Source organism: Arvicanthis niloticus, chromosome 6 (genome assembly GCF_011762505.2).
Source record: "Arvicanthis niloticus isolate mArvNil1 chromosome 6, mArvNil1.pat.X, whole genome shotgun sequence".
NCBI classification, from domain to species: domain Eukaryota; kingdom Metazoa; phylum Chordata; class Mammalia; order Rodentia; family Muridae; genus Arvicanthis; species Arvicanthis niloticus.
This window is the reverse complement of record NC_047663.1, coordinates 12,610,139-12,754,317: the sequence shown is the minus strand read 5'-3', so window position 1 is coordinate 12,754,317 and position 144,179 is coordinate 12,610,139. Positions and strand designations below refer to the sequence as shown.

At 43.6% G+C, this 144,179-nt stretch overlaps 1 protein-coding gene and 4 long non-coding RNA genes across 6 annotated transcripts; 3 read left to right on the top strand and 2 right to left on the bottom strand.

The window, feature by feature from the left end:
- Positions 1-59,757: 59,757 nt before the first annotated feature.
- Positions 59,758-93,646, bottom strand: LOC117711698 (uncharacterized). The gene is made up of 5 exons (XM_034507511.2): positions 93,442-93,646; positions 82,563-82,759; positions 66,466-66,602; positions 62,798-62,971; positions 59,758-60,002 (listed from the first exon to the last, which is right to left on the bottom strand). The coding sequence occupies exons 1-5, from the start codon at positions 93,507-93,509 to the stop codon at positions 59,772-59,774; spliced, it is 807 nt and encodes a 268-aa protein (XP_034363402.1). The 5' UTR covers positions 93,510-93,646; the 3' UTR covers positions 59,758-59,771.
- Positions 63,294-87,958, top strand: LOC143442627 (uncharacterized). Of its 2 annotated transcripts, XR_013110962.1 has the most exons (7): positions 63,294-63,585; positions 76,090-76,140; positions 78,199-78,338; positions 78,485-78,573; positions 82,617-82,694; positions 86,322-86,423; positions 87,052-87,958. It is a non-coding gene; the product is annotated as an uncharacterized LOC143442627 (long non-coding RNA). The 2 variants fall into 2 exon arrangements; XR_013110963.1 differs by lacking the exon at positions 82,617-82,694.
- Positions 93,647-96,570: 2,924 nt separating the features above from the next.
- Positions 96,571-125,045, top strand: LOC143442626 (uncharacterized). Its single transcript, XR_013110961.1, has 3 exons — positions 96,571-96,785; positions 123,203-123,344; positions 124,917-125,045. It is a non-coding gene; the product is annotated as an uncharacterized LOC143442626 (long non-coding RNA).
- Positions 123,712-130,699, bottom strand: LOC143442625 (uncharacterized). The gene is made up of 3 exons (XR_013110960.1): positions 130,287-130,699; positions 124,911-125,921; positions 123,712-124,179 (listed from the first exon to the last, which is right to left on the bottom strand). It is a non-coding gene; the product is annotated as an uncharacterized LOC143442625 (long non-coding RNA).
- Positions 130,700-133,080: 2,381 nt separating this feature from the next.
- On the top strand, positions 133,081-139,083 carry LOC143442506 (uncharacterized). The gene is made up of 3 exons (XR_013110743.1): positions 133,081-133,330; positions 136,922-136,995; positions 138,386-139,083. It is a non-coding gene; the product is annotated as an uncharacterized LOC143442506 (long non-coding RNA).
- Positions 139,084-144,179: the final 5,096 nt, after the last annotated feature.

Genomic DNA, 144,179 nt, shown 5'->3' with positions numbered 1-144,179 from the left:
CTCCTTGGTGCTCTAGAGGGATGAGACAGGGATCAGCATTGGAGTCTGTGGTGTCTTTTGCTGGATAAGCCATTCTAAAGCCATTTAGTCAGCTCTGCTGAGAAAGGTGGCTTAGTCTCTTTTGTGTTGCTAAACCAAAATAATAGGGCTGATTACATCATTAAAAAAAAAAGAGGTGGACACATCTCATCAGCTACTGGTAGGATACTAGAAGGAAACAGAAGAGATCACAGTGGACTCAGAGAGTAAGCGGAGGATGCCAGCTGTGACTAATCCAGTACTGTGAGTCCCAATCCAGGCTTGGAAGAACTAACCCAGTGAAGTGGAAACTTCTGGTTTGTTTGGAAAGTCAGTTAGGTCAAATGATGTTTTGCTGGGGCACACAGGTGAAAGGATGTTTGGATATAGCAGTCACATGAAATGACGCTTGATGAAGAAGTATAAATATGACTCCACAGACAGCGGGAGACTGAGCACCGAGCATGGGTTAGCTCTGCCTCGCTACTCTTTCCTAATGAATCCTAATGAACTCTTTCCCATGCACTGGTTCGCCTTACGTAGTGTTGTTGAGTTCAACTTGTGATAACACCACCATTTAGAGAAACTGGTCAAAGAGCTGCTTGTGAGGTTCCTGTGGCAGCTTGTGGCCTCTTCCTTGAGGTTTCTTCAGGACTGAACTACAGCTGCCGGTTTGTGTGTGGTGTCTGCCTGCCTAGAGGGCCGTCCTGCAGCTGCTGAATCATATTTGGTGTTTGCTATGACACTGAACTGCTGGCAGGGACAATCGAGCTCACCCCCAAAGAACTATTGCTGAACAGGTCCACTTCCCCCATATCTTAATAACTTTTTCTTCCGCTACCTCTGCTGGGTGGCGGGAACCCTTATTAGAAGTAGGTTGCCAAAAATGTATTTCTACAACCCAGCCTCCCAAGGAGAACATTAACTCCCATGAGATAGGATCTCCATGACCCCAGCAGCTTCTCCAGGGCCCCTTCTCCTCAGTGGAACTCTGGGAAGCTGTCTTAGCATGGAGTAGGTTTGGGGAGCACACTCGCACCCCAGCCGAAGGCAACAGCTCTGACGACAGCAGCAGCGAGCGGTCACAGTAGGCAGAAGTAGCTCATTTTCAGACATGCGTATCTTTTATTCTACAATTGACATTTAATCCTTGTAGACTATTGGAGTGACACCGTATTTCATCACAGCAGTCGGGTCTCCCTTCCTTCCCCCTCTGTCCCTTATGCCACACTCTCGTTCCCAGAATTAACTATTTCAATGTGCTGTGTATTCAGCGTCCCCTCTGCCTTTCTAACAACCAAGAAAAATTAGATGAAAGCTGTGCGGAAGGGATCATCTTACCCCTTACATTTTCACTGAAAAACTAAAAGGAAAGAAGTTGGTTAGGACTGGGGAGAGCGGAGTTGGTATTTGATAATGTACAGTTAGGACTTGGAAAGCTCACCAAATATTTCAAAGGAAAATTTTATTAGCGATAACTGCTGAGGACTGAGAGTGACAAGAGGCAGCAGAGAGAACAGGTAGCAAGAAGAGACTATGGAGATTTCCTCACACCCAGCCCAAGGCTGAAATTTAGACAGTGGACTCACCACAGGACACTAAGCCCTGGTTGGTACAGACTTCCCCAAGAGCAAACCATGCTATTCTGTAGATGAGATGGGAAGAGAGAACCTGAAGCCCTGACCTGAACTACGTACAAACACACATACAGCCAGAACGCCCATACTCAAAAATATCTTTAATAATAAAAACAAATAAAAAATCCTTATAAAAGAAATGAAAAAAAAAAAAAAACCCTGAAGACCTATTTAAGTAAAATAGTGCTTTATATACAAAGCAGATCTGTATTGATTGCTTGCCATGGAAGTGTGTTTATTTACTTATTTTTAAGCAGTTATTTGTGTGTGTGTGTGTGTGTGTGTGTGTGTGTGTAAGTATGTGCCTAAATGGATGTCTGCATACCACCACATGCATGCAGGAGCCCACAGAGTTTGGCAGAGCCATTGGATCCCCTGGGACTGGAGTTACAGACGGTTGTGAGGCACCATGTGGGTGCTGGGAGTTGAACCTGAGTCTTTTGCAAGACCAGTAAGTGTTCTTAACCACTAAGCCATCTCTCTAGCTCCACGTATGGCTATTTTACTGGATAGAAATATGTTTATATGAAACAGTTACATCATGGCCCGTTCAAACATATCTTTATGTCCATTTCTGTGTAAAGTTTGGTACTTTACTGTCTCATCATTCAGTAAACATCTGTGACACACATGCATGACCTTAGCTTCCTAGGGCTGTCATAACAGTATTCCATAAAGCTGCTATAACAACAGAGATTATTTGTCTTATACTCCTGGACACCAGAAATTGAAACCAGAACCATACTTCCTCTAACAGCTTGAGGGAAGAATCTGTCCTCGCCTTGTCTAGCTTTCAGACACTCCAGACATCCTTTGGCTTGTGGCAAAATCACTCCAAACCCCAGATTCTATCTTCATGTGCTCATATCTTCCGAGTGCTTCTCCCCACTTTCTTATAAGCATCTTTGTCGTTAGGTTTAGGGCTTGACAGATGATCCTGAATTATGTCATTTTGAGATCTGTAGCATGATGATTTTTTGCTTTTTACAAAAGTCTTTTGTTCCTAAATAAAGTTGTAAGTACTAGTTTTGAGTGGGCATCTGTATTGTATACTATGGTCAAGGGTGAGTAGCATTTAACTACTGGTTATATAAATAAATGCGTAACAGCATTAACTGATTTCTTCGGGTGGTAGAATTTATGAACTATCAAAATTGTATTTTCTATGATTTTGGGTTATCAGTATTTCTGTGAGTTTTATGCAAAGAGCTCTGAGCTACTTTTGAAGTAAAGAGAAATCAAAATAAAATCCAGCATTTGACCATAAAAATGAAAAACCACATATGACAAATGACTCTGTGGTTCTCACAACTGAAGAAATTGTATCTACGTTGACAAAGAGATGGTAGAAGGAAGTTAAGAAGCTCAGGGAGAAGGGCAAAGTCACACAGAAACTGCATTCATTTGTGCACTCTAATAAATACGAAGCAGTCCAGCAAGAAAGCTGGACCCAGGAAGCTGGTAGCCAAAAGTCCACACTCAGCTTTGTGGGAATGTTTGAATCCTAGCACCGATGCTCTGGGCACTTGACATCTACAGCAGAAGATCCGTGTTCATTCCTTCCCGTATCACTTTTGCTTAACGTGTAAACCTCTCTTTTTCTACGATCCATTGATAAATTCTTACAAGATTGGTCATACCATTAAAAATAGGACGATTCATGACATAAAGAGATCTGAGGATGAGAGGCGTTTTTAGAGACATGATTTTCTAAAAGGGAAAAGAGGAATATACAACCACTTTCCAAGTTAGGGAATAATTACTTAAAAAAACCTTTCTCTTAAAGTTATAGCTGTTTGATTTTTATCTTTTGACAATGGATCTTTTTTTTACTATTGTTGCTATTATTCTAAAGCTTGAGCCTGTTTAAAACACAACTGAATAGCAACTGTTGGGCTCCAGCTTTTAAATGCTGTTAGGAAGAAGATAATTAAAAACCTGTATATTTAAAAATAATCATCTAATAAATCAGGAGAGATGCGTTATGATCTTTTACAAACACTGGTTTTAATTGACGTTTATGTATAATGGTGTTGACATGTTAGAACGTTAATGCAATAAACTTAAGATATCCAAAGTGTAAGAGCAAGCCATGACTTTTGAAGTTAACAAATCTTTTTCTCTTAAGGACTGGAGAGTAAACATGTGGGACTTTGTAAGCCAGATGGTTTCTGTTGCGGTGACCTGTTTCTGCATTGTAGTACTAAAGTGGCTACAGATAGGATGTAAACTAATCGAAATGGCTGTCTTCCAATAAAACTTTATTGATAAAAATAGAAAAAAGTCTGGAGTTAGTCTGCAGATGCTGGGTGTTGACCCCTGGGAAAGAACATCAGGGAGCAGAAAAAAAAAAAAACCCCACCAATGACAGTGGCTTTCTGGAACCAAGAAAGCTGATTTTTATCTGCTTTGTGGTTTCCTTGTAAGGAGGTAGTGCTAACAGATTTTCAGGTATATGTGATTTTCTTGGGAGATTAATTTGAGCTCAGTGATGACTGACACAAGAGGAGGAAATAAAATGAGCTCCTTTGTGAAAATAGAAGGCTGGGTTCTCAGAAGCAGAGCCGCTTCGACGAATCTAGAGACAATGCTCCTGGCCATTGTGTTCCGGGAATGTTCAGTAGCTACGTGTAAGCCAATCTTTAAAGACAAAGCCTTTGGAAATGCGAGTTACTTGTTGGATGACTCCACTCCACGCTGCAGGAGGTGGCTAACAATCAGTGATGATACACATGGGGTTTGCGTGATTCTATACTGTTAGCAATTCAGCTTTGTTCATTTAATTTTATATAGTATTCAATTGCATGGTGAGATGCCAAGAATGAAGGCCATTTTAGAAGGACGGTGAAGGTGTATGATGTTACTGGAGTAACAATAACTAAGTTAAAGCAACAACGACAAAGCAGAGAGTGCTAAGCCCTTGACTGGAAAATGAGTTGCAGTGGGTAAGACTACCTGTGGATAGTTTGGGATAGTTGAGGGACTCACTGATCTTCCTACCTTTTACTTTGAAATTAAATGATTTAATGCTTGCTTAATCAAATCATGTAACAGACAGGTACTCCTTTAGCCATTTAGCATCCTGTGGGCCACTTGGGTTCCCCGTCAAGCTGACACTGAATCCACTAGGAGCACAAGAGGCTTGTTGGGAGCAGATCCGAGGCTCTCTCTTCATCTACCATGGAGCAAAGATTGTCTTAGAAGAGTTCCGTGCTGAGTAGAAACTCTGAGCCATGCTTTGTCAAGCCACTGGGAGGGGTGAAGTAAGACGTGGTTTTTCCGTTTGTTTGTTTATTTTTGATCAAGAAACTAGAAAGACGCCGTGAGAAGAGAAGAAAATCTAAATCTGACCATATTGGCCTATGGCTGAAAGTCCTCTACCTTGTCTACTATGTAGGGAGAACTCTTCTGGAAGCCTTGTGTCATGGCATGGTTACCACTCTCAACGTTATTGTCTTCATCTTCAGCCCCTTCTTGCTCTGGACCTTGCGTCTCGTATGTGATTGTTTCTACATCCCACTGTGCAGCACCTAGTCCACCCAGGCAGTCCTGATCACCTTAACACATAATCTCCAAATCTGTTCCTCCTGTGTGTACTAAGTATCCCCCCCCTATAAACATTTGGAAGTAAGGGTCGCAGTGAGGTCAGCATAGACAAGCCAACATATTCTGTGAAAGTGGATCAGCTGAAGCATTTTAGGAGAGTGCTTCAAGCTAGTTGGCTGCTGTCATTCAGGTATTTGAGTAGTTGTCACAAAGGTGTTTCTTGGGATGGTGGAACACAATGTTGGCCTCTGTGCTCTTGGCCTTCTCTTATGACAGCAAGATGACACAGCCTAGTGCTCCATCTTCTTAACTGACAACATCTCAGAGAGAAAGGAAGGATGGGGAAGAGACAGGTTTCTCCTGTGAGCCTCTTTTGTAGGTGGCACAATGTTCCTTAGTAGCCTTTGGGACACTAGAGAGCTAGCTCAGTTGGTAAAGTGCTCGCCTTCCCAGTTATGAAGGCTTAACCTTGATCTCCAAAGCCATGTAAGAGAATCTGGATATGGTGTGGTGCTTGCTTGTATTTGCAGCACTGGGGAGCCAGTCATACACATGCAGCTAGATCTCTGGGGCTCCTTGGGCAGCTAGTCTATCTAGCCTGCAAAGCAATCTCCAGTCCAATGAGCAGCCCTGTCAAAAAGGCTTGAGGACTGACACCTGAGATTAACCTTTGGCCTCCACACATACCTGTGCACAAGTGCATGCAGAGCTGCCTACCCTCCTCTACACACACACGCACACACACACACACACACACACACACACACACACACACACACAGAGAGAGAGAGAGAGAGAGAGAGAGAGAGAGAGAGAGAGAGAGAGAGAACACCTTTATATCTATATTCTTCTCATTGACCACTCACATGTGGATAATATTTTTGCCAGGTATGGCTTAGGTGTGCTTTGTGTCCTCCAACACTGATGTGAAGATTTGTCATGGTGGCAGTGTTAGAAAGGGGAGGTTTTCTCAGTTTGTGTCGTGTATGCATAATGTTTCTGTACGTTGTCTAATGTACAGAGAAAAGAAATGTGCTAGACATGAAGGGTTACTTCTAAAGATTTGGAACATGAAAAACAGGAAAACTTATCTTTTCTTTTCATAAATTTAGAGTGGCAACTTAAAAAGGGAAACAAGCAAAATACAACTGGGAAATTAAATCTGATGGCCAAATGGGAATAAAACCAAATTTCTTGAGAGGAGAAGAGAAATTGGGCATGGAAAATAACTCTCCTCCTCCTGCTCCTCCTCCTGCTGCTGCTCCTCCTCCTCCTCCTCCTCCTCCTCCTCCTCCTCCTCCTCCTCCTCCTCCTCCTCCTCCTCCTCCTCCTCCTCCTCTTCTTCTTCTTCTTCTTCTTCTTCTTCTTCTTCTTCTTCTTCATCTTCTTCTTTTTCTTCTTTTTCTTCTTCTTCCTCCTCTTCCCTTCTCCCCCTCCTCTTTGTCCTCCTTTTCCTCTTCTTGCTCTTCTTCCTCTTCATTTTTGGTTTTTCCCAACCCCCTGCTGTCTGAGAAATAACAAAGAATGTTTCTCAAATCCTACGTTTCACTTTCCATGGTTGAGAGATGCTGTGTGGCTGTTAACACTATTCATAATGTAAGGCTTTGTTTACTTAATCATCCTCAGTGTGAACAGATGGAAATTGGTTTCAGAGATAGATTTCAAGTCAGCTCTATCAGGACAGAATGTTTGTAACATTAAGCTTTTGATATGACTGGAAAAACCAACCACTGAGCCTGCCTTAAGTGGAAAGAATTGTAAAACAGACTTAAGAACCAGACAGAAACAGATTAAAAAATACGTTGAACTGTGAAGTTGAGGGAATAATACATGTGAACTTTTTCATGAGGTGTTTTCGGGGTAGCTGGTGAAGCTTGAATGGAGATTTGTCTATTAATTAGGTAATAGTAATTTAATCAAGGTTAAACTGGTTTACAGACTCACATGCTGGCATTGTGGATATGCCTCTGTTTTCCGGAAACAGACTTCAGTATTCAAGAATTCCAGCAGCAAAGTTATCAGATAATAAGTTTACCTCAAAAGATTTATGAGTGGAAAAAAAAAACCCAACCATTTTTTTGTACTGTTCTTGCAAAGTTTTTGTAGGTTTGTATTTATTTCAACATTTAAAATTTTTATACATGCATTTTCCAGCCCAGCAACACTGCTTCTAGATATGCATTAGAGAAAAAAAATTGCTGTAACATGGAACTAGAGAAAAGTATACAAAGATGCCTGTCGCAGCTGAGCTTACAACAGCAGAAATGAATGCAGGCAGAACAGTGGTCAACAGGGAGGCGTAGATACTTAGAAGTCAGAATTCTAGTCTATACAATGGAGTCCAATGTAGTTGTTAGAAAAGAATGGAGAATGTATGTTATCACGAGGCAGTATTAAACAGAAAATTTCAGAGAAGTGTATTTCTCTCTGTCTCTGTCTCTCTCTGTCTCTCTCTGTCTCTGTCTCTCTGTCTCTCTGTCTCTCTCTCTCTCTGTCTCTCTCTCTCTCTCTGTGTGTGTGTGTGTACAACCTGAAGAATATTCCAGAAGTTTACAAGGGAAACTGGTCATGTGAATGAAGGAAGGTAAGGGTTAAGAGGAAGGAGCAGTTTCCTGTTAGTGCGGAATCCTTTCTGCTTCTTTTTTCTCTGTTTAATCATGTCCATGTATTTTTCTTCTAGTGATTAAAAGTTCTTAATCAGTGTCTCCAAAATTTAAAAAAAAAAAAAAAAAAAAAAAAACAAAAACCAAACAAACCATTTCCTGTTACTCACGGAGCTTTGTATTATAGGCTGTGACTCAGATCTGGTTGTCTGATAGCTCGTGTGGAGTCCTTCAGATCATACCAGCACCATGTATCCTCAAAACAAAGGCTCTCTTTGCAGGGATGACCCCTCCTAGAAGGTTCCAAGGATGGTTGAGAACACGTGATGATCTGCTGAGCGTATTGGTTTCCTGCATGTGGTTGGCTCTTCTAAGAAGAAAGAGGATGTGGGGACAAGCAAACTCAGATCTTTTAGTCAAATTCCTGAATCAGACAAGTCCCTTTGGTCAGAGAGATGTGACATGTGCATGTAATGGACACTCTTCCTAAGGTATAGGAATCGAGTCGCCTTGGCCCAAACGAGGCACTGGGTTAGCTAGGCATCAGGACCCAGGATATAAAGATAGGCCACAAAGGAACAAAAGATCAAGGGAATTTGCAATCCAGAACCAGAGAGAAGAAATGGTATGGTGGGTGAGTAGGGATATGGTGTACAAATCAAACGAGCACACGTGGCATTCAGTATGGGTAAGGGAAATGGAAGAGCTTGAAGCTGTAAGGGGCAAGTGAGTGCAGCTTTCAGAAGTGTTACTAAGAAGTTCAGTCTTAATTGGGCAGTTGACAAGGAGCTAGAGGATTCTGAATACCAGAAGGAACAACTGGGCTTTTCTTTCCTTTTCTTTTGAGGCAGGGTCTAATGTAGCCCAATCTGGTCTCGAACTCCTTGGGTAGCTCAGGATGACTTTCGACTTCTGATTCTCTTACTCTTCCCCCCATTCTCCCCCTCCCCCCTACCTCTTGAGTGCTGGGGTTACAGGCTTGCTCCACTTGCCTGGTTTTATGTGAGGCTGGGGATTGAACCCAGGACTTTGTGTGTGATAGATAAGCATTCTACCAGTGGATGAATGAATTCCCCAGCCCACAAGCAGGCTTTGAGCAAGTGTCATGCAGGATGGGCTAGAATAGTAAACATGGAGATCTGAATAAGGCAGCATTTAGGAAAACTGTTAGAGATGGAAGCTCTATTGGGAAAATTGGACATCGCTTATCAAAGCATATGGAGAAGCCATGTGTTGTAGTCTGTGATTATAGCCCCAGTTACGTAGGTGATGGATTTCTTGAACTCAAGAGTTCAAGACCAACCTGGGCAATATAATGCTGTACCCATTTGAAAAGTAATACACAAAACAATAATATCAAAAGAAAAACAAAAAGCACAGGCACAGTGCTTTGAATGAGAACCCCACCCCCACCCCTATAGGCTTATATATTTACATTCTTAGTTCCCAGTTGGTGAACTGAGAAGAACTAGGTCTTGTGGCCCCTGTGGGGTGGGAAGAGAGAATCGAAGTTCACTGGCAGGAGCCACGGGATATGCCTGGCAAAGCCAGTTGGTCTCCAGCACTATTTGGCAGCCTATGGGCAGGCACAGAATAAAAAGAATGATTGTTATAATTCAAGGTCAGGAATTTGTGGCACAAGATCAAGAGGCTTAAAGGTGTGGGGACTTTGTCTTTATTTCAGAGTGTGATTTGCACAATGGCTCTGGAGGCCTGAGACTGGCACGGAGAATTTCAATGTCATCTGTGATATTTTATAGTCAGCTGATTCTTGTCTTCACAACCCATTAGGGTCTCCTGACCCCAGGCCTGGGGATGCACAGTTCCCTCTGACTTGTCAGTGTGAGAGTGGGAACAGTCTCTAAGTATAAGCCCAGGTTTCTGGGTCTTCACTCCCGTTAGTGACCCCACTGGTAGGGCCACAAAATGAGTGTAGGCAATTTCCTCTGTTGCTTTTGTTTGAAAGCATCAATCATATGACACCATGTTCCTGTCCTTTCTAATGTTCTTTTAATGTATGTCTTTATATGAATCATTTATGGTAGATAGCTTCTAAGAAAGTTCTCAGAGACCTCTGTCTCCTGGTTTCTATGGTTTTCTGAAAAAAAAAAAAAAAAAAAACCAACACGAACAACAAAACAAAAAACCTATGAGCTGAGCCTAGGGATTTACATCCAGGAAAAAAAAAAGGAAAAAGAAAAATGGGAAAGGCAAAGTGATATCACTTCCGAGAGTGCTTTATAAAAACGTGACTTCTATCTCATTTCCTCTCTTGTTTCCTTGCTCTTCCCACTTTCCTTGTGGCAAGGAAATGAAGGTCACTTCCAACCAGTGGTCAGCAGAAAGGTGGAGCTGTCAGCCTAGCAAATGACAAGAACTGGAAACTGCCTACATGATGTCTTGGAAATGGATTCTTCTCCAGTCACGTCTAACGGTAACACTGGCTCAGTGGATCTCCTTCACTGAAGCATATGCATGCCTCTGAGGCTGATCTGAAGACTAAATTCCTGATCAATAAACACCATGAGGCAATTAACAATGCTTTAAGCTAGTAAGTCATGGAATTATGTTACACAGCAGAAGCTGACACATACACACGCATCATGGATGTTAAAAAGCTGCTACTCCTAAGTCACCTACTACTTTGTGTTTTCTGAATAGGAAACACTGCTGCCGATATGACCCATTATAAAGTGGATAACACAGTTGGTTGTAGGACATATCCTGCTTTTAGAGATGCTAAATGTAGGGAAACGTTGCATCTTTGCACACATGGTAGCTGTCACCATTATAAACATGCATAGAATATTACTCTTCATGGATGACTGGTGGAGAACATAGTCTCAAGTTGTATGTTTTAAAAGATTTACTTTGTTTACGTGTGTGTGTGTGTGTGTGTGTGTGTACACGCGCACTCGCGTGTGCATGTGCTGATACCCATGGAATTCATATGAGGGCTCTGGATTCCCTGGAGCTGGAGTTGGTGGGGGTTGGGAGCCATCTGAAATGTGTGCTGGGAAGAACAGCAAGCGCTCTTAACTGTTGAGCTACTGCTCCATTGTAACAGCTCATTAAATGGCTTCTACCTTCTCTCCATTGCAAGTACTCAGAAGTAAGCATCTTCGTGTGACTCCTAGGACCAGGACTGCTGGTGGGCAGTGTTCTCATTTATGTTTGATACTCATTTGCCAAACCTCCCCTAAGAAGAGAGGTCCCCTTTGTACTAGTGAAGTCTACCTTTCTTACCTTTTGATCTTTTTCTAAAAGGACGTCAAACCTTAGGGAGTTATTTCTTCAAAGACGTGGCATATCTTTGTGTCATTTTCTATAATTTGATAAAAAGATAAAGTTTTAGTTGGCCCGAAGCACACACGGGCTTTTGATTTCTAGTTTTATTAGAAATCTGGTGACAGATCTTTTCTTTGGGGCTGAATAAATCTTTCTTCAGATAAGGAAATAGTTTCTAATCTTACACTAGTGAAGTAGGAGTTTTTTTTTTTTTTAAATATTCATTACTCTTACTTATAAGATTTACTCATAAATCATTCTTGGGAGATAGCTCAGTCAGTAAGGCACTAGGTTTGCAAGTAGGAGGACCCTAGTTCAGTCCCTAGAACCAACAGAGAAAGTCTGGCATGGTGGCGTACACTTGTCATTCCAATGTTGAGATGGGATAGCTTGCCAGCACAGTCTGCTTAGTGAGTTTCAGGTCCCAGTGATAGGTCAAGTCTCCAAAAAAGAGAGCTGTATAGCGTCCCGAGAAAGCCGCTTGGGATTGATTTCTGACCTCTACACAGATGTGCACACAGGCACACACACACATAGCTGCATACATGGGTGTACACACACACACACACACACACACACAGAGAGAGAGAGAGAGAGAGAGAGAGAGAGAGAGAGAGAGAGAGAGAGAGAACAAAAAAGAAGGAAAGAAAGACAAAATCAAGGTATGTAAGATGTGTGAAAAGCTTTGACCTCTTTGACTTATTCCCGGGGTAGCTGTGTGTGTGTTACTTTAGTGTCCACTCTATAGATTTTCTTTTGACTTTGCATATAGATCATGCATATGAAGAAGGTCGAAGCTGGCAGTGGTGGTGGCCCACGCCTTTAATCCCAGCACTCAGGAGGCAGAGGCAGGTAGATCTCTGAGTTCAAGGCCAGCCTGGTCTACAGAGTGAGTTCCAGGACAGCCAGGGCTCCACGGAGAAACACTGTCTTGAAAAACAAAATGTTGTTTTGAAGAGGAAAAGGAAGAGGAAGAGGAGGAGAAGAAGGAGAAGGAGAAGAAGGAGGAGGAGGAGATCACAGAGCTGGCTGGGTCTACTTTAACATGGGTGTGATTGTGTGTGTGTGTGATTATATATATTTCTCTCTACATCAATATACTCTGTAGCCACAGGCTTTGCATCTGCAGATTCAAACAACTGCAGGTAGAATACATAATTTGAATAAGAAGCACCCATATTGAATGTGATAGGCTCTTCTCTTGTCATCACATCCTAGACAATACAGCATAGGAAATATTTACACAGCATTTACATCAGTTTAGTTATAGTAAGTTATCTAAAGAGAATTATAAAGAAGGGTGCACCCAAACTCGCTGCTGGTGTATCATTTAATTATTATTATTTAAAATTTTGTATGTATCTGTGTGGGAGTGTGTTCATGGATATGAGCTCACAGGTGCAGGTCTCATGATGCCCATGTGGAAGCCAGAGGACATCTTAGATGTTAATCCCCACATTCCACTTGCTCTCTGATGCATGCTGCAGGACAGACAGCCTTTGAGCTCCCCAGAATTCTCCCATTTCTGACCCCCTCTCTGGAGGACTAACAGATCCACAGATGTATGACCACATCTGGCTGTATATGGTGCACATCTGGCTGTATAGGGTGTTGGGAAATTCAAACGCAGGTCCTCATGCTTGACCAGTGAGTTCTTTACCCACAAAGCCACCTCCACCCCTCCGCACCATTTTGAATGAAGGATTTTAAGTATCTTTGAGGGTTCCTGAAGGCAATTCCCTTCCAGTGTCAAGGGATGTTCTTCAAATGGCCTTTTCTAGCCATTAAAATAGGCTTCTTGAGTGAATTTCTCAAAAAAGGCGCATCATACTTTATTGAGCTGTCCCTGATTGATGGATACTTAGCTTTATTACTGAGGTAACAATGCAATGAACAGTGTCTTCCTCTTTAGTCTCTCTTGGGCTTTTTCTGAGACAGATAATAGCAACCAAATTGCTGGGACTAATAGCAGGCAGACACATTGAGGTTTTCCTTCATCTAGATCAATATTTATCAACACTTCCCCTTTCTGTTATTCTCTCTACAAGGAAAAATAAAAGAAACTTAGATTATTGCATTAAGTGGTAAAATCAATTAAAATTAAATTAAATTTCTCCCTGATGAGAGAAATGAAACATGAACCATGTATTGTTTTGTTTGGGGTTGTAAAATAGTTTTGCTTTCAAGAACTATTTTTTTTTTTTGTTCCCAGGCAAAGTTGCTTTATTGAGAATGCAGGGTTTAAAAAGACTCAGTTGAAAGCCTCTTTTTTTTTTTTTTTTTTTTTTTTTTTTTTTTTTTTGTGGGGTGACCATATGGGACAGATACATTCTTCTTTCATGAGACCATGAGATGCCGCATTGACTCTGGTGACCTCCCAGCATGTGACACCTGTAGCTGGTCTGAATGGAGTTGAGTATAGATCAGCTAACATGCTAGGGCATTGCCACGCCCACCAAGAAGCACAGGAGACAGTACTAATCTATTCTTTCGTGTATACTAATTAACGTTGTCAAGAGTCACCAGAGGGCCTGGAAAGAGTTCTGTGACTAAAAGTGCTTGAAGATCTGACTTCAGATGCTGGCACCCATACATAAAGGTAGGTCTGGTCTCGTCTCACACAGGCCTGCAACCCCAGTGCTTTTAGGGGTGACAGGAGGATCACCAAGCCTTGCTGGTTTCCAGCCTAGTAGGAAAATTCAAGCTCCAGAGTCATGGAGAGATCCTGCCTCAAAGGAATAAGGCAGAGTGGTACAGGAGAACACCAGAGGCCCCCTCCCCCCAACTTCTGCACGCACACTGCACACACACAAATGTGTAAAGTACATGCACATACATCACAGTCTCTCTCCCACACACTATAAATGGATCTCTAGAATATTAGCAGTGATGATTCACAGAAAGGGGAGACATGAGAAAGAGAAAACAATGGGCTGGAGGCTGACCCTCACCGCAACCTGCTCAGGATTGTGATTTGCAGTAGCTATGACCAGTTAAGAAGACAGAAGCTCATTCCCTGAAAGATGCTTTGTGATAGGCAGGTTGAGGCTGAGAAGAATCCCCACCCCATCTCCCAACACATAAAGATTGCAAAATGAAAGCTGTGAGTGTCAGGGATAATTATCTGTAGATCTTTTTGATGAATTCAGCAATCGCATTAGATATGAAAGGCAATTAACATCAAACAATGAGGAGACAAAAGTCACTCAGCAGGGAGGGTGGGAATAGGGACAGAGGCATAGCCCCTGCCTTCATGCTTTTAGTGACAGTAAAGAGGGTCCTGCCACTTATGCTCTAAAACATCTGGGGCCTGATCTCCTGTCTGCCCAGCCCTAGCTGTGTTACAGTGGGCAAGTCACTTGGCAACCTGGTCCTTGATTGAGAGCAGGTTGGTCCTGAGGCAAACGTATTTCACAGGTCACTTGGGCAGAGAGATGCGGTGTCAAAAGCAGTTCTGAGTGCAGCTGGAAGCTAATAAAATGCTAACGTCGGAAGCAAAAGATGGCCTGGAGCTCTTGCAGCTTTATGTGCGTGTGAACATATTTATTCTCACAGTTATGGCTTTTCTTCACTGTGCAGTAGAAAGAATTATGACCGATTGCATTGAACTTTTGACTTTACAGATGTTATTTATGGCTTTAGGATGTGATTTGTAAAAAGTCAAGTTCATTGTAGATTGATTTAAATAAAAATAGCACATAAGGGTTGTATATTGGTATGGTTAGAAAAGAGTGCAGATGATGCTTCTGGAAGGAATAAAGTTTGGGAAACACTGATTTATTCCATTTTTTTTCTTTGTATTTTTTCCATAGATCCATGACTTAGCACAGGCCTATTAAGAGGATTTAAAATCACCCTCACGTCTTCAGCTGGGAAGGATGGATGGGGAAGGAGTCTCCAAGATGATTTCAGCACTTTTGTCTGACATCTGAAGCATCAAAGCTAACCCCTCTCAAAAAATACCACTAACCAGGGACAGAGATACAGCTCAGTGGGTAGAAGCATTTGCTGCCAAGCTGGATGGTCTGAGTTAGAACCTTGGAACCCATATGGTATAAGGGGAGAAGTGACTTCTGAGAGTTGTCTTCTGACCTTTGCACACATAGAAAACACACACATACACGCACACTCACACATGTACATGCATGCACATCTACACACACACACACACACACACACACACACACACACACACACTCATACACTCATGCACAAGCACACATACAAATCAATTAGTTAAAAGTGCCAGTAGCTAACATTTTTTAGGGCTTATAGAATTGTCACCATTCCAAACACTTTGTGTACTTTTGAATCATCTAAGATGACAACTACACTGGCAACTGTTATCATCATCATTGTCCTAATATAATAGATGAAAAAAATTCAGGCCCAGATACAGCACTGCCTGTGGCTTCAGAATGAGTCTAAAGATCCAGTTTCTCTCTGTGTGTTGACTGTGTATATATGCGTGTATGTGTGTTAGTTTCTGTGGAGAGCAGGGGTCAACCTTGCAGGTCATTTCTCAGGTGCCACTCACTGCATTTGTTTTTGAGACAGCATCTCTTACTGCCTGGGAAGCTCACTGATTAGGTGGGGCTGGGTGGCCAGTGAGCCCCAGAGAGCTGCTTTTCTGTTTCCTTGTGCACACAGCCACATCTGCATTTTTATATAGATGCTGGGTGTTGAACTTGGATCCTCGTGACTGCATAGCCAGCACTTCATTTATTGAGCCGTGTCCCCAGTCCTTAGACCTAATTCTGTATAATACACCGAAGTCAGTCTGCCTAACCCCAGTGTCTGCTCTCTTCCCCTGACAGTTGAATAATTGTGAGCACTTCCTGAAGGAGGAGTATTTCTCACTGGGCTACCAAGGGAGTCTCCTACTTTATTCAGAACCCTGACTCTGGTTCCATAGAGCAGAGTTTCTCACACTGCTTTGAGCTTCCTGAATCACATGGATGACCTTGTGTGAACTTGAAACTTATTTTTTCTAAGATTTATTTATTTTATGTGTATGAGTACCCTGTTGCTGTCTTCAGACACACCAGAAGAGGGCATCAGATCCCATTGCAGATGGTTGTGAGCCACCATGTGGCTGCTGGGACTCAAACTCAGGACCTCTGGAAGAGCAGTCAGTGCTCTTAATGGCTGAGCCATCTCTCAAGCCCCCCTCCGCCCCCCGAACATGAAACTTTTTAATTAAGCGAATATGGTTTGGTATCCTGTGATGGTTACCTTAACTGTCATCTTGATCCAACATAGAATGACCTGGAAGGAGCATCTCAGTGAGAGGTTCTCTACACTGGGATGCTTGGTGAGCATGTCTGTGAGGTATTCTCATAGTTAAGTTAATTGATGTGAGAAGATCCAGGCCAGTATGGGTGGCACCATTCCCTAGGCAGGGGCTCATTAAATGGACGAGTGGGGAAAATTGAGCTAAGCACAAGCAAGCGAGCATGCATACATTCATTTCTCTCTGTTCTTGTCTGTGGCTGTGATGTGACCAGCTGTTTCAAGTTCCCACCGCCGTGGGTTCCCTATAGTGACAGAATGCAACCTGGAATTGTGAGCTAAATGCAGCCATTTTCCTTTCAAATTTTTTTTTTTTTGTCAGGGTATTTTATGACAGCCACAGAAACCAAACTAGGACAGGCCCCCAAATTCAGCGTTTGTAACAAGGGCCCGGGCACCGCTCTTTCTGCTGAGCCTTGGTTTTAAGAAAGAAAGGTCAAGAGATTTTCATGAATGCAGGATGCACCTCTCTTGCCCTGTCTCCAAGGCATCCATTGAGTGCCTGTGTGCATGAAGCTAGATTCCAACTTGTAGCACAGAAACAAGACACTTGGCATTTGAAGGAGACTCAGTGTGGACCTAAGCATGGATCTCTCCCTTTTTTTTTTCATTTGTTGGCTAAGGGCAAAATGAATAACAGCGTCCAGTTCCTGGGGTGCACAACCATGGCCTTACTTTTCAGGGAAACAAACCCCCAAACACTTGGAGAGAAGCTTTGGCCCTTGGACTGTGCCTGTGGCTATAAATCGCCTTTGAACTTTGTGGAACATCTTGGGCTTTTCCTTTAGAAGTCTTTTGAAATCGTTGACGTCCCTGCTGCCTGTAAAGAGACAAACTGCTCTTTCATCTGAGCTGACTTGGCATTAAGACACCGCCTGTCTGTCCCTTTGGCTGTCCAGGACTCTCTCAGACTTGTTTCTAACCTCTTCCTTGCTCTCCTGTCCCACTCTGCCATTGGAACCCTGTTGCTCTGCATTCAATGGTAGGCATTGTCACACGAGGGAATCACACTCAGCCCAGGAGCTTAAGTGTACAAGAAAAACAACTTCTGACATTTTGAAATTCAGTTTAACTCCTGTTTAATGAAGGTGGAAAAGCTTAACCTCAGATGATATGAAGTTTCTTCCGGTGCTTGGATTCTTTTTAAGGTTTAGGAACATAATCCTGTTGTATGAGCATGGGATAAGACATCTGCCCCTCCCATTTGATCTTCCCTTGTTGGCCTAAACATGACACCACAGACTTCCTTGTTCCTCTTGGTATAACTCCTTCATGGCCTCACTCTTTCTTATTAAAGGTGTTTTCCAGGAAATATTTTTATCAAGGTTGTTAACTCTTTCCTGGCCTCTGACATCATCAGCTTTGAAAACATAAGAGCCAGAAAAATAATGAAGTCTCTGCTTTCTTCTTTACCTGTGCTCTGCTCCTATATGATAAACCAAGAAACATGGCTTTGATGGCTATCAAAGTGGACATGGGGACTGGAGCGATAATGTCATCGGTACAGTGCTTGTCACACACTCAGGAAGATCTGCCTTTTGATCCTCAGAACCCATGTTAAAATCCAGATGTAGTGGCAGGTGCCCTCTCAATGCTGTAAGGAGAGATAGGGGAGCTAGAAATTTAGAAATTTAGAAATCCTCGGGGGGTTTCTGTGCTGGCTTGAAGCTGTGACCTCCAGGTTTAATGAGAGACCCTGTTTCAAGATATAAGGTGGGGAGAGATTGAGGAAGACACATGATATTGACTTCTGGCCTTTACAGTTATCCATATGAATGTACACACACACATACGCACACACACACACACACACACACACACACACACACACACGCATGCATGCACATGTGTGTGTATGGATGCCACACCACACTGGAAGAAGGACCCAGAAGGTCAATATATGAAATCTATCACTTTTATATGTGAGCCAGTGTGAGAAAACTATTACGCAACTTGTGTGGACTCAAGCATTTCAACCTCCTTCTACTCTGTGTGAGTTTAGGCAAATGCTTTCCCACCGAGCTCTACCACCAGCCCCTGGCTCTATTCCTGTTTAAACAGTACTGTCACTCTCTTAGGAGAAATTCCTCATAGTTGTCCTCTTTGCAGGTTGGCTCAGTCTATTGCAAAGAAGTCCAGAGAGCGCCCATGCTGGGAGAGGAGGAGGAATAAAGGAACGCATCTGAGAACGTGGCTGGATCAGTTTTGAAAATGGCTTTTCTTCATCTGCTCACCCATGTGAGTTTATAATGAGAAGAGGGAAAACTAGAAGAGGGTTAATTAATTCAGTTAGCAAGATGGGACAACTCATTTTAGTGTGTGTTACTGTGTCATGGTCAAAGATGTAAGCGTGGGAGCCAGGAGGTAGGTTTGATTATTGACCCTAGCACTTCCGGTATAGTTGACCTTGGGCAAGCTATTCAACCTTGACAAATTTTTAAATGGTAGTAACAGAAGCAGCTGGCAGGACTGTTGTCATGTCTGAATGAGATCTGAGTGCAATGAGGACACTTCCCTTGGCCAACCCAGAATAAATATAAATAGTATCTTCTAATAACAAAGTTGATACTTTGAAAACTTCATCATTGGAAGTATGTCCACCGACGCTTTGTTTGGTCCTCATTTGTGATAAAGGAAAAGGCCCAAGAGAACCGAAGACCTTCATTTAACGGACCTTTGGGCCTGAAGGCAGCCCAAGCCCTGGGCACGATTCTTCGCCACAAGAAGTATGGCTTCACTATACCTTTGAGTGTGTCAATTTAGCAAACTCAACACTCTGATTTTAATATGCCAGACTCAAAGACTAGCTTTCTGCAAGATGTCTTCACACACTTGTGGGAACTATGGGTTAGGTTGTACCTGTCCATATCACTCCCAGAATCATGTCACTAATGAGACACAAGTTGTAGAGCTGGTGAAGGCGAGGACATTTCACCCTGAGCATGAGGCTTATTTGCATTAATTGAGGCTGAATATTCAGAGGTTACAAAGCCCTAGACAGGTTTTCACAGGCTCGTGACAGGATGACAGTATTTAAAGTGGTATCAGCGAACACTTACTGTGGGAGACCTCATAAATATGGAGAACCCTCACTGTGCAGTCTCCAGCATGGTTTCTGGGCTTCTGTTCTTATTTTTTCATCTTTTTAAAATCAGCAATTTAAGGTTAAATATTTACCAACTCCCAAATTCCAACTGAAATCAGGTGTTACATTTCCTGGCTAACCCTCTTAGGTCTTTGGATGTCTTCCAAGAGACCCTCTTCTGGTCTTCAGACTCTCCTTCACCCTTGATGTGTTCCTTCACCTTTTCCTCCACCAACACAAGAAAATAAACTCCATAGAAGCTAAACAATGTCATCTTATATGACAAAATTCATATACTATGGGGTATAACTTTCTGATTTCCCTGGCGTCTTCCCTTAGAACTCCAGAGTTAAGAATTTCAGTCCTGCCTCTACTTACCTTATCAGAAGATTAACATCCCTTTTCCTGTACTATGCAAGGATAGCATAGGAAATACAAGAAATAGACAATTTTGTTTCTTGGAATAACATGCAAATGAATAGAAATTAATAATGATCACATAACCAATAATAGCAAACTGTATTTTGAACTGAAACATAGGCCAAGAAAAACATGGGGGATAAACGGAGTTAAAGTGTTCTAAGGTCTTCACTGTTCCTAGAAAGTAGATAAATAACTCACTTAGATTGTGCTTTGATAACTTACAAGTATATAATATAATATATAAGACTTAAAGATTGATGTGTGTAGTTTCGTATTAATAGAGAAAAAACAGGACAATAAAAACCTATTCCTACCCTTAAACTCGAGGAGACAAAGAGTTAACAATGAATATGTTAGAAGAAAAGTGACACATTGAGTGGTTAGAAGATTTGTGACTCTTACGGGCTGAATTGTGCCCTCTGGTTCACTTGTTCAGACTGTAGCTCTCAATATCTGAGAGTCTGGATCCAATGGGAGTTAGGCAAGCAGGCAGTAAGTATGGCAGCGGGTGGTCACTAGGGTGAGCTTTTAGCCTAAAAATTAATTAAATTAATTAATTAATTAAATTAGGCTAATTTTTAGCCTAAAAATTATCTTTTAAGGAGAAGGTACAAGAGCACACACTCAGAAGAGAGACCCTATGGAGACAAAGGAGGATGGTAGCCATTGCTAAGCTGGGACAAGTTGCCTTAGAAGAAACAACCTTTTGCTCTCAGACAGGTGGTCTCTACCACTGCCAGAGAACAAATACCCATGGTTTGAGCCAGATATCTGGTGGGTGGAAGCTCCAATAAACACAATAACTGCCTAGATTTGTCAGTATTTACATCAAATGTACGCCGATTGTATGTTCCATTTAAAAGACACAAACTGGAAGCGGTTAGGTACCTCAAGACATTTATGCCACGACTGTACCAGTGGGGCATCACTCAGCAAGCAGTTCAGTGTTGTAGCATCCAGATGCTATAGTTGGGTGTCATGGTTGGTGGCTTACCTCCTTCAACAGCCTTCAGAGCACCTCCTGGCACTGTGATCGCTAACCACCATGGAAGAGGCCTGAAGTTCAGTTCCTACTTGCTTCCTTCGAGTTCTATATTCAGAGTGTGTAGTGTCTTATTGTTTAGTCCCACTGGTGATTTAAGAGCAATGACAGCAGTTTATGTTGTTAAGGAAGCCTCTGGGAGAGATCTTACCAAAAACTTGTGGGAAGGCATCCTGCACCTGGCGCTGGGATTTTTCTTTGAAAGATGTGACTTCTGGGAGCAGCCTTAAGCACCAATGGAAAGTAATTCAAACCAAGCTAACCCCTTTAAAATCACATTTTAGCTAGTTAACGAAACAGTAGACTTCTTTTAAAAGATAATTTTATTTTTGAGAATATAATTATAATTTTTTCCTTTCCTTTTGTCCCTCCAAACCCTCTCATATGCCCCATCCTTGATCTTTCTAATTTATGGCCTCTTACTCTTTAGTTGTTGAGAAACATACACATATCCTTCTCTGATCATATGATCTCTCTCTCTCTCACTCACTCACTCTCTCCTTTTCTCTCTCTCTCTCTCTCTCTCTCTCTCTCTCTCTCTCTCTCTCTCTCACACACACACACACACACACCTTTCTCAGATTATATGATGTCTCTTTCTCTCTCTCACACACATATGTATATACACACACATATACGTATATATATATATGTATATACGTATATGTATATGTGTGTGTTTTCAAGACTAATGATTTGATGTTGGACAATCAAACTGTTCCTCCCACCCTATTCCTTAATCACCTGTAGTTCTTTGCCTAAGATGAGGCCTCATGGCTTTCCCTCATCCACACTGATATATCATTAGTATCTTCCTTATTCACGTTATGTTTGGGCAGCTGTGTTAGTGAGACTTCAAGGGCATAGCTTCCTAAATTCCTAGGAGACACATGCAATCTTATGACAAACATCTTGTCTTCTGGCTGATAGGATCTTTCCATTACTTCTTTTGCCATGATCCATGAGTCTTAAGTATAGGAGTTGCTTTGTAGTTATATCAGTTGGGACTGGGTTCCACAATTCATTTTGATTGGCTGTGATTTTCTGTAGTGGTCTCCATCTGTTGCAAAGAGAAGTTTCCTTGAAGAGGGGTGAGGCCTGCATTTACCTGTGGGTATAAGGACAAATATTTAGAATGCAGTTAGGGATCATACTGGTTTAGTAAGGTGGCATTTGTAGGTTGTCTTCTAGGAACCATGACCCCACTAGCTCTTGGTAGTTAGCAAGATTTGCAGTTCCAGGCATGCTTTTCTTCTTGTTGATTGGGCCTTAAGTCCAATCAGAGAGCTGTTGGTTACTGCCAAGATGAGTGTTCAGTCACTGTCTTAGTTAGGGTTTACTGCTGTGAGCAGATACTATGACTAAGGCAACTCTTATAAGGACAACATTTAATAGGGGCTGACTTACAGGTTCAGAGACTCAGTCCATTATCATCAAGATGGGAGCATGACATCATCCAGGCAGGGATGGTACAGGGGAACTGAGAGTTCTATATCTTGTTCCAAAGGCAATCAAGAGAAAACTGGCTTCCAGGTAGCTAGGATGAGGGTATTAAAGCCCACTCCCACAGTGACATTCCTATTCCAACAAGGTCACACCTCCTAAGAGTGCCAGTTTCCCTTTGCCAAGCATATACAAACCATGATATTTCATTTCCTGGCCCCCATAGGCTTGTTCAAACACATGAGTCTATGGGAGCCATACTGAGCCACAGCATTGGTGAAAAAGTATATTTAGTCAACTTCCAAAGTCCCCATAGTCTATAGCAGTCTCAACAATGTTAAAAGTGCAAAGTTCAAAGTCTCTTCTGAGATTCATCCAGTCACTTAACTGTAATCCCCAAAGCAAGTCAGGAAACCAGTTGGGCAAACAACAATCCTTCTCATGTCTCTCTTACCTTGCATTCATGAATAAAGATCATTTATGGGCTTCTTCTCATCCAGCTCTAGACTCAGTGAAATATAATACATTTTAAAATGAGTAGATATGAGATGGACCTTCAATCGTACTAGGGTTCAATCATTCGGACTCTTGTAAGCATCTCTCCTAAATTTGTTTAACATTAATGGTAACAGTGAGGTTTGGAAACAATTTATCTTTCCATAAATTATACCAGAATATCGTACTACCAGAACATCAATCCCACAGTGTACTTCTTCTTGAATAAAGTGTTGGCTTGGAAAAGGACTGTGGTCCAGTAGGGGTTCGGCAATCAGCTAGCTCTGTAAGCGGCTACTTCTGAGAAGCTGATTCTTAAGACAGAGGCCTAGTGAATAATGGTTGACTACAGATAATGAAGAAGCTGAAATGTCTAAATTCTACCCCGACGACTCACCTGGCATCGGCTTAGACACGTAACTGAGCTGCTGGCTTATGGAGAGATTTGCCTGTCTCTTTGCTCATACCCTGCTTTTGTTCAGCTGTCAGATTGTTTTGCTGCTTGTGGACAGCTGATCGAGAGTAGGAGCTGTGGATACTACAGCTGTCTCAGAAAGTGCTGCAGGAGGGGGAAGTTGTGAGTTCATCTATGCTTTGTTTATGTGTGGTTGCAAAGAGATTGGAGAAGGAAATAGAGTGTAGGAGAAAGGGAAGAAAGGAGGGAGAAGAAAAGGAAGTGGGAAATGGAGAGAGAAGAGATCCATAAATAATATGTCAGTTTGAATCTTCCTGGATTTATTACTTTTGTTTATCGAGTTAGGATAAGAGTAGGTGAAGCTTAGCATGCGCATGTGAACACACACACACACACACACACACACACACACACACACACACACAAAACCTTTGATAACTGTGAAGAGAATGGTTATCATGTCACCATAGGGTTAACGTTTATAGCTCCAGTCAATACAGAGGCTGACATTTTCCAAGTTCCTGGAGGAGATATTTTGATTGTGTTCCTGGGATCTTGCCCTAGTTTCTCTCATCTTCCCAGGGCTGTGATCTCTGTAGAAGGAACTCAAATGAGGCACACAGGAGGTGGGTTAGAAGACAGGCAGGGCTTATTACAGAATCATATGAGGCCCTGTCAATGTGGAAACAGCTCCTCAAAGGGAGTAAGAGTTTATTCTGAAGCTGAACATGAGTGACCATAGTCCAAGGGCACAAGTGCAGTTTATTCCGAACAATGTGTTCTGCATGGCAACAGTTTTAGGAAGCATTTATAGTAAGAAACAAAAGAAGGTCATAAATCAAGGTCCTCTTAAACACAGTGGTCAGTACAAACTATAGTCAGAGGAGACACTAGAAAGTTAAGTGTTGCAGAAAAACTGAGGAAGTACTCCAGGTCAAAGGCTTAAGCAAAGAAGAGATACAGTGATAGGGAAGGGAGAGTAGGAAGGGGCAGGCCAACCCAAACTAACAATGTGCAAAAAAGCCTTACAGAAACTCGCTAGTTCAAAATGTAACTAGAAAACCCAATATAGGGCTGGCAGAATAGTGGTCAAGAATGCTTGTTACTCTTGCAAAGGTTCTGGATTACTTTCTCGCATCCACATCAAGTAGCTTTCAACCTCCTAAAACTTCAGTACTAGAGGATCCACTGCTCTATACTGGCCTCCAGAAAATCTCATGGTACACATGTAGACAAGCAGGCAAACACATACACACAAAATAAAAATAAACAAGTCTTTAAAAAAAATGTAGTATATGTTTTAAAGGGAATTTGAACAGATACTCTCCATGGGTGAACAATGATACTCTCTGAAGGTATGGGTTACCAAATGAAAATCTGTGTCAAGCACAAAATGCCACCCAAAGATTTATTGGTCATGGAGTCCCCAGAAGCACCCAAAACAACACAGGCTATTGATATTGCCCTATTGATATTGTACATAGAGAACTAAACCTCAGGTGGCCAGAGAACTCTCTTTGTTGGCTAGCTTACATAGTTCTGCAAGGTGCTATGATGGTTGCCTGGGGGAGAAAAGACTTTAGTGGTCTCACCTAGCACTGCACCGTGCATGCTACAGTACCAACCTGCCTGGAAAGATGTGCCCAATGGTACAATAGTGGTAGGGAAGTTATGGGAGTAGCCAATCACTTTCTGCTTGGGTATGAAGCCTGTTGTACAGGAGGGATTTCACACTTGGTATTGCAAACCTGGCTCAAAGCCCACGATTAGGGAAACTGTGGGAGAACTGACTGTTGATGTTATGTTAAATGATCATGATGTCCAACTGTCTTATAAACACTCATGTTTATAGACATTGAATTGTGCTGATCTCAACTTGGATTAGAGAAGCTTCTCTTTCCAGTGGGTCTGGGTTAACGCAGAGTATCATTACTGGTCAAAGTGCCAAGGAAATGTGAGTGCTTAACTGTGATGGATCATCTATAGTAATCTCTTTCATCCAATGTCAATCTCCTCACATCCAATGTCAATCTCCTCACATCCAACATCAATCTCCTCCGTCCAACATCAACCTCCTCCCACCCAACATCAGCATCCTCCATCCAATGTCAGTCTCCTCCATCCAACATCAATCTCCTCCCACCCAACATCAACATCCTCCAACCAATGTCAATCTCCTCCATCCAACATCAATCTCCTCCCATCCAACATCAACATTCTCCATCCAATGTAAATTTCCTCCATCCAACATCAATCTCCTTCATCCAACATGAGGGACCACTGAAGATGAGTGGTGGGAACATGAGAGTTGGGCAATGAGGAGAAGAGCTGTGGAATGTTGACTTCTGGCCATGACAGAACTGTTGCACACATCAATTCATGGCAGTTATAGTTATTTACACAAGACCTACACAAGATGAAGCCAGTCAAGATTCCAGAATGAATGGGAAAGGGGCCTTAGGCTCCATGCTTGACAGGGAACTACTGGCAGTTGAAGGTTGCTGAGGAAGGGAGAGTCACTCTCCATTGGGGACATGACTGCCGGAAGGTTGCTAATGTCTCAGTGGTTTGGGCCGCATCCATGCACATATAGAAAGTACTGACTGGACTCAGGAAGTTATCAAGAGCAACAACAAAGCCCAATAGAAGACAGGAGGTTTGAAGAGTGATGGGGTGGATGACAGTGGGAAGAGGTGGAGGAAGGTACTGATGCTGGATGTGACCAGATATGTTGTATACATGCATGAACTCCTCAAAGAGTAAATACATGTATTTAAAAATGAAAAAATTACACAGGGTGGTGATTCCCCCAAAGGCTTTGCAGAAGATAGGGAATAAAAGCTATCAGGGCAAGGTGAGAATGTCACTCAGCTCAGCTCAATTTTATTGTAATTGTGTGATGGATCAGGACTTCTAGAGTCTGGCCAGGATCACTGCATTTTAGCCAAGGTTTTAAGCCCAGCATGATTTTGGAAACAGTATTACGGTGACAAGTAACTTGGCCCAATGAATGCAGTAAAGCTTAAGACATGTTTACATTGAAGTTCTTAGCAAAGTACACGTGGCTTCTTCCTTAGGAAGATTTCTTGTTGGCTTAGAAACAACACTCAAGGTAAGGGTCTAGGGAGAATGACTGGGGTAAACATACATCTATGGGAGGCAGAATTGGCCTGGCCCTGAGATAACACAGAAGTCACCTGGGCAGTTGTAAAGTACAAGCAACCTTGCTCATGAGTATGGGTTTTATGGCCTAAAAGGAATGCTCAAGGTTTTAAGAGGAAGGGATATTATTTAAGGGGAAAAGATATTGTTTGGGATGAGTAAATTCTGAGAGATATGGGCAAAGCCTGTCTCACCAGACAGCAAAGGATCATCAGGTTGGAAAGTTCCATTATTCCTGGCATTCCAGAAAAAGCAGCTGTAGACCTCATTCCACTGAAGAAGTAAACTGTGTGTTTAGCTTTCCAGGCATCTCCAGTGCTCATTTGTGTGCACAGGGCTATTTTTGCCCTCTACAACATGGTACCCATCACACACACACACACACACACACACACACACACACACACACACACACACACAGAGTGGAAATGTCCAGTAGGTAGGTAACAACAAAGCAGAGACATCTCTACTGTAGGTCTCAGATACTATCTGGTGGCGTTTTTAGATGTTGGGCTGGATGTTCATTAATATATTCCAGGTTCCTCTATTAGTTTAGTAGAGGAGTCTACTAGTTTAAATCATGTGACAGATCAGATTATAAAGAAATAAAAAAAATAAGCAAATAAGGAAAAACAAACAAACCCATAAAACTGTAGAGATTGCCTAGTCAGGAAAATACTTTTACAAACATGAAGACTCAAGTCTTATCCTCAGAGCTTGAATCACGAAGCTGAGTACTGGCGGCATGTGCTTGTAATTCCAGCCCTGGAGATGTGGAGACATCTGGATCCCCAGGGCTTGCTGCCTAGCCATGTTAGCTGAATCAGTGGGTGCCAGGCCAATAAGTGATTTTTTTTCTTAAGTGACTGAGAAAGACATCCAAGGTCGCCCCCTGGTCCGTATGTATATGTGCATGCACACACGTGTACACACACATACACACATGTACACACACATACACGTATACACACACACACACACACACACACACACACACACACACACACACACACAGAGAGAGCCTATGAAAGGAGCCATACTTTCCCAGGGGATGCTCTTCTCTTAATGAGCCTTAACAAAGTCCTGCATCCTGCTCTTTCAACCTTTCTCCTCTTGTCTAATCGACAGCTACACTTTCACATATTTTAAATCACAGGGAGGAGCAATTGTAACTGTCTCTCCCTAGTTTTGCACATTACTTCAAGTTCTAAGAAGAGAGCCCCCCTCCCCCCCCGTCATTTATTACTTACTACTATTTTCACTTGCTAAATTAGTGTGTTACCGGGGACATGAGAGGTGGGACTTGAAGCTGATTATGAGGAGGTGGCAGGGAATGGGGTACTGTCCATCCTCGTTGACCTCTAATTCTGACTGACCTGCTAATTTTACTGAGCCATAATGACTGGACTACCTCGAGTAATCCTCTAAGCAATTATCTGTGGCCAGGGGCTGAGATCACACCACATACAGTAGCTACAAGATGTCCATGACTCTAGATAAAGGACAATGGGAAAATCACAAGATACTGGACCTCTAGTCCAAAACCCATCCACTCACACTTCAGAATCAAGTCTGAAGTACAAGTAGGGTAAGTGTTTGTTTACTTTCCCCAAGGTCTAACTCTTTCCTGGGAACTCCGTCCAGACTCTGATGATAGGCCGATGTCAAGGATTTGGCAAAATGACATTTCAAGGAATCTGAAAAGTTCAGAACTTTGAGCTAGAATAGCCCAAGTTGGAAATGTTGCTGGTTTCTTGAGTCAGAGCTGAGTTCTTTGTCTCTTGATAGAGGAGTGGGATGAGCAACCACCACAGAGGAAGGGCTTCCTGTGGCAGGGTAGGGTCTCTATAAGTTGTCAAATGGCATTCTGGAACTGGCACTGTATATTCTTGGAACTGGCCAATTTGATGCTGCTAATTTCTAACTAGCCACCTAATGACTGGACGACCTTGGGCAATGTAGTACCATGTAAACCGAGCATCTAGTTAGGATGAAATCTGGTTAGTTAATTTGAACTTATGTGACAAACTGTGGTGTGTGGATGGGTTGGGTAAAAGCCTATGACAGAGCACAGGTTCAGAAAAGCCTGGTGGTTGAGAAACACCCTGTCTGCTAACCAAGCTCACAAGAGGTGGCGGCAGGAGCATGTGAAATACAAGCGATATAGAGAGCTTGAAGTTAACCTGAGCTACATAACGGCCTCAGACTAAAATGTAGAACAGAACTGGGTTATGAGGTTGTAGGACAAGCCTCAGACTGATAAAGAAGACCAAGACTGTCCACATAGAGCAAATAGCTACGCTATAACACTCTCTATGATTGTTGTAACTCTCAGAGAATGTGGGCAGGCTTTACTACTACCAGAGGTTACAAGGGGCTCAGTGATTATCTTGCAGAACCCAGAATGGTTCCCTCTGATGCCCCTGCCATGCTATGGACAAAACCTGAGGCTTTGGGCATGCTAGGTAAGCACTCTATCATGAGGTGCTCAGTCCCAGCGTAGTCTCCTGGCTAGCAGCCCAGAATTTATTGCTGTAGGCCAATGACTATCCCTTGTTCATCAAATGCAATTCTGGGCTTTGACTTTAAACCCAAACTCAAACCAAACCAACAAAAAAACCAAAACCAACCAAACAAAAACCCCCAACCAACCAACCAACCAACCAACCAACCAATCAACCAACCAAACAAACAAAAACTAACCAGGAATCTATTTCTGCTACTATGGTTGGGGTAGCCATATCAAAACGAAAGAATTAAATAGAAATTTAGTTTACAATATGAGGCAGAGTAAGGTGGAGAAGTCTAGAAAAATGGTGGGTGAAGGTCCAAATTATCATATGAAAGAAACTAGAGAGGAAGGTTGGATACTTCCCTCAGGCTCACTAAATCTGGCTACCGCACAGACGGAGCACTACATAGTGTCTGAAGGTGACCTTGCACAATATAACACTAAAATGTACAGTCTGGGGTGAAGAGTTAAGATGCTAAGGAGACATGCGGTACAAGCCATGCTGTATGTAGAACTACATGTCACAGAACACATGTAAGAAAGATCACACAAAGAAATGATCCCTAAAGTCTGCGTTACATGACCCATCCCTCCAACCCACCCCCAAACTCTTTGTAGATCCTTTGTACAGAATTGCCTTTTAACTAAGCTTTTCCTTTGCTCTAGCCTGCTTCCTTCTCTCAATAAACTGTCATTGCTTCTGATACTATCTGTGTGTCTGTTCAATTTCTTGTTCTGGGCCACAAAAACCTAGAATCATTCCTGGAAGGTTCTCATTGAACTTCAGTACCTCCAGATAATCATTTGTGAGAGATTTTTTTTTTTTATCTGTACGTATGTGTGTTGTGCATGTTCATATGTATGTGGGTACATGAGTGTGCCTATGTGTGGAAGCCAGAGGGCAACCTCATGTGTTATTGCTCAGGTACCATCCTTCATTGTGTGTATGTGTGAGCTCGGGTTTCTGTATTAGTAATTTCTCTGCTGCTGTGATAAAATATTCTAGTAAAAGGAACTTCTGAAACGACTTATTTTAGTTTCTACTTCTAGGCATGGAAGGGAAGTTAAGCTGGGAGGAACTTGGGGCAACTGGTCAAGTTGCATTTACCATCCTTGTACTCAGCTTTCCTCTTTATTTGGTTCAGGCTCTCTGTTTAGGGAATGGTGCCACCCACAGTGGGTGTCTTCCCACCACAATTAACATGATAATAATAATGCCCTATAAGCATGCCCAGAGACCAGTTTCTCAGGTTATTCTAGAGCTCATCAATCTCAACAATTGGGATTAATCACCACAATTAGGCCTGGAACAACTAAATTAGGTCAATTAAGCTAACAAGTGAGTTCCAGGAACCTGCCTGTCTCTGCTCCTTCAGCACTAGAATTAAAAGTGTAAATGCTTGGCTCTTTTAATGTGAGTTCTAGGAATTACATTCATGTCACTGTGAGAGATATCTTCACAGGCTCTGATGTGACAATATTAAGAAGTAGGAACAAGTGTGACTTCCAGGAAGAAATTAGGCGGTGACATTGCTTCTTCCCTCATGAATACATTGACCTATTCATAGATAGTGAGTCAATGAGCTATCTTACTTCTTAATTTACTTCATTCCATGTGTGATGGACACTGATGTGGGTGAGTCTACCTATGAAATGCTGAATGTCTTCCTCTATCACTCTCTACCTTATCTCTCAGGAACTTGAAGCTCACCTGTTTGGGCTAGCCTTGCTGGCCAGTGGGCTACTGGGATCAACCTCTCTCTGTTCCCAAGTGCTGAGGTTATATTTACAGGCATGAGTGGTCATTCCCAGCTTCTAAGAATCTGAACTAGTGCTAAGTGTTAGGTGCTAAGGGTCTGAACTAGGCCCCAATGTTTGCACTGTTTAGCGCTGCCTCTTGTTTGAGACCTTTTCGCCATGAAATTCCATGCATTGCCTGGGGTCTTTAACAAGCGTCCCCACCAGTAAGAAAGGCTTCACCATGCAGCCTCTTGACGTGAGGCTTCCCAGTCTCTAGTGGATGAAAAATTTCAGAAGTCATTTCATTTTATTAGATTATGAATTATAGAATTGAAAATATTATTTTTTATCTCCCTCCACCTGTTGAAAATGAAATGGAAGGAAAGTGAATTTGGGAGAGCAGGGAGGTGGGGGTGCTGGGAGGACTGGAGGGAGGGAAAAGGTCATCAGGATGTAGTGCATGAGAAAATAATTTATTTTCAATAAAAAAGAAGAAAATGCAATTCATGATGTAACTCCAAACCTGGCAGGTAAATCATGTCCAAATTGTTGCTGAATATCATGGACTCTTTTGCTAGAAAAGAAAAAAGAATCCCTCACAATCTCCACATTGTTAGTTTTAGTCTGAAGACTGATCTCTTGTTTCTAGGTGCCGGAAGCTCATGTGGTAATTACATGCTGCCATTTGAACAACTCGTATTATTGAAACTTAAAAATACTTTATGTGCTCTGAAACAATATCATCTAAAGATCTATCATGTGCTAGTGTTGCTGAGTCTGGTAAGAAAGGAGTTCCCTAAAGCCCCCACAATTTTGGAATGAAACAAGATAGAACAAAGGGAAGACCAGATAGTGTTTGTGACGAACGGTAATGACCTTTTAGAAGAACAGGTAGTGAAGAAAACCACGGGCAACAGAGATAAGTAAAAAAAAATAAATAAATAAATCAAACTACTTTACAGTGGGTAGGAATGACTTGGGCTTATTGTGTTTATTTAATTAGTCAAAGTAATGGGGAAAGTGTGAAAACGGACAGCTACATATCTGCAAGAACAATTTTGCCTGCAGCTTTGTGTGTTCAGAGAGTTTGTACGCCAGACATCCCGTACGTTCCCGTGGTATAATGGGTCATAAAGTACGTGAGACAAAGAACTGAGTTTCTTGTAGAGAATATGGCTTGGAACTCACTCCACTGGAAGGAGAAGACCAGGAATGATTAGTGGTTGTATGTGGGGGTGGGGTGGGGAGCTATGGCTGGACACTGATGCTGAGGGCTGCTGTGGAGCATCTCTAGCCCCTGGTAGGCTCAAGCATTTAGCTTGGCTTAGGTATAGAGAAGCCACTGACAGCTGTTCTGAGGGTGATTGTCTAGTTGGTTTTCTGTTGCTGTATTGGATACCTGCATCCACCCACACTTGCTCTGCCTCTGGTGAGGGCTTTCCTGAGATATCCTTCACATAGTGAAACATCACAGAGGCTAGCTCCAGTCTCTTCCTCTTCACACAAAGCCACCGAAGGCACCAGGAGACTCCGGCCCTCATGTTCTCTTCATTTCTGTCCCACAGGTATGGAACTCATTTTATGCAAGGAACAGGGTTTGGTTTCTTGCTTTGAATATCTTACAACTGTAGGAACATGTACAGTGTTTGGAGTGTTTGTTCTCCATGTTCTTGCTGAGTGACAGACTTTTCCTGGGGATATTCAACACCCCCCCATACACGAGAGAGAGAGAGAGAGAGAGAGAGAGAGAGAGAGAGAGAGAGAGAGAGAGAGAGAGAACACTACATACTCCAGGGAACCCATAATAGCACCAAAATTCAACTTGGTGAGTAAATGAGTTTTTATTGGGCTTACTAATAGGAGTGTGGGTAAAGGTTCACTTACATTGGGGGCAGAGATGACCTGAAAGCAGCCACATCCCTACGAAGTCCACCGTAACAGGTGACCACTCGTGACAGCTGCTACCCTGAAGCTCTCTGCACAGCCTGCTGGTGTCATTACAGTCTCAGACAGAACCCCCTTTTCTCTGTAGTTTGGATGGTCAGATCTCCTTCCTCTACCATTGCTTCCTTCTTCATATATTTCAAGAGAAGGCTCAGAGAGTAAAGTGCTTTCCTTAAGCTTCAGGACCTGAGTTCCATCCGCAGCACCCAGGATGTAGTGCACTTGTAATCCCGGTCCTGGGGAGGCGGAGATAGGAGGATGCCTGTGACTTTCTGGGCTGCAAGTCTAGTCTAATTGGTGAGTGTCAAGTCCCAGTGAGAGACTCTGTTCAAAAAACAAGGGGGACAAGTTCTTAGGAACAATATATACTGCTCGACTTCTGGCTTTCACATGTAGGTGCACACACAGGTATCTGCACCATTAATCTCACACGCACATGCACACACACACACACACACACACACACACATGCACACACACACACGCACACAAGCACACACACGCACACACACATACACACACACACACACACATGCACACACACACACACGCACACAAGCACACACACGCACACACACATACACACACACACATGCACACACACGCACACACGCACACAAGCACACACACGCACACACACATACACACACACACATGCACACACACACATGTTTCCAGTACATAAACTTTTAGGGAAGCATTCAAACTGTAAGAATAAATGATGCTGTTCCTGGGATTGTCGGGGCTCAATAGAATCGAGGATCAAATAGTGGAAGAGAAAGTTACCAGCACCTTTATAGAGAAGACAGTATGTGAGATGAAACTAGATCCTGAGATCCAAAAGAGGTGTGCCCAGGAAAGTCCTGCCAAAGTGAGGTGTCCCTCAGGCCCAACCACCTTCACGGAGCTGGCATGACAGCCTGACTCCTGAACCGTCAGAACTCCGGGAAAGCTGCTTGGACCATCTGATGCAGTGAAATGACAAGGCTTTTCTATTTAAATACGGGTTTGTTGTGGCAGACCCGCACAGCTGTTGTCGAAATCAAAGATCAGTTTGTTAAGATTATTTTTACAACCTGTGTCAGGGTAACTGCTTCTGGAAAACATCTGTTCTATAATTAGAAAATGAAGATCTTGTCACTCCGATGGAACATAATTACTTTTAGGCATCAGAGGGAGGATTTTAGTATCATCATGAGAATTCAGTGGGGTTACTCACATATATATATATATATATATATATATATATATATATATATATATAATTTCTTCTAAGGTAACTGGGATAGTACAGGGGAAAAGCCCATCTTATTTGCATTTTATAGGATGTAATAGAATGCATCAAATCTGCATGGACTTGCTAATACAAATAACTCCACTGAGTTCAGCCTAGCTGATTCAAAGCAATTCCATTCTGAAAAAGAGTGAGGGGAATTCTAAAGGGTCGAAGCCCTTTTCCAAGTTCAGAGTCAGCGCTGGGGAGCCTCAGTTTTCCCAGCTTTATGTGGCCTGGTAGCTCTTTGTACTTGGTGACAACACAGCTTGTCTCCATCTTCCCTTTGCGATGCCAGTATCTAAAATTTCCTGTCCTTATAGAGATACCAGTCATTATACTAAGACCTCTGCAATTCATTATAATCCTGTGTTGAGTTTTTTATCTGCAGAGGCCCCACTTCTAAACAGTTACCCTCACAGGCATGCATCCATCCAGTACAACTGCCTCACTGTTTCCTGAGGCTCAAGAACTCCAGGTGAAGTTGAGCATTTACTACTGAATGTATTCTTCATCCAGGGACTCCCCACCAGTGATTGATAACACCATCATTCCAGCTGTTCAAGCCTTACCTGGAGGCCCTGTTAACTCTTTCATTGCTCCCCACATCTGAGCCAGTGTCAAGTTCTGCAAACTGGACCTTCATGCCTACCTAAGCATCCAGCCCAAAGTCCATCACCAAGGTCAAACCATTTGCCTTCCAGACGTTTGTATCAGTTTCACATTTGGTCCTCATCTTAACCTGGGAAACAGAGTGATCTCAGAGCTGTCTTTGTCACCCTACTCCCCTGCTCAGATTACTGCCTGGCACAGTGACTGCAACCCTCAGGAAAGACTCATGGCAGAAGTGGCCACCAGAGAGAGGGACAAGTTTCTTGATCTTATATGTGCCAGTGTCCTGTGATGTCCCCTCTATCTGCTACCAAGGTCACCATACCTCATTGTCACATATCTCCACAGTGTCCTGTGTCTGTGAGTGCATGACCAGCCCCCATGTCAGAGGGTGAAAGCTCCTGGCATAGCCCTCAGACTCCTATTCTTACTGAAATGCTTGGCACAATCCCCACCGAGGACAATGATGCTGAGATAAGAGTATAACTCAGTCTCTTCCACTTCGGACAAAAGCATTCACCCCTTGCTTGCTTGCCTGAATTATCTGGCAATAGAATACGGTGGTTTGTGCCCAACTTTTATTTCATCCTGGAAATACATCTTCACATTGCTAATTCTACTTCCTATAATAACCCCCATTTGGGGTCAACCTGCCTCTAGCTCGGAACATACAGTCCTGGACTCTGAATCACATGACCTGAGCTCTCAGTTATGATTGCATCATTGCCCCTCTGATTTCTGGGTAAAGAAGACTCTCAGGTCTCAACACGGAAGTAGAGGCATGAGTAATGCAGGTGCATCTTATTTTGCAGTTAATTATAGCTATTGCTTATATCATATAATTATTTATAGTTAATTCATTTAGTCAAGCATTAAGTAGGGGCTGCAGGGATAGCCCAGAAGTAAAGGACATATACTGGTTTGCAGAGAACCCAAATTTGGTTCCCAGCCCCTGGGTCAGAGAGCTCACAACTACCTAAAACTCTAGCTACAGGGGATTCAACGCCTTCTGCTGGCCTTTGCAGGCGTCTGCACTTATATGTAAATATTGATACATAGACAGACAGGCCTATATGTAATTAAAAATAAAATCTCCTCAAACAGTAATTAAAATGTATGTTCTGTAACTCACACTCTCATAAGGACAGCAATAATAGATAAAAATATCCACAGGAGAGGGGAATCCTATACAATCCAATAGGACTATAAAATATTATAGGGGGATAGGTCCTATAAAGAAAGATAAATCAGGGTGAGGGGGTGAAATGATGGACATTGCTCCCAATGTGGTGTCCAGGGAGCTTTCCTGAACAGGCACCATTTGAGAAGATACCTGAAAGAAGTGAGGGAGAGAGCATTGCTTCTATTTTAAGAAGTGTGGGGACAGCTGGAGCAAGGGCCTGAGAGAAGAGAGTTCAGATTGTGCTTAGGCAATGAGGAAGGAGGCCAGGCCCCCTTTAGCATACAGAGAAGAAGAGGAATAGATGATGGACAGCCAACCAAGGGGGCTCACAAGGCCATAGAAAGGCTGTTTGCTTTGTTGTTGTTACTGTATGTAAGTGCATGTGCCTATGGGTATATGCATGTAACACAGACATGTGTGTGTGTGCATGCATTAGATAGCAGAAGAGGACATTGAGTGTCTCCATCTATTATTTTCTGTCTTCTTGTCTTGAGAAAGGGTCTCTTACCTAACTGGAAGCTTTCCATTTTGGCTAGAGTATCTGACCATCAAACACTCAGGATCTGCCTGTCTCTACCCGCCCATGCTGGGGTTCCAGGCACACAAAGCCATGCACTCAAAGCATCTAACATAGATGTTGGACAGTCTAACTCAGTTCCTTATGCTTGTAAAGTGCATGCTTTTAACCATCTCCCCAGGCTTCATCAAGAGCTTTGGAATTTGTTCTTAAGAAGCCAAGAAGGCCTTGGATAGTTCAGAGAAAATGTCTGTCTAGTGCATGACAAAGAAGACACCAGGAGGGTAAAGGAAGCTATAGGGAGACCAGGAAGAACTCTGTTGAAATAGGTAGAATCCTAAAAACAGGCTCAGAAATGAAGGAAGGAAGGAAGGAAGAAAGAAAGAAAGGAAGAAAGAAAGAAAGAAGGAAAGAAAGAAAGAAAGCCATTTTGTTTTACCAACTAGTGTTTCTAAAGGAAGTTTCCAATAAATCCTTTCATAAAGTGAAAACTTTTTTCCTAAACACGCAATATACTAGACACTTGCCAAGAAAGGTTTTCTGCTTTCTGTATTCACTCATTAAATTTCTACAACAGCCAAAGAAGGGACACATCTGTGGTCAGGTGGCCACATGGCCTTTGGCCACCTTTGACTTTGAACCATTTCTGGTTATTTGAGCTGAATAAAACTTACTGGATTTTGTTTATGGAATGTTCTCTCTGTTTTGACCAAACCTTTGCTCAACATTGTATGTACAGGGTACCAAAAGCCACAAGACTTCTTTTAGTTCAACAAAAGCAGTTGTTTTGAGTTTGCTTGTCCGTAAATGGTTGTTGAGTAAATACCTCTGCAATGGAACAGATTTAGTCTGAGGCTTGCTTTTCTTATGATCTGGAGGTTGTTAGAGAAATAGATACATTTTTGGTCAGCTTCCATTATTACAGAAATAGGTTGTGTATAACCCTTTGTCTGGTTTACAGTGGAAATGGATTATAATTCACAGACCCCTCCACTCATGTATGCACACCTTCCCAAGTCATCCTTACAACAGGTAAGTGCAAACTCATTTATCTGGACAGTTTAGAAGGAAAGGCTTGAACCATAGAAACTATCTGGTGTTAGTAGAAGGTTTCACTAGTCAGCTGATGGCCACATTGAAGGCCAAGTGGGTGAAGGCTGGACCACTCACTCTGAGAAGACAACTCTGGCAGGGAATATTGAGACAAACACCTCAATATTTAGAACTATTAAATCCAATGCAGAGAAACACTTTGGATAGAAAAAGCATGTGCCACTGCAATTAGCTCTGCTCGTTAATATTTGTGACATTTCTGTTCCTGAAACCAGTGTTAGACAAGATTTAGGGGCCAGAAAAAAATAGAAGGGCAGTGATCTGCCAGTTAAGGGCAGAGCCATCTGGCCTGAGGAAATGACAATTAAAGATCAAGTTTAACTTCACCCCTGAATTCTCATTCGGCATTTCTTTTGATTTGAGACTAAAGTCAGTAGATCAGAGATCAAAAAGCAAATCGCAAATGGCACCCAGGAGATTTTATTCCTGGGTAAGCAGCTTAATGAACCAAATGTTTAACCATACATTTTAACCTCTGAACAGGGCAGTGGCAAGAATGAGACATTGAAAGAGTTAAAAATTTTTAAACCTTCCACAGATGGAGTCAAGAGTGCAGATCAGCTTGTTCTGCACTCTGGGTCCTAGGAAACTAGCTATTCACAAGACAAAATAAATAAGAAAAGAGTTCAGAGCTGGGAGTTCAGGACAGCATGACCAAGCGCTATGGGTACCAGGAACTAAAAACTGACCATAAGATAGATTGAATAGGGTTTGAGCTGGGAGTTCAAGTTAGCGTACCTGTGCACCTTGGATACAAGGAACAGAGCTGACCACAAGATAGATGGCTGATTACATACAGGCTCTTAGAAAATAGCCTATACAAAATGTTCCCCATGGCTGTTCCTTAGACACTGTCACAAACTGAATAATGGGCTGGGACTTTCCACAGGTGCTCTCCAATAGCCCTCCTTTACTCCCCCTGGGTTGTGCCCCCCCCCCCCAGTTGTGGTTTTGGGCTTTAAATTCTCTCTGTCTCCAAAGCCCCGGGGTCAGACCCCACTGCCCTTGCGTGGGCTACAGGTCTTGACCTCAGTATACTGATTAAAATATGCCTCTTGCTGATTACATCAAGTTTGGTGTCTTACAGTTAATGGGTGGCCACGAATTCCCGAGGCTTGGGTGAGGTCCTCCATTCATGGGGGCCTTACAACATGATTAAATGAAGGAAGGTCTTACAGGTCTTACAACAAACTACCAGATATGAGGTACCCATGGTGGTTTGAATGAGATGGCTTCCATAGGTTCACGGACTTGAATATTTTGTATCCAGAGAGTGGCACTATTTGAAAGGATTAGGAGGTGTGGCCTTATTGGAGGAAGTGTGTCATTCTGGATGAGCTCTGAGGTTTCAAAAAGCCCATTCCAAGCCCAGAATACCTCTCTTCCTGCATATGGATCTGGATGTAGACCTCTCAGCTACTTCTCCAGCACCATGTCTACCTGTGTTTCACCATGCTCCCCGCCATGATGGCAATGGACTAAACTTCTGAACCTGTAAGCCAGCCCCAATTAAATGCTTTCTTCTGAAAGAGTAGCCTTGATTACAGGGCTGTGATAAGGTTGGAATCTGGTGAAGGTGATTAAGAGTGCAGCCAGTCAACAAGCGTCTCCTCAAGATGCTCTCGTCACTGTAACAAAATACCTGACAAGATCAGTGTAAGGAAGGTTTTCTTTTGGCTCAAAGTTGGAGGGGATACAGCCCGTCATTGTGCAGAAGGCAGAGCAGAAGCATGAGGTGGCAGGTCAGGTGGCATCTGAAGTCAAGAAGCAGAGAGATGAAAACTGGTGCTCAGCTTGCTTGGCCTGGGACTCTAGCCACCCACTTTCAGAGCAGTTCTTTTCTGCTCTGTTGAACCTTTCTGGAAATACTCTTATAGACGTCCAGAATGTGTTCCTGTGATGAGTCTCAATCCTACCATGCTGATAATGAAATTCAGCCATTACAGGCATGAGACCCACTCATGAGGTCTCTACTCTCACAAACTAATTACTTCTTCCCAAAGACCCCCACCTCCTAATCTCATCGCACCGGGAATTAGGGTTCCAGCCTATTTCAGAAAAATACAAATATATGATTAATTGCACCAATTTATCCTGCAGCTTATGGATGTATGCTGTTTGGAGTTTCAGGAGGCAAAGAAAGATTTCCCATGTGGAAGAAAAGATGGAGGGGAGTGTAGTATGATTCTGATGAGTCAGAAAGAGCGGCACACTGTTCAGAAGCTGCAGCTGTTCACTTTCTGGGTGTTAGACCTTTTCTAGGTGTTAGACCTTCCGCCTTAAGAAGAAGCCCAGAGAGGAAAGACCTCACATTGGGTGCGGCATAGAGGCAAAGCAGCTGGGTGTTTCCGGCTGAGACAGTGACAAACTTGTGCACTCCTTTCTATACCTGTCTGTGTGGCTGGCTGACATCTCCATGTACGGCTGGATGAGTCTGCTGCCATCGTCTCTGGAAATGCCAAGTTTTTCCCTCTGCAGTTATTCCCCAGACAAACAGCCATTCCCAGAGCCTAGACTGCCCTTTTTTCCATTTAAAGTTTTTTATTAGCATATATAAATTATACATAGCAATGGGTTTCATTTTATTGCCATACATGAGTATAATATATTTTGATCACATTTACTGCCCCCATTACTTCTGTCCCCTGCTATGTCGGCTGATGCCCCTTCACGTCCCAATTCTAGAGCACCTTTAAAAGATGAATTCCAAACCTAGAGAGGCCGTGCAAGTTACTCTTGTACTTTGTATAAGAAACAACAATGTTTTAAACCCACGGTGACTCTAAAAGCTTTGCTTTTAGAGGCAAAGGTGAGACTGGAACACAGAGTTCTCCTGCCTTCTCCCTCCATCTTCTGGCTTTCTAGCCTGGTCTCCCATGCTGAAAGGTTCTCCTGTTTTCACAGCAAGATGCATTGGCCTGTAACATACACTTTCCACTCAGGTGTTTCTAGGATCTTCCATGCAGATGTGAGGAGAGATGGCTAGTTCTTGGTGGTGGTAAGCTAGTTAAGGTATGGGGGCAAAGAGCTGTTCTCAAAGAAATGAGGCTGCACTCAGAGGGTCAAAGGTCACAGGCTCAAACATCTCTCCCTCTCAGTCCTCCTGTGGAAGGTCCTTAGGATTAAGTCCAAGTTTGAGGTGTCAGTATGGACTCTAAATGGATAGCTATTACAACTGAACATCAATAACTCATCTACAAACTCTATTGTGAGTTTCAGAACCATGACTGTGGAGGCTGTGATTGTGGGAAGAGACTGGTCCAAGTTGTAAGGGAGGTGGGGGGGGGGGCTGTTAGTGGGATGCCTGAACCTGTTTTAAACAGCTAAACTGTGACAACCACAATGTATCATCAGACTGTTTTCCTGTAGAGAACAGTGACTGGAGTTCAAAAATTCGGAACCCCCACTCCCTTATGTTTATCAACAGCCTCCCTACCTCAGTCTTGCCTGACTTCTCCTCAGGTCTCAGCCCAAGGTGTACCCTTCTTTCCAGTCAGATTGCCTGGCTGTGTGGATGATGGATTCCCTTTGTGTTCCGCTGCACGTTGTCACACTCCTCATGGCTAGCCTCTATTTGCTTGTGTTCCAACATAGACAAGAAGGTCCTGAGGTCTGGGGTCTTGTTTCTCTGAATACTTGGGTGTCTCTACCACTTAATATTGTACCTTAGGAAGAACGGGACTTTAAATGGTAATGGTAAGTAAAAAAAACAAACCAAATTTTCTTTACTCCTCTTGGGTGAGAAGATGAGACCTCCATGTATATGTGAGCTCCAGAGACTCACAGTGTCTTGAACACAGTTAATTTCCCACTATGGTCTGAAGATGCAGCTCAGTTAGTAGAGTGCTTTCCAAGCATGCAATGAAGCCCTGGGTTCAATACCTAACACCACACAATCTAGGTATGGTGACAGATGTTCCTAATCCCAGCACTGAGGAGATGGAGGCAGAAGAATCAGAAGACCAAGGTCATCCTCAGTTATTTAGCAAGAATTCAAGTCCACCCTGGGCTACATGAGTCCTTATGTGAAAAAATTATTAAAATTTAATGTTGCTTCTGAGATATAAAAGCTGCTTGTTTTAGCACCTAACAGGACCCCTATGTCTTACCATTTATTTTCAACCAGCACTGGTTCCTGTCTACCCCTATCTTGGTTCAAACTTGTCAGGGCATGGCTCTTACTTGGCCTGTAACTCTTTTTTCCATAAGATCCATCTATATATTTACGGAGGGTTTGTGTGACAAACTACCATATTATGTAAAAAAAAAAATGTGTAGGAGAACAGAGGTCCTTGTGCTCACTGGGGAAGATAGGAATGTCACACACGGTTGTATCTTCAAAGGAAGAGATGTATAATTCAGTTTCCACCCAGGAGGTTAGGAATGAATGAATGAATGAATGAATGAATGAATGCGATTAGTAGCCTGGTGACCTTTGTGGTATCTGTATGGCCAGGCCATACCTGGCTCCCCCAGATCATTATGTTTTTCTAAGTCATTCTTCCAAACCCTTATCATAAGCATTGTTTCTCAGCCTTTATGGGAGCTGTTACATATACTTTACAAATGGAAGTAGAGGTGGGAAATAACCTGATGACCTTTGCCCTATCTGCATGACCAAGACTATGCCAAATCCTCCCACAGACTCTTAAGATGTCAGCCATAGTCAATCTAGAACTCATCTTTATGGGAGAGGTCACGTGTACATGACAAAGAGATTCAACATAGTCGTACCTTAAGCTTTATTGTGCACGCGGGACCTGGTTATTATCGCCAGGAAACGTTTTTCTAAATTGTGCTATACTTAAATGCCTAAAATAAACTACCTGGTGTCAGATTCTCAAAGTCTGAACCAATACGGCTGAGTTATGTTGAACTTGACGCCTTCTTGCTTCACATGGATGGGTACTCTGCTGGTCCTGGTGGTTGCTGAGACTCCCCCACACCCACCCACCCACACACACAATCTACCTCCTGGTTTCCAGGGGTTGAAATTCTTTGTTCCGGTCAGTCTTCCACAGTCTGGTGATACCTACACACTTCACTTACTCCACTGAGAACAGTCGTAACTTGATTCCTGAATTGTCTAGAACTTCAGGATCCTGTGTTTATGGGAAGAGACCAGAATGAAGACAGATTCTTCAATGTGGGTAAAATTCTACTGCACCTTAATGAATTTCACTTTAACCTAGATGCAGATGGCCTTGCTCCTGCATCTGTCTATCTATCTATCTATCTATCTATCTATCTATCTATCTATCTATCTATCTATCATCTCCTCTATTATCGATGTATCTATCATCTCTCAATTTACCTATTATCTAACATTTATCTATCTATTATCTATCATCTATCTACCTATCATTTATCTATTTATTATCTATCATCTATCTACCTAGCTATCATCTATCATCTATCTACCTCTCTTTCTTCCTTTCTTTCTTTTTTCCTTCCTTTCTTTTTTTCTTCTTCATTCCTTCCTTCTTTTCTTTTTTCCATTCTTTTCTTTTTTTCCTATGTGAACACACAGGGCATTCTCCTAATCTTTTGGTCATTGTTAAACTCTACTGCTATAGTTACCTCAGGAGCGGGCAGGTGTATCTGGAGAGAAAGACAGGTGACTTGGGCCATAGATTACAGAAGAGAGTCAAACATCATACCTCCCGAGAGATTGTTGGGAAGTTCAGGGCAAGTAGGAGCAAGGCCAGGTTGAGCTGGTGCACTTCATGGCAGACTGGTCAAATTATATCTCTTGGCCTAAGTTTCTCATTAAGGGTCTGTGCCTTGGAGACATTTTGACCTACAAGGTGCATCATTAAGGCGGCCTGGGCATAATAACAGTAATTCAGATGAATTTAAAAGAGCAGTGTAAATTAGAGCACGCATTCATGTTTCTCTTGAAGAGTCTATTGGATAAAGGAAGTTCACTGAAGGAATCATTAGCAAAATAACCAGGCGAAGTGATCCTTGCCAGTCGTCATGCGTCTTGAGAGTCAAGAATATACAGCACATCCTGTGACTGGTTCTAGTGTCTTCTCCAAATCGTTTCTTTACAGAACAGTTCTCAACAGCACCAGATCTACCCGGTGATTCAGTAATGTGATGTCAGAACTTTTCTGCAAGGCTGCCTTGTCTCTACTGCACACATTCATAATGAAATCTTTGCATGTGCTAAATATACTAGTTACGTTTTTGTCTGTTAGGGATGGCTCTCTTGAGGTATCTAAGAAGGAGGGTGGGGCACTTCCCCCATCATTAGCTGAGTCCACTATAATCTTTCACCCAGTAGGGTAACAGTAAGAGAGCTTCTTGGAGAAGGGGTGGGGAGAGTTATTTTTTTCTGTACCTTATAATACAGAACAGAGGAAACGCACGGCTTGGCTGTGGGAGTTTGGCTAACTTAAGGTAAAAAATAAACATGGTTTCCTGTCTGGCTCTTATTTCCACTCTCTTCACTCAACTCATCTCTATTTTCATCGGAGTGGCTGGTGGGTACTTCCCGTCAGGACTAACAGGCAATGAAGGTATCATTTAAGGATCAAAAATAACAGCCCCAGCAATGTTTCAAAAATTCTCACCTTTCACTCATCATCATCTTTTCTTGAAATAATACCATCTTTTAATCTGACCTAACTCATTGTGTTATTCGTGTCGAAGGAAGCATTGTGATGTTGAAGCTTTACAGTCATCTAATATCTCTCTTTAGTTTGAAGAGATGGAAAGTTTGGAGAACAGTCAGTTGTCCATTGCCCACGCATTTATCATCTGCCATCCATCCAGTCATTCTTCCCTCCCTCCCCTCCTGATCTTCCTGACACTGCACTGTTTCCTAAATCTGGGCTTACAGGTTGTCATGGGGTGCCTGGCTTGTTATATGGGTGCTGGGATCTAAAGAACTCTGGTCCTTAAGATTACAAAACAAGTGTTCTTAGCTGAGACACTGTCTTCCCAGCTCTGAAAGCTGGGATTTCTAACATTATCTCGTGTAGTCATTGCTTTTCTTGTTGCTGTGACAAGATACAGGGGAATTACTTGTCTCACAGTTAGAGGGTATAGTCTGTCCTAGCAGAATCTTGAGGCAGCTGGTCACATGGCATCTGCAGTCAGAAAGTGGAGAGAGATGAATGCCAATGTTCAGCTTCCTTTCTTCTTTTTATTTGGTCCAGGATTACAGACCACAAAATGGCGGCACCCACATTTTAAGGCAGGTCTTCCCATCCACATTAACTCCATCCCAAAGCTCCCAAACAGAACTGTCAAATGTTTGCCTTTTATCAATTCTGGAGCCTGTCACATTGCCAATATTAACCTTCAAACCTAGAAACCTAGTATCATGGGGAAACTCAGCTTCATGGAAACCAATGGGTGTGTTTGTTAACCCATTGTTTACCCAGTCATTTCAGTGCAGGGTTAAAAAGATGTCAACAGCCTGGATTCCCATCCTGTTTTCAACATGTTCTGGTTCTTAGACCTGGAGTGAGTCACTTCACCTCTTTAACATGCCATTTTTGAGTTGTTAGCAGAGATTGCATGACTGTGCATGTGTGTATATGTGCACAAGAGGAACAACAGAAACAACATAGGAAAAGGGGAGGTGTTTGTTCATGTTGGGATCTTAAATAGAGCCACCTTCCTCTTCTCCTAAGATGGCATTTTCTGCCCCAGAGTGTGCTCATTTTTACTGTATCATGGTTTTCTTTCATTTTGTAATATTTTTATCTTTCTATTCTGCCTTTCTCTTTTATATCTGTATTCTGTCTAGTGTGTGTGTGTGTGTGTGTTTCTTTTTAGCCAAAGATAACATTGTAACATTAAATTTCTTTGACCCTCCTGCTTCTGTAGGAGTGTGCCATCATGCTTAGTTTGAGTTGGTGCTGGGGATTAGACTTAGGGCTTCACACATGTACTGCAAACACTCTGATAACTGAGCTATGTTCCCAGCCCAACTTCTTTTGTTCTAGATTTTTAATCAGTAATCAAGAAATATGTTTATGTGCTGCATCAAGCATTGGGCACAATGTACTTTTCCTTGAATATGTCAAGTTACCATGCATCTATCCATCCATGCATTCATTCATCCATCCATGCATCCATCTATCCATCCATGCATCCATGCATCCATCCATGCGTCTATCCATGCATGCATCCATTCATGCATTCATCCATGCATCCATGCATTCATCTATCCATCCATCCATGTATCCATTGATCTTTTACAATATAATTGGTGTGTATTATTTGTGTCCTTAGATACATCTATAATTTCTTAAGAGGAATGAGAATATCTTCTATGTAAGAAAAATACAGGGCCAGATACTCAATGGGCATACACTGTACTCACATTAAAGTAAAAAGTGATTTAGCCCACCTGGTTGGGGATGTCTTCCCAGGACATCCCTCTCCCTGATTTCTTGCCAGACGGCTGCAGCGTGGCCATTTTCTGACTGTGATTTCCAAGATGGGCAGAAATGCCTCAATTACACAAATCACACATTGCTGCCTAAGGAAAATGCCTGCCAATTTCAGGGGAGTCTGCTGACATTCAGTTTTGTTTGTTGCAGCTTCCAAACATCCAATTTGCCCTCTGTCATGGAAGCACTCACCTCCAAGCCACCTTTTGCTGACATCTTCTTCTATCCCTGGCAACAGCAGCTGTCACAGTGCACAGCTACATTTGATGTTCTGAAGCCTGAGCTCCATTCCCCATCTATTTCTTATCAGAGTACATAACGAATGGCCTTTGAGGACCTGGCACTGAAATGGGATGGAGAAATCCAACGATGGATAATCCATGATCATCACTGTCTAAGAAACCAGAGTCCTCAAGGTGGACAACAGACAACCTCAAGTCATCACAATAAATAAGAAGACAAAACAGAGAATAACTAATTCTATCTGTGAGTTGTGGGAGTCCGTGGCAGCCAGGGGTATAAAGGGGAGTGTGGATAGATATGAGCCGCTGAGTCACAGGAGACAGAGAGAAGGAAGAGGTTAGGCTGGAGCCAGGGAAAATGGCTCTCTGTGGTACCCCAAGGATTTGGGCTCACTGTAAAGCGTGGGGCCACTGAGGGAGTCGATCAGAAACTCGGATCAGTGATAATGATCACCAGGCTACTCTAAATGCACAGGACAAGTGATGGGCCAAAACTGATGTGCTGTCAGGGATGTGGAGATAAAGGATTCGATCAACCCAAAAGATGTTTAGAAGTATAGCAGCAACAGATTTCAGATACAGAGAGGCAGGGGCATTGAGGATGACCCAAGATGTCCATTAGAAGTGGGGAAGATCAGAGGGTGAAAATGTCAGGAAGGACATGATGGTTTGGGACACGAGACACCAGGCAAGATCAGGGCTTTAGAACATGGCGCTTTATTACTTTGTAGACCAAGAATTTCAGTGCAAGATGGGAATCATCTTCATTATACTAGACAGGCTTGGGTACCAAGTCTGTGGTTTTCTTTCATCAACACGCTGACATTGTCCTGCAGATCTGAAGACCATAGTGGAAGTGCTTACATCAGCTCTCTGGGCAGATTGAGCTGTGCTTCAATTGAAACAAGTAAAATGCCACCTAAGCAGAAAATCTTCCAGAATTATACTCAGGCCTGGTGCAGGGGTCCTCCTGGTTATCAATACCTTCCTTCCTTATCTTGAGTATTTCCAAAACAAAGCTCAAAGGATGTAGGGCCCCTTGAATCCATGCATGCATTTACTTTCCTGGCACACCAGAAAAAAACAAGAACAAGAATAAAAACACCAACAAAACTTGTTTTGGAAAAATTTCCTAAACCTCACTGTTGGATCAGCCCATCTTTGGCTTTTACTGCAATTCCTCAACTCCATGTATATATTTTTTTCTTTTGCTTTGTTTTTTTAACGAAGTTCAGATTACAGGGTAACCCAGCTGAAGACTGTGGGATTCAACCAGATAAAACTAACCTGGGGGTGGGGGGAAGAAAGAAATGATTCTCAAACATGCAAACGTTAGACATTTTCTGAGCATGTGGCAGCGTTTAACTCTAGTCAGCAAGAAATAGGAACAAACCAAAACAAAGGCCAACTGTGAACAAGGCTGCTTCTTCCGCTCTCTCTGTTTTGTTTTGCTTCTAAATTATGTGGCTGCCTGCGAGCTGGGCTTGGTTATAAAGAGCAAGCCTTGCCTGGAAAGTCCTGTATTACTTAAGTAGTAAAAGTATAGGCTTCCTCCAACTTCTGTCTGTGCATTCGATTCAAACGTCAGTTGTTGGGTCTGTGGTTGACACTTGGAATTCGGTTTTGCATAGAGTTAGAGTGGTGTGTGTTGGGGGTGTAGGGCTGGAAATCCCCCTATTATCTTCCCAATTGCCTAAGCCAGAAACCAGAAGCCAATTCAGAAACCCTTTCTGTCCTACCGAGCTCCAGCATCAGGTGGGAGAAGTCTGCATCTTCTGTCCACAGCACTGGCATCCTAACAGTGGTCTCTCATCTCCAAAGCTCTCCCACTCCACATGATGTGTTAGGGTCATTCTTTATCATAAGGGTTACATAAACCTGTTTTCCTCTAAGTATCTAATTGTCTTTTTGAGCACATCCCCCCTCCCCACGTCTCATTCTTCCCATTGGTCTCCTTCCTTTCCCAGACAGACTTGTTTCTGCTTTCATATTGCCTCTACATATTGCGATTTTGTAAATCTGTTAAGTCTAGGACACACAAATGGGAGACATAATATTAGTGTTCTGGAGACTGACTTAATTCACATAATTATCTACAGTCATTGCCTTTATCTTTATGGCTGACAAACAATTCTGTTACATATGTAACACCACACTATTTTTATCCATTCCTTTTCCGATGGATATTTAAGTTAGATAGCTAAGTCAGTGCTCTTCTGTTATTAGGCAGAAGCTCGCCATGTCTCTCCATGTTTAAAGTTGTCTCTTTCCATCGTTGTGGATAATGTGTGATGTCTTTGCCTTGACTTCTGACCTCATCTGCCCTTATCTGATGCTAATTTTCCTCATTGCACCAATTGCTGGCCCAGCTACCTTGGCCTCCACTTCATTGTGTTTCTATGACTCATCTTGCTTTCAGTTTTTTTTTGGGTGTATGTGTATTTTAAGTTAAAAAAGTTAAGACTATAATTCTATCATTTTCCTCTCCCCTTCCCTTCTCTACCCATATCTGCACCCATATTCCCACCCATATTCACACCCATATTTTCATCTATATCTGCACCCATATCTGCACCCATATCTCCATTCATCCCAAAATTCACAGGCTCCTTTTTTAAAACAATTGTCGTTTTAACAGGGAAGTGTATAACTTCCCTGTCATAGCTAGAAGGCACAGTATTACGGTAGAATTTGAACATTATAAATTAAACATAACATACAAGTTATCCTCATAACCCCTTTAATATATATTTTGTTAACCCTGAGAATTCCAGGTATGCATAGGATGCCTGTAAATAGTATTTATTCCTCACTGCCCCTCCGATGTTTTCCTGGGTCCATCCCTACCTTTCCACATATAAACAAATAAACATAAATTTATCTTGATGAGTCTGCTCAGTGTTGCTTGCATGTGTATGTTAAGGGTCTCATCCCTAGAGAAGACTAATTCTCCCCCTCTTGGAAATTCTTAATTGCCTGTTGCTCTTCATCTAGGAGTGGGGCCCTGGAATATTTCCCCTATCCACATTAGAATGGCAGCTTTGTAGGAACTGTTCAGGCAGCCATGCTGTTGAGTTATCATGAGTGTATAACTTCCCTGTCATAGCTAGAAGGCACAGTATTACAGTAGAATTTGAACATTATAAATTAAACATAACATACAAGTTATCCTCATAACCCCTTTAATATATATTTTGTTAACCCTGAGAATTCCAGGTATGCATAGGATGCCTGTAAATAGTATTTATTCCTCACTGCCCTTCCGATGTTTTCCTGGGTCCATCCCTACCTTTCCACTTTCTTCCAATTTTAAGTCCTCTTTAAAAAAAAAAAATAACCCACTAAGTCTAATTTGTGCTGTGTAAATACTCATGGGTATAGGGCCATCCACTGGAGTGTGGTTGACCTGCCAATGGCTGTACCTTTAAATCACCCCCTCCCCCACCAGTGCCTCAGGAGCGACAAGCTGTCAGTATCCACTCAGTTGGGTGTGGGGTCTTGTGAGCCTCTCTCCCATCATGCTAGGATGTGCAGGCAGTCACAGATGCTGCGAGCTTGTAAGTACAGTGGTCCTGTCATCTCCAGAACACACCATTTTACTTGTTTCTTCTCCAGCACACTCCCCTCCACCACTCCACTATGGTCCCTGATCCTTGGAGGAGGAGAAATAATAATAGATTTCCGGTTCATTGCTGCTACTCTCAATGTTTGCCGCTGCCTCAGGGAAGCCTTCTTTTATCTCTCAGTCTTCATCAGCTCTTCATTCCTCAATATGACCCTGAAGAATCCTTTACTTCTCCATGGAGTTCATCTAGGCACATGTCCTCATAACTTTTATGTTTAGGGTTGAGTGAATGGGGAGAGACTGCATCTCCGGGGTGCCCCCAACAGTATCGGAGAACACTGCAGACATTCAGATGATTGCCAAAGCACAGTCACCTGCTGCCACGTGTGCGATGCCCAGAGATGAGGTGCTCATGTTCATCACAGTGGAGATGTAGGGTAGACACTGCTTTCAGGTCGTATCATGGGGGGTGGTTGCCCTGGTGAGGATTTCTAGGTAGCACAGAGCTGAAAGTGAGGGATACAGAGCAGGTGTTGAGGACCAACCAGAGGCAATGGGGAGTGCATCCCCAGCACTCCCTGTGAGCAGGGCTTCTATGTTCACCGTTTTCTGTTTTCTGCTGAACCTGACTCAGATCTAGCAAGCAGGGTACGCTCAGGAAATGACTTCTGGTTAGAGGGAGAGAAAAATGCAGTTTCAGGACACAGCGCTACCGTACTCTTGGAGGTCAATGAAACTACAGACCTCAGCTCCCATTTCTATGCTAACACTAGAAACGTGAATGCTGCTTAAGGCCTGGCCACAAGAACAGAATACCTCCAGTCTTAGGTGGAGATGTGACATTCTTACCTTCTCGAGAGATTAGAATACCACATACTATTGTCTCCTCTCTTAAGAATCAAGCCAATTGGCCCTGTCAATCTTGTCACCAAGAGACCACCCCTCAGGGAAGCTGGCTAAAGCCATGCTAAGGAGAATGGGGAATAATTATTCCGATAATGAGAAAACGAGTTTTTTTCTTTCCAGAAACTCTACCTTCAGTGCAGTAGTTTATGGAGCTGCCGCTATGTGGCTCTGCTGAAGTCTGTTCCCTTTTCCGAGTTCCAACTGAAGCATAATATTCTCTCTTCTTTTTACTACATTCTTTTACTTTTGGACACAGGCTAAAGCCCAAGTACCTTTCCCCTGGCACTCCAGGCTTTCACTACATGGCTACTTCCTGACTTACAGTGCTCGCCATGTCAGTCGGACTCAGATGGAGGGCATCCTCTCTTCTCTGTATCGTTCCTCCCAGGGGCTGTTAAGATCTATAGCTACTCTGCCCTGTTGTTTTCCCTCAAATGCTAATAAAATTGTCCTTAAGCTTCCAACTGCAAGTTTTAAAAATTTTTTAATAATGAGGCCAAGAATACAAAGAGGGGAATTCAACTTCCCTCTGAGCATATGGTGTAGCCCCCCTGCAATCTTATGGTAACTACCACTCTTACCTTTCTTTTCAGCACTTGGAACCCCACTACAGATATGAGACCCCAAGGACAGGGAAGGGTCTCTTCTTTCTCTGTAGCTTTATCACATGGTGGCACTTCCCAGGGTCAGTTTCTCCAGAGTTAATGATTGATTTCCTGTCTTTCTTGTTACTATAAAGTGTCTGGGAAGGGTTTCTGAAGACCGTTATAGGGTGTGAGGGGCACTCAGCATCTCTCTCCAGTGGTCCTATAGGTTGTTAGAGGCAAAGAAGATGGGGAACTTAGTTCATAAATAGTAAGACAGTTGCCATTTTTAAATAGTCTTAGATGGAAGGCAGTGCTGATCCATCAAAAATGGACCCAAATTTGAGCCCTGTCTCTTGCCTCATGAAAAGCCACATATAAGCACTTTCTCACAGTCCCTCAGGGGTCTATGCAGCAACCAAAGGCTTGGCTCTGGGAATCTGGCAAAGAGCAGTGCTATTAGGCCTGAGTTGTGGGAGGGAGATGGCTCTGTGCTTCCTGGTGAGAGACCCTCATTTTCTGGGAAAAAAGTTAGGAATAGAGGAAATGATGGAGTTTCTATGGTTAGCCAGAGGATGTGGTCCTCACAGAAAGGGCTGCCATACCAAGGTTTCATACCTTCAGGTTTATCTCTCTTCTCTTTCTGAATTCGCTGCATGTACATGTACAAGCACACATAGATATGCATTCACATGCATATATACACTCAGGCATGTCTGGATTTGACATTTAGAATCAAGTTTAAAGAAGCAAGCAGCAGTGACTCACCTTAGGTGCTATGCAACAGTCTACACTTTGGCGTGAAGGAGACACACTGTGATCCCCTCTCTCTATAAGACTAACATTGAAGGTCTACTCTGTCATGAGTTCAGCTGGTCTGTGGGGAGAAAGCTGAGCAGTCTGGTGCTGAAGTAAACCAGTTAAAGTCACAAGACCAGTTGGGAACCTGAAGAGTTAACCCTTTCATTACCTACTATGGTGGTATCACCAAGAACCTGCAGCTCTCCTCACTCCATTTTCTCTATGGAGTGGGGTCAGGTGGATTCATAGTTTTGTGGACGTGGAGATGGAGATGGGGCAAAGGTCGAGCTAGAAGTGCAAAGGAGCACCAGGTACTGAGTTAGAAGAGGGTGCTGTGTCATTTTGTTTTCTTCCAAAAGCACAGAAATATTATGGGAATATGTCTTTGTTTTAATCCCAGGTGTGGGATATGGGGCTGCTTCACAGCAGGTGACTATGATTTGCCTAGTGCTCTAACAGATGTGGTTTTGCCAGCTGCAGATGGTTTTTGTGAATGTGCCACATTTGGAATTCTGGAGACTTTTCATGCTATAGCCCGGATAGGAGGGGCTGTCTTACTGGTTGGTGGTTGGTTGTGGTTTGTCAAGTAGGTGTGTACAAAAAAAAAATGAGAAGAAGAAGTTAAATGGCAAAGATCAAACTTGCCCCAAAGAACTTGACACCCCTAATCAGCAGGAAGCAGTCTAACAATATTGTTGCCCCCTTTCCTACCCCTGACTTTCCTTGGGGTTTTATTTCTCTTTCTCTCTCTCCTCTATTTTTCTTTCTCTCTGACCTAGTGTTAGGGGGTTGAAAGAGTGGAAGAAGAGGGGCGAAGAAGAGTGGAAGAAAAAAGAACCCACAAAATAGTAAAAAGTCAGGTTAGAATAGTGATCCTTGTGTGAGAAGTCAGAGCCCAGCAGGTTCTGCAGATTTCCATCCAGGCCACACATCAACAGGAACAAGGACCACAAATTCAAAAGGAGAAAGAGTACAACCCACACAGGTGCCTTCTGAGACTGCCTCACACAGGTTGTGAACCTAAGGAGGCAATCTCAGGAGGCCAAGCATCTCAGGAAGCATTAAAGCTCATTTCACCAAGGCAGCATGGGAGCTGGCAAACATCAGAGCAGGATGGGGTAGGAGCAAGTCCTTGGCAAGCATCAGGGGAGAACAGGCCCAGGCTGCAGGGGCTGCTTGGTCTAATGCCTTCAGGAGAGATGGGGGAGGTATGGAGGGTAACACCCTATGATGAGATCTTGGAATTCACCTTCATTGAAGTAATACTTTTTAGTTGAGTAACAGTGCAGATTAAATGAGGCAGCTCCCCCAGTGTCTTTAATACAGTACTTGGAACAAGGTAATGAGACTCAGGGGAGGATTGTGGGGGCGTCTGTTGCCACCTCTCACCCCCAAGCACCGCCTTATTCAAGTTCTATAAGGAGAAAACAATTTCCCCCCATGCAGATTCTGCTCTGTACAATTTAATAAGCTCTTGCTTAGTTGTATATGAAATAGATGTATTGGCAATTATGAAGGAAATTGGCAGATCTCTTCAGTTTGGTGTATATGGTCAAAGTGCTGGAGATGTACCCTGTGTCTCTCAAGTTCTTGTTTCATTGCATTAGAATTGCACTGAGCTTCAAGTCAGCTTGGGTTCTGGGTAGAGCACTATACTTCACATGCTCCACTATACCACAAGGACACACGCACTACTATGTTAATAGCAGTCTTATTCATAATAGCCAGAAGCTGGAAACAACCCAGATGTCCCTCAACTGAAGAATAGATACAGAAAATGTAGTTCATTTACACAATGGAATACTATTCAGCTATTAAAAATGAGGATAGTGATAATTTTGCGGACAAATGGATGGAACTAGAAAATATCATCCAGAGTGAGGTAACCCACACCTAAAAGGACGTGCATGGTGTGTATTCACTGATAAGTGGATATTAGCGCAACAGTATAGAATATCCATGATACAACTCACAGACGGTATGAAGCTTAACAAGAAGGAAGGCCCAAGTGTAGAAACTTCAATCCTACATAGAAGGGGAGCAAAATAACCATGGAAGGCAGAGGGAGGGAGGGAGGGAGGGACTTGGGTGGGAGAAGGAAGGGGGAGGGGGAAGGGGGCAGGATCGGGTATGGGGGTAGACCAGAGAGAAGCCCAGAGGGCCAGGAGAATGAATGGAAATACTCAGCAGGAGGTGGGGGTGGGTGGGTGGGAAGCAGGGGAACCTCTAGAAATCCCTAAACACCAGGGATGTGAGAGGGTCCCTTAGACGAAATGCCCAATAGTGGGGAGATGGAACCTGAAGAGACCACTTTAGTAGATAGACATGGACCCCATTTGAGGCATGGGGCCACCCACCAATCTTCAAAATTTTTGACTCAGAATTGTTCCTGTTTAAAGGAGATGCAGAGACAAAAATGGAGTAGAGACTGAAGGAAAGACCATCTAGTGACCAGCCCAACTTGGGATCCATCCCATGTGCAGGCACCAAACCCTAACACTGTTACTATTACTATTATTAGCCATGTTGTGGTTGTAGACAGGAGCTTGGTATAGCTGTCTTCTGAGAGGCTCTACCAGCAGCTGACTGAGACAGATGTAGATACTTACAGCTAACCATTGGACTGAGGTCAGGGACCACTATGGAAGAGTTAGGGGAAGAATTGAAGGAGCTGAAGGGGATTGCAACCCCATAGGAAGAACAACAGTATCAATTAATCTGGATGCCTCAGAGCTCCCAGAGACTAACCCATCAACCAAAGAGTATACGTGGGCTGGTCTGTGGCCCCTGACACATGTGTTTTGTCTCAGTGGGAGAAGATGTGTCTAATCCTGTAGAAACTTGATGCCCCAGGGAAAGGGGTGCTGGGGGTGTGTGTGAGGTGGATATAAATTGGTAGTGGAGCACCCTCTCAGAAGCAAAGGGGAGAGGGGATTTGGAAGGGAGCAGCATTTGGAATGTGAATAAATAAAATTATTTAATGAAAAATAAACATGTAACAAATCTATGATTAATAATGATAATGATAATGATAATAAGAGAAGTCACACAGTTGAGACCCACCGAGGTTAAGTCTTCCCCGCACTCCAACATGGGGCAGAACCACGTGTGAGAAATCTTTCTTTTCCCAGGAGTGTAAGCAGACATAGGAGTTGTTCAGGTCAACAGGTCAGCCTTCCTTCATACAAGTATCCAGGTCTCACAGTGAGCATGCAGGTTGGTTTCTTTAAACAGAGGTCAAATTAAGTTCCCTGCAGGCAGAGAAATAAAACTACAGCAGGTACGCCTTAGACTGATGTCCACTGTGGGTTCTTCTAGGAAAAGACCTGGATAAATTCTTGGATTCCTTTGCTAACAGTGTGATCTCTGAGGGGGTAGAGGAGACCACAGAGAAGCCTTCTGTTTGAGGCTTCAGTCAGGATAGAGGGACTGGTTGGGAACACAAAGCAGAGGGTGTTTTAGGGAAGGATAGTATCACAGGGCAAGCAAGATAGCACAGTGCTGAGTGTATGGGGCTGAGACCACATCTTCTAGGTCCAACAGCTGGGTCTGGTACTTAGTAGCTATGTGCTAGTATGCTGCTGTACCTTTATTTTCTCCTCTGTAAAATGGGGATAATGCCACTCCACAGTTCATACCATGATTGAAAAATTAAGTGCATCATTATACTTAGTATAAGGGAAATGTGGTGGTTTGAATATGCTTGACCCATGGGCAGTGGCGCTATTAGGAGGTGTGGCCTTGTTGGAATAAGTGTGGCCCTGTTGAAGGGTGTCACTGTGTAGGTGGGCTTTGAGGTCTTAGTGCTCAAGTTCCACCCAATGCAGAAAAGCACCTCCTCCTGGCTGCCTATGGAAGTCAGTCTCCTGGGTGCCTTAGGATCAAGATGTAGAACTCTCAGCTCTTCTAGCACCAAGTCTGCCTGGATGCTGCCTGCCATGTTTCCCACCATGATGATAATGGGCTGAGCCTCTGAAACTGTAATCCAGCCCCAATTAAATCTTTTCTTTTTAAAGAAATGCCTTGGTCATGGTGCCTGTTCACAGCAATGAAACCCTAACTAAGACAGGAAGAATTCAGCTAGTGTTGCTATTAGTGGTACTTGAATTAATACTTGTAAATGGAAAGGTTAGATGGACATAGGCATGGACTTTAGACTTGAAGGAGATAAGGATTAAATTGAGTGTAAATTAAATATTTTAAGTATTCCTAATTTAAAATTTAGAGCTGAAGTATAGACACTGCATCGAGGAATTCGTTTTAAGACAGTGTGGCAATCTTTTCTAGAAGGGGTGAGATAGTCAATAGTTGTGGCTATCGTTGCTTTGTGGCAACTACTTAACTGTGAGGGGTAGCCCATAGACCAGCGTGCTAACAAATGAGCAGGTCTATGGTCTAATAAAACTTCATTTAAAAGGCAGTTATGATTCTCATTCGTAAACCCTTGGGCCAAGAGGAATGAGAAACACACACAAGCGCGCGCATACACACACACACACACACACACACACACACAGACACACAAAGTGCCTATTGATGGTACTTGTGAAAAGAAAGGCAAGACGACAAATGAATCCACAGAGCTTTTAAAGGAACTGTATACTGTGTTGGGCAGTATGTGTGTGTGTTGTGTGTGTGTGTGTGTGAGAGAGAGAGAGAGACTTTCACAGATAGTGTTCATGAATCTGAAGAAAGAGAGGAATAAGTTTTGTGGCATATATATATATATGTATACACACACACACACACACACACACACACACATATATATATATATATATATATATATATATATATATATATATCTCGATATCGTGATGGGGTTGGTATGTTCAGAACTTTGAATGAGGTCAAGGATGAACTAGTTTCCCAGGTGCAGTGATGAGATGCAAACAGAGGTTTGAGGTTTCTGTGTAACTTCCATCACATGGGAGGGGACCTAGAAATGCTCTTCAGGACCCAGGAGTGACTGACAATCAGAATGGGCCTGATGCTTGTCAAAAAAAAAAAAATTCCTGGGAAGACCTGGAGGGCTTTCAAAAAGGTCCAAGCTCTACAAACACGGTGCTGGTAGGTCTTGTTCTTCCCCTTTCTCTCTCCCTCTCTAAACATTAGATTACATTCCAAAGCGCCACCAAGGCCAAGTCCCTTATTTGGTCACGTCCTCCTCCTGAGGCTGCCCACCAAGGTCTAGTCCCATATTTGTCTACTTCCTTGTGCCTGACTAAAACTCCAAGGCCCAGCTATCAAAACATCAAGGTCCAGCAATCAAAATTCATTATTTGGCTACACTGGCTAACCAGTCCAATCAAGACTTACTAACTCAACGTAGCACATACTCCCCCTTTTTCCTTAAAAACCACTCCTGGCTCACCTTGAGACCTATCCCATTGGAAGCGCCAATCCCTGACACTATTAATGATACTGTTATATTTCCAGACAGGTGTCTAGCATGGTTCTCCTCTGAGAGGCTCTACCCTGCAGCTGACTCAGACAGATGCATGCATATACCCACAGCCAAACACTGGATGGAGCTCCTGGAGTCTTATGGAAGAATTGTAGGCCCCAGAGTGGATAGGAACTCCACAGGAAGACCAATAGAGTCTGGTCCCTTGGGGATGTAAAGTGAATAACCTGGACCCTTGGAGCTCTCAGAGACTGAACCACCAACCCAAGAACATACACAGACTGGACCTAGGCCTCCCCACACATATATAGCAGATGTGCAGCTTGGTCTTCATATGGGTTCCAAACAACTGGAATGGGGGCTATCCCAAAAGTTGTTACTTGTATGTGGGATATGTTCTTCTAGCTGGATGTCTTTGTTTGGCCTCAGTGTGAGAGATATGCCTAGCTTCAAGGGGACTTGATGTGCCAGGGTGGGGGATGCTCAGAGGAGCCCCCGCCTCTTCAGAGGAGAAGTGGATGGGGGATGGAGGATGGGGAGGGGGAAGGATTCTGAAAAATGGTAACCAGGAGGAGGGTAGTGTTTAGGATGTAAAGTGAGTAAGTAAAAAAAAAAAATAATAAATAAAATAATAAAATTAAATATAAATAAATTAATTTAAATAAATTAAAAAAAAGAATTACTCCTGCAGAAATACCTGCTGCTGTCTTTGTCAGATCCAGAGGCAGCCCCCAACTTGTCCCTCTAGGTAGTAAGTCTCCTTTGTGCCGAGAATTTGGTGTCCAGGTGTGTTCTGTGCTGACTTGGAGGTCCTTTCAAGAACTACACATCCACTACAACTTGCTGTAATGTTGCAGATCTAGAGCCTATGTTATAATTTATTCTGGGTAATTGTTAGCCCCTTAGCAATTCCTTGCCCATCTCTCTGACCTAACAGCCCTGTGACGGGAAAAGTAACCCTGCTGGAGTGTATTCCTAGAGCAGAAGCTGCCCCCAGCCATGAGGCTGAGAATGTTGATGGACAGCATCTGTGGCCAATAGCAGAAATCTCCCCACTTTGATTTAAGCTGCCCATGTGATATCCCTACAAATGTATTTGAAATACTCTTAATTTATGATTTCCAAGTTGTTACCAATTGGAGTATGGGATTTGTGGTTAGCCCGAATCTGCATTTCTTGGCTATATTACTCATACTGGGTTCTAGAACAAACCATTTCTCACCTTCTCTGAGGTAAGAGATTTGGTTTTTGTGTCCATGTGGTCTAGTAGTTTACTGGTGACCTGCAAGTGAAACTGATGACCCAGGACCAGATGACCCTAAGAGAAATGTTAGGCAATCGTGCTGTGAGACATCCCAGTATAAACCATGGCAAACAGACTTTGGCTCAAGCACAGCCTTAGCCTTTGTCAGTAAGGGTAAGACACTGACAGATGATCTGAAGGTTTTAGATGCAAGCACACATGGTCTTCATATACTGAGATCCGTGGTCGTTATTTTTAAAAATGCCTTTTTTTTTATGATGAGCACACATTGCTTTTAAACATCCAAAGAAAATGAAGCTATTTAGAGTGGAAGAGCTTGTTTATGAGAGCAGCGTTAGCTTCGGTGTTTATAAATTATAGAAAGGGTTGTTTTCCTTCAGCTTAGACATCTCTCCTTGTCATGATCTGATTTACAAACCACTAAATGTTCCAGATCTTAATTGCTTTCCCATCAGCTGTGTTCCCTTCTTTTTCTGATACTAGAAGTTGTCTCCCAGTAATTTCCCAATATGATTTTTCTTAGCTTCCATTATAGTTTGGGTAGAGATGAGCCATCCCATTTCAGCCAAGGAACTTTCTTTGAATTGGAGAGACTGTCTCTCTCTCTCTCTCTCTCTCTCTCTCTCTCTCTCTCTCTCTCTCTCTTCTCTCTCTCTCTCTCTCTCCCTCTCCTCTCTCTTTCTTCTCTTCTCTCTCCCTTTCTCTCCTTTCTTTCTCTCCTCTCTCCTCCCTTTCTCTCCTTTCTTTCTCTCCTCTCTCCGCCCTTTCTTTCCTCCCTTTCTTTCCTCCCTTTCTCTCCTCCCTTTCTCTCCTCCCTTTCTCTCCTCTCTCTGCCTCTCTTTGTCTCTCTCTCTCCCACCCCAACCCCCACTCATAGCATAAGTATTCAATACACTCTGTGATTAGCTGCATTGTGAGAAACTAAACCCAAGATACTAATCTAATATCCAAGGAGTAGCAGGTGGGCAATGTTGGACTTCTGGTGCAAGAATGGCAGCCTTATCCTACCAATTTTTCAGGCTTCTGAGCAGAGTGTCACTGAGGATTTGGGTCTAGTTGTGCCTCTTACACTTCCTAATGGTTCAGCCCGTGCCAGAGCACCCACACAGGGCACACACAATATGGTCATTTCTTAGACTAAATAAACACGGTCGTATGTGAGGCTGGCTCAACAGTCTCGGATCCCTGGATGCTTTCTGTTTTCATGTCAGATCTTGCAGGGAGGGACCGCAATACAGTTTTGCAAATTTATTTCATGTCATTATATTTCGTTGCTTTAACTATCGGGGGGAATAAAGGCTTTTTAATGTGGCTCACTGGCTTCTCTTTTTCATGATGGCTATCATCTTTTCCCAAGGCCAGCTCTTTTGGAGACAGGGGTAAATCCTGGAGATTCATGTCACCAAGGGATGAAGTATTTATTCTCCGCATGTGAGAACTCATGGGCAAGTCTCTGGGAAGCACCAACCTTCGCATCTCCTGTGAAGCAGAGAAGAATTGTGGTGAGAGGAAGTGTGGAGATACTTGTTGATATCTCCAAAGGGAGCTATTAATGGCGGTGCCTTGCTACACCGTCCCAGGTTCAAATCCTGGCTTCGCTATGGAATGCTAACAGTTGTAGACAAGCAACTGTGTTTTTCTAGTTTTATGACCTGGGTTGGGAGTGAGCGTGATGCCCATTAGGTAGAGTGCGTGAGAATTAAATGTTAGCAGTCCTAAGTGCTGAACCAGGGTGATAGTTTGAATGAGAAATAGTCCCCACCCCCGAGAGACTCATGTGTTTGAACATGCAGTGATGTTGTTTGGAGAGGTTGTGGAACCTTTAGGAAGTGGAGCCTTGCTGGAAGAAGTACTAGCAGGGCGGTGGCTTTTAGAGTTTATGGCTTTACGGCTTCACTCTACTTCCTGTTCTCTCCTTCTGCTTCCTGTGTGTAGAAATACATCGCCAACCAGTTTCTTGTTGCCACTATGCTACAGCATCCCTGACATCATGAACTCTATTTCTCTGGAGCCATAAGTCCAAATAAACCCTTTCTTCCTTCTGTAGTTTCTTGTTAAAGGGTGTTTTTAATCACATTAACAGAAAAGTCACTACCGCAACATGACATGAGTTAATAACTTAACACATGGGCACTGTTCCTTCTAGCACATGGGAGATAGTTTCTTCCCATAGAGAAGGCATCCATTTGTAGGGGCTTGTTCTGCAGCAAGACCGCATGCCAATATGGATGAATGACTCTTATCTCCTTCTGGGTAATCCGTTTATGCCTCTTCTTATTAACTACTTATCATGGCTGTATGACTTTGGTTCATGGCAGTGTGTTCCTGAAAGAACAGAAGCTCCTTGGCTTGGGCCTGGACACAAGCACAGTGTCTGAAGAATATTGGCCAGTGGACAGAAGAGGAATCTGGTTGGTTTCTAGAAAGATCAGAGAGTGGTAATTTTCAAATTCAACTTCACATGGGAATGTGGTTAGCACAACAAACCGTCTGGTTTGCTCTGGTCCGAAGGAGCTGAGATATTTGCTTTTAGAACAAGGGCCCCGGAGTCTTCAGAGACTCAAGACTTCATGTGTTACAAGTCAGAGACTGCGGAGACAAATGTAAAAGTCAGTCTTGGGAAACTAAGGGTGAGCTGGTGACTTCATCTGTGGAGCTTTAAGACCTGAAGATGTGATATTTGGGACCCAACCCCAAGCTTCTCATCTATCTGTTCTGAGAAAGGCTGAGACATTATTAATCTATCTAATTTCCTGACCGAATTTGATGGCCAGTAAGCATTAGTACAGATGTGGGGCAGCAGGTTCCAGCACAGAGGGGAGGGCTGTGACCAGTTGCAGTTGACATCCTATCTTTTCCATGCTTGGGGTTCTAGTTCTTTAACCCAATTAGCTACCCTTCTAATGGGGACCCAGTAGGTACCCACTGATTCTTCCAAGGTGTATAATTTTCTGTGGGTGCCATGGTGGAAGCAAGGTTGAGACGTAGTTGACTTGATAATAAAGCACAAAGGGAGTATACAGAATCATGCAGAAAGGCAATTCCAAGCCTCCTCCTGCCAAAAATCCTCCACAGAATTGAAATCACAAACATTTTAGATCCACACTATGTGTGTGTGTCTTTGTGTGTGTGTGTGTGTGTGTGTGTGTGTGTGTGTGTGTGTATGAATGTGTGTTTGTGTGTCTGTATGTGTGTGTGTCTTTGTGTGTGTATGTGTGGGTATGTATGTGTGTTTGTGTGTCTGTATGTGTGTGTGTCTCTGTGTGTGTGGGTATGTGTGTGTGTTTGTATGTGTTTGTGTGTATGTGTGTGTGACTGTGTGTGTGTCTGTGTGTGTACCTGTGTGTGTCTGTGTGTATGTATGTGTCTGTGTGTATGTATGTCTGTGTGTGTGTATGTGTTTGTGTGTGTGTTTCTGTGTGTGTTTGTATGTGTGTGTTTGTCTCTGTGTATGTGTTTCTGTGTGTGTGTTTGTTTCTCTGTGTGTGTGTTTGTGTGTGTGTGTGTACATCCATGAGTACATGGAAGCCAGAAGAGCATGGTAGATGTCCGTATCTATCATTCCTTGTTTTATTCTCTTGAGCCATGGTCTCTTACTGAATCCATAGCTAGACTGACATCCACTAAGCCCCAGGGATCCTCCAGTTTCTGCCCCTTGCCACCCATAGGGCTACAATTGCAGGTATGCACAGAACCACGTTCAGCTTTTTATGTAGATGCTTGGGGATTTGAACTTAGGCCCTTATGCTTGCACAGCCCATGAAGTCATTGCCACACTCTCTGGAATCTACATTTTAATCAGGTTTTCCAAGTAGTGCAGAGGCACACTCAAATTTTCAGACCACAAGAACATACACCTCTCCTTCCCTTGGAATTACCTCATCTCTGAACATCAGCGCTGGAGCCATTGCTTTCTAACCATCCCCTGGACTCCTCCCACAGGCCATTGCCCCGTATGATATGAGAGACTACTTATAGTGGCAGATGGGAGGACGAGTCTCAGCTCTTTACCCGCTCTTTTTTTGTGAGCTGTCGGTGTGCAAACCTGCTCCTTTTTTTGTGAGCTGTCGGTGAGCAAAAAACGGCAGATTTCTCTTTGATAATGAGTCCAGAGAATAGATGCTTGCAATTCTAAGATATTGAGTTACAGAGTTTAGGTTTTAACCCTTTGTTACTCGGCATTATTGGGGCCCAAACTGATTAGTACACTCGTGAAAAGGATGAAGAACTGAGGTTTGTCACTGGTGTCCCCAAGGACTTAATCTGAAACTTACTGTGGTGGCCAGAGCCTGGAAAGGAGAGAAGACCTGCCCGAACTGATAGCATTTGTGCACGTTGATGTCACCAAAGCGGTTACGGCGTTCCTTCCACCCTGTCAGCCTCTTCTCTGCCTTCATATCCATAAGGTGCCGGAAAGGGCCTTGCTGGGGCAGACGGGCCATACGTGCCTGCAAAGGACCAGTTAGCATGGGCGCATCGTTAGACAGGCCATGCTCTACAGCAGGCAGCTCTTGCTCAAGCTCTCATCGATGAGATGGGCTTTCATTGGCTTTTGCCTTCTCTCTTGAGAGAGAGAAAAAGCCACGCCTTCCACTTGCTGTCAGGAGTTATGATGGTTTGTATATGCTTAGGGTAGGGAGTGGCACTATTAGGAGGTGTGGCCTTGTTAGAGTGGGTGTGGCTTTGTTGGAGTAGGTGTGCCACGGTGGGTATGGGTTTTAATACCCTAGTCCTAAACTGCCTGGAAGTCAGTCTTCTCTTAGCCGCCTGCAGATGAAGATGTAGAACTCTCAGCTCTGCCTGCACCATGCCTGCCTGGATGCTGCCATGCTCCTGCCTTGATGATAATGGTCTGAACCTCTGAACCTGTAAGCCAGCCCCAATTAAATGTTGTCCTTATTAGAGTTGCCTTGTGTCAGTACACAGCAGTAAAACCCGGACTCAGACCGGAGTCTAGCACCATGCACTGAGACACAGAGCACAGACTGAATTCCAGCTCCAATGCTGCTGATTCACTCTGAAACCGTGGCTTTTCTCTCAGCTCCATGGACTCCTGACCAAGGTTAGTTTTTTTTCCAAACTCTGGTGTGGCACAATTTAGATGAAAAACAACACATTGGGCTTAGTCAGTAAAATGTTTGCTCTGACTTTGGATCTTTGGTACTCATGCAAAAAGCTGGTGATAGCAGTGCACACATGTGCTAGTACACGTGCGTGTGCACACTGACACACACACACACACACACACACACACACACACACACACACACACACAATCCTGGTGCTGTATCACTATGGCAACAAAACCCGGGCCTATCTGGGAGGCATTTTTAGATTAGATTAAATGAAGTGTGAAGAAAGACCCACTGTAAATATGGGTGACCCCATTCTGTAGATTGGGGTTTTGGACTGAACAGAAAGCAATATATCGAAGAAACACCGTTGCTTCCTGCTCTGCTCACCAGGCTTTCCTGCCTGTGGTATACCATCCCTTTGAACTGTGAGGCAAAATAAACCCTCCCTTTTGCAAATTGCTTGTATCCAGCATCTTCTCACAGTAATTAGAAAAATAACTAGTATGCTTTGTCTCCCTGATTTTTCTGGCTTCTGACTGTAGGACCCTTGGCATGTTTCTCTCTTCTTACCTGGCCCCTTTGGGCTATCAGTAAGTCCTAAAGTCTTTCTGGACACCACAAGCTGCCCTTGTACAACAAGTTTTACCTTGTGATCTGCTCATGTGTGCCCAGTGGGAGAGTATCTTTGACTTCTCTCCGGGAGACTTTTCACAGGAATGCTTGGCTCCCTCCTCAGGGGAGGAGTCCCAGAAATTACCATCTCTCTCCACAGCTTGGTCTTTGTTTGTTTCCACAAAGCCAGGAATATGGCCAGTAACTGAGATTGGTGGCTGATGGCTTTGGGCTGCTGACAACTGAGTCCCCCCCACCCCCATTCTAACGAGGCATGTGGCAGAGTGAGGGGGTGGGAAGCCAGGGTCACCACAGGAACTTGGTCCCAGTGAGGGAGTTAAACCACATCCTGTCTCCCACACATCAGGAAATAAGATTGTTTCTTCCAGCACTGACCAAAAAGACCCCAGAGAGGGAGTGAGAGAGCCACCATGGAATGACGACTGAGGATCTGACAAACATCCGAGGCCAATCAGATCTTAGGGATCAAGCCCTTTCCTTCCCAGATGGGAAAACTGACCCACAGGCTGAAAAGGGGGCTTTACTAGGTCCTGTCACCTTATCTGCCATCAGATTTAAGTGTCTAGATGTAGTCTCAGGGTAGCTGCTCTTTCAAAGGAAGGCCATTTCAGGGTTTACTAAGAAGAGCTATGGTTCATTGGCAACTGACCTCAGACGGACCAACACCAACCTCATCAGGTCTGACCAGAGCTGATCTCTCCCATGGAGCTCTCTCTGCAATAAAAAAATGAGTGATCCTTCTGTCTCTCTGCATCTTCAGCTCTGCTGTTTCTCTCTATTAGCTGTGTTGACTTTCTTTAGAAGACTCACCATCACCATCACCATCATCATCCTCATCACCATCATCAGAACCACCAATACCATCATCTTCCTCATCACCATCATCAAAACCACCAACACCATCATCTTCATCACCACCGCCATCATCATTACCACCATCATTCACGATCATTGTATTTTTAGTATAGGACCTACCTAAGTTTACATCTTTTCTCCTCAAATCCCACCCATCCTAATCTTCTGTTGTTCTCTTGCCTTCTCTCGTATTCCCATTCATCTTCTAAGATTCTGACTTTGGCTTCCAATAACTTATCCCCTCCACTGGGGACCACTCTAAACTCTTAACTGAGTTAGCTTTCCTCAGGACGCCCACAGCATTCTCTCAAAGGCTCTGTCCCTGTGTAGCTTACTGCTAGTATCTCTGTTTGAACCTTGTTGCAGGGTACCTGACCATACTGTGAACCCTGAGACTGTGTACTGGGAAAACCTGTTACTAGTTGTGGTGTGGCTCAGCCCTAGCTCACACCTTTAATCCGAGAGCTTTCTGTTTATTGCAAACAAGATTAAATAAAGTCAACCATAGGTCAAGAGGCAGAGCAAGCAACCAGTTGACAGGGAGTGAACATAGGAAAAAAAAAACTCCATAGAGTAAGAGGAAGTCATAAGGACAGACGCACAGGAAGTAGAAAGGAGGGACATTCAGTTTGAAGGGTTTTTTAAAACAGTGTGGAGAAGGAGCTTTGCCCTTCTGGGACACTGGATGAGGAGGAAGATCAGCTGGGTGCTTTCTCTGCCTCTCTGAGCTAGCAGGCTTTCACCCCAGCATCTGGCTCAGGAGTCTTCATTTGGTAAAATCGAATGATTGGGGGTTTGTTTTTAAAAGTAACAGAGCCTGCCCCAATTAGATGCTCTCTACCTACATGGCTTGCAGACCATGTAGGAAGTTCCCCCACAGAAATTTGTCACCCAAATGAACATCTGGATTTGGAGTTTCTGGATTTTTAAATGTCTATAAGAGGGATAAAAATTCAGAATAACTCTCAAGTGTTGGAGGAACACGTTTCCCACAAAGTGAAAGAAACCTATGCCCCATGGAAAAGACGGTTAGCTCATCAATGGCAGGAAAGACAAAAAAGGCTTCTGGGGCATTAAGGGGTAAAGACCACCTTATGCGGTCTACACATGCGCAGAAGACACTCAGGGCATGGAGGCAGAACGGAGGCATCCAGGGGTGGGAAATGCCTCCAGGAACCTCAGAGAACTGTGCACACTGGAGTGTGTCTTCTTTTGGTCACTCCCCGAGTGAGGCTTACAGTATATTTCCACACTTGCAGGGGGTTTCGTTTCTCTCTCTAATCTGAAGCAACAGCAGGTGGGTGGCAGGGTCGGAGTGGGAATCCTGTCCCTCTGGTCCCATACCCGCCCAGCCATGGCTCTTCATGCCCTCAGCTCACCCTTCTGTGGGGACTCATCTTCTCAGTCTGCAATGGGTAAGGAGAAGTAAGAGGGCTCATGTCGTATATTCGGAAGCTCTTTGTTGTCGGAGGGGACAGTTCACGATCTTGTCCTGTGACTTTGCTGTCACTTGCTCCTAAAGGGATTAGAGGTAGATTCATAGGACCCAGAGGGATTGGCAACCTCCAATCTGTTTCAAACAAGCAGGAAGAGAAAGGTTGTAGTCCAGGATTCCCCAATCTGGTGCTTGCTGCTTTGCTACAATGATCGGGGTTACTTTTGCAGTGTCTGATCACAGGGCATGACGAGAGAACACAACACACTCACTCTCCTCCAAGAGCTGAGAATGGAAGCCGTGGTGGGGATGCATGGGGGTTGATCTGTTGTCAACATGACTAACTGAAATCACAAGCCACTTGGCACTACGGTGGGTGAGGGATTTTCTTGATCAGATTGTATTTCAAACAGGAAGATTGACCCTCAATGTGGATGACACCCTCTGGAGGCAGTCCAGATGGACATCATAGAAAGAAATGGTTTTCTTTCTGCTTGCTCACACTCTCACCGGCAAGTTCATCTAACTGGTTCTGGGGACATTCCTTCACTGGTATTAGAACCGATTTCTTTAAGATTCTGATATGAGACCAAGAGCTCCCTCGGAACCCTCTAGGGTTTCCGTGCCCTTTTTAGAACTGCTGAGACATTCGGCCTTGTGGACTGAACAGCTTCTGTATTCTCGACATCTCTACCATGAGACAGCCATTGTTGGACTAAAAGGACCACATCCTTTAGCCAAGCTAATAAGTTCCTTTTTAATACATGGATGCTCCGTTAGAGAACTAAACAAAACAGAACTAAGTAAAATAGAGAGCTGGCTAATCAAGGGTGTTGGGAATTTCCTAGGTGATGCTCAGGGATGCCCTGTGGAGAGTGTGTATTATCAGGAAGTCATTCTGCTGCGGCCCTGTGAGCTGAGTGGATCCTCACTATGGGGATTTAACTGAGTTCAGAATATCATCAGCTCTCCGGCATGGTTGCTCAATCAGGTCAATTACAGAGTCAATTATGCAAGCCCTTCATTTTGCTGCACGGATGGAGGAGTCTCCTACCTGAACGCAAAGGTTAACAAACTTTCTTCTCAAAGGCCAGATGGTAAATACTTTAAGAATTGTAGACTGCCCGATTGTTTTCCAACTATACAGCATGTCTATTGGAGCACATAAATAGCTTTGGGTGGACCCCGGGAGATGGCTCAGTCAGAAAAGGGCTTGCCGTGCAATCATGACACAAGTTCTATCCCCAGAACTGGTATTATAGATGCATGTGCCTGACTTTTTTTTTACATGAGTGTTGGGAATCCGACTCAAGTCCTCGTGTTTGTGAGGCAAACACCTTGCCTACTGAGCCGTTCTCTCTAGCCCCAAGGCTCCTTTATATTAAAAACTTAATAAAAGTCCCGAATTCCTAGAGTAAATGGTTTCATTGGCACATTCCTTAACCATCCCGTCTCATTCTGGCCAGCTTTAAGGGATTCTCGAGAATTTCCTAGGTGTGTTCTACCTTTCCACGACAGAGTTATTCATCCTCCCACGCATGGTCACCAATGCGTAATTAAGGCCATTGCATCCCCTAGGCTTTCTCTGAGTTTCCTCTATTGTACCAACCCTGCTGAACATCCATTGTCTTTCCCCCTCTAGAGGTACAGGGCCAGGGCTGTTGTGTGTGCAGTGTGCTTTCTCAACGCCTCCTTCAGGCTGAGTGGAAGCCTTGCATTTTTTCAAAGTATTAAAAACAGAGAAAGAAGTAAGGAAAATTGCCAAACGCATTCTATGAAGCTGCAGTCACCCTGGTACATAAACTACACAAAGACCCAACAAAGAAAGAGAATTTCAGACCAATTTTTCCTTATAAAAATTGATGCAAAATAGCTCAATAAAACACTCGCAAACTGAACGCAAGAACAGGTCAAAGACATCATCCACCATGATCAAGCAGGCTTCTTCCCAGGGATGCCACGATGGTTTAATATATGGAAATCCATCAACATACTCCATCATATAAAGAAACTAAAAGGAAAAACACTCCACATGACCATCCTCTTAGATGCTGATAAAGCCTTTTCCAAATTCCAACTTCCTTTCATGTTAAAAGTCTTGGTGAGATCAGGTATACAAGGCACATACCTAAACACAATCAAGGCAACATACAGCAAGTGAATAGCCAACATCAAGTTAAATGGAGAGACACTTAAAGCGACTTCACTAAACTAAGGGTCAAGACAAGGCTGTTCATGCTCCTCCTTTCTTTCTAATATAGTACTCGAACCTTGAGCTGGAGCAATAAGACAACTAAAGGAGATCAAGGAGATACAAATTGGAAAGGAAGAAGTGAAAGTATTGCTGTTTGTAGATGATAGGATGGTATACATGAGCAACCTCAAAACTTCTACCAGAGAACTCCTTCAGCTGATAAACACCTTCAGCAAAGTGGCTGGATACAAAATCAACTCAAAGAAATTAATTAGCCCTCCTTTATACAAATGATAAATAGGCCAAGAAAGAAGTTAGGGAGACAAAACCCTTCACAATACCCAAAATAATATAAAATATCTTGGTGTAATTCTAAGCAAGAAAGTGAAAGACCTGTATGACAAGAACTTCAGGTCTCTGGGAAAAGAAACTGAAGAAATCTCAGAAGGTGGAAAGATCTTTCATGCTCATGGATCAGTAGAATTAACATAGTAAAGATGACCATCTTACCAAAAGCAATCTACAGATTCAGTGAAATGCCCATCAAAGTTCCAACACAATTCTTTGCAGACCTTGAAAGAACATTCTCTATTTCATATGAAACAAAAACCAAAAAACTTGGGATAGCTAAAATAATCCAGAACAATAAAAGAACTTCTCTACGTATCACCATCCCTGATCTCAAACTGAACTATAAAGCAATAGTAATAAAAAACTGCATGGTATCAGTATAGAAACAAACAGGTTGATCAATGGAATAGGATCCAAGAAGCAGAAACAAACCGACACACCTACGGACACTTGATACAATGGAAAAGGGGAAGCATCTTCAAATAGTGCTGGTTTAACTGGGTGTCTGCGTGTAGACAAATGCAAATGGATTCATATTTATCATCCTGAACAAAACTCAAGTCCAAGTGGATCAAACCAGATCTAATAGAACAGAAAGTAGACCTAACCTTGAATTCATTGTTGTAGAAGACAACTTCCTGAAGAGAACACCCATAGCTCAGACACCAAGATAAATTAATAAATGGGACCCCCTGAATTAATTAATAAATTGAACCTCATGAATCTGAAAATTTTCTGTAAGGCAAAGGACACTGTCAATAGGATAAAATGACAGTGTACAGCCTACAGAATGAGGGAAAAAATTTCATCTAACAGAGGGCTAATACCTAAAATATCTAAAGAACTGAAGAAGTTAGACACAAAACACCCAAATAACCCAATTTAAAAATGGGATACAAAGCTAAATAGAGAATTCTCAACAAAGGAATCTCTAATGCCTAAGAAGCACTTAAAGAAATGTTTAATGTAAGTGGTCATCAGGGAAAAGCAAATCAAAGCAACTCTGAGATTCCATCTTACACCCATCAGAATGACTAAAATCAAAACTCCTCCTTTGCTGGTGGGAGTGCAAACTTGTACAACCACACTTGTACAGCCACTCTGGAAATCAATTTGGTGGTTTCTCAGAAAACTGGGAATAGTTCTACCTCAAGATCCAGCTATACCACTCCTGGGCATATACCCAAAAGATGCTCCACCATCCCACAAGGACAATTGCTCAACTATGTTCATAGTAGCTTTATTTGTAATAGCCAGAAACTGGAAACAATCCAGATGTCCCTCAACTGAAAAATGGATAAAGAAAATGTGGCTCATTTACAACAATGGAATACTACTCAGCTATTAAAAACAAGGGCATCATGATTGTTTTTCAGGCCAATGGATGGAACTAGAAAATATCATTCTGAGTGAGGTAACTCAGACACAGGACATTCATCGTATGTACTCACTGATAAGTGGATATTAGGATAACAATGCTACACTCCAGACCCTCCCCCCCCCCAAGCCAAATAACAAAGAGAAACCAAGGGAAAATGCTTGAAACTTTCTCAGAAGGGGAAATAAAATAGATATCAGAGGTGGATGGATGGAGGGACCTGGGTGGCTGAGGGCATGGGGAGGGGAACAACAAGGTAGAGCAATCAGATCCTAGGGAGAACATGGGAAAAGAGGTATCATTAGGGGCAGGCATCTCTAGGATGTGCCAGAGACACGAGACAGGGGTTGGGGAAGCCCCAGGGAGTCTATGGAGATAATTCTAGCTGAGACTCCTAGCAGAGGGGGATATGAAGTCTGACGTGGCCACCTCCAGTGCCCAGGCAGGGCTCCCAGTGAAGAAATAAGAACACCAACTCACCCAAAACACCTTTGACCCAAAATGTATCCCGCCTACACAATGTACAGGGGAAAAGATGGAGCAGAGATGGAGGGAATGGCCAACCAATGACCAGCCCAAATTGAAACCCATCCCACGGGCAATTACTAATCCCTGACACTATTAATGATACTCTGTTATGCTCGCAGACAGGAACCTAGAGTAACTGTCCTCTGAGAGACTCTACCCAGCAGCTGATGGAAACAGATTCAGAGACCCACAGCCAAACATTAGATGGTGTTCAGTGAGTCTTGTGGAAGAGTTGAGGGAAGGGTTGAGGGGCCTGAAGAAGATAGAGGCTCCACAAGAAGACCAACAGAGTCAACTAACTTGGACCTTTGAGAGCTATCAGAGACTGAACCACCATCGAAAGAGCAAGCATGGACCTACCTACCACCCTCAGCCCATATGTAGCTGATGTACAGCTTGGTTTTCATGTGGGTCCTCCAACAACTGGAGCTGGGGCTTTCCCTGAATCTGTCGCTTTCCTGTGGATTCCATTCCCCTAACTGGGCTGCCTTGTTTGGCCTCATTGGGAGAGGATGAACCTAGTCCGGCAGTGACTTGATGTGCCAGGGTGGGGTGATAAGGGTGGGGGGACAGGAGGAACTTCTTCACAAAAGAGATGGGAGTGGGCAGCGGAGGGTGGTTTATATTAGCATGTGGAGTGAATAAATAAATAAGTGAGTAAATAAACAAATGAGACAAAAACAGAGAAGTCAGACTCACTGAGCGGTTCCCCTTAGAAGCCAAGGTAGACATAAACCGTGACTCAGCCTTTTCTGAGCGGAAGGGAAACTGGGAGGAATGGCGGAGGGTGAGGTGAGAGGGAGGGACTAGGAAGAGAGGAGCAAGGGGAAGCTCCAATAGGGTTGTAAAGTAAATTAATTAGTTAATAATAAAATGTGACTCAATTATTCAGTCTGCTAAAGCGTTTAATTCTGAGGCTATGGTCTGTTCTGGTATGTGGGAAGTGTTTTGTTTTTCTTTTTCCTTTGAGCTTGGGTTCTGAACCTGCACATGTATACAGGTGCATGTGGGGGATGATGGTCACTCTTGGGTGTTGTTTCTTATGGACTGTCCACCTGTTTTTTTTAAGGCAGTATCTCCCATGTGCCTGGAACTTGCCTGTTAGGCTAGACTGGGCTACGAACTTCAAAAGTCCATCTTCCTCTTTGCCCTAGTGTTGGGGTTTCAGATGTGTGCCACCATTTATTACATGAGTGCCGGGGACCAAAGTTGGGGTCTCATGCTTGTACAGTGACCACTTCACTGACAGACTTCATCTCTCCAGTTCTGAACGTTTTCATTGTCAGGAGTAAGTTGATGGTTGGGCTGCCATGGTTTAATGGGGTGTCTGGAATTTAACAGAGCCTCAATAAATGTCTGAGAAACAAGTTCATGGGGAGAGGACTGTGAAGATGCTTGTCTGAGCTGAAACTTGACTTTTCTTCCCAGCTGCTCTGTCTCTTGGGATGCCTGTCAGGAATAAGCAGCAGAGTGTGGTTGCCGGGAGGGTCCTACCCTTCAGATCTCAGGCACCAGAGCACATGTGGCTTTCAGTCTCAAATATCTTCCACTACTCTAGCATTATCTTAAGAGGAATCCAGTCTTATGGGGCTTTACTGAAGCCCCCTTAGCCATTACGTATCTGCCTTTACAACTAGTATTGCTGGACACAGGGACAATTCATCCAACGGGTAGATAGGGCAGCCCCTCTCAGACTGGGATGAAGGAGGCCTTGGGGATGAGAGAAGGCATAGAGAAGTGAGGGAGTGGGAGACTCCTGGTTACTCTTTATTTTTTTTTGTGAGCTAACCAGGACATTTGGGTAATTAAAAAATTCCTTTTTAGTAATGGTTTTTAGGGGTCAGGGGAAGGGGAAGGAGGAGGGGAAGATGCAAGGAGGCATTCTTTGGAAGTGATTAAACCCGGAGATAACACATCCTCAGAAAACTGGAAATTTTTAAAGAAGATTTGTTTGTAACCTCAAAATTAATCCCATGCCCCTGATGCTGAAAATACGTCTCTTTGGGCACAGAAAGGGCACCTTCCTACTTAACTCTCAGCCCTTTAAAGTAAAAATAGGCTTCTGCTGAACCACTCTGTTTGCTCTTAAGAAAAGAACACATACTTGGCAAAAACTTTACCACTGAGCTGCACAGCTACATGTTTGGTTTTTATTTTTGTTATCTTTGAGAAAGGGCATTGCCACGTGCAGGCTACATAGAAAATACATCAGCTTACCTGCATAAGCCATCATGCCCATATCTGTGGCGGCCTTAGGACAACCCTGGGAGTCATCTTTGGCTCTCTAGCACCTTTGAGACAGGCTCTCCCATTTTCTCGAAGCTCAAAGCTCGCCAATTAGACTGGTTGGTTAGCAAACTTTCCAGACCCCCCCTGTCTGCACCTCCCCAGTGCTGGGAATCACACCTAGCACTTTCTTCACCTTTATATGGGTACTGGGGTATTGAACTTGGGTTTTCATTCTCTCAGGGCAAGGCCTGTATGGACTGAATAATTTCCACAACATTTTAGAGCTATTTTAAAAGGGATTTTAGTGTTCAGGGTAGGGGCACTGAACTTTGGCTGGCTGGAGTGGCAGCTCCCGGTCCTGGTAGTGTGATGGAGCCTCCCATGAGGCTTTCAAAAAGTCCAGCATGCAGGTGTTACCATGCTCATTGAGCCACGGGTTTGCTGAGTAGTGCTTTGGACAAACCTCTGGGTGATTTCCATCAGGGCAGCATGGGCTCAAACGGCACCTGTTAGAATCTGGACTTAACCTATGCAGACTCTGGCGGCCAAATAGATGCTCCTCTGTGTTGCAAGCTAGAAGCCAAACCAGTGGCTTTTTTTCAGGGTGGAAATGATAACCCTATGAATTATATACAGTGTTCGGCTGGTTCAAGCACTTCTTGTTTCTGACAGTGGCTCCCATATGCTAAGAAAACACTGGTTTTTAAAATATATGTCTCAAAAAGTCATTCAGTTGTATGAAAGCTCTACTTCTTGCCAAGTTTTACATCAGGGGAAAGCTATCAGTGCAAGAGAAACGCTGTAATTTTTAAATGTTTTAATTTGATTCTGTTAGTGTTACCTTCATTGCTATCTCATGTAACCCAAGCTGGCCTCAGATTCTGTGTTAACCAAGGTCTGCTTGAACATCTGACCTTCTTTTGTCTGCCTTCTAAGTGCTGGGTGACATACCTGCATCACCACACCTAGCTTGTGATTTTTTTTAAAACAAGTTTTACGTTAACAGTTTGACTCCCCCAGCTCCCAGCATGGGTTCTACCCTGTGGCTTGAGTATTCAGAAGGACCCTGTAAGCTAGAACCTGAATCTTCATTGTATAGAGTATGGCAGGTGGAATTTTAAGGTGCCTAGGATTCTAACACCATAGATGCATGTCCTAGATGATTCATGTCCTTGGATGTCACCTGTGCTGGTGAAAGTGATGATCGAACATTCCAATGACTGTGGCAGTATATGGCAAAGATAAAGGGATTTTGTAGTTAAAAAAAAAAAAAAAAAACTCTTATAAGGTGACTCTAAAGGGATTGTCTTAGTCAGGGTTTCTATTCCTGCACAAACATCATGACCAAGATGCAAGTTGGGGATAAAAGGGTTTCTTCAGTTTACACATCCACATTTCTGTTTATCACCAGAGGAAATCAGGACTGGTACTCAAGCCAGCCAGGAAGCAGGAACTGATGCAGAGGCCATGGAGGGATGTTACTTACTGCCTTGCTTCCCCTGGATTGCTCAGCTTGTTTTATTATAGAACCAAGGACTACCAGCCCAGAGATGGTACCACCCACAGGGGCCCTCCGTCCTTGATTGAGAAAATGCCCTGCAGCTGGATCTCATGGAGGCATTTTCTCAACTGAAGCTCCTTTCTCTGTGATAACTCCTGCTTGTGTTAAGTTGACACAAAACCAGTCAGTATCGTGATCAAAGGGGAGCTTATGGGTTGGAGAAGTAACTCAGTGGCTAAGAGACTTGTTGCTTTTCAGGGGACACCAGTTTGTTTCCTAGAACCAACATAGTAGCTAAGAACCATCTGTAATTCCAGTTCCAGAAGATCTGATGCCCTTTTCTGGTCTCAACAGAACTACACACATACGGTACACATGCCTACATGCAAGCAGAATACTCATACCCCCAAAATAAAAACAAAGAGGGTATCTTGGCAAGTCTGACCTAATTCGCTGAGTCCCTAAGAAATGATCTTGGGTTCAAAGCCTTCAAGAGACAAGCCACCGTGAGTTCTAAGTCTGCAAAGAAATGGATCTTGCCAAGAACTCAGAGCTACAAAGGGATGCCAAGGACAGGAGTCAGCTAAGCTTTGTCCAGTTTCCTGATCCATGAAAACAGACATAATTAGCAGATGTTGATTTAATCCACCAGATGTGTGGTCATTTGCTCTGTGGCAAGAGGACTCTGATACAGTGGTGGAGAGATAATAACAGAGAGAGGTTAAGGGACTTGGCCAGGAACACACACTGGAAGCTGATGGAGCTGGCAATCAAGCCTCTTCATGTGCTACAGTGTGCTGTTAACCACCATTCCACCATCAGTTTACAGAAAAAGGCTCGCTGGCACCTGGGACAAACCAAGAGCTGTTAGCACAACACATAGAGTTTCTCTCTCTCTCTCTCTCTCTCTCTCTCTCTCTCTCTCTCTCTCTCTCTCTCTCTCTCTCGTTACTACCTTCCAGGAGATGAAAGGCAGAGTTTCTAAGTAGATGTGTTTCAATGGTTGGTTCTCAATGCTGCCTCCTGCAAGGCCACCAGTGTCCACACAACAGCAGACAGTGGGTCCTTGGAAGCTGAGAGGTGCTGTTCTCTGTAGCTGTCTGTGCTGTAAAAAGTCTCTAGACTTTCATAATGGGATTTTTTTCTTATGAATCAGGGGTAATAATACTCAGTCAGCCCTGACCCTCACCACCAGTTTCCCATCATCCCTGATCTTAAGTCATGAAGTGAGTGCTTTTACATATAAAGCCATTTCATTTTTGCAGCTGGGATGACTCTGTGTCATAGTTCAGTCCAGGGAGCAAGGATAGTCTGGTGTGGGGAAGAGGATCATGGGAAGCAATCATTTTCTAGTACACAACTGGAATGAGCCCGTTTCATTTTCCAGGATCCATCTGTCCCTTTTCTGCTTGGAATGTGCATGTGCTGTACCTCAGAGGTGAGTAGCCATCTTGTGGGTGTGAGACTGAGGAGGAGGAGGAAGCTGTGGAAAGCTTAGGTCTATGGTGGCAACATGGTGACCCCTACCAGCCTTGTAATATGTTGTTCTGGATATCTTAAATGTGTTCACTTAATAGGCTATGACCAGTAGAATTCTAAGATGCCTAATTCTAGGTGCATGTCCCAGATGATCCAACGTTCCAATGACTATGGTACTACAGGACAAAGATGAGGGTATTTTGTAGTTAAAAACCCTTAGAAGTTGACTCTGAAAGTGGTCATGGAGGAGCTTGATCATTTTATATGTTTGTCTTTCTGTTTATGACATGCTATTTTTAAAATAATCATTTAAAACAATTAAGAGCAAATAATAATTCATACATCATGATAGTTGAATGAACCCTCTCTAGAGCTGTAATGGATATAGACAAGAGATGTAGAGGTAGAAAGAGCCAAACACCTCTCTTTTGCAGTACACATACTTGGGAAGTATTGACGCAATGTGAGGTGAGGCATACATGTGGTCCAAATGGAATTTAACCAAGTAACAAGTCAGCAAACACGCCTAACAAATATGGCCTTGTCTGAGGCATAGCACACCCAAGAATGTGCTGCTATCCGTCTTTGAACACTGAAATCTAAAAATTATAAAGACTTTGGGAAGTAACAAGCCAATCTGCTAACAAAACGACATCCTAGGGTCAACAGATGGGGAGTTGGAACCAGAAGATGGGTGGTTCTCTCCTATTCCAGTCATAGCAGACTCTCTGACTCCAACTCCAGGGTTAGCTGCAGGAGGCAGCCAGCCTAATGTGGTTCATTAGTGGAGGATGGGGAAGGGACTGAGGAAAACAAAACTCCCCTGTCCTTGAGGGCCATGGTTATTCAAGGAGGGAACAACTGTCTTTACAAAGGGTGGATGCAGTTGGGAACATACGGTTGTTCTAGAATCTCATGTATTGTGGGACATACTCATTTGGTTCCAAAAGGCAGATGGAACTGATGATGGAGACTTCTGAGAAGTAAGTTTGGATCTGGATTTAAGGGGATGCCTTATATCAATATCTTCCATGAAACAATATATTGGTTGTGCTCCTGGTCCCTGTGACAGACCTGACAAGAACTGGAGGGAGGAAGAACTAATTTTGGCTCACAGTTTGAAATGTACAGTCTACGACAGTGGAGGGTGGGGTGAGGTGGGTTGGGGGAGGCATGGCAGAGTTCTTAGCTTCAAGAATGTGTGGCTGGTGCTCTTCACATCTTAGGGGACCAGGAGACAGAGGGAAATTGGTGCACAGCAAACTCCACTTTGTATCACAGAAGACTAGGCTACTGAGATCAGAGACAAACTACCCACCACCACACAAGCATGCTTGTGGAGGATCATTCATTCTCCCTGAGTCTTAGATCTATGAAGTAGAAACTTAAGGGTTCTTTGGAAAGTTGGTCGGATGGTGTTTTGCTGGGGCACACAGGTGAAGGAATGTTTCGTTAAAGTGGACAAAGGTATGAAAGGCTAAGGCAGACTCGTGAAAGAACGTTTCGCTGAAGCAGACACAGGAGAGAGGATGTTCTGCTAAAGGAAGCACATGAAAGGACACGTTATGAAGGATTCTTTGCTGATGACACGCATGTGTTGGTCCGCCTTCCACTGTGTAGTTGACCTGCAATTGTTAGGACGCCATAGAGAGAAAGGCACCGAAAAACTTCTGGTGGTGTGCTGCGGTTTCTTGTTGCTTCCAAGGACTTGGGCTGACTGGATGCATGTGCTGAGGCAGGACCCGTGCTGAGGCAAGCACATGGAAGACATGTGATGTTTGGAGGGTATAAATAGGTCTCCAAAGAGTGATGGAGACAGAGCTTGGCTTACTGGTGCAGTTAGTTATGCAATGCTTGTGGGTCTTGCATCTTTACTGATTTTTGCTTCCCTGAGAGAGAGGCACAGCCAAGAACTTCTCCTGGTGTTCCTCCTGGTCCCTTCAGCTGACTCGACCCGAGGATGAGGCCTGGCTGTCTCTGCTAGGTTATGTCACCACTGTTGCTAATCTTCCTCTAGTAAACTGGACTGCTGATGTCTCTGTGAAGTGTTTGAGAATGGGATGCCGCTGCTGCTGGCGCTGACGCTAACCTGTGGAGTAAACTGCCGATTTCCTGACCACACAAATGGGAGTTGCTCCAAAGAGCTTTTCTAAACAGGTCCACTTCCCCTGTATTCTTTCTTTTCTGTTACGTCTAGTGGGTGGTGGGCTATAAGGGAGGTTAAAGCCTTTGTGAACTATCATTAAAAATAAGACATTAAAAAATTAAAGTTACAGGTCTATCCACTGTCCTTCCTTTTTCAGAGATCTGCTCCTTCCCAGAAAAGCAGTCACTCTCTGCAAAACAGCTCAGCCTCAGTGGGATGTGCAGTTATGCAATATTGGCCTGAAAGGTGAGCTTTCTCCAAGTCTGGATAAATTGCTGCATGCTTTTTTGATCTGCAGTCTCCAAGGTTTTCCTTGATACCCACAAGCAGAAACCGATTCTGAGCAATATTTAATGGTTTCAGTAGCATCCAATACACAGTTTTTGGAGGAGGGAGGACTGGGGACTCTTCAGTCTGTCATCTCTGCCATTTGTCTGCACATAGATTTCAAAAATCACTGTGGAAACCACACATTTCCAAGCAAACCGATTTCTTTATCAAACATTCCTGACTCTATCTCTGTCTCTTTCTCTCTCACACACACATTCACACATACACACACATGCACACATACATGCCCTTCCTCCACAGTACGTCAGGCTTGGAAGATGAAGGGAGAGTAAGTTGACAGACGTGGAAACCTGCCTGGCTCTGGCAAAGCATCTGTTGGAAACTTGCTTTGTAATTTCCTGAACGTTTAGGGTCAGAAGTGGGAGGACACTCCGAGATGGAAGAAAATTCTAGTCGCTTTGATGTGGGAGGAAAATAAGAAACACACAGACGTGAAGGAAGTACTGTGAGTGGGTTCTGAACTCAGGCTCAAGGATAAATGTTCCCTAAACACTCCTTGCCCGGAGCTTGAGTGCTGACTGCCTGAGAAAAGTTACTTGGCCCAGATGGGACCACCTGGGGATGAGAAGGAGGCTCAACCCCCCCTCCCCCGCCCCCTACCCTCCCCACCACAGAACTGTTCTCTGCAAAGATAGGATGCCTTGGAGACTGGATAATACGTATCTTCACGCCTTTGACGATTTTTTATTGGTTTTATGCTCCAGAATGTTTTCAGTTCTTGGAGCAGTGCCTGATACACGGTGGGTGTTTAAGCAAGTATTTGCTGAGTGAAAGACAGAATGTGTTTCCATCCGCAGCTCTGTCTGAAGCTCCTGTCACTCAGTTGACTGCATAAATGATGCGTAGAGGTAGGAGAGCTAGGGAGACCTTGGTCCCTAAACAGAATTGGAGAGAAAGATACACTGGGAAAGTTGGGAGAGAGTCAATATGGGTGTACAGGGCGTTAGGAAAGCTGCTGGGTCCTGAGAGACCCTTAGAAGGTGATTGACAGGAGATGTGAACCACCCTTGATTGAAGCATCGCCTTCAAAGCACTGATGAGTTCTCACTTCCTAGGCTTTAGAGCCAAAGCTTTTATTCCAAGATAAAGGATCTCTGCTCTATTTCCTTTTACCTTTGCTGCAGGTCATCTCTTCTTTGCCTCCCCCACAGTTCTCCTTGAGGACTAGGAAGGAAGGCAGGCTTTGCAGGCAATCCATTTGCTAAGCTCTTTCTTATCAGGGTCATGTGTTCCTAGCTCTCATGGGCTGGAATGCCACTGCAACAAGGTTTTGTTTTTTGTTTTTTTTTTCCCTGGGGACCACAACGGTACCTTTTCATAAAGTGTGTAGTGTCTGCATAAAGTGAAACCCATTCTGGACTCTGTACGGCTGGGCCCCTGGAGGTCACCGGGAGGATTTGGCAAATGCATTTTGACAATCTCGTCAGCACTAAGGGCTCCATGTTCATGACCAGGAGGGCCTTTGTCTTTCAGATTGTAAGTGAGGTCATGAGGTCATGAGGTCGTAGAGAGCTAGCTACCTCAGAATCACCTCCTGGCTTGTCCCTCTGTCTTTGAAGCCCATTAGCAAAGAGTTTGATTCCTTTAGCTAGAGAAAGACATGAAAAATGTGAAGACAGCTTGCCTCTCTCAAACTCTCTCAGCTCAGGCAGTGTGGGAACCTCCAGGGTGGAAAGTCCTTGCCTTTGGTGCTAAAACAATTCTGTGCATAGATAACGGGTGAAGCTGAGAGCAAAGGACAAAAGCGGGGAGAGTGAGAATCTGCCAGAAGAACTGGGGTGTAGCTCACTTCAGCGGTTAGAGTGCTTGCCGAGGATGCAGAAAAGCTCAGGTTTGTTCCCCAACATAAACTTGATGTGGTGGCACATAGCTATCACTCCAGAAGTGGAAGCAGGAGGATCTGGAGTTCAAGGACATCCTCCGTTACATAGTAAGTAAAAGACTAGCCTGTGATACATTGAGACTGTGCCTATAAATATGTAAAGGAATGATTAAACAAATAAGTATAAACCATTGTCTCACAAATAAATAAATAAAGGAATAAAAAAATTCCTCCAATAAACAAGAAGAATTTTTGCAAGAGTAGAAAGAAGGAGGGGCTAGGACAAGACTCTGTTTCATCTCTATCGGTGACAGCATCCTTACCCTGGCTCTGAAGACACCTGCCGTTGGCACTAGCCAAGGTTTGTTCTTCACACTTGAAGAGCACTCTCATTGGCTAATAGCTATTCTCTTTATGGGAATGTTTCTGGGATTCAGGTATGAACCTCACTGGATTTGGAGGCTCCATTCAGCATGAAGGAACCCAACTCTATACATGCGAAAGCAAAGGGACAAAGAGTTGTGGGCCCCTTGCCAAAGCTAGGTATCCCTGAAGCTCAAGTTCTGTACACGTCAATCGGATCTTTCTGAGCATTCATTTTAAGTAAGTAAAATCTTGACCAGCTATGAACTCTGGGAACTATATTAACAACCAGCCTGTTGAGATATTCTCACTGATACATAAGTGGTCTAAGATCATGAGAGTTAAGACCTGACCCACAAAAGCCCTGATATAGTCAAGAAATAAGGAAGCTTCATCTCTATTGGCTATAGTATTGAATAGCACTACAGTACTATTTTATAGTATTCAAAGGTGCTATACACACCTGCTGAGGAGGCATGTAACCAACAGTCTTACCAAACTGTGACCCCTGTGAGCTATAACTGGCCTGACAAGACATACCTACTGGTTCTATAATGGTATGAACATCGTGAGAGGAACCAGCCACTTTCTGATTAGATTTAAGCCCCTTTCTATAAGATGAAACTCATACCTGGGTGCCGTTATCAGGCCAAAACAAATAATAGGCCCTGATAGAGAACATACTACTATTATTCTACTAAATGGACATAACATTAAACCAATTCCTAATGACTTATCACTAAACCCATGGATTATTACATTTGGAAACCCTCATTAGAGAATTTCTCTTTTTTTGTAGTAGATGGTAGTTAACACAGAGACTCGTAAGTGGTCACCATTCACAGGATAAGAATAATTGGGGTGCTCACCCCTCACTTGGATATCCATACTATACCCCAACTCCCAGGGCTCAAGGATCACCATGGAAGAGGGGACAGGAAGGTTGTAAAAGTGATACAGGCTTTGGATGGATAGGCTGAAATACTGTTTTCCAGACACAACAAGACAGTTTCACATCTGAACTCATGGCAGTTGTGACAGCAAACACAAGATTCATGCACACATCAAACAGAAAAAAAAAAATCTCTGCATGGAATGGGGGTGGGTGGGTCAGTATAAAATCCCACCCCTAGCTGAGGGGCTGTTGGCAATTCATGGCTGCTTGGGAAAGAGTCAGTTCCCTTTGAGGGTGTGACCTCTGGTAGGTTGACCATGCTCCAGCGGGTGACCACATGGATAAGAGCATATAGATTGAACAAACTGGACTCAATGGTTAATTTATTTTTAAAGAGGACACCAGGCTGGGGGAGGTAGATCTGGGAAGAGTTAGGAAGAGGAGTTCAGATGAATATGGTGGGAATTAGGAAATTCACAAAGAATTAATAATATTTTTAAATAGAAATATATTAAAAAACAAATTCCTCCTTTCCTGTGTTGTTCTTGTCCGGTATTTTGTGATAACAATGAAAAAACTAAGTAATATGTAAAGTAGAGCTTTTGAACCAAAAGTTTCTTCATGGATGGTAGTTACTCTGCAGACTTGTTATTAACAACATTAAAACATAATATACTACATATTATATATGATTAGTCCTAGAACACTAGTGTTACCCTTGCCCTGAGCATGGCTCCTAGATCTGGAGTCCTGTTTTGTAAACCCCTTCATGCCCACAAGTATACCAGGGCTGGGCTCTCCTACCTTGCGTATCTTTTTGTGGTTCTATTTTGCCAAGAAAAGGCCCTTCCTCTGCAGCTCCGTCTTCTCCTGCCTCGTTAGCTCTGCTCCCAGGACTCCTGGCACCCTCCTTGTCCTGCAGTGTCTGACCTTGGGGTGAGTAGTGGCCCTCTGGAAGCTCTTCTTGCTTTTTGTTCTCCTTTTTCCTCTCATGAGAAACCCTGAACGCGGAGAAAAACACAAGTCCACCATTAGGTGAGTTCTAAATGACCCAGTGACCTATAAACGACTCAGCTGATGTGTGGCCAAGTGAGGAAGAGATTGAACTGGGACCTCCAACTTTATGAAAAAATTGTTTAGTGTGGACAGCAAAGAAATTGATGATGTCAGCTGATTCTTGAAGAAAACATTGCCGGCAGAGGGTTAGCAATCCTGAGAAGTGATGATGGCCGTTACAGCATTTTAGTTACGTTTCTTACAGCTATGACCAAAGCCCTGACAAAAAGTAATCTTAGGAAGGAAGGGTTTATTCTGGCTCGCAGTTTGAAAGCAGACAGTCCATGACAGTGAGGAAGCCATGATAGCGGGAATGGGAGGCTGGCAGGCCACACTGCACCAGTCCTCAGGAAGCAAACGGTGGACAGAATGTGATCTCCAGGCCCACCCCAATGATCCACTTCCTCCAATGATGTTCCATCTAAAGGTTCCACAACCTTCTCAAACATCTGCCAGCTGTCGAGCAAGCAGTTAAACTCGCGAGTTCTACGGGGAGGCATTTCATATTTAAATCTGAACAATTTTGTGATCTGGGATTCTCCCCTAGACCCCAAGTATTGAAGATACCTAACTTGTGGTATTTCAGAGAAGTAGTAGAAGTGTAAGTGTGGCCTAGTGGGGGAAAGTGGGTGCCTGTGTGCCTTTGAAGGGTGTAGTCTGCCCCTGAGCTTTCTGCTCCCTTCTCTTTCTGCCTTCTGGTGAAGAAACAAGCAGCTTTGTGTTTCTTCCTGCTTCTCACCATGACGACCTCATGGCGATGCTTCATCTGCGGCTCAGAGACAATGGAGCTGGCAGACTCAACACTGAAACTGTGAACAGAAATAAACCTTCCTCTCCTTAAAGTTGATTTCTTCCGGTATTTTGTCACAGTCACGGAAAGCTAACATATCAAGTTGTTTCATGTTTATGGATTGATGATATTAACTGTGGACATTTCCCTCCATGCTAAATTATTTGTGCATCTTTTAGGCTCTTCCACATGGGTCTTCAGTGACTCCCAAGTGCCTGCCATCTCACTCAGCAAGAGTCCTCCTGTCCTTCCTGATACAAAAGTCTGCACATGCCTCAACCCTCTCTGTTACTCCCTCCCCAGTGATGTTTCAGGCTCCAGAGCCTTGGTGACTTGGCCCAAATTTCTCCCTCTGTCTAAAATACAACAGTTTCTTACCTTCTGCCCATTCTACTCCTGTCCTCCTTCTCTTGGGAATGTCTAGGGTCACTTCCTTTGTATCCTGTCCGTGACACCTTTGATTCCCACCTGCAGGTGCAGACCCATCTTTCCCCTGGTCATCACTTGTGAGTAAAATTGCTTTTGTAACAACCAGCCACACGTCTATGTTCAGTCAGGTCACATGTCTACCCTTTTATGAGACCATAGGTTCCATGAGGCCCTGGATTCTGCCTACTGTGAGCGCATGCTGTACCTGGCATGAAGCAGACAGTCTCTATTTCATGGGCAGATGGGCGCTCATTGGCTGAGGGTAGAGAGAAACAAAAGAAGTCATTCGAAATATTAACTACAGGGGAGGGAGAGTTGAGCGCTCTCTCTCTCTCTCTCTCTCTCTCTCTCTGTGTGTGTGTGTGTGTGAGAGAGAGAGAGAGAGAGAGAGAGAGAGAGAGAGAGAGAGAGAGAGAATGAGAACTACATTAGTACATTTAGGATTTGGAGTATAATAGGCAAGTTCTCCACCACTGAGCTATATTTCCCTTCCAACGCCCCTTCCCCCATTTCAACATAGGGTCTCATGTAGCCTCAGCTGGCCTCATCTTTACTATGTAGCTGAGGATAGCCTTGAACTTCCAATCTTCCTGACTTTGCCTCCAGAGTTCTAGGACTACATATATGTGCCACCACATCTGTTTATGTAATGCTAGGAACTGAACCCAGGGTTCCGTGTGTTTGTGTGTGTGCATGTGTGAGTGTATGTGAGTGTGTATGTGCAAGCATGTGTGTGTGTGTGTGTGTGTGTGTGTGTGTGTGTTAGGCAAGCATTCTATTAAAGGAGCCACATTACCAACCCCAACCAGACTTTTTAATCCTTATTTTCATTTTGGTACAGGGTCTTGGTAACTTACCAAGGCAGTTGAACTTGGAATCATCTTCCTTCAGTCTCCTGAGTAGCTGACGTTACAGGGGTGCACCACCAGGCCTGGCTTGCATTGTGGTTTTTTTTTTTTTTTTTCCACCCCAAATCCAGTCATGACCAGAAAATCAAAGGAATGCATTTCTATCTGAGAAGATTGCATCTGGGATTTGTTAAGGGTGCCTTGGGATTGAGTCAGAGTATTTTAGCCCTGGGTGTCCTAAAGGTGTCCTGGGATTGAATCAGAATTGAACTGGGATAGGTTAAGGGTGTTCTGGGCTGGGGTCAGGCTAGCCTAGATTAGTAAATAAATTTTTAGGGTTGAGTCAGGGTGTCCCATAATTGGGCCAAGACTCAGAACTTTTCTTTGGTATTATAAGGTTAGCCCATCTGCAGGAGTATTAAGTAATAATTATTATTTGTTTTCTGACTAAACCAAAAAAAAAATAAGTTTGAACACCATCATCCTAGATGGGGTCATTAGGTTTTAAAAATAACAGACTCCTGGATGATCTCTCCTGTCCTCATCTGTCTCTAAACTATCCACACGGATACGGGACATTTCCCTCCAGCATCCAGATGTAAAAAGCTGTACATTTTTCTTTCAAGGGTTTGAACTTGGCTTCTGACATTGTGGTTTTCAAAGCCTACATTCCCTTCTGATGTATCTCTTGTTTCTCTCCAAAGACCCAACTTAAGCAATTCCTGTATACACAGTGGCAGGAAGCTAGGCGTTCCCCCCACCCCAAAGGAAAACAAAACTGTTAAGCTTAGGAAAACATTTGCTCTGTGTCCACTCTGGATTCCTCAACGTTTCTAGCAAGCTGTGACAGTTGAACTAAACCCTGAGGCATATTTTGGCACATTAAGGAAATCTATACTCAATAAATAAGTGATGATGTGTTTCTCCAGGGATTTCCTCTGAAAGTGCTTCTCACACCTTTCTTGTTTACAAAGTTTCAGCAAGGCTTTGACAGCTTACCTTATTAGGCACATATGCAAATCTATCTGAGCCCACAGGACTCAATTAAACCAGGTCTTGTCAAGAGGAATGGACTCATTCAGGGGCTACTGGGGCGATGGGATGCTCTTCCAGAGAACAACCACTGACACCCAAAAATTATTCTCATAAGATATTGATGAAAAATAATAATTTTAAAAAGGCCCCAGAATGTAGTAACTAACAGGATGTGGCCAGATTTCTTCTCTCTGAAATTAAACATGTTTATTACTACCCACCCCAATGTAAACAAAATATCTTTGGCAATCTTAAGGTTTTTTAAAAAAAATTATTATTAATATAAGTTGATGTGGCAGTAGTGGTATTTCTTTCTCTCTCTCCTAATATATGCTTTATTGAAGGGGGGAACATGTTGTTTGTTGGCTTTATTCATCAATATTTATTTTATTTATTTATTTTTAGGTATCTCTTCTGCTACCTCCCACATCCCCCCACACGCCATCCTGCCCCAGGATGTACGCTAGTTGTTAGAGGTACCGCAGGACCAAATCAGTGATCAGGAAGGTAAGTGTCGTTTATGGAAGGTGCCAGAAAGAAATACAGGAGATGCTCAGGGAGAAGCTGAAATCAGACAGTTGTAAAAGGCCCTTTGGCAACAGAATTTAGAGCAGAAACCCTGGGGCTCATGGCAGCCACCAAGATGGAAACGGGGCTTCGCAAAGTGTGCACAGGAGAAGCAAAGTCTTTGATGCAGAGTTGAAGAGTATCTGAGGAACAGAGAGAGGCCATTGTGGCAGAGTGGCTGAGATGGGAAGCAGCACGTGATGAGGCTAAAGAAAAGCCCGAGCCCGGCACAAGGCCTCATGGGTAATAACTATGATTTCAGATCCTAGTCTGAAAGCGACGGACACCAAGGGAAAGAGCCATGATGGAATTTGCATTTTATGAAAGTTAATCTGGCTGACCTTTGAGGAGCAGATTAAAGAGGAAAAGGATGAAACAGAGAGGGGGGGTGGGTGGGTGAGTGATTCAGTAGAGCACACAGGACCAGTGTCGCAGGAGGCAGAGAAAGGACGATGGATGACAGTTCTGGAGGCAGAACTGGTGAAGCTCGCTGATGCATTGGATTGAGGAGATTGAGAGAGGAGAGTGGATTTCTTTACGTATGTTTATATTCATGTGTATGTTCTAGTGCACAAGTCTTTACATATGCATGTACGTATAGAAGCCAGAGGACAACTTCCTACACCATACTCAGGAACTCCACCCACTTCATTTGAGACAGCGTCTCTCGTTGGCTGGAAGCTTGCCAGTTAAGCTAGACTGGCTGACTACTGAGTCCTAGGGGTCTTCCTGTTTTGGACTCTCGAGTGTTGGGATTGCAGGCAAGTTTGGTGACCAAACTCAGGCCTTCAAGCTTTCAAGGCAAGCACTTGACCCACTGAGCCACCTCCCCAGCCCCAGAGCTAGTGTTTGGAGATGAGAAGTGGGGGGGTGGGGTGGGTGTTGGTGTTACTGGCTAATATGGAGAACTCTTAAGGAGACTTTGCATAGGAAGATTGGGGATGAAGACACAGGAGCTCGTAAGCTGGGGGAACCCGTTGCTCGTGCTATGGAGAAACGAAACTTTTTGGCAACACATCGTTCGAATGTCAAGTCTTGTCATTTACTGCTGTAGCTCTCAAAACCGTGCTAGAAATATTCGAAGAAGAGCTCACAGAACTTGAGACACTTAGTCTGGGGCACCGGAGACAATTCAAGGATCGACAATACATTTAGCCAACGACGTAACAACGGGTGGTAGTGTGCAATCCTAGGTTTCTCTTTCTCGAAGCTTGCCTAGTCAGATCTTGTCATTGCTTTTGAACTAACTGGGTTTGAGGACATGCGGGTACAGGGAGAGTGAGGGCTGTGCTGAAAGGGATGGCCAGAGCATCTAGAGAAAACAGGGATGATTCAAAAAAGAAGAAAATGAGCCCGCAAGATGGCTCGGCGCGTAATGGAGCTTGTTGCTGAGTTTGAGGGCGTGAACTTGATTCCTGGGAGCCATGTGATGGAAGAAGAGACCAGACTCTGACTCTCTCTCTCTCTCCTCAACAAATAATAAATAATGAAAAGTAATAAATAAAATGTGGAGAGTGCTTGAAACTCGTAGATGGCACTGCTTATTTAGCATTGTTCTCGGCGTTTCAGGACAAACAGCTCAGAGTGTTTAAAATAACCTACGCTTTAAAGTGAAATTTTCCTTCACAAACCAAGTATTTCACAAAAGGTGAAAGCCCCCAAAGCCATCTGTAGCATAATTCAGCAGAGCTGCCTTCCTATTAAATTTCACCGGCCTGTTTGCTCTCCTGCCAGCCTGCCCACTTCTGAGGACACACTGTCCTGTGCTCGGCTTTGCTTATCTCTGCTTCTGTTTGCTCTGCTGACAGGGTTCGTGGTACTTTTAGGAAGCATAATATTTGGATGCTTGGTTAGCAGTCGACAGAGCAGAATGCATAATTTTTGAGGCGTACAGAGGGCAAGGCACCTGACCTGGAAGAACGGATTGTTGCTAAGGGTTTCTGGTTTGCGCATCTAGAATCTCGGTGCTGTGTAGGGCCCAGCTATCCGTGATTGGTATAATACACTTAGGTTTTGGAGTGAGAGAGAAGCCTGCGTTCAGTGCTTAGCTCTGCTCTTCTCTGCTTTGTAACTTTAGGCTTGTGACTCCATGTCTTTAAACCCTGTGTTGTCATCAGCAAAGTGTGAATAATTATAGATATGCAGATTGATTGCAGGGATGTTGGAAAAGGGTGATCGCTATAACTCATGGAAAGCGTTTAGCACACTACTTAATTCATGCTGGGAAGCACCAAGCCTCTCTGTCCGTCATATTATAATAATTGAGCTTGCAAACATGGCTGCCAGTTTGAAGGGAAATACATTCTGGCTTCGGAACCCTGGAAGGGCTATTGGTATCCCTGGAGTCACGAGTGGAGGTTGTTGAAGTGATGGAGGGGTTTCTCTGATGTAGTCAGCAATGGACACTCCTGGCAAATTGCACTCATTCAACTTTCAAATTGAATTAAACAATTAAAATTAAACAATTAGGGATGGATGGGCATGGACAGGTGGGTATATTACAGGCATGGATGAAGCATGCTTGTGATACCAACACCCAGGAGAGTCAGGAGGGTGAGGCAGGAGTATCCTGAGTTTGAGGCCTATCATCGACTCCTTTGGAGAGCTGTTATATGGGGATAGGGAAGGGAGATAACTTAGTTGGTGAAGTGCTTGCCTTGCAAGCCAGAGACAACCCAGGTTTGATCCCCGAAGTTCACTGCTCAGCCACCCTATCCTACTTGGCAAGTTCCAGGCTAGTGTTTTATAAATCAAGGTGGATGGTACCTGAAAAATGATACTAGAGATTTCCCTTTGGCCTCCAAAGGTACACAAACACATGAAGATGCAATTGTCGTGCACACACACACACACACACACACACACAGAGAGAGAGAGAGAGAGAGAGAGAGAGAGAGAGAGAAACTTCAGTAGCCAAAATGAGCCCTTTCCTATTCAGTGTAGACTGTTAAAACCAAGACTGAGCCACACACCCATCTCATGTGGCCATGCTCAGCCACGACTTTGAAGGCCATCTTTCCCCAGGTTTCTCTTTCTTCTCCAGCTCCAAGCTTGGCTCAGACCATTTGGTTTCAGTCTTAGACTAACTAGTTCATAGGTATATTCCATTGTCATCTCCTTGGCTCCTGAGTTTTCTAGCCTCAGCTGCCCTACCTGTTACCTGGGGATGGTGATGTTATCACCAGAAGGATCTTATGAAGATAAAGTTTCACCAACATGAACGGATTTGCCAGGAGGGACAGAGAGTAGCCACTCTTGCTAAGGGGCACCAAAAAGCCTTGCTAAGTGGTGGGTATCAAAGTAATCTTCCTAATAACAGAGTTATCATGAGTTCTTGGAGACGTGGGGAGAAGGGCATATAGTCTCTCAGAGGAGGTGGCCCACCATGGCTGCATAGTTTAGGCAACACAAAGGAAGGTACTGATGACTTGATGAGTTTGGAAGTAGTTTCTGAAAGATTTCCTGATGGTTCAGTGGGGTAAGGCAATGAGGAATTAAGAATGTTCCCTGGGGCTGTAGAGATGGTGCAGTTGCCATGAGGCACGGGGATCTGAATTTGGGTCATTCTTGTAACCCTACAGATGGAGACAAGTGGATCCCCAGAGCTCACTGGCCAACCCACCCTCAGTAGATTTGATACAGGGTTCAGTGAAGAACTCTGTCTTATAAAATAAGGTGGGGCATTAAAATACAAAAGGAGACACCTGACATTGCTTTTGGCCTCCACATGCACATGTGTGTGCATGCATCTTCCTGCATGTTGACACAGAAATAAAGTTGTACACATATATACACAACATACCTATATGCGATGCATTCATGCACACACCAAATACACAGATTCTCTTGAGTTTCACAATAGTGACTAAGTATACAGAGCTGCTATTTGCTGACTTCTGTAGGTTCATTCTAATGCATAGTCTAGACCTCAAAAAATTCTCTCCACATTCAAGAATTCTGCAAGCATAGGTTCAAACAGCTTTGGATTGAAAGGCTTCAGAGGGAAAAATGAATAGGTCTTGCACATGGGCGGGCTTATTTTCTGTGCCCTCATCACCTAAACAGCTCAGCATAACAATAATTTTCATTGTATCGGGATGACTAAGTGTGCAGAGTTGGCATGCAAGTGATATACCAAGTGTTTGTCCCTGTTTTAAAATTGAGTCTTTGATGATTTCATGTGTTCACAATGTGTTTCGTTCATATCAATTCCGCTATTCTCCCCTCCAACTCAACACAGATGTCCTACCACACTTATTTCCGACTTCATGACTGCTCTTCAGGGGCCACTGAGTCCAATCCCTACTGGCCTTGTGTGCATGGGTGTTGGTCCACCTACTGGAGCATGGGCAACCCAACAAAGCCCAGTTACCTTAAGCAAACTCTCTTAGCAGCCTTCAACTGCCAAAGCTTCTCAGTCAGGGCAGGGACTTCATGAGCCCCACATTCCATCTATGTTAGAACACTGGTGGGTTTGATCTTGTACAGATCTTATACTGGTAGCCATGGCTGCCATGGGCCAGTAGCTACAATGGCTCTGATGTGTCCAGAAGGCATGGCTTCTCAGAAGTCCTCCCTAGTCTCTCTCTGGCTCTTACCACCTTTCTGTCAACTCCTATGTAATATTCCCTGTGCTACATGTGGAGGGGGTCCACTATAGATAACTTATTTGTGCAGATGGATCATTTCACAGTTATTCATCCTCTGCCCTCTGACCAGTTGCTTGGCTTCTGTATTGATTGCCATACTCTGTGAAAGTGAAGTGCTTGCATCGTATATATGTGGTGTATGTGTGTGTGTGTATGTATGTATGTATGTGTGTGTGTGTGTGAGAGAGAGAGAGAGAGAGAGTGAGAGAGAGAGAGAGAGAGAGAGAGAGAGAGAGAGAGAGAGAGAGAAAGAGAATACTTCTTTGTATACTTTCTGCTGAGTGTGATGCCCATTTGCTGAGTTCAGCAGGCCTTGAGCCCTGGCTCTAATAATTACCTGGTCAATTAGTTTCTTGCAGTATTCCTATATTTCTATGGTATCTTGTTTTGATTTATCTTAGCTTGATTTCTCTGTCGCATTTCCCTTTCCTTCTCTTTTTCTTTCCATATCTTTTCTCGCTTCCTTCCCCACTCCCCTCTATTTTTCATAGCCCTGCCTGTCTTTGAACCCATGATCTCATTTACCGCAGCTTCCCAATACTGGGATTATAATGGTGCTCCATTACACATGCCATGAAATATCCTATTATGAGAAGTGATGACATGTCCAAAGACATTGAAACAATTAGGATGGCCAATGTAGGAAGTGAAAAAAAAAGGAATCAAATTTAATGTTCTAAATCTCAAGAAGGTATTTTGAGGCTACAGCAAGATATCATTTCAGGCTCTATGGAGAAAGAACATGATTTTCCAAACATCTAGAGTATGTAAAAAGAATATGTAAGGAGTCCAGCTAGATGCTAGAGGATCAATGTTACTGTATAGAGCAAGCAGAGAAAATGACTGATGTAAATTTCTGGTAAAGAGGAAGAAAATATGGAAAATATTAGCAAGGAAGGAGGGAGGATAGAGGAGGGAGGAGGGAGGAAGCAGGAAGCAGAGAGTCTCTGAGAGGGTACAACTGGTCATTGAAGAATGAGTATGAGCTTCCTCCCTCCATCATCCTTAACTTGGGACAGAGATTGATGATACATTAAAAACTCAAGAACCCCCAAGATGGTGTGAGGAAGCATCAGTCCTTTCTAGCATCCTCACTATGTCCACCATGGTTGAGAAGGGCTCCTCATGGTCTTGATCTCCTTCTGTCTCCGTTAGAGGTCACCAATGTGCTGAGGACAACAGTCTTGGCACAGGTTGGGACCAGGGCAAGGAAGCAAGAGGGCACAGAGAACAAGGGTCTGAGCGATGTGAAGACAACAGGACTTCAGCAGCAGATGACAGCATGGTATTCCACAGAGATCAACAAGATCAGCTAAAGTCCAGCAAACACTAGTCAGATGCTTAGGGACAATGGCAGTCTTTAGCCAGGGACACCAAAGGCTCCAAGGACCATTGGAACAAGACATTTCTACTTTCTCCTTCACCTGGTAGAGTGGGGGAGCTTGCAGTCTTTTCTCAGTGACTAGTTGTATCTATCCAGAATTGCTCTTCCTCCTTCCCTGCAGAGCAATGCTCTCTAGTTCCTTTCCCCAGTCTCTGGAAACCTCCTTTAGTTGTTTTTATCTCTGCCTGTGTTTAGAAAAGAGGAATGGGCAAAGGGACTTCTGAGAGGGAAAGTTTCGTTCTTTGAATTTAGTAGCTATTTTCTCAGTGAAGTTTGAGTTTATGTAAGTGACCTGTTATGATGTAACAGGGGCATCATAACTAAACTTCCATTGACAATTTCCAATCTTCACCATTAGGATAGATGGAGGCTCCAGAGGAAGAGAGACTTTATAAAGAATGAATGAGCCAGGTAGTATGGTACATGCGTTTAGTCCCAGTGTTTATGAGGCAGAGGGGAGAGAATCTGTTAGTTCTAGGCCTGTCTGTTCTACATCATGAGTTTTAGGCCAGACAAAACTACATAAAGAAACCTTATCTAAAACACAATTATAATGAATTTCATCTTCTTAGGAAATGTGTGAGTGTTTTGTGTAAATTTTGATTCTGGTTTTGGGTTCTTTCACAAAGTTGGTCCTTTCCTGGACCTTCATTTTGAGCCATGGAGTCAATATGGTGGAGGAGGTAGCTTTTGTCCAACATAATACCACTTCTACTCACCAAGTCATTTTCAATACAATGGCATGAAAGAAAATTAATACAGAGAGACAAATACCTATTTACAAAACAAAAGCATTCTTTTGATGAGTCATCTTTGTGTTTAAAATACTGGTTGGCTGACTGACCAAATCTTCTGCCTCAAGAAGTCTGTGGTACCCATCCTTTGCTCACCCCTGACCCCACAAAGCAGAGAGATGAGCAATTACCTGATGCTATCATGTGACACCAAGCTCTGGCTCGTTTGGGTACTCTTCCAATTATTGAAATGGGACATTCTCAAGATGGTGTCAGACTCAACAGTGTTGGCAGGGGCTTTGCTATTTTCTTCCTTCTTAGCCGTTGCCTTTATACAAAACCCCAGGATTTGTGGAGATTGCTCTCCATGCTTTCTCTGGCATTCTAGATCCTGACTCTGAGGCTCTGGACTCCTTTGGAATGTTAACATTGTGATGTTATGGAGAGGATGCTGGCAATGTCATCCCTAGGATTCCACAGAATGGGCACTAGAGAACAGAGAGAGGACAGATGTTAGCTCTGTGCAGCCTCTGCACGTTTCCCCTGCCATGTTCTATAGCCCATGACACTTGAGGGAAGTGCTTCCCTTGGTCCACTGAAGAGTGGGTGTGGCACAAACACACAACTCTGCTTTTGTTTTCATTCTTCTGATTAGGAAGCATCTGAAGTTTTAAAGATCCACTTTCTTTAGCTTAGAACTCTGTCCAGCTCTGAGAGGAGGGACGGTCCCCGTGCCAGCAGCAGCAACTATCAGAGTTAATGTGAAACTTTGGCTGCAGAAACCACTACCTAGCTTTCACTGTGCTACCAGAGATGACCACATGAATTAAATCAAATGTGCTTTGTTCATAATTTTCATTATAGTTTCCTTTCTTACCCGTAAAGAGTTGGGTCCCTGTCCCTCCCCCTCCTTTCCTCTTTCCTCCCCTCCCTGCTTCTCTCAACACCTTCTCTTTTAGAAAGCCATTTCTCTTCCTTCTCCCCTTCTTTTTCCTCCTCTTCTTCCTCCTCTTCCTCTTCTTCCTCTTCCTCCTCCTTCCTACTCTTCCTCCTCCTCTTCCTCTTCCTCCTCCTCCTCCTCTTCCTCTTCCTCCTCCTCCTCTTCCTCCTCTTTCCTCCCTCCTCCTCCTGTTTCTACTCTTCTCTCTCTCTCTCTCTCTCTCTCTCTCTCTCTCTCTCTCTCTCTGGAATTCAGTTCCAATCTTGCTACATATTATGATCAGAGATCATAATCTATGTGGTTTTAAATACATTCATTGGAACACCCTTTATAGCCTGGAATGTGCTCAGTCTTTGAAAATATTTCCTGGACAATCAGAAAGAAGGTAGATTATCAAAAGAGTAGACAGAAGGTTCTACAGATGTGAACATAATCAACTGTTTTATGTTTGACTTCTATACCACCATTATTAATTTTTTGATGACTTAATCAATTTGCACTAGTTTGATAGTAACACCATACTTGAAAACATTCACAATTTTATACTTCTATTGAGTTTTGATTTCAACACATTGCTGTTTAGTAGACAAAAAAAAAACCAAGCACACAGACACAAAGTCAAACACTGCCTTGGCTATGTTTCAAACCAATGTTTTAAGCCTATGCTGTTGAGGGTTCTTGGCTCGAATTTGTTAGCTTTCTGATATACTGTGCAATACCTTTCCATCTCACTAAGTGATATTATAGTCTGAAACTTATTTAACCCAAGCTTCTGTGATCAAAGTGTCTTAATTTCTATTAGTATTTTAAAAACATAATTAACATTTCTTTGTTCTGATTTCTGTTTTTGGATGGATGGTTTGTTTTGCTGGTGTTTGCTTTGTTTTTTTTGTGCTTTGCTTTAATTTCTTATTCCCACCTATCTTTAGAGTGAGACAAATCTCTTCAGTGTGTCTCCTCTCTTACACTATTCTTTTCTTTTAGAAGTTACTTATTCTATTTAATATGCGTTTCAATGGGTAGCTTATTTTAACATGCTAACCCTGCCACCTAAACTCCATCTTGGCTCTTTCCTCAGGTTTATTAGGAGGCTAAATTTTGAGCATTTTAATGTCAAGGGCGTGCTTTGGTTAAATCAGTGTCTACTTAGTTTAATTTTTCCCTCCAAGCTGTTACCATTGTTCTTTATAACAATTGTCAGAGTTCATTTTCATCAATCTGACACAAACCTAGACACACCTGGGAAAAGGGAATTTTAGTTGAGGAGTTTCCCCCACCAGATTTGTCTATGGTCATGTCTGTGGGTATCGTTTTCTTGACTGTTGATGTAGAAGGGCCCAGCCCACTGTGGGTGGTGTCATTCCTAGGCAGGTGGACCTAGGATGTCTAAGTAAGGTAGCTGAGAAAGCCAGAGGAAGCAAGCTAGTAAGCAGTATTTCTCTGTGGTTTCTGTTTCAAGCTCCTGCCTTAAGCTTCTTGCCCTGGCTTGCCTCTTGTCTGGATGATAGATTATAACCTGTAAGATGTAATAAACCCTTTCCCCCTCAGGTTGCTTTTGGCCATGGTGTTTATCACAGCAACAGAAAGCAAACTAGAACAACCATGAATTTAACATATTAGAAGTGCATTTCTGGACCTCATTTTTTATTTCACTCTGATTGTAACCCAGTTCATAAACAAAATCACACAGATAGAAGAGAATGCTCCAACAACCTCCTAAATACCTAAGAGAAGCAATGAAGGATGTGGAATTCCTCAAGCCAAGAGCACCTTTATGGATTCAGGCCAAAAGATTAAGAACCTCTAAAGCTTGTAACACGTTTTCTTTTACTGTATATGTTTGTTCATTAAAAAAAATTCCATGCAACACTAAGACACTATAATATACATTTTATCATGTATAATTTTTTATTGCATTTGTATTCAGTTAACAATATATTCCTTCTGACTATGTCATCCGTATTATGTATCCTGTGATATAGTGTTGCTTTCAGCCACTGGGTAGATTTATTTATTCCTTCTTTATTTAGAGACATTGTCTTACTGTGTAGCTCGGGCTTGGCTGCATTCCACAGCAGCAGTCACAGTCAGATACTGGACAGTAATCCAGATACTGGAGAAAGGGGCCAATAAGCAAAATAAGACATTGTCATTTTGTGTGTGTGTGTGGGGGGGGATAAAACTTGTGAAAGATTAGTCATTTTGCAGAGCCTGGTTTGTTAAATCCCACCCCCAAACATCATGCTCTTCCTTACTAAACAAACATTAAGGAAAATATCTGTGAAGATAATTAACCTTAAGGAAACAATCAAAATGTCACAAGTTAAAATCCTCCTGAAGGCCACGCCTCTACCCTTATTCACATTTTGCTAGAGAATGAAGCTTGATACAAGACCGCCCTATCTGCTTCCGGTCTTTTCTTCTCCTGGGTGTGGGCTTGCCCATTTCCCAGCACCAGATTCCCACACCCATGCCTCCCTGAAGGGAAAGATTGAATCTCAAACACAAGCAAAAGTTGAGAGGTCTAACAGTGTGTTGAAGATCTCCTCTGGTCTGCCGCTGGCAGGTGTTTGCAGCTTTTATCTGTAAATCTGGGTAAGTCACTCGCTTTCCCTGTGCTCTGGTCTCTTCATCTTCATAATGGCTCCTCCCCAAAAAGCTACCATGAAGGTAAAATAAGCTAACAGTTCAGGGGCATAGAAAACTACAAACTGGATGTTCAATGAACAGTAGCTATTATTCCAGGGTCAATTTTATTTTATTTTTTTGCTAGTTTGAAAGGATAGGTGGAAATACAAAACAGGAGACAATATAAGTTAATTAAAATATCATCTGTATTCATATGTACATAAAAAGATGCATAGAATTTCCTAGATTATGGCTTACTGTGTATCATCATTGCTTCCTTTTATTTTATTTTTTTAATATGTGTATTGCTTGCATTTGAAGACATTCTGAAACTGATCTGCTTGTGTGTTTTCTGTATGTGGATTCAAAGAATCAGGCTGTAATTGAGAGAGTTCACAGTTGAGGCTGGCCATATTTTTGGCTTCACATTGTTGTTGGTAGAAAGCCAATCAGACAGGTAACCTTTGTCTAGCAAAAAGCCTTTCCCAGAATTCTAAAGCTTCTTGGTGCTTAGAAAGGACTTCACAATTCTCAACAATGCCCAGGGTAGAATTTCATCAGAGAAAATCAGGTCATTTTCCCAAGGCCCTTAGGGAACAAACTATTTTGTATTCTATTTATTGGGGGAGGGAAGGAGAGTTAGATCAGAGAGTCCACAGGGAGTGGAAACCAGAAATTCTGCCTAATAGTGTAGGGTATCCAAAACACCCTTGCTTAATCATCTACTCCTCTGATTTTTTTGTCCTCCTTTTAAAACAATGAACAAAATTCCAATTTTAGGAGAAGCAAATGTGGTAGATTTCCTGTGAAGTCACTATTTGCTGTTCTGTGAAGCCATTGTTTCGATTGTAATTATTTATATCCATTCTCTTCATTTTCAAAAGCACTTCAGGTTAGAGAAAGAAACCCTACGGAATGCCTTTTGAAGTCTCATGTGACTCTTGACTACCGGTGGGTTAGATACTTCATCTATGTGCCAGACCTAAGCTATGCTGATAAGGCATCTGCAAACTGAGACATAAATACTGAAGCAAGAAATAGGATCAAACTGCCTCTTAATTGTGTGACATGCTACCCATGTGTGAGAGATAAACCATCTCTCAGCTCTCACCAGAGAAGAGTCTGTTTGCAGTAGATAGCCATTAACCCAGAGACCCACAACTGGTCATGATGCCGAGCATAAGTGCGGACTGCTCATCCTTAAATGGGCCTTCTCTACTGTATACCCTCCTCCCAAGACTCAGGGATCATGGCAGATGAAGGGACATAAAGAGTTGAAGAGCTAGAGGTGGTAGATGACTAAGGAAATGGTGTTTTCCGGACACAGAGGGGCAGCTGTCCCTATGAACTCACAGTGGCCATGACAACATGGACAAGCTCTGAGCAAGCCCAAGCCAGACCAACTCCCAGCCTGAAGAGGGGAGGTGGGAATGAATTCCTACTCCCAGAAGAGGAGCTTTTGGCAGCGGAAGGCTGCCAGGAGAGGAAGAGTTAGATAATTTTTAAGGCGTGTGGCCCCTGGTGAGTTGATCACTCTCCAGTGGAAGGCCACACATGCAAAGATATATCTGCAGCACAAAAGCACAAATTGGATATACAAACACACACACACACAGAGAGAGAGAGAGAGAGAGAGAGAGAGAGAGAGAGAGAGAGAGAGAGAGAACACAGAATAGAGTGGGTAGGGAAGGTGATTGGGGTGGGTCTTCAAGAAGCAGGGAAACGGGGAGAGGACAATTACGATGAAAACGCAATGCTTGAAATTCTCAAAAAACGAATAAGATAACGACAAGAATAAAACACTGAAGCAGGGGCTGGAGGATGGTTTAGAGAACACGAGGACTCCATCTCAGATCTTCGGCATCCAGATGAAAATCCAGATGTATCAGCATGTACCTATGATCCCAGTGCTGGGGAGAAAAGGACTGGAAGGTCCCCAGGGCTGACTGGTCAGCTAGTTTTGCGGGGGTGGTAAGCTTTTGGTTGAACAAAAGGTCTTTAAAACAGAGAAACTGGAAAGAAACTGCTACTTCTTTTACACAGTCAACACACAGGACCAGCAAAGGAGAGGGTAGGGGATGAGGGTGGGCAGGAAACTACCAAGAAGGGACTTATAATTTCCCTTCTTTCCCACACACCAAAAGCCCAAAGAACACTGAGGCTGTAGAGGCCAATGGCTTTTCTGCACACGGCACCTCATGGTGCCTGCTAGCACCAGAGAGATGGGAGACTTCCACCCGTCAGTTCAGTAACAGCTATGCCAGTGATTCAGTCCCTAAGTGAGTATTGCTTTCAACATCAACCAGAGACGCTTCTTTTGCCGTGGGCAGTAGTGATCACAGAGACTCATCAGTGGTTAGAATAAGTGACGTTTGAATGCTCAGCCCTCAATAGGACAGCTATATCAAGCCAAGCTTCCTGGCAAGGCTCAGGGAACATTGCAGAAGAAGGGGAAGAAAGCACGTAGGAGCTGGATGATTAATGTACACATATACGAAATTTTCAAAGAACAAAAGAGAGATTGATAAACAGCAACAGCAAATTAAAGTGTAGAGTAATTGAAGAAGACAACCAACATTGACCTTTGCATAGACACAGACAGACAGGCAGACAGACAGACAGACAAACAGACAGACATGCATACACACAAACACATACACAGGCAGAAAGACACACATGCATACACGCAAACACATATATACAGGCATGTATGTATTCCCAATACACCACAGCAGAGAAATTAGCTATTGTGTAGAAGAACTGAAGGATCCTCTGGACAAGGCCTGGGGCCTTGCAAGTGGATCCGCGGAGAGAGAGAGAGAGAGAGAGAGAGAGAGAGAGAGAGAGAGAGAGAGAGAGAGAGAGAGAGAGACGCTGCCTGGCTTCTGGAGAGCATCCAGAACTTCTAGTTCCAGTCCATGCTGGGGTTAGTGTTGTGTGTGATAGGCTCTGAGCAATACCTACAATTTTGCTTCTCATTTTTGTAAGCCAGTTGTGAGGAGTTCCTTGTCCTATACACAAATGCTCTGGGGATTTTCCCAAATTGCTTCCGGTGGCCCCTCAGAACCCTTTATGACTAGTCCTTTTGCCGGCTTACTTGATTTTATTGGAAGTTTGCTTTGGTTCAACAGTAGCGGGGTGGGTGCTGGGAGCCTTAGTGTTAGCTGTGGCATGGGCACTTACTTCCCACCGTTGTTTATAATGATCGGCTCCAGTCCCATAAAGAGAACACTGCAGTGGCAGAAGGAAGGCATCCTTTGAGACTTCCCATCCTGAATCTCAATTTTTCAGAGAGGACTAGGGTCAGGACTTTTCTTTTAGATGCAGGTCACAGAGGCTCCAAGAAGAGAATAACAATAATGTCACATGACTTCATTTCCATTTCTAAATGTTTGCTGTGGAATATCAAAACAAGAGATTTCAGCCCAAGAAACCAAAGCTTATTGCACTAGGATGCAGCAATTTCCTCTGAGTGCAACTGATGTCATCTGAGGCCACAGAAAACACTGAGTTTCATATGATTTTTTTTAACTAAAGAAGAGAATATCTCTCTAGTTAATAATAAAAAAATAAACTTAGAATTTTGATCTCTTGATTCTAAGCTCATCATTCTGCATATGAAGCCACCCAAGTGTCCCCTGTGGTTAGGGTTCAGCAATGTAATCTTTTATGAGGCAGTCATTTTAAGTGATCATATACAAATTATTGTTATTACTACCATGATTGTTATTATTAATGTTTGGGTGTGAATGAGTGTGTTCAGGTCAGATGTGGTCCTCTGTCACTCCTTCTCCTAGTTAGCTTTCATATTGCTATGATAGACAACATGACCAAAAGGAATGTATACAGAAGAATGCTTGTTTGGGGCTTACAGTTTCAGAAGGTTCGAGTCCATTATGGTAGGGACAGCAGGCAGCAGACATGGAGGTCAGAGCTGGAATCTGAGAGTTCATATCTCAAAGCAACTAGAAATGGTACAAGTCTTTAAGCTGTCATTGTCTACTCCCACAGTAAGGCCACACCTCCTAAGCCTCCCCAAACAGGGCCACGCAGACCTGGAGGATCAGGCAGTCTAATGCCAAAGACTGTGGAGGACATTTGTCATTCAGAACACCACGTTTCTCCACCTTATTTCTTAGAGACTAAACACTAGTCTCTCACTAACCCTGAAGCTCTCCAGTTAGGTTAGCCTGGCTGGCCTACAAGCTGAAGGGACCCTCAGAGGTTTGATTCTCTGTGCCAGGCTTCCTGCTACAGTTTAACTGGGTCCTGGTGTAGCTAATGAAACGGTGTTTATCTAGGACCAAGAGAAGGTCTTCAGGGATGGTGGGCAGACCTGTTTGCTATTGGGCTGATTATCAAGCACACAGTAGGGGTACAAACATAGACAGTAGTACTCTATCAGTGTTACTCATGATTCATAAAAATCACCTGCATTTCTCTTTTGATCTCTTCTCTTGCAGCAGGGCTGAGTATTTAAGCCCTTTATAGAAATCAAGAGAACTTGCAGGAGGTACCTTGGAAGACATTATCCAGAGATTCTAAGTTCTTTCTGGAAAAGGGTGAAAGGGAGTCAGAACTTTATACAGTGGGGGGCGTGTATGTGGAGATGGAGCCTTAGAACACTCTCTGGAAATGGCACCGGACTTCCATGTTTTTCAGTAGGATCGGGAATTAGAGAATCGGGCTGGAGAGATGGCTCAGAAGAGCACGTATTGCTCTTGCTGAGGACCTGAGATTAGTTCCCAGCATGTGTATAGTGTTGATGGTTTTGTGAGTTGTGTATTCAGATGCCGATTTCTACATCCAGACATTTGGTTTCGGTCTGGGTGATGGCGTGGTCAAACATCTCTGGTGTTTATGTTACATAGAAATTGTTTTCTATCTCGTTTGATTGTTTAATAAAGAACTCATCAACCAATTAGCTGGGCAGGAGACAATAGGGTGGGACTATGATCCCAGTCAGGGAGGGTCCCAGAGAGATCAGAGAGGGAGGAGAGCAGAGAGGGACCAGGAGGAGAAGGATGTAGAAACCATATGAAGGATTCACCATGAGGTTGCAGTGACACACATGGACCAGAGAGAGCCAAGGCAAGACCAGATGGCAGGTAATGGGGCATTTGTCTGGTATGAGCAGCCTAGTTGGGTTAGAACAGCTCAAAATCTACCCAGGCTAGGCTTGCAGCTTGTTAATAATTCCAGGCTTCTGTGTCTTTAATTCGGGAGCTAAAACAGACTACAGCAGGCATAGAAACGCCTGCAGTTATTTGCGAACAAAGTGGGTGTTAGAAAACCCCCTGAAGAATTACTTTTACCAGTACAGCATCTCACAGCTAGCTGTAACTCCAGATCCAGAGGCTCTCTTGGCCTCAGTAGGCATCGTAAACATGTGGTAGACACGCATACATACTGTTAAATACTCATTACACAATAAATAAGTAAATAAATGAATTTTTAAATGAAAGAGTAAGAGAAGCGATCATATGCAGGCCTGGGGTGCCCACACCCCACCGCATCCTCATCTTTTATCAGGATCTATGGTCACTCAGTATCAGAAGTTTCCTTCTGATGTTCACAAAGTCTTCTGTGTCAGGTGCATGTGTGTGTACACACACACACACATACACACACACACTCACACACACATACACCCCTATGAATCCAGGGCACGAGTGTGACCCGATTCTGTAGGAACCCACAGAAGCTCTCTCAGCCTGAATGCCCCTGCAGCCTCTCTGTAATTATCTTGCACCATATTGTGCTAAGAGAATTGCAAGTGCCTCCATTAGCTCAAGAGTGAAATAAAACCAGAGGCCGGCAGATTACCTAGGCTGCCTCTATCATATATATGTCGGGATCTTTCCAGTTTTAATTTAATCTTTTTCTGGCACAACATTCTCTCTCTTTCTGAATCAAGCTGCTCTGAGCTCATTCAGGGAAAAAGTGTCAGTCTCGTGTAATGCCCAAGATAAAATGAACACAGAAATGGACTGAGATGCTCCCTTACTCTTGAAAGAGAATTATGAGAAGGCTAGTTACTCTGACTTGGAAAAAAATACTCAAATAAAAACCCAAGTAGCATACACATGATTGAAGGGTTTCAATGCTTTTCTGTTTGAACGAATTATATCTCATCAAAATCAAATATTTAAAGGCTGCACTATGACATCTTCATGAAAAGAAGAATTTTAATGACACGGATATGAGGGCCATCTACCTGCCGTCCAAGGGTCCAGTTTGCTTTCGGTTGCTGTGATAAACACCATGACCAAATAAAACTTGGAGAATAGATTATTTGACTTACACCTCCTGACCACAGTCCATCAATGAGAGAAGCCAAGACAGAGATTCAAGCAGGACAGAAGAGTGGAGATAGGAACTGACAGAGCTGAAGCCATGGAGAAATGCTGCTGGCTGCCTTCCTGTGGCTTTGCTCAGCCTGCTTTCTTACAGAACCTAGAACCGCCTGCTCAGGGGTGGCACTGCCCACAATGGGCTGAGCTCTCCCACGACAATCGTTAAATTGCTCATTATTAATTAATTGATCATTAATTAAATCAAGCAAATGCCCCACAGACAGATCTGATGGAGGTAATTCCTCAAGTGAGGTTCCTTCCCAGGTGACTCCAGTTTGTGTCAGGCTGACAACAACTGACCAGTACACCCAGTGAGGGTACAAATACAGACAGCAGGACCCTGACCAGCCTCACTCCTCATTGATAAAAGTCACGTGCACTTTCACATCGTTCTTCATGAGCAATGATTTACCTTCATTCTAGAAGTGGGAGAAACTGAAGCCAAGAGATGGCCTGAGATTCAGCTACTGTGCTATTGCTGGTTATTGGTAAATCCGGGACATTCGACACATTCTTACTGTCGTGATTTGAATGTAGAATGTATCCCATGGGCTTATGTATCTGAGCGCTTGGTATCCAGTTGTTGTTTTGAAGGGTGTGGAACCTTTACAAGGTGGAGATTGGATGGAGAAAGTGGGTCACTGGAGGTTGGACTTTAAAGATGATGCCCTGCCCCTCGGTTCTGGCCTGGGTGCTATGCTTTTTGATTGGCTGAGATATAAATTGTGCTACAAGCATCTCCTGCCATGGAGGGAGCTGCACTGGCTGCCATTCTTGCCCTGATGGACTGATGGATGAGGCAGAGTGAATACCTGCTTTTTTTTAAAGTTGCTTCTGTCATAATTTAGGTTTCCAGTGAGGACAAATCACGCTTGCACATTGGGTTATGTAGACTATGACAATCCTACATTCTACAAAAGGAGTCTTACTGAATCCAAGCAGGGCTCAGATAACCCTGGCCCCTCCCACTTGGGTGTATGCAAGATAAGGCACCTTTAGACTGCTTCCTGTCCTGGGTACTAACAACTAGGAGAAAGAGAAACATAACAGCCAGCCTCTCTGTCCAAAGTGACCCTGAGTCTCTTGTCTCCCACCTCAGCCACCTCTCAATGCATCCTTAGGTTGACTGCTGTTCTCTGTGTTTTTATGCTGATTGCATATCTGTGACGTCTGTCTCCCATAAACCCTCTCAACAGGATATGGGTAGATGTTTTTCATTTATGTATTTATGTGTGAGCATACATGTCTGTATGAGCACACGCACGCCATGGTACATATGTGGACATCAGAGGGACAACCCATGGAAGTTGGCTAAGTTCTTCCACCATGAGAGTTCCTGGGACTGAAGTCAAATTCCCAGCCTTGCCAGCAAGCATCGTCAACTACTGGGCCATCCTACCAGCTCAGATAGGCTTTCTTCACCTCGCATCATCTGTATTCCCTTACTGGACTTAGTAGGGTCTCTAAGGGAATGTGTGGGGTTGCTTGTTGAGCAAGTCTCCGGTCCTTCATTTTGTTTCTTGCACTCATGGAGTGGATCTAACTAAACCCTCATTCAGTTCTGGTCGAGGCTATTCATCAGGCAAAAGCCCCTGTTATGAGTGAAATGTAGCGTTGGGACCTTTAAGAAAATGAGTCAGGGTGTGTCTCCCAGAGCCTTTCAGGCAGGAGAGTTCTCGTCAGCTTTCTACTTTGGCAGTTGACACATCCTGGTGGATCTAGCTAGTCCTGACATGTGTCGTCAGTAATTTTACTACTAATGAAGAGAATGAGTTGTCTTAGAGAAACATAAATAAATGGACTCAGAAAGACTTTTTATAGTGACCCTTTAGATTGTTCTAGCTTCATGAATTGTGAAGCTACAGTTAGCTACTGCTTTTGTTGTTTCTTGTTTCACCTGCCCAGCACCAACTTCTTCTTATAGAGGAACTGATTGCTTCATTTCACTTGATACATGAATAAGAGAGGTCCTATTGATAGGACTTTTTTTTTTTTCCTGGATCACCAAGTACATGCCTTGGGGACATTTCTAATGGTGTGAATAAAGCAGCATTAGGCCCTAACAAACAAATGCATACATGTTGAGTGACCATTGTGGACACTATGCAGGATTCCTGGGACCTGGAGAGGAAAGTCAAGGACACAGTCCTCTGCAGTGTTGCAACATTCGGGACAAATGAAGACACACAAGTTTGCAAAGAACAATGAGCCATGAAGCAGAATCTTAGTAGCTGATTAGATGACATCCCCCAGAGCCAACTGGTGTTTGTGACAGCACCGTTCTCATTAAGGATGTAGAGAAAGAAGAGATGGCATTAGTTGAGTGTTTGGGGAAATCTGTAACACTGAGAAGGGGTTGGCCTAAATCCGTGAATGAAATGGCTCTTCTGTCTTTCTGGATATATATTATCCATACAGCTTTTCATCTTTATGCCCTTCCTTTACGTGCTGTTTGACAGTTAAAGGCATTGTCTACGTTTTCTCCTCTACATGTGCGCCTATGTTTCTTGCATCATGTTTATCTTTGCAGAACCTCCCAGAATGCTGTGTAGGGCTCTGTTACCAGGCTTCTAAGAATGACCTTTTTCTGCTGATGGCCTATTGGGGATCTTTGTGTGCTTCAAGTCTGCTGGAAAGAAAAGCCCGAAAAGCTTCATAAAATCAGCTCCCTTGGCACAGCCAAAAGAGGGAGAATAAAAGCAAAGGAACCTGGAAGGAGACAGTGTTGTGTATCTAAGGAATCTAAATATAAGAAAAATAGAATCCAGAAATATTTTAAACAGGAAGTTGTCAGGGAGAATGCTATTCCCTGCTTATAATTATTTTGTCATTATCTTTAATTTCTTGTGATGGAGGCAGAGTCCAAGGAAGGAGGAACTGCATGTGACACAAAACAGGTGGCCTTGGGTGTGGGGACAGGTTTGTAGAGTGTCTACGTCAGCAGGTCTGTACCTTTGTAGGGGATAAAGGAACAAAGGAGAGTCACCAAGAGAGCAGCAGATGTCAGATCTCATCCTGTGAGCAAGGGCTTCTAAAGTGTCCACACTCAGCAGTGCATGACAAGACATGACAAGACTAAGGGAGTTGGGTGAATGAATGCATGGTTTAAGAATAAGAAATGTGAAGGAGAGGCAACCATAGTAACCTCCAGTGTGTTACCACTCGTAGTTTAGGAAGAAATATGTCCCATGGGCACATGTATTTGAGTGTGTGTCATGGTCCCTGGTTGTGCTGTTTGGGGAGGTTATGAAACCTTCAGACAGACAAAGAGAGAGAGAGAGAGAGAGAGAGAGAGAGAGAGAGAGAGAGAGAGAGAGAGAGAGAGACTTGGAGGAAGTATGTCATTGGGCTTTGAGTGTTTATAGCTTTGCCTGATTTTCTGCTCCATAAATCCATCCATCCATCCATCCATCCATCCATCCATCCATCCTCCATCCCTCTGCCCCATGTATGGATGAACATGTGACCAGCTAGCTTCCTGCTCCTTCAACCATGTTTTCCCTGACTGTTGCAATGCCATCTTTGAAATGCTGGACTATATACCTTTGGAACTGTAAGAGAGAAAAGAAATCATTTTCTTCTTTAGCTTGCTTTTGGTCATGATATTTAACTATAGTTACAGAAAAGTTATCAATGCATTATCATAGTGAATGATTCTACAGTTTAACTTGCTGAGCTACAATGCTCACATAGTTTGGTCAAAAACATTGTTCGAAATGTTTCTGTGAGGGTGTGCTCTGATGGAGCTGACATTTAAATCCACGTGGTAGTCTTCAACTAGAGCAGATTTTCTTCTATAATCTCAGTGGACTGGATCTGTTGAGGCCTAACAACCCTGAACAGGAGGAAGTTTTGCCTTTGCCTTTCTTTGTAGCTTTGTCACTTTGTGGTTTATTACCATGGTCATCAGTCTTCCTTTGGGCTTAAAAAGTCACCGCCATCACACGGACCAATTCTTTAAAAAAACAAACCAAAAAAAAAAAAAAAAAATCTGCTTATCTCCCGACACCACCTATTCATCCCCTGGAGAGCCATGACATCTTCACTGGGAAGTATCATCTCATGGTTGAGAAAATTTCAAGGTCTAGTGGCTACGCAAGATACAGAGAATGTTTTAATCCAAGACTCTCTGATTCCAGGTCCATGTTTTCTCTCCATCCACACACACTCCTTAGAGTCCATGAAATGACTCTGGAAAGATGCAAAGTTGTGTCCCATGACCTCTTGTTGATGTGAGACTCCCAGTGGGAACTTGACTGGGTTTGGTGGGTCTTAATGGTCAACTAAGGAACACCAGCCATACTGTACTGGGCTTTGTCAGTCGAGACTAGCCTTTAGGCTCAGCAGACTCAAGCTGGAGTCTCAGGCATCTCAGACTGGTTAGTAACTGGGGGCTCTGATCTCTGTGAGTCATCCTTTGGTCATCCTATGGATGGGACAGTGCTGGGAAGCTCATAGAACAGAATATTATCCTGCCATGGATGCACCTCACCGCCCCTTTCCTTCTCACTGTCTCCTGAGTCAGACCCCTCTACCATCCCTGCCCTTTCCCATCTAAATGTGGGAACTGAAGAGCCAGATGTAGCATGGAGTGAAGAATCTTAGGTCTGTGACAAGGGAGAAGGGTCTATGGAAGCTCTTTCATTAGTTCATTAATTTTTGAGATAGGCTCTCCCAAAGCCCAGGTTGGCTTCAGATTCACTATGTAACTGAGGGTGACCTTGAACTCTTGATCTCCCTGTCTCTGTCTCCTAAATTCTGGGATTGTAGGCATGTGTCAGCACATCTGGTTAATGCAATGCTGGGGACTAGAACTAGGTATTTCCTGCATGCTAGGCAGGCATTCTACCACTTGAACTACACCCTCAGACTTCTTTCCCAAGCTTCCTCTATTAGCACAGAGAGGAGAAGGTCTGAGATGAAGGACTTTTCTTACAAGTCCTTCCTCCCTCTGAGCAGCTTGGAGCCCCAGGACTATAAAACAGCAGATTTTTCCAATTGCTTTTAGCAGCACAGGGAGTTCCAAATGTCACATGCTTGAACTCCTTGAAAGGAGGGCCAGCTGCTGACAGCTAGCAGCCAGGAGGGTGGAGGAGCCTGCTGGTACGAGGAAAAAATAAAATCCTTCACAGTAACCTGCTTGTGGCTCCTCCGGGCTCTCGAAGAGCAGTATGCTGGTCTTGTTACTCAGTGACTTTCTTTGAAGGGACTCTACAATTCGACCGTAAATATTTAATATGTCAAAACTTATGTATCCCAGGGAATACTAAACACATCAATCCTTATCAAGCCCTACCTACAGAGACCCAAATCTTGTTGGAATGTAAGTTTTCTGTAATCACTATCTCTTGGACTTTATTCAGAACCTTGCACAAAAAGCAATACATTTAAGTAAATTAAAATCAACCCCATCCGGCATGTCCCTTACTATAAATGGGCCAAATATTCTAATTAAAAAAAAAAAAACACGACTGGATAACAAAACAGAATCAAACCCAGTCTAAGCAGAGGAAAGAAGATGTATTTAACACAGAGTGGTTCGTGGATATATAAAGATAAAAGCACCAAGAAGAGAAATGCTTGGGAAAAGGAAGTTAAAAGAAAGTGTGACAAAGTGTGATGTTAAAACGAAGACAAAGGCACTGCTTTTCCAAAGGTTGTGAGTTCAATTCCCAGCAACCACATGGTGGCTCACAACCATCTGCGATGGGATCTGATGCTCTCTTCTGGTGTGTCTGAAGACAGTGACAGTGTACTCACATAAAATAAATAAATCGAAAAACCAACCAACCAACCAACCCTAAGTCAAAGAAATAAAAAACATCAGTAAACCCCACTCTCTGCCACAAAACCCCAAGAACAACACACAAGCACAAAGACAGTAAATGAAAGAAGATACTTTATAATCTTAAAGACATTCATATCTAAGCCCTAAGTAGGTCCACAGGGCCATGATGAGTGGTTTTCTTTCTTCTTGTATATGTGTAAGAACCTGGATTCAACCCCCACCACAAATAACAAACAAACAAACAAAATAGACACTGGAAAAGAAAAATAACAGCTGATGTCCTTCTGGAACATGACTGCTACGTGTGTTTGTAAATGGTATTTAAATGGAACACAGACATGGTCACTTGTTCAGTGACATTCCGTTATCACGTTCACATCACGAGGGCAGAATCCGGTGGCTGTGAAGGTAACTGCCTGGTGCACAAAGCCTAACAACTGTAATGTAACACAACACAAAACCCTGGAAGCGTTAGGAGGTAGCCGAAGCAGTTGAAGCCCAGGGGCCAAGATTCTGAGAGAAGCAGGAAAAGCCCGGAGGCGCCACGGTTGGTTTCTTCCCTTCAGGGAATTTGCCTGCCACAGGACAGGTCTCTGAGAACAAAATGAGGCTGCTTGCAGTTTGTTGCGGTTGTACTGGCAGCGGATGGATGGGGAGTTCAGCATCACCAAGGGAACCAGGATAGCAGACGCCAGTGTCCCTGGCAAAGTAAATGGCAGGAGAGCAAGCAGCGAGCAGCGTGTTCTAAGTGTAGCTTCCCTTTTGAAGTAGTTGCTGACTCCTGACTTCTTGTGTTCTACATCCGCGTCTATTATTTCTCGTTCTTTTATTAGTTCCTTGAAGAGTTTGTGCAATTCATTTTGGTGATATTCACCTCTGTTCCCCCTACCCTTCGAGGTCCATTCCTCCTTCCTAGCCACTCAAGTTTGTGCCCCTTCCACCCCTTTCAAACTCATTTAATACAGTTTGTATCTCATATACTCTTGGATGTGTGGTCTTCTCTCTGGAGGTTGCTCTATCCACCAGAGAGAGGGTCATACCACTGAAAAAATGACTGCCTCTCCCAGAAGCTCGCAGCTTCCAATGGGTCCTTAGCTAGGGGTGGGACTTCAGCTCCGCGCTCCACGCCGGGATTTTGCTTGGCTTGAGCTGGCGTGGTCTTGTACATGCTGTCTCAAGTGCTGTGAGTTCATTTGTACAGCTGTCCTGCTATATCCAGAAAACACTGTTTCCTGGTAATCGGTCATACACCAACTCTGACTCTTAACAATCTTTCTGTCCCCTCTTCTACCAGAATACTAAGCAGAAGAGGTTAGCAGGACAAGACGCTTAGTGGAGGTTGCGGGACAACTGAGAGATGATTTTTAAAGTTTTTTTTTAATTTAATTTTTATTTTTTTAGGCTTGATAAGTTTCCTGGGAGGGTCGGATAATCGGCGCCTTAGGTCGGGTTTGGTAGGCATCCCGGAGCAGATTTGCTAAAACATCCAACGAAGGGTTTGAGAAGGACCCTGGGCTATCAGTTCAATCCTTTGAAGTACTATTTACCAGGATCCAGGGCAACTAGAAACCCACTAGCTTTCAGTTATCTTATAAATGTTATCAGTTACTCTATTATTTTTAATTTGACCCTGGCAGCCCCACCCCTACCCCCAATAATTGAGACGGAGTCTTTCTAGATTTATTTAATCAGCTTTAGCACAATTACTGGGCGAATTACCTCTAATCTATTTTTCTAAGGCTAGACTAATTTCCCCAGCTGTGCTCCCCAAGTACTAGCTGTTTGAGTTTTGCCCGGGGTTATTTTTGCTCCATCAGTCTGTCCTCAGGGGGCATTTCACTAGCTGTGTGCGCATGCTCCTGGTCCAATTAGTCTAATGGAGACCTCCTGTTCCCTCTGTCCTTTCTCCTTTCCCTCCTTCCTCTTCTCTCTCTCACCCTCACAATTCCTACCTGCGACCCCCAGCCCAGTAGCCAAAGCCCCGCCTACCTCCATTCTCCCCAGTAATTGGCTATAGCTGTTTTTGTTTAACCAATAGCTTTGAATTGGGGAGCAAGGTTTATACAACATCCTTTGGTAAAAGTGTGCTCCTGGGACATTTGAATACACAGCAGCACCCGACCAATCGCCAACATTCTCCCAAAATCTGAAGAAAGCTGCGTGTGACCTTTGTCTCCGAGTGGAGGGGACTGATTTAATCATTTATTTAATCATCGTAGAAAGAAAATAACATTATCAAGAATCTCCTGGGGTTTTGTTTGTTTGTTTGTTTGTTTGATTTTGCTTAGTTTAGTTTGTTTGTGTTTTGCTTTTGTTTTTCAGTGCTGGGTATCAAACCCAGGACCTCACACATGGTATTTATGGCAAATATTCCACGGTTGGGCTGAATCTCCAGCCTGGGACTTCATATTATTTTTAATACACAATGCTTGACAGCCAAGTAAAAATTACCAGACATGCTCAGAACCAGGGCCAACTGACCTGATATTAGAAAGGAAACCAGACTGCAGTGAGATGCAGACATTAAAATATGTATGTTAAATTTGTTTAAAATAGATTGCAATCTGGAGAATTTCGGTAGGGAATTGGAAGCAATCTCATTTATGTACAAAATGAGTCAAGTCAAAATTATTGATTTAAAAAATAAGAAATTAGGAACACAGTGGGTGGATTTAATGGGAGATTAGAACCAGAAAAAGAAGTGATTAGCAAGTTGTCCTTAATTTTTTTGTTGTTGTTATATAGAGAGTTATATAAAACCACTTTAGAAGATGGTCTTAAACGGATGGGGAATAGATCGGAGCACAGATATCAAAATGAAGAATGGAAAACACATTTAAAAAAAAGCGTAAGAAACATTTCTGAAACTAACATGTATAATAAGGAAAATTTCAGAAAAAAAAATTCTGAAGCTAACATGTAGAATTGATGCGCCAGAAGGAAGAGGAATACGACGAGGAAGGGAACAACCAGGGAGATCCTAGCTGATGGTTTCCTGTCCACAGGCGACATCAATGGGCAAAGGCAAGAGTCTTGTCCTTTAAGCAAAACCAAACAACAAACAACAAACAAAACAACAAAGCAAATCAAAAAACAAACAAAAAACCCCAAGAACCAAAAACAAAAAACAAAACAAAACAAAAAACCCACCAGAGTCTATCCAAACCAGGATAAGATCAACAAGACAATAAAATTAAGAAAAACTACAATACTGAAGAAAAGATGCCAGATAGGAGACAATTCCATCCCCTTAAACTAACATCTGAGTTTCTTCCTCCCCAAATACAGTCACATTCATAGCTCTAGAGACATCTATATATGCCTTGGGAAGGGGCACAGTTTAATATACTGTAATTATTAAAATAAATAGACAAGATCTGACAAATATAGTAAAAGAAGCAGCAGTGGGAAGTCCAGAAAGAAAGCTGACCCACAATTCATAGTTCCCTCTCAGAATTTGGTTTTACCAGAATCAGATGGCCTCAAGGACGTGGCTGGACCTTGCTGTGGGTGGGAGAGCGTTAGACAGAAACCACACATTATTATATAGAGATGGAGACTTGACAGGGGCTTAAAGGGAGAGAGAAACATCACTTTAAAGGCCAGAGAGGGCCTTTCCTTAAGAGAAACAGAAAGCCAGATGTGTTGATGCGTGCCTTTAATCACAGCACTGGGGGGCAGATGCGGGTGGCTCTCTGAGTTTGAGGCCAGCCTGGTGGTCAAAGCAAGTTCTGGCACAGCCAGGAATATACAGAGAAACATGATCTAAAAAAACCTCTGTGTGTGTGTGTGTGTGTGTGTGTGTGTGTTTAATTTGAGTGCCACTATGTCCCGGTAGTACAAAGACAGTGTTCTTGGTCACTGCCTTGTGCTCCTGATGTCTGAGCAGGAAGGAAGAAGATTGCTTGCCTCTGGCAGCCAGAGGGTGTCTGAAACAAGAAAGGAGTTTTATCTCTACCTATAAAGTTTAATAAACACGAACTGAATACTTACTATGAAGTAAGTTCAGGAGATATAAAGATAAATAAAACATGATCTCTCTCTGCAGGGAACACTCCGATCAGGCATCTAACTTGGTAGTTAAGAATCATGTGATTCGGGTTTATAGAAGAAAAGTGGAAATAGCCCCACGTCTTGTACAACAGGGAAGGGATTACTTTTTTCCTCTTATCCTTTCTCCCTGGCTTGTATAGATTCTTAAAGAAGACGAGAAGAGGGAAAGACCAAATGTGTTTAGGAAACTCGAAGCCAGACGGCAATATTTGAGAAAAAGAACAGGCAGAGAAAGGAGAGGACATAATGTACGGCTGGGGTGGAAGTGTGTGCCAGTGGACAGGATACTGAACCTGCATCATTAAACAGAACTGTTTAAAGCCCACACTAGAGAACTTGGATTTTTATCAGTTAAAGGGGTTTTAAGCATGGACCTGATAGAATCAATTGGATATAACGGAGAACTTTGGATCAGAATATATTGTGTGAGAAAGAAATTATTTTTAATTAAAAAAAACTTGGAGAAACAGCATGGCGGATGGCTCAGAAGATGGAGGTCTTGAACCAAGATGACAGAAGTGGAAGGTGAGACTGAACCGAGGATATGTGGAGAATGGCTCAACGTAAGGAGCATCTGTGCCGACAAATGTTTATCAAAGGCCTGGAAGTGTTTTTATTGTGGTGCCTGGAAAACATTTCCATGGCATAACTGCGGGGGGAGCAATAGAAAACAAAGAAAAATGAATGCACTTCAGATCACGGCGAGGGCTTTGACCGATTGTGTGGCGGAGAAGTGGGTGATGGTTAAGAAGCAGCAGAAGCCCACACACAGGTTCAGGGAGACAGCAGCCTGTAGCAGTAAGAGGACCAGCTGATTCTGGATTACCAAGAATCATGGTTTCCGGGAACTTAACTGTGGCTTAGCTAGGGACTCCAGGCCACAGCCTAGGAGGTCTTGGCCACAGAACAGAGACCTTCTGAGCAGTCCCACTGTGCGTTTGTGTAGGGCTCTGTCTCTCTTCCACTCTAGCAGAACATTGTCCTGACCTCAGGGGACGGTGGGAACCACTAGAGAGCCACCGAGAGCAGAGATTTACTTTCAGGACCAGGGGATGGCATTAGTCCATTGGAGTGGGAGGTAGTCTGGGAAGACAGCTTGGGCAGCAGACACCTAAAGACACTGACGGTCACACTCATGCATCTCTCCCCAACCCTGCATCCCAGGAGCCATGAGATAAAGGAAGAAGCTGTTTTCTCCATTCTTCAGGGATTCTTAAACTTGACTTTATCTAGATTGACCCTGTCTTCCCTCCCCTATTCTTCCCTCCCTCCTTCTCTCTTTATTTCTTCATTTCTTTGTTCCTTCATCCTTCCCTCTCTCCCTCCCTCCTTCCCTTTCTCCTTTCTTCTCTCTCTCCCTCCCTCCTTCCCTCCTTCCCTTTCTTCCTTTTTCCCTCTCTCCCTCCCTCCTTCTCTCCCTCCTCCTTCCCTCCCTCCCTCCCTCCCTCCCTCCTTTTCTCCCTCTCTCCTTCCTAAAGTGGAAATCTCTGGTTTCTTTAACAACTCAGTTGTGTCACATGATGTTTTCCAGGAAGCTGTCATGTGGGAGGGCATGTATGGCATATGATGTTTTACTGAAAACAGACACCTGAGAGGGCACTGATGCTCAGAAAGAATGTTAATGGAACCAACAAACAGTAAGCGATGCTCTTGCATCGCTGCACCATGCAACGCTTCACTTCTTTGCTGGTTTTCATCGGTCTTCTCTGGTCTTTGCTGGTCTTCACTTCATAGAACTGTGCCAAAGACCTTCCTGTGGTAGTATGGCTTATTCTGGCCACTTCCACTGACTCGTGCCAATTTAATTTGGCAAAGTCCTGCTGTTTCTGCTGGATCGTGCCACTGCTACTGATTCATGTTTGGTGGTTGCTATTGAAGTGGACAGCTAATATCTTGACAGCAAAGAGTGGAATCGCCCCAAGGAACTACTTCTAAATAGGTCCACAACTCTCTTTTCCTATTAACCTTCTTTTCCCCCTATTTCTGGTCAGTGGTGGGTTAGGCCACACCTCCTAATAGTGCCACTCTCTGGGCCAAGCATATACAAACACCGCCCCCCCTCCACAGTTAGTGTATTCGTTCTATTATTTTATTGGGTTCTTATACATCTACTATGTTTCCAATCCTTATTCCACTACCTTCCCAGTTCACCAACACTAGGCAGGAGAGAAGGAAGGGCAGAGTGGAAGTAGGGCAAGGACCTCGGTAGGCTACTTCCTGCTGATTAAGGTCATCAGATTTCTAGGGACAAGTCCAGTCTTCATCGTCAGAATATCCAGCAGTCCAGTGATAGCAAGCACAATGAGGCAGCATTTGCAAGGGCAGCCACAGGGACAGCCACTGCCACTGCCACAGGCCCTCTCAGGGCTCTCTCATGTATACCCTCTCTAGAGTCCCCAGAATTAAACTATCTGCAACTTGCAAAAATCACACCCCTCACCACAAGATAATCCTAATTAATGGCTGTGGACAAACTGAATCAGCGCCATATGTTGGTATCAGGCTCCAACATATGTTGGTATCAGGCTCCGAACCCAGTGACATCACATCTAGGTGACCCCCACATCGTTGCCAAGGCAACAGCCGCACACTCCCAGAATCCACCTGGCTACCTCACCTTTACCTGGGAGATGATACTATGTCACCGCCCACATAAAACAGGCAGGACCCCCTGACTCGCTCTCTTATCTTTCCACCTTCTTCTCCCCACCTTTGCCCTATCTCCTGAATAAACCTCCTCCCCCTTGGAACCGTGGTCTGGAGTGGTCTGTTCTGAACTGCGGTCGGACTTTTTCTAACAACTAACACCATATTCCATGCCTGGGATTAAAACAAAACCAGAATCATATAACTGGGTTTTAAAAGGAAACTAAAACTCTCATTACACACACACACACACACACACACACACACACACACACACACACACACAGAGAGAGAGAGACAGACAGACAGACAGACAGACAGACAGACAGAGACAGCGAGAGACAGACAGAGAGAGAGAAAGAACCCTTATGTGTGGGGATGCATGTGTATATGTGTACATGTGCCTGTGGAGGTCAGAGGTCAACTTTAATTATCATTTGTTCCTAGGAGCTATCCACCATGGGTTTTTTTGGTTGTTGTTTGTTTGTTTTTTGAGACAAGGTCTCTCTCCCTGGCATGAGCTCTAATGTAGGTCCTGATCCAAAGGGACCTGCCTGTCCTTGACTTCTCAGTGCTGAGATTACAAGCACACCACACTGGGACTTTTTACATGTTCTAAGGAGTGAGCTCAGAACCTCAGGCTCACACTTTACCAACTGAGCGATCTTGCCCTGTAGCCTTTCAGCTTCCCAACATCTCAATATCACGGGGCATATGCTGAACAGCACTTCCACATTCACAGAAAACAGTTCCTTGTTAATTTTTCCATGGACAGAGCAGCCGTAGCCAGCCTACGAGATGGCCTCATGTGACAGCTGCCTCCCACTAGACACCTTTGTGTCTCTTCTCTGTACTTTGACAGTTACACAAATTTGGACAGAGAATATACGGCTTGCAGCCATTGCCAAGTCATGAGCAACCTATGGAGAGGCCCAAGTGGCAGGGACTAACACCTCCTTCCAGCATCCTGTGCATGAGCTCAGAAATGGATCTGGGCCCGATGACAGGATCCCCGGCTGACAGCTTGGGCCTCATGAGAAGCCCTGAGCCAGAGGCATCTAGGTAAACTAATCCAGAATCCTTGCCCTTAGAAGCTGTGAGGTGATGAACACACGCGCTGTCTAACGAAATGTCCGAGTGATTTGATACACAGCAACAGATAACTCAGGCAGTTTCTCATGCTTCAGATAAACATACTGCCTTTTTATAATATGATTTAACCGGTTGACAGTGTTCTGGGGATGAGGGGTGAGGGGGCGCTGTGCTTAACTATTCTAGTCAGAGAACAAGCTGGCTTGCCTTGGAGCAGGCAGAGCTGAGAGCAAGGTCACTGCTGTCCCAAGCAGGGCCATTGTCTCCTCAGAGTGTTTGTCACACACAAGCCCTAGCTGCAAAATATGGGACACCAGTTCAGTTGTGCTGAGCCGTTTCTGACTCAGGACAACACTGTCATTGTCTTGAGGCCAGGCCAACACTAACCACGAAAAGCCCCAGATGCAACTATCACAGGACACTGTGACATTGAAACACCTCCTGAATGTCCCTCTAGAAGCTCCCCTCTCATAAAAGCAGCCCCTCTGAATGCTGTGTAGACACGGCCCCCAAATTCTCCCCTGCAGTGGTGTGTTAGCACATCTAATAAACTACTTCCTCATTCCTCTGTCTTTGGTGAATTCATTCCCAGCCCGAGTCCACCATCTGCAGCATGACACAGATGAAATGGCATCACCAGCGTCACCCCGACTCTAAGGTCCATCCTTCCTAATGCTTTTCAAGAGAATTCATTTAAAGAAGATTATTCAGAACATCTTGACTCTCTGTAACACCTCTTCCTCCTTTGCTGAAATTTCACCTTTTAGCTAGTCTGTTCGGAAAGGGCAGCAGTGGAGGTTGGTAGCAGAAGCCACAGGGGCTTTGGGAGGGGGTCGGGTGTTGGCATTTAGTCTAGGCTCCGCCCCACAGTTCTCCCTCTGTTCCCTCTCCCTCTCCCCCCTCTCCCTCTCCCTCTCCCTCTCCCTCTCCCTCTCCCTCTCCCTCTCCCTCTCCCTCTCCCTCTCCCTCTCCCTCTCCCTCTCCCTCTCCCTCTCCCTCTCCCTCTCCCTCTCCCTCTCCCTCTCCCTCTCCCTCTCCCTCTCCCTCTCCCCTCTCCCTCTCTTCCCTCTCCCTTTCCCACCCTCTTGGCTCTCCTCCCCATGCCCCGAATAAACTCTATTCTATACTTTACTGTGTGTGGCTGGTACCTCAGGGGGAAAGATGCCTCAGCATGAACCTGTAGAGGCATCTCCTTCCCCAACACCTTACTGCACCTCCACCAAACACATTCCTTCTCCTTATCTCTTTGTAAAACACAACAGTGGGGTCCACTTCTGATTGCTGGGCAATGTTGAATAGGAATTAAATCCCTCAAGGTCTCCGTCTTTTCCTCTGTGGAATGGGAAGAGTAAAGCCAACTTTAAAAGGTGCTGTTCGGAGTGAGCACAATGAATACAGGAAGTCGAAAGTGTGGGGTCTGTTGGCAGACACTCGGAGCTGCTCAGATAGGTCATATCATCCTCGTGATAACAACAGGGATGGGAGGTCCTCTGTGCTCATGTGGCCCAGCCAAGGACATTTCAAATAGCTTGAGATGACAGATACAGAAGAGCAAGTTCAGCCCTCCTGGTCTTCTCCCCCAGGGGAAGAGTGAAGGCTTTTTACACACAGGTGTTGGGAGAGGTGGCCATTGAACCATGGGATGTAGGGAAGACTCTGATGTGGATTCTGTGGGCAATTCTTTCAAATCCTTAATTCCTACAACTCTCAGCTGTTTAGGGCTTTGTGCTAATGAGAAGACCTTCATGGTTCTTTGTCCTGTGTTCATGGGGTCACTAAGCTCTGCCCCCGTGTCACTGGTGTCAAAGACTCGAAGAGGAACACCCTTGCAAACCAGGCCGAGCGAGTGATGGCCAGGATGGCTTCCCAGAGGAGGCGAGCAGAGCCAACTCTTAAGGGATGCGTCCTCTGCTTCATCTAACAGGACTCAAGCCAATCAAATCAGCTGTATTTCGTCTCCTTAAAATGTCAACCAATCTCTTTTAACTATGTGAATCCTGAGTTTTAGAAGCAAGTATGTGGGTAGGGTTATCTCTAGATCTTGTTATTGGTCCCATATGTTTAATGATCTTTGTTTGGGGTTGCTTGTTTTCTTTTCTTTTTCTTTTTTTTTAAAGATAAAATTAACCAGACTCAAGTATTTTGTTATAGGAAGGAAGGGCTAACTTATGCAGAGAGTTGCAGTTGACACGCATAATCTTAAGCTAAAAGATCTCTGTAATCTTTCTCATCATTTCCATGAGGAGGAGAAGAGTATCCGATGATGCAAAGATGGGGGGTTTCCCCTCTGGAAGATGTACTGATTGTCTGTCCTAATAAATTGAGATGAACATCAAAGCTCAGTGAAGTTTTATATAGGTTTCCACGGGACATTTTCATCTGTCACCCTGAATCATGTAGGATGAACTGGTTGGAGATTTAGAGATCACATTTGACAGTCTTAGTTACTGTTCACATTACTATCATAAAATACCAGACAAGAAGCCGTTTATGGAAGGAAGAATTTGTCTTGGCTCACAGTTGGAGGATGCTCTCAGTCCTGGTGAGTGAGTTATGGCAGCAGGATTCTGAGGAAGCAACTGGTCATTCGGCATCTCCAGCCTGGAAGTTGAGAGTCAAAAATGAGAATACTCAGCTAGCTTTCTCCTTTTTACTGCAGGACCCCAGCCCACAGGATGATGTTGCCTAAAATCAGGGCGAGTGTACCCACCTCAGCACACTTGGCCCAGAGAGCTTCTCAAAGGCAAGCCTAGACTTTTGTCTCGTGAGTGATTCTACTTCTATCAAATTAAAAGTCCACATTAATCATCTCATTGACCAAAGATAAATTTCTGCCCCCAGTGTCTTATTCTACCAAGTCTTGTTGTCTTTGTAAATTATTTAAGGGAAAACTAAGGTTTTCCTGATATGAGATCTTCAGGGAGCCACAAAGTAATGCCACAAGATGAGCCTAAAGCCTCTTGGGAAATCAGGAGAACTTGCCTGGCAGAGATGGTCACTCGGCTCCAAAAAGTGTCTGCTTCTAAGTTAGTGTATTTTTTTCTGAGATGAGACAGGAAAAGGCTACAGTTTGGAGCCTTATCCACAAACAATTCCTGCCACACGGGGTCAACTTTGATAAGATTAGACTCTGCCTTTGTACTGTTTGGCTTTTCCTATTTTCCCCTAAGACATCCAGGGCGGCATGAGACAATTCAGTCAAGTTACAAAGCTGGCTTTGCCTTGGATAGATAGACGAGATGATGGATGTGCTCTCCCAAGAGAGTCGGGACTTTCTTTTATCATGGCAGAGAAGAGAGTGAGTAACACAGGACAATGGCATTGTCCTGGGGATGCGTGGATTAAGCAAGTATTCTGGAATATTTATTAGTCAAATTGTTTTCAGAGGCCCAGGGGACTAAATGGCCTCTAAAAGACTCAGAGTACACGGCATCTGTTGATGCTGATGGTGAACCAGTTAGAAGAGGACCCAAGGTGGCCTGGGATGGAGATGCCCATGTGATCTGAAAGGAGGGAAAGGCCCATTGTAAGTACTGCTTAAAGTACTCTCAGCTCCACAATCTCAGGATCGCAAAGGTATCTGAGGGCATGGCACCTGTCAACCCTTAGGATGCTCTACACAAACTAACAATGCAACTAATTCTAACTGTTCCCTGAGAGACTGCTTAGTGTGAGCTTCAAGGTGATCCTGTATGTTGAGTGTGGCTTAGCCCCCAAGTGTCTATGTACTTTGAGGCTCGGCCAATCAGTGTGGCAAGCAATGAGGAAAGTGGTGGGGTCTTTAATGAATGGCTGAAAAATCCTTAGGCCCACTCGGGGGTGTGTCTTCAGAAAGGATTTCCCATAGGACTCATAGTTCTCAAGAAGGGGTGATGCTAAAAGTCTAAGCCTCGACCTTCTCAGCCTCTCTCTGGCTTGTCTATGATGTCCTGGCTCAGTCCTATATAAGCACCTGCCATTGTCTTTCACCATGATGTGATGTAGCCAAGATGGTCTTATCTAGAGTTGAGCTAATGCACGTATCCCCTTGAACCTTTAGTATTACAATAAGGGGACCTCTTTAAAAAAATATAAACTAGTCTGGGGTATTTTCTTATAGCATTGTAAAACTGACTGATACAGGTCCACAGCCTAATCCAAGGCCAAGCAGAGACTAAGGAACTTACAATCCACGCCATTCCAAAGACATTAAATTGGAGAGTATTCTGCAGAATTTACTGTATTTCTATTCCTGTATATTTGAAAATTATGTTGACAAAAAAAAGCCAACTTGTTTATTTTTCTAGAGGTTTGCATAGGATGTTTTTTCTACTGTCTGGAACCTTATCTCTGAAAGGGAGACTGTCTGTTTGAAGTCAGTTTATGGTGCAGCAGGCAGGCGGTACTTCAGTTTCTCCCAGTCTTTGACAATGTCATGAGTTTCTGGCACTGAGTGTAATGCCGTGGCACAGATGTGGGTCAGTGTGACTAAATGAATGGGTGGAGAGAAGTAGGGACCGTGTAAAGGGAAGAAGCTTGCTTGCTTGTCAGAAATGCAGGAAAGTTGGCATCTCTGAGTGTGAGTCAACTTGTATGTGTGTGTGTATGCATATGTATATGTGTGTGATATACATGTATTGTGTGTGCATACATGTATATGCTCTGTATATGTTTGTATATGTTTGTACATATGCATATGTATGTGTGCGCACACATGTGTGCATGTGTGTATGTATGTGGGTACCCATGTACATATACCTGTGTACATGTGTGTATGTGTGTGTGCACGTGTGCATACCCATATGTCAGGAGACTTCTAGGATAGGCTAAGGCTAGCAGGTGGCCTTTCTGGAGATGGCCCACCACTTTCGCAGGATCTGCGATGGGTGAGCGCTATGAAGAAAGTTCCCAAGGAGATTTCATCTCAGGATTGCTTCTTGCAGCTGATATGCCTTCTGTAACTCCCACTTATGTAATGTTTTATCTCTGAGGTAATTTTCTAAAGAACTTTTTTGATTAAGAAGGTATATAAATTAATGTAATAATCTTTGGGCATTAGCCTACCCTACTGATCAGATTTCCTGCAGATCAACATAAAGATTAATTTTCATGAATTAATGCTGTTCAGATGAATTAATGATTCTATAGAATTCGTGATTTGGAGTCGAATAACTTTAGGAAGAAAGTTTTAAGAGATGGTTTTAGATGCTTTGCTAGAAATATGTAATAAAGTTAGAATCAAGAATAGAATACAACCACTCCTCATGTAGAAAGTAAAGGCTGCGTAAGAAGAAATACACTGAACCTTTGTAATCACACTAAAAGGGAAATAGACAGGACAAATCTGTGTTCAAGGAAACACATTTAGGTCCAAGGGTAAAGCCACAGGTGTGCACTATGATAAGGCAAGGCTGTGAAAAAACTGTTGCTTTGAACTTACAACAAATTGAGAATGAAACACTGCTTTGAACCTAGTATCAACATCCTTCTGTAACTCCCCTTTATGTAACATTTGTCTCTGGGGTAATTTCCTAAAGAACTTTGTCTAAGAAGGTATAAAAAGGCCAGAGAAAAGAAATAAATTTGTTAGATAGTTTGGCTTGCAGGATTCTTCCCCCTCCATTTATCCATCCATAAATCCATCCAAATGTATGTCTGTTTGTTTGTATGTACATAGGATAGTATGTGTATGCATGTAAGAATGAATGAACAGTTGTGGAGTTGATAAGACGGATGGGCCCAGCCAGTGTGTGTGTGTGTGTGTGTGTGTGTGTGTGTGTGTATGAATGCATGTCTAAAGCTATTAAAAGCTTAAAAGCAATAAATAAAAGGTGACATAGCCATTTCCATTCATCCGATGTGTGTATTTTCTGTGTGGCGGACTCCTTATTTCTTTTCTGGTTCACAAAGAGTTAACCAGCCAAGTCAGTAAGGGGCTCCTGGCTGCCCTGCCAGAGAAGGGAGTTCTAGCAATAAATCCTTTACCTCATTATCTCTGTTAGCAACAAGTGTTAATAGGCCCAGAGGCCTGCAGCTTCACTTAAAGTCACGATAGGTATAGCTATTATAGAAAACAACCCTACTCTTTCACAAGATCAAGTCTTGCCCCTGCCAACACTCTCCTCCACCACATACCCAGCTATCTTCAGGAGACAACCAGAGCTCCAGAGCTGGCCCCATGCACACACACACACACACACACACACACACACACACACACACGCTCTGTGTGTGTGCACATGAGTATATGCATATGTATGTGTGTGTATGCATTTGTGTGTGTGTGGTGTGTGTGTGTGCCCTTGAAGGCCAGTGCTTGACACTGAGTGTGTTTCTTTTAACCTTTAATCCTCCCTACCTTTAAAAATCACAACATTTTTATTACTTTTTTGAGAATTCATACATGCATACAGTATGTTCTGATCACCCTTCACTCCTTCTCCTAACTCTTCCCAACTTCTTGTTTTTAGCGATTGATTACAGTTAGCGCTGCCCACGTACTCATGGGTATGGGCAATCCACTGGAACTCAGGCAACCTATCAGGGGCCACACCCTTAAAGAAAACGGATTCTGCCTCCCCCAGAAGCCATCTACTGCCAATAACTCCTCAGGTAGGCTTGTGAGTCCCTCCATGTTGGAATGCTGACTGGCTTGGTCTTGTGCAGGTCTTGTACAGGCAACCATAGCAGCTGTGACTTCACCAGTGCAGTGGTCCTATCGTATCCAGAACACACATTTGCTCTGGTCCTCCCTGACCTCTGGCTCTGACTTTTCCAAGATGTTCCTTTATTACTGATGTAGCAGGATGCCTGAGTCCACCTTAGTATTTGAAACTGAGCGGGAAAGTCACTGTTCCAACCAAACTGGCTGGTTAGTAAAATTCAGGGATCCTCTTATCTGTACCCCACCCTAACACCCCCACCCTAACACCCCCACCCCCAAGAACCATGGTCACAGGGCCATGCCACAATGCCCAGGTTACACGGGTACTGGGTACTGGGAAATCCAAACTAAGGTGGGCATGAGGAGCAGCAAGTACTTCACCTACTAAGCCACGCCCTCAGCCCCAGAAGCCATGGCTTCTAACTCTGATGTTGACATTACTCCATATAGCTGCGTCTGTTTCCTCATTAAAAGCAGAAATGTAAAAACCTGAAGGCATTGTAAACCTTGCTTACAGGAATCACATGACTCAGAGAAACCCATGAATTAAGGCGTTTTGGGACCTGTGGCTAAGTTCAGGGCTTAATGACAGGGTATAGTTCTGACCGCCAGCAGATAAACCAAATGGCTGCACAGAGGCACAGACAGATCCTGTCCCCCAAGGATTGTGGGCAGCAGACATCCTGGGCGCAGCCTGAGTCATGTCCGGTGTGCAAAAACACGCAGTAAGCAGGCTGCATCTTGGGTTTGGACGACCTCAGTCCTTAGAGCAACTTTGACGATCTGCAATGGAATAAAACACAGCAAGGCACAGCTGTCTTTTATTGTAGGGAGAATTAGAGAAATGAGATAGCCAAGCTTCATCAAGGACAACCCTCCCCCTCCTCCCCCCGCCCCTTTCCTGCTGGTCCAGGGGTTTCCCTTTTCCCTGGAGGAATTTTGTGGGACTTCTTGTAGCTCATGCAAGGAAGAACGCGTCTGAACGGGTACTTTTCTAGACCACAGAGACTGTAAACTTGCGTCTTCTGGCCCTCAGCAATCTTCATGGCTTAAATTGCACGCTTCTGCAGCTGCGTGTTCATTGCTAACTTTCAAACCCCTGCAAACATATCTCCCAATCCGATCTTTTCACCAGGAAACCTGGTTCACTGGGATAGAGCAGGAGCGCCACCGCGTGGCTATGTGATTATTGCAGGTTCCTCCTTGAATGAGATAGGGTGATGGGACTGGCTCATTTTTCTAACAAGGAAAGTTGGATGTCAGGGCCCAAGAGTGTCTGTGGCATCCGAGTTGATTTCAGTAAGATGTTGGTACATCACTAAGTGATCTTCAGAGAAGCACCTCATGCATATGTGGGTACTAGCAAGCATGAAATTCATAGGACGGGCTGGAAGACTCCAAAGTATGCAGAACTAGGGTTACAGCTCTTATCTACGAATCCTATCCTGCCTGTCTACTTATCTATCTTATCTATTTATTGTGGATTTTTAATTTATCTTTATTTTTTTACTTACTCGCAGATGTCTCTGTGTCGGTATGTGTGTGTGAGTACAGGTGTCCACAGAGGCCCGGAGCTGGAGTTGCAGGTGGTTTTTAATTCAGCCGATGTGGATGCTGGGAGTCAAACTCGGGTGCACAAGGGAAGCAGCATGTTCTTACAAACACCGAGACATCTCTCCAGTCCCTGGGGTTATCATTTTGAATCAATACCACCTTGTAAAGAATGCTTCATGTCAGGTGGGTTTTCCAAGCCTCAGTTTTGAAGCTAGCGGAGAACAAGTCATTTGAAGTTTATAGCAGGAAGGATAAGATGTACTAATGATGTAACAGACATCATATGGGTTTTTGTTGTTGTTGTTTTGTTTTTTTAGACTAGAACTTAGAGAAGTGATGTCATATTTCATGGCTGACTTTTTTTTTTTTTTTTTTTTGCACAACTCCATTAAACTTGAATGGAGGACTCACCTCATCAGAGACCCTCCCACTTGTGTATCTCTCTTCTTTGGTTTGAAACTGGTGGTCTTACATGCATTAGTTCCTTTTCTCTTTGCTGTGGCCAAATACTTGGAGAAACAAAGGCTCCTTCCTTTTATTTTGGGTCACTGTTTCAGGGGGTCCAGCCTGCCACGTTGCCTCACATGCTTGGGTGGAATATTATGGTGTGGGGAGGGCCCAGGATGTCTTTGCTTATTGGCAGACAGGACACACAGTTAAGGGGATCTTTTGGACTGGTTTTTATAATGGTGGCACAAGCTATGTAGCTTGCACTCCCTCAGGAAGAACGGCGCCTTCACACGCTGGTTGACATCTTCCTCTTCTACATCCGTCCCTGCTGGGTAGTGCTGTCCATTTCCAGAGAGGGTCTTTCTCTCTCAGCTATCATTCCACGTGTCAATCCTGTTTGGAAACTCTCTCACAGATATACTCCTTGGCATCTCTACGTCCCGTCCCATCAGATGAATCTTTGTGAGATGGCTCAGCAGCAAACAGTACTTGACACGTAAGCCTGATGATCTCTGGCGCCCCTAGTGGCAGGAGAGAACAGACCCTTGAAAGTTGTCTGACATCCACACCTATGTCACAGCGATATGTGCACGCCCTCCATCTCACAACACTTATTAATTAATTAAAAAATTAAAAAGTTAACTGTCACACAATGAAACATTGCCTTCAAATCCCTTTATAAACCTTATCCCAAGCATTTTGCTATGTTGTCTTCTGCATACGTACCCAAAGCACTGACATCCCTTTCAATGCAATGGCCACCCCTGGTTCCCAACACTCATGCTTACCGGCTCACCTCCCTACTATCTATGGGGTTCTCTGATCATTATCATCTTTTTAAAAATTCTGATTACTGACATATATTAGTCATACACATTCGTCGAATTCATCACACAGCATGCTCTACATACCATTCGCTAACCATGCACACTCATGTTTCTCCTACTCTCTCTCCCCCTCCCTCTTTGTTCTCCATCTCCTGGTCCCTTTCCCTTCTTTTAAAAACATGTTAGTATCTTCACGTTTTAGCGAGCTTTCCTGTTGCTGTAATGACATCTATATCCTGACAAAAACAACGGAAGGGAGAAAGTGTTTATTTTGGCTCACTGTTTCATGAGGACACTGCTGCAGCAAAGGATGTGGCAGCAGGCAGAGGAGGCATGGAGACAGGGGCAGGAGCCTGGACACACTGTATCCACACTCAAGAAGCAAAGAACAAACAGGAAGTGGGGGTGGGCTATAGAGGTTCAAGCCCCACCCCTAGTGACTGACTTCCTCCAGCAAGGCTCCACCCCCTGAAGCCTTTATAACCTGTGCAGACAGCACCACCAGGTGGGGACTAAGTGCTCAAACATGTGCGTCTGTGGGGGACGTTTCTCATTCTGTTATGTGATATTTGAGAGGAACAAGTGGTACATACCAGATACTTTTGTATGTGTCTAATCTTAATGTAATGTCTCTCAGCTCTACCAATCCCCCTACAAATGACAGGACTTCATCCTCCCTCTTGACTGAATTATTATTTATTATGGAAAACACTATTTTTTAAAAAATAAACTAAAAATTTTAATATCACCTAGGCTAATTACAAATCTTGGTTAATATAAATAGGGTCAAAATAAATATAAGGAAATAGGCATCCCTTCTGAATTCTGAATTCATTTCTTTCAGATATATACTGAGGAATTAGATAGCTAGATTAAATGATATTTCTAACTTATGTGTTTTGGGGCCCCAGGTATGGTTTCCCACAGTATCTGTATTGTTTTACACTCCTGTCAGCCATACACAGGGGTTCCTATTTCTCTATATTAATAGCAGCATTTATACTTTATTTATTATAAATAGTGAGATGGGCTCTTAGTGTAGTCTCAACTTGCCTCCCTCCGCAGCCAGCATGACGGTAAGTCTTCATTATCACCATGACTACATTCAGAATCACCCAGGAGACTCGTGAGACACTTGCTGTTGTCTTTGTGAGCTGTTACACAGAGAGATAACCAAGAGGTTATAACTAAGGAGGGTAGTGCCTTTTCATGAGCTCAGGCCTCAGAGGTGATGAGAGGAAAGAAAGAAGAGAACTGTTATTGTTCTGCTGTTCTTCTTTTAAACTGAGAAGGAACCTGGAGCCAGGAGCTGATGTGGAGGCTATGGAGAGACACTGTTTACTGGCTTGCTCATCGTAGCTTCTTCAACCTGCTTTCTTATGGAACCCAGAACCACCAGCCCAGGGACGGCACTGCCCATCAATGACTAATTAGTTGCCCTTGAAGAGGTTTCTACCTTCTAGAACAAAATTAGGAGATGCTTCTTGGCTAGTCACAAGAACTGCTCTAGCTTGCCCTTCCCCTTCCTTGCCATGTTGGTTGAGCCTTTTGAAACTAGGAGCCCGTGCGAAACGTCCCTTCCTTAAGGTATTTCTGCCAGGCATTTGTCATGGCAGCTAAAACAGCCACAGGTATCGAACACGTCTTCATATATTGGTTGTGAAAGAACTGGAGTCAGCACAGGTCGTGCAGAGACCAAGTTCTCAGCACAAAGGAGATTTGTCTGACTCTGGTCAGCCTCAGGAGGAGGAAGTGGCCAAATAAGGGACTAGACCTTGGGGGCTAGCTATAGGAATATAATCTAGTGGTTTTTAGCAAGGGAGAGAGAAGGGAAAAGGACAGGGCCTGCCAGTGCCATGTTTTCCATGCTTGGGCCTACTATAGCCATTAGGATTGGTCAATATTGCTTTTGTCTTTTGAGAAGTGTTTGCTTAGATCAGCCATCTAACTGTACTGGCTGGTTTTGTGTCAACTTGACACAAGCTAGAGTTATCAGAGAGGGATAAACCTCAGTTGGGGAAATGCCCCCATGAGATGCAACTGCAAGGCATTCTCAGTTAGTGATCAAAGAGGGAGGGCCCAGCCCAATTCCGGGTGATGCCAGCCTTAGGCCGATGGTCCTGCTCATTTCTGGGTTGTTGAAAAGTCTTTGATTTTTGTGTGTTGATTTTTTTTTAACCTTGTGATTTTAATGATTTTGCTTACTAACTCTGCAGTTCTGAAACACTGTTGGGCGATTCTTCAGATGCGGAGTCATACAACCTTTGAGTAGGGGTAATTTGACTTCCCCCTTTCCAGTCTTACACCTTGTATCTATGTGGTTTGTAAATGCTCCGGCTAGCATCTCTAGAGGGACACGGAATAGACACGGCGGGTCTGGACATGCTCACCTCCTTCCTCATCATGGAGGAAGTACATTCAGGGCTGCTGAGGCAGAGATCGGTGGGTCCCTGGGGTCTAAGAGTCAGTGAATCTAGCCTGCTTGGCTAGTTCCTGGCCAGTGAGAGACTCCATCACTTAGAACACAAGGTGAGATGAAGAGATGGCTTGGAGATTCTGAGCACTTGGTGCTCTTGCAAAGGAGCCAGGTATGATTCCCAGCACCCACATGGCAGCTCACCGACATCTGCAGCTCCATTTCCAGGGATCTGACTCCTCCGCTAACCTCCATGGGCTCCTGAACACATGTGCTACACAGAGAAACACTCAGGCACCCACATATACACATAAGGTTAAATAAATATTAGACAGACAGCAAGCAAACAAAGTGAACCTGGGGAAAAAAACAGCACCTAGTGTGGGCCTCTGGCCTGCACACAGACTCGTGTGTGTGTGTGTGTGTGTGTGTGTGTGTGTGTGCCTACACTCGACCACCTCCAGCACACACACACGTGTGCATACACACACACATTTACACATATATGCCATAGTAGATAGAGCATTGCTGCATTGCCAGTTTTATGAATTAAACAAAAGAAGAAAAGAAAAAAAAAATCTGCTTAAAATAAATGTGCTGTGCTGGTTAGTAAGCACATAGAAAATGTGGAAATTCAGATGCCCTGTAGAGGGCAGTATTTCTCCTTGCCTGAAGTGTTTTCACTCTTGTAAACACAACAAAACATCTGGATCCGGTGTTGATAGCAAGTGTCCCCTGGAAAGGAGACATCCTTTGTACCTGAATTTATTCTTTAACACTCAGCGGCTGACACCAGGGCGTTTGTACTAAGAAAGAGACAGAATGAAACACAGGAAACCTGAGATGGTCACAGTTCCCACCAACTCTCAGTGTGACACCAGATGTGTGTGTCAAGACACTGACAAGCAGAGGACTCTAAAGGGTCCCTAAGGCTTCCACTTAGTCTCCACTGCTGATGAAGCCTCCTCGAGACTCCCTGACCATCCATCCGTTGGTCTGTCCAGACCTGGTGCTGCACTTCTGACCGTGTGCTTCACCTTTATGGTCTCCATGGAACTGTCTACTGCTTCTGTAATCTCAGGTCAGCTCAAAGGCCTTTCTTAACTTTATGACCCTTCAGTTTGTCCTGTATACTTCCAGTGGCCTCCTACCTAATATCTAACTACTGCAGTAGCTCTCCATGTTTCTGTCAGCATCTGTCTCTATCTCCAGTAAAGTATCTATGAGCTCTGCTGAGGCCTCTTTAATTCATTGGCAGTCATTCACTCTATCTATCTATCTATCTATCTATCTATCTATCTATCTATCTATCTATCTATCTATCTTTCTTTCTTTCTTTCTATCATCTCTCTATCATCTATGTATCTATCATTTATTTACTTATCTGTATCTATCATCTATGTATCTATGTATATATGATGTATGTATGTATCTATCGATGCATCATCTATCTACTTATCTATCATCCATGTATCTATTTATCTATGATTCTGTGTATCTATGTATGTATGTATCTATGTTTCTATGTATCTATCTATCATCTATGTATAGATAAAGCTATTGTGTGGTGTGTAATGTATGCTCTAAGAGTTAATATTAGCAGCTAATGTTGGACTAAAAGTAGTCAGGAGAGATGTTCATACCTGGTGCAGCATCTTGCCTTCATGGTCCTCTGACATTTATAGCCTCTTTTATGGCTTCCATGGTCCTGTATCTTGCCTCTGTAGCCTCTGTAGGAATTCCTCCAGAGAGACAAGTTCAACCCTTAACAACTCTCATCCACAGCTTAGTGGTTAAGGCACTTGCTGCTCTTCCAGAGGACCTGAGTTCAGTCTTCAGAACCCACTGGGGAAGCTCAGCACCACAAATTACTCCAGCTCCAGGGGATCTGACCTCTTTCTCTGACCATTCTCGACACTACACTCACATGTAAACACACACACACACACACACACACACACACACACACACTGTTTAAAAGGATTAGAATAAAAAGAAACCCGATGGCCAATTTTAAGGAGAACTGGGAGTATTTGGCCAATTGCAGCCAACACAACTGATGTTACTTCTGAATTATTTGCTAGTCAGTAACTCCCAACACTAGGGAAGGACACATCCATTTTTGGCATGGCATCCCTACAGCGAATTGGGCATGATGCTTCATCTGTGTTCCCCTTGAAATAGCAAACTAAAGGGAGACAGATTCTTGCAGAGAAACTCTCTGTGGGAGACAAGGGTCTCATGGAAGGAGAAGTGGAGCCAGCTTGTGATGGACTACAATCAGCTACTCTTCTGAGGCCATGCTAATGAATTTCTCCAGGGAGGTATGTTTAGCACTTAGTGGCTTTCACACAGAAACCCATTTGTGAGTCCACAAAAAGATTATTATTTCTCCCAACTGCCCCCCCCCTCTCTCTTTCCCACCAAGCCAGGAGATAATGCCATGTGACAAAAACTCAGGAATAAACAGTAGGAAGAGAAGTTATACAAGAAGATTCTTAACAAATTTAAAATTCTAAGAGAGACAGCCAAGAGGAGACTCTAGTGCCTTTCTTACTCATGAGTTCTAAAGAGCCTTACACTGGAGGGGTCCTTGAAAGCCACCCAGCCCACGTGTTTTTGTCTTATGGAAGAGAGAAAGAAGAAGGTTCAATCCTTGTTAGAAGAGAAATGTGTAGGGCAGGAGTCACGTAAAAACTGGTGGGAATTGTCAGAATTCAGCTCTTTAAACACCACTTACTAACTAAAGGACCTGTAAGGAGCTCACTTCCCTCCCTCCTCCCCTCCCTCCTCCCCTCCCTCCTCCCCTCCCTCCCTCCCTCCCTCCCTCCCTCCCTCCCTCCCTCCCTCCCTCCCTCCCTCTGTCCCTCCTTTCTTTCTTTCTTTCTTTCTTTCTTTCTTTCTTTCTTTCTTTCTTTCTTTCTTTCTTTCTTTCTTTCTTTCTTTCTCTCTTTCACTTCTACTCTGCCACAAGCTTTATGATCTTTCATGCAGCCTGGGTAGTGGTCATTGACGGCCATTAAGTGGTGAGATGCAGACGGGTCCTCAGCATCTCATGGGCCTGTTGGAACAGCAGTGTGCTTTCTGCATTCCCATGCATTGGTTTCTGTGCTGAGACCTGTCTCTGGGACATGGTTCAAATCAACCATAAAAATCTCTTCAGTTGTTTCGAGAGCAAGTTTTTCCATAATGTGGTCCACAGGGCAGGGATGGCTTGAGATGCTTTTTAGGCATCTTAACAAAAGTATTTCTTGGCCATTGAAGCTTGGAACAGATAGGGTGTGTGTGTGTGTGTGTGTGTGTGTGTGTGTGTGTATACATGCCAGAGAGTCAACCTTAGGTGTTACCTTCAGGAACCCTTTTTTTTTTTTTTTTTTTTTTTTTTTTGTTTGTTTGTTTTTTTTTTTTTTTTTTTTTTTTTTTTTTTTTTGATCAGGGTTTCTTACTGGTCTGGAGCTCACCTATTCAGCAAGGTTGACTGGTCAGTTAGCCCTAGAGGTCAGCTGTCTCTGTCTCCCTTGGATTGCAATCACTAAGGTTTTTGTTTTGGTTTTTTGCTTTTTGTTTTGAATGTGGTTTCTGAGAATCAAACCAGGTCCTCATGTTTGCATGGCAGAAATGACTAAGGATTCCTGATGAGGCATTTGTGGATTCATGGGCTCCTCATCAAAACTCCACAGTCAGAGCAGAGGGGTCTCTGTGGATGACCCTCCTGTTTCTCATTCCTGCATGGACATTTTTAATACGGTGGGACAGACAATAGTAACTTCTGTTGGAAATGAGTGCGGTGTTTGGAACATCCTTAACGAACGGTTTGCTGTTTTCTTTTCTCCCTGTCACAGAGTTAGGGTATTGGCCAATCTTAGGACAAGGAGTTACAGAGAATATTTCAAGCATACATGCAGGAGCCTGGGGTATGGAAGCTATTGTCCCTCTCAGAGACCATTTCAACAAGTGCAAGGGGCACAGGAGGATTCAGCAATATTATTCTTATCACACCTGCCTTCTTTTTCCTCCATTTTGCTCAAGAACTCTCTGGAATGGAGGATTCATCTGGATTCTTTGAGTATAGGAAGAAACTCATTAGCCTAGGTCCGTCCTGCTTTGCCTCTGTCTTACCTGGATATGGACTTAGGTTAAGAAGTGGGTGGAAGGACAGGTATTGTGGAAAACACCTTTAATCCCAGCATGTGGTAGTGGTAGGTTGATCTCTGTGAGTTCAAGGCCAGTCTGCTCTACACCTCTACACCGTGAGAATGAGTGTTAGGTCATCTAGAATGTCTCAAAAGGTGCTTATGCTTGGTGTCAGAGATGGCTGGGGGTTGGGGGAGGGTGTGTGTGTGTGTGTGTGTGTGTGTGTGTGTGTGTGTGTGTTGGGGGATCAGAGAGACAGGTTAAGAGGTCAGTTAATCTTTTCTTTGGAGAGATGAAAGAGGGTGCACAAAGGTATCTTGCTGATTCATTTGTAATGTCTATGTATCCCCAGGTTTCACAAGTTGGATGCCTGGTTTCTGGTGCAACAATATTGAGATGTTGACCCTTTGGGCTATTTTAGGAATCTGACTTTGTTATATTAAGCTCTCTCTAGAATGCTAAAGCATTCTCCAATCTCCAGAATCTCCAATGCTCTTGTGTGATGTCCTTGGACTTGTTCTGATGTAACAGGAAGACCCTCACTGGATGCTGGGTAGGTGCTATAGCTATGCTATCATATTTCCCAGCTTGCAGAGCTGGGGCTTAAATAAACTTGCATGCTTTAGAGGTATTTTGTTATCAGAAAATAAGAGAAAAGGTTTCTACTTAGGGGCTTGAGCTCTAAACGGAGTAACAGGCCTCCAGACCTTAGACCTCCAGATCTTAGCACAACTGACACCATATTTGAAGCCCATTCAGGCCAAACAAAGGCTAAGTCAATAGTTCCAGGATACAGCTGGAAAAAAAAATCCCTCAATATGCTGCTAGCCTTGCTTTTCAGCTTCTGTTCTTCTGCTTCTTGCTAACCGTTGGTAACTGAAGTGTGTCACCTCAGAATATGTTTTTGTGTGTGCACTTAAAGACTCAGGTGTGGTAAGACTTGGGGCTGAATAATTTGGGCATGTTTCCTGTGCAGCTGGCTGTCTATAAAGACTTTCTATTTGGCTCTGATAGTCTGTGTGTTCTCTGAAGGAGTTATCCCACAACAACTTGAGAGGATACATGGAAGACTTCTTCTAAGGTGAATCATTTGCATTTATTCTTTTTAAAATCTTAAATTTGATTTATCTTATGTGGATGGGTGCTTGCATTCATGTGTGTCTATGCATCACATGCATGCCAGGGTGGCTAAGGAGGTCAAAAGAAGATGTCAGACCCCATGGGCCTGGAATTAGAGACGGTGGTAAATCACCATACAAGTGCTTGGAACCAAACTTAGGTTCCCTGCTAGGGTAGTGGATGCTCTTAACCATGGCACTATCTTTTCACCACACCTTCCAATTTGCATATATTTTTGATTAATCTTCCTTTATAGTGAGTAGACTAGAGATTTCAGTTCCTGGGTCTTGGTCTCACACTTCCTTCTGTCCTCTGCCACAGAAGCCACAGAAGTCACAGAAGCCATTTTGAATGTGTTCAAATAACTATAAGAAAATGACTGATGTGCCTAGTGACAATGGTTGTTGAAGGTTCCTGTAAGGTCTTCTTCCTAGAGGATGAGCCTATATCTGAGCTAAACCAGCAGAGGCTCTTCAGAAGGGGCATTTGGAGCTCAGTAAAGGGAACTGGTTCCTGGTTAGATCTGAATGCAATTCAAGCTGCCATCTCTCAAGAAGCCAGGATCAAATACCAGGGAGACAGACATTTCTTGCTTCACTTTCCTCAGAGGCAAATCCCTGGCTGTGCTAAAAATAAGAAATATTTTCCAGATTCTACCACAAGATGGTGCAATCTGAAAACTAATTTGATCTGAAAAACTAATCTCCACAGAACAAGGTCTTGCTGTTTTTCACACGGGGGGAGGGGGGTTCTAACAAAACTAACATCTGAAACAGAACTGGATGAAAACCAAGTACTACAAAACACAGTTTTCAAATTATTATTATATAATCTAATATCATAAATATCATGATAAATTTTAAAGTCCTTGTGGGTATCTCTATGAAAAGTTCTTTTTTGGAGGGGAGGGGGAAAGATACAAATGCCCCCCTGCCCCCGATCTTTGCACATTCTGGAATTTTAGAACATGTTCCCAGATTTCTACAGGGAAGGGTACATGAACAAAGGACTCTTCTGTGGCTGTAAATAACAAGATAGGTTGGGGCTGGGAGGAGCATGCTTCTAGAAAGAACCAATTTCATGGCTGTAGCTCTGTGACCTTTTCCTGCTGCCCCAAAGGAACAGAAGCTTCCTGATTGCTACAATCCAACCATTTGGCTTTTCTTATTCACATGGAATTTAAGAGTTGGACAGGACTCTTGAGAACATTTGGTCCAAGCATTCTCCTGGCACGGAAGTTATTCTCATTATCTCCTTGGCCACAGTAAGAAACAACATCTGTCTGAACCTCACCACAGCAATCCCATGTCCATGTGGCTCTCGGGGGCAGCCTCAGAAAGACGGGGGAGAGGCTAGCCTCTTCAGCTGTATTGATAATGATAATACTTCACAAATGTGGAAATCCTTGAAAACCAACATTCATCTAAAGGATGTGGTGCTTTGTGCATCAGACAATAAGCAAACCAGATTGCATGCCTCCCTTTACTAAATTCCATAGCCAGCATCTGAGGTGGGTACTATTGTTCCCTTGTGTGAAAATGAAGGACCCGGTGCTCAGAGAGATTAAGTCACTTGTCCTCCCCACAAAAAACTTGGCTCATAAAGACTGATGGGTGGTGGCAGTCACAAGAGACTTGCCATGAAGGGTCTATCTGACCCAAAGTTCATGCCTTCAGCTCTGATATTAATGCATCTGTATGTGACAAAGGGCCACCTGAACCCTTTCGTCTGAATCTCACTGGATACATCTACCTCGGGAGGCATCTAGCTCGCTTTCCCACTGCAGCTCAGCAGTGTGTCTAAGCTCTCTACCTTCTGACTTCCGATAACCCTCCAGATATCACGATAACCAGATGTCAGGTCTGTCACTACTGCTATCTTTCTAACTGCTCTCTAAAGATAGCAGGGTAGGGGAGATGGTTCCGTCAGTAAAATACTTGCCTCAGAATTATGAGGTCTAAATTTGATTTCCATAACCCAGACAAGAAGCCAGGTGCAGTGGCTGTAATTCTAGTGCTGGAGAGGCAGAGACAAGGCAGATCCCTGGAATCTGTAGACCAGCCATTCTAGCAGAATTGGTGAGAACCAGGGTCAGTGAGAGACCCTGCTTGGAACATTAAGGTGGAGAGTGGTGGAGGGAGACACTTGACACTGACCTCTGGACTGCACATGAACCCACATGCATGCATGCATGCACGCTTGTACATACCTATGCACTAAAGCAACTGTAGCTGTAAACCATCTATCTTATTGCACCTTGTAAATCACTAACCCCCTGGAGTCCTGTTTCCTTGTCTGTAGACCTCTTTGTATGGTGTTGTAATCTTCTGAGACTTGCAGTAACTCACTGGACATCTGCCTTCCCCATTAGACTCTGTGAGGGCCAGAGTTACTTTGTTGCCATCAGTTCCCTGGGGCCTCATCCAGTTCCCAGAATGGTCCAGCTGTTCAGTTGATAAAATAACCAGTCTACCAATGGGAATAATCAGATCTTCATTCCTCCTACACAAGATAATCTGTGAGAAACAAATAAGGGGTCCACTCATGCAAAAGCACTGTGTTCTGTTAACAAAACAAAACAAAACAATTCTGCCATCATCAGTAACAAACAAATTACATGTTGGGCTGATTAAGTAACCAGCTTTTCTCCAGGCTAAAAGCCCCAAATGGTCTCATGCCTCTTGACAGCCTTGGAGGAGGCCAAAGATGCCAAAAGTACTTGGAAGGCTCTGCTCTGATTCCCAAGTGGTTTTACTATTACACCTTCACAGGGTCAATATTAGGATAGCAGTAAGGGCCTGCTGAGAGGAAACCTCCCTCTGGTCAGGAGACTACCTGGTCTCCTCTGGCCTGGCTGGAGACCTACCATTCTGATTGGACTGGACCAATCACCTGGTCAGGAGACCACTTCTAGGAAGAGGGACAGCACAGGGAGGTGTCATTAATCCAGGCTAAGGAAGTAGGCAGAATAATTAATCCTTTAGTGAGTTACTGTACCTTTTCTTCTCTGAATCCCTGACCTTAGCCTAGGAGCGTACTGAACTGCATCCTATGAAGATCCGAAAAATCTACTTGGTCTTGTGAAGTACACAGAAAAGTGTGAGTTCACTTCTTCTTCTCCCTTTTTTGTAAGCATGCTTTCTTTGACACCTGGGGCTTCCCTAACACTTTCCTCATGTCTCTCCCAAAGACTCATTTTTTTTTTCTCTTCTAATCTCTTTACTTTCTGTCGAGTGGCTGCTTATCCACCCTGAGTATGACCCCCAGGCCAGCTTGAAAGGTTTAGCTCCCCTCTTCCTCCATTTTCTCCTTTGGGCAGCTGCCAAGGTTTGTAGCTGGGGATTTATTGCCTGCCCTAGGTGTTTTTGTTTTACATACTAATAAAATTGTCCTCTAGGCTTTTAAAAATAAAAATAATGGGGCTGGAGAGATGGCTTAGTGGTTAAGAGCACTGACTGCTTTTTCAGAGCTCCTGAGTTTAATTCCCAGCAGCCACGTGGTGGCTCACAACCCTCTGTAATGGGATCTGATGCCCTCTTCTGGTGTGTCTGAAGAGAGTGACAGCGTACTCATATACATTAAATAAATAAATAAATAAATAAATCTTAAAAAATAAATAGAAAAAATAAAATTATGTTATTCATACAATCTGCAATGGGATCTGATGCCCATTTCTGGTGTTTCTGAAGACAGCAACAGCGTACTCTAAATAAATAAATACATCTTAAAAAATAAATAGAAATAACAAGATTATGTTATTCATAAAAGCTACAACAATCTGCAATGGGATCCAATGCCCTCTTCTGGTGTGCCTGAAAAGAACAACAGTATACTTGTATACATAAAAATAAATAAATAAATAAATAAATCTTAAAAAATAAATACAAATAATAAATTACATTATTCATTTGTGTGGAGGGCAAAACTCTTATCACTTATTCATTAAATTATCCGGTTGTTCTTTCAACCCCTATTTGTGCTCATATAGTATATTTTAATTAAATTTTTATTTATTTATCGTGTGGGGGCAGGACATGTGTGTTCCAGATCATGTAGAGGTCAGAGGACAACGAGCAGGAGTGAGGCCTCTCTTTCCACCCTGTGGATGCTGGGGATCAAACTGAGGTCTTTGTGCTTGGATGCTAATTGCCCTTTCCCACTGACCAATCTCACTGACTCCGCACTTCAGCGTTTGAGTTCAAAGCCTGGGGATGTGGCTCAGTTCTAGAGTTCTTGTCTAGTGTGCACATAGTCCTGAGTTGACAAAGAGAAAAAAAATATGCTTTCGCTTCTGAGTTCAGCAAATGGCTTTCCTCTGCCACATATGTACTTTTCCCTTGATCCCAATCCTGGCACTTCTTCTGTTGTCCCAGCTACATGTGTTAGTCTTCTGCTATGTCTCTATGTCTAACACGTGAGGAACCAGCTGGGTTTCTTCTTGCATTGCTTAGATACATAATCCATATATTTGACTTTCCTTCTTTTCTAGAATTATTCTGTTGGTGGAATCAGCTGTTAAGCCCATTTTAAACACAGAATGATTTTGACACGTTTTAATTTTCCTGTATGGAGGAGGCAATAGAAAGCATGGATTAAAGTGATTTAATCACATCGTGAAACGTTCATCATGGCTGAAAATAATTCACCCCAGTTTGGGGGCACTTTCCGCTAAAGGGATCATAAAAAATGAACACCTTATGAAAAACTGGTACTAGGAGTGGTGTGCATTCTTCTTTTCCATAAGAAATCTCAAAGTAGGACAAACTCTGTTTTACTTTCTAGCGATTATCACAAATGTATTTCATGAAATTTTATCTTTTCTTAGATTCTTCACAGATGATGACTGATAGGTGCCCCTCTGGGAAATCACACACACACACACACACACACACACACAGAGAGAGAGAGAGAGAGAGAGAGAGAGAGAGAGACAGACAGACAGACAGACAGACAGACAGAGACAGACACACAGAGAGAGACAGAGAGACAGAGACACAGAGAGAGAGAGACACAGAGAGAGATACACCTATGTTTAATCCATGGTTATTTAATGTTTTCATTATTATTTTTGAGATAAGGTCTCACTACATTGTCCCAGCTGGTCTGGAACTCACTATGTAGTCAGGCTGTGCCCAAGCTCAGAGATCTGCCTGCTTCTGACTCCTGAGTTCTGTGATCAAAGTCATGAGCCCATTCTCTAGGCTCAGTTTCCAAATTATACTTAAGTTTAGAATCCCTTATTCAGGAATGTCTATTCACCGTGCTGCCGAGTGTGGCATCTATAGCATGAATTTCCATAGGATCTGTTAGAAACCAACCCTGGTACCATCTTGATTCTCTTCTTTCCTAGACATTGTTGTTTGCCAAAAGAAAACACACAAGAGAGGCTAAAAGTCTCATCGCTTCTTGTAATTTGAGCTTGATAAAGATGCAGATATTAGATGAAACCTCAGAATTTGACAATAATTCATAGGGGTCAATGTTAAGCCCTGAACCTAAGCTCATGTTTTTTGTTGTTTGTTTATTTATTTATTTTGTTAGTTAGCCATCTGAAGCACATCTCAAGAATTTCCTTTCTTTCCTGGCCAAGGAGAAGAACATTCCTTTACAACTGGTTGACACAGTCAAGGCAGAGTCTTCTTTGGGGAGAGCCAACTGGGTGACAGGAAGCACTTTTTCCATCCCAAACTCTGGCCTTCAGCACTGTGGCCATCCAAGCCTAAAGCACCAGGGATCCTACTCTTTGCAAAACCCATGACTGTGCTCAGAGGAAAATCAGAACTCCCTTTCCAGGTGGCACCATCTTCATCTTTGCTGTAGACCTCAGTTGCCCAATGCTGCTCTCCCTATCAGGGACCAGGTCAGGCTGCTGAAGCAGCATCATTCTTGAAGACCACACCTATGCAGGAGACTCCCAGTTTTTCCTTCCTTCCTTCCTTTTTCTCCCCCTCCCCCCTCCCTCCCCCTCCCTCCCTCCCCCTCCTCCTCCTCCTCCTCCTCCTCCTCCTCCTCCTCCTCCTCCTCCTCCTCCTCCTCCTCCTCCTCCTCCTCCTCCTCCTCCTCCTCCTCCTCCTCCTTCTTCTTCTTCTTCTTCTTCTTCTTCTTTTTCTTCTTCTGTACCGGGGTTGACTCTAAGGCCCTGTGCATGGCAGACAAGTACTTTGCCAATGGTGTTATATCTCCAACCCACTTTTTTTCTTGACATTCATACCTTGTGGATTCTAGGTCTCCCAGTTCCTAAGACACAGTCAAGTGTGTCCTGAAAGCATCCCCACTGGATGCTTTCCACAAAGCTTTTCCACAGCATGACCTCACACATATTGCCCCTCAATGGAGATTATCCACTAGGACTCTTTAAAACCTAATCCCCAGTATAGAGTCTAGTCCTGGATTCTTTCTTAGTCCATGATAATCAACATGAATCATATCAGCTGTTTGACAATGATCTTGTCCTGGCTCTTAACCTGGATTTCAAGACATGTACTTAGCTCTTACGGTGATAAAACATGAAAGTTTGGCACATGGAGTCTGGGCAAGACTGATATTCATCCCCATTCCCATATCTGCAGCTCAATGCTAAGTGACCCTTAAGTTATTCTAAGTTTCCTCAGTGTGAGTAAAACAAAATAGTATATACAACATGGTGATAGAATAACGCTTTCATAAAGATCTAAGTCTAATATAAATGACCCTCAGCTTTAGATGTGGCACAGTCCTGGCAGACATACTTTAAGTTGAAAATGCATCCATATACTTCACCAGCTCAACCCATGGCTTAGCCAGGGCTGTGGTCAGGATATTAACCCACAAATGGAGAAAAGTCATTCAGTGCAAAGCTTGTCTTTATAATAAAAGTGTTGGATATCTCATGCAGCTTATTGAGTATTATTTTAAAAGTGAAAAAGTAGAATTGTGGAATGGATCTGCTTCTGCACAGCAAGGGTTGGGAAAATCCTAAGTCAACTGATCCTAGGTCATAGATCACCTGTACCGAACTCACAGGGTGTGGGGTGCCTGGTACAAGAAGAAGTTCTCAACAAATAATAATGCAAGAGAAGAGGCTTCCAAGAAAGAGAAAGGGCCTCTGTTTCCTGGTCCCACAAGCTCCAATGCCCAAGGGATTCTGTGGCTCCTTAGAAACCAGTGTATTGCCCAATGTACTAGTGTTCTTTCTCTTGCTGGGATAGATCCCACCACTAAAGCCGTTTGCCTTCCCAAGTTGCTTTGGTGTTTCAGCACAGCAATTGAAACCTAATTAAGGCACTGAGTCATGTGGCAATTCTACTTTTAGATTTTGAGGAAATCTGACTTCCCTGTGCTGACCTCCAGGGTTGCTGCACAAGTTGACGTTTTCCCCAGAAGTGATAAAGGATCTGCCACTGCCGACACTTGCTTTCATTTGTCCACCCCCATACTTGAATTTGTTAATTGAATTATTGGGCTTGTCAAATGTTATAATAATAAGAATCCTATCTAGCTACACCTTTATTAGTTAATAGGCTTCATAAAAATAAAAGAAATTCAGATTGTGCGCATATAAATGATATATATTGTACTTATCTATATATTAGAGCAGCTTAGTCTTAATTCACATTTCCTAACATCTATTCTCTCACATAGAATCAATGTCTATAGATCACTCTAAATTCAGTATTTGTTGCCTTAGCAACCATTATGATTATTGGTTTACCTTCAGTTTCACGTAGCTTCCATCTCCAGGTAGCTATTTTATTTTTATTTATTTATTATTATTTTTACTTATTCACTTTACATCCTGCTCACTGCCCCCCTCCCAGTCACTCCCTCCCACAATCCATTCCCCTTCCCCTTCTCCTCTGAGCAGGCAGGACCACTCTTTGAGTATCCCTCCACCCTGGCACATCAAGTATCTGTGAGACTAGACAACTGCTCTCCCACTGAGGTCAGACAAGGAAGCCCAGCTAGAACACATCTCACATACAGAGAACAGCTTTTGGGATAGCCCCTATTCCAGTTGTTCAGAACCCATAAGAAGACCAAGCTGCACATCTGCTACATATGGGCAGGTAGTCGTAGGTCCAGCCTGTGTATGTTCTTTGGTTGGTGGTTCAGTCTCTGAGAGCCTCAGGGGTCCAGGTTAGTTGACTTGGTTGGTCTTCCTGTGAAGTTCCTATCCCTTCCTCAGGGACCCACAATCCTTCCTCCTATTTTTCTGTAAGTGTCCCCAAGCTCCATCCACTGTTTGGCTGTCTGTATCTTTCTGAATCAGCTGCTAGGTGGAGCCTCTCAGAGGACAGCCATACTAGACTCCTGGGATGTCAACCTACACATAAAAACGTTTGACCCCAAATTCATCCTGTCTACAAGAAATGCAGGTACAGGGGATGGAGGAGAGACTGAGAGAATGGCCAACTGTGATGGTTTGCATATGCTCGACCCAGGGAGTGGCACTATTAGAAGGTGTGGCCTTGTTGGAGTAGGTGTGCCACTGTGGGTGTGGGCTTTAAGACCCTCATCCTAGCTGCCTGGAAGCCAGTATTCTGTTAGCAGCATCTAGATGAAGCTGTGTTCCAGAGATAGCCAAGGTTGTATCTCAGGCTGCATCTGGACTTGGTAATGTGTAAGAGTCACCCAGGTGGTATTGGTTTTGAAGGCATGAAGGGGCCATGAAGAACAGCTGAGGCTTGGCACTGTGAGAGGCCATGGAAGGCCACTGGTGAAGGTAAAGCCTCAGTTGCAGTTGATAGCCCAGGACTGAAGGGGTCATGCAAAGAAGTTTAGGCTTGGCACCATGAAGAGAGCTTATGAGAGGCTACTGGTAAAGCCTAGCTGCAGCAGAAGACCCTAGTATATTGGAGATGCCAGTACCATAGGGTGATCACCAAGAACAGCAGTGGAAGGGAGTGGATCAACCTGAGCTTAGAGTGCTACGGAGGGTGGAGCTGGAGAAGTGATGGCAGGCCTTTGGAGGAGCCCAGAAGATCATGTGTGAATTCCAGACATTAGAACAAAAAGCTTTAACACTGAAGTTGCCTTGAAGACCCCTAAGATGTTCAAGATGCCAGAGTCATGGTTTATTTGCTCAGGAAAGCTGAAAACAGGGAATAGAAATAGCCCAAGAGGAAGAAGTTTGTTGCAGTGAACAAAGATGAAAAAGGAGTTGGAGATCTAAAGACTGTTTTGACATCAGACATGGAGATGCCAAGTTTGGAGTTTGCCCATTTGGCTCCCTGTCTTGCTTTGGGGACTACAGTTAAGTGATTGAATCTCAGAAGAGACTTTGAACTTTGGACTTTTAACACTGTTCGGACTACTATAGACTATAGGGACTTTTGAAGTTGGACTAAATGTATTTTGCATTATGTTATGTTTAGCTATGGCCCCCCCATAGACTCATGTTTGAACAAACCTATGCCAGCCAGGGAGTGGAATGTGATGGTTTGTATATGCTCGGCCCAGGGAGTGGCACTATTAGAAGGTGTGGCCCTGTTGGAGTAGATGTGGCCTTGTTGGAGTAGGTGTGTCATTGTGGGTGTGGGCTTTTAGACCCTCATCCTTGCTGCCTGGAAGCCAGTATTCTGCTAGCAGCCTTCAGATGAAGATATAGAACTCTCAGCTCTGCCTGCACCATGACTGCCTGGATGCTGCCATGCTCCCGCTTTGATGATAATGGACTGGACCTCTGAACCTGTAAGCCATCCCCAACTAAACGTTGTTCTTACAAGAGTTGCCTTAGTGATGGTGTCTGTTCACAGCCATAAAACCCTAACTAAGACCAACCAATAACCCGCCCAACTTGAGACTCATTCAATGGACAAACACCAAATCTCCCGATACTATTAATGATATTCTGTCATTTGTTTCTTTTTCTTTCTTTCTTTTTTTTTTTTTTTTTGAGATAGGGTTTCTCTGTGTAGCCCTGGCTGTCCTGGAACTCACTCTGTAGACCAGGCTGGCCTCGATCTCAGAAATCCACCTGTCTCTGCCTCCCAAGTGCTAAGATTAAAGGCATGCGCCACCACCGCCCAGCTCTGTCATTTGTTTCTTGATGACAACCATTTGACAGAAATGAGGTGAACTCTTAAAGCTGTTTGAATTTGTACTTCCCTGATGAATAAGGGTGTTTTGAACACTTTCTTAAGTATTTATTGTCCCTTCATGTTTCCTCTTTTAAGAATTCCCTGTTGGGTCTATGAGCCAGATGATGATTTACCTCTCACCATGGGGCTGTGGCAGGCTCAACTCAGACTTCCTGACTTGTAGGCACTCTCTGTCCTCTGACCCTCAGAATAGCTCAGTCTTAA

Coding starts and splice junctions, on each gene's coding strand:
- LOC117711698 (XM_034507511.2), bottom strand. CDS start 93,509: ATGTCCCATTTCAATAATTGGAAGAGTACCCAAACGAGCCAGAGCTTG. Junction 82,760..93,441: donor GTGTCACATGATAGCATCAG/GTAATTGCTCAT, acceptor CTCCGCGTTCAG/GGTTTCTCATGAGAGGAAAA. Junction 66,603..82,562: donor ACCACAAAAAGATACGCAAG/GTAGGAGAGCCC, acceptor TAATCCCTTTAG/GAGCAAGTGACAGCAAAGTC.